General features: G+C 41.9%; 1 protein-coding gene and 1 pseudogene across 3 annotated transcripts; one reads left to right on the top strand and one right to left on the bottom strand.

Annotated features, from left to right (window-relative positions):
• Positions 1-53,248: 53,248 nt before the first annotated feature.
• Positions 53,249-66,610, bottom strand: LOC143267598 (peptidyl-prolyl cis-trans isomerase A pseudogene; annotated as a pseudogene). Its single transcript, XR_013042881.1, has 2 exons — positions 60,780-66,610; positions 53,249-54,511 (listed from the first exon to the last, which is right to left on the bottom strand). The product of XR_013042881.1 is annotated as a peptidyl-prolyl cis-trans isomerase A pseudogene (transcript).
• Positions 66,611-84,945: 18,335 nt separating this feature from the next.
• On the top strand, positions 84,946-136,961 carry Tapt1 (transmembrane anterior posterior transformation 1). Of its 2 annotated transcripts, none has more exons than XM_076546251.1 (14): positions 84,946-85,165; positions 93,348-93,478; positions 106,692-106,810; positions 115,719-115,881; positions 116,617-116,752; positions 117,834-117,931; positions 118,101-118,170; positions 122,595-122,675; positions 125,243-125,352; positions 126,822-126,881; positions 127,226-127,294; positions 129,187-129,263; positions 133,134-133,294; positions 134,874-136,961. In XM_076546251.1, exons 1-14 carry the CDS (start codon positions 84,976-84,978, stop codon positions 135,101-135,103), a joined length of 1,695 nt encoding a protein of 564 aa, XP_076402366.1. In that variant the 5' UTR covers positions 84,946-84,975; the 3' UTR covers positions 135,104-136,961. The 2 variants fall into 2 exon arrangements, with proteins under 2 accessions (XP_076402366.1, XP_076402367.1); XM_076546252.1 differs by lacking the exon at positions 84,946-85,165 and adding an exon at positions 85,241-85,528.
• The last annotated feature ends 7,218 nt before the right edge of the window (positions 136,962-144,179 follow it).

The raw sequence follows: 144,179 nt of genomic DNA, 5'->3' as shown, positions 1-144,179 counted from the left end.
CCCTCCCCGCCCCAAAGGAAACAGTATAGACAGTAAGCCATTGAAGATAGCATTGTGATGGGGATGCTGAAGCATAGCTCTTCACAGTCAATGGCTTCTGGGGGAGGGGTGGCTACTCAGTTTTCTTTAAGAGGCTTGCCTCGGGGAGTTTGACCATGCTCCAGTGAATATATTAGCAACACAAATTGGACTTGGCATATATATTTCTTTTCCTTTCCATTTTTTTTCTTTTAGAGGGAGGGCACAAAAGTGGGGGGTAGACATGGGAGTACTGGGAAGTGAGTGAGTGGCATAGGGGTGTATTATGTACAAATAATCAATACAAATACCATGTTGGAAAAAATATTGTGAAAATGACCATCTTGCCCAATGTCCAGATTTAATGCAATTATCATAAAAAAAAAAAACCCGCTGTCACTACTCACAAGAATAGTTCACCCTTTTCTCTCTATCCTTGAATGGTTCAAATGGGAGGATTCTGGTGAAATTCTTACACTTTTCCTCTTGTAGGTTAAGTATTTTTTAAAAATACTTAACAATTTTTAATTGATGGAAAATAGTACTTATTGATGGACACCATCTGATATTCTCATGCTAGTGTGTGTCTCCCAGGATTCTTCTCTACATCTTGCTTTCCTGAGTCTGACAATGGTATGCCTGTTGTTTTTTTCTTTCCTTCTCTTTGCTCTTTGGCTCTCTTGGTAGGGCCTGCCACCCAGCTCCCAAATAAATACACATAGAGACTTATTATTACTTATAAAAGCCTGGCCTTAGATTAGATTGTTTCTAGCCAGCTTTGCTTAACTTAAATTATCCCATCTATCTTTTGCTTCTGGGCTTTTACTTTCCTCTATTTCTATATATCTTTTCTTTTCTTCTTATTCCATGTCTGGCTGTGTGGTTGTGTGGCTGGCCCCTGGAGTCTTCCTCTCCTCCTTTTCTAGTTCCCTGATCTCTTTTCTCTCTTTTTCTCCTTCTATTCATTCTCTCTGCCTGCCAGCCCCACCTATCCTTTCTCCTACCTTGCTCTTGATTAGACCAATCAGGTGCTTTAGACAGGCAAAGTAACACAGTTTCACAGAGTTAAATAGATGCAACATAAAAGAATGCAACACATCTTTGCATCATTAAATGTTTCACAGCATAAATAAATGTAACACATCTTAAAATAATATTCTACAACAGGATACCTAGGCATATGCTCTTAAGTGTCCACCATACTTGGTAATCTCTGAGTTTTCTGGATCTCTAATTTGATGTCTGTCATTAATTTGGGGAAGGTTTTGGCCCTTATCATTTGAATATTTTTCTGGTACATCTTTTCTCTTTCTCTTCATACTTTTTCAACACACAAATTTACACCTTCCATCATTGCCCCTCAGCCCGATGTAGCTGTAGACACTGAGGCCTCACCACCTCTAGTGCCTTCTGCGATTGTTCACCCTGAGCCACTGTGGTTCTTGCTGGTGTGTTACAAAACAGCATCAGTGGGAGAGGGCATTCTGTCATGCTGGGATGAACACTGGGCCCTTGAGCATGCACCTGGTCTTGGGGCTGGGATGTCACACATGTTGCTTTTTTTTCTTCTTCAGTATTTTAAACCACTCCCACCCTCTGTATCCCTTCCTAGCTGCAGCATTCCCAATCTAATTTCTGAAACCGTGAATCCACTCTGGTCTAGACTGTCTCTGGGACTAACCACAACATGCCCTTTGCCCTACAGAGCTTCTAATTGCATTGGCCCCTCTGTGTGTCATACTTCTCCCAGAAAATGCCTTCCTCTTGCTTACCCATTAACACTCAGCTAAAGCATTACTTCTTTGGGGAAAATGTCATTCACCTTTGGGGATTATTGAGGGTTCTCCCTCTATGTATGCACTCACAAATCTGTTTCCTTGGTCATCACACCCTCTTAATGTTTTTGTTTCCATGATTTTCTTCCCTACTAAACTGTGATCTCTGACAAATGAGGATTCTCTCTCTCCTATATAATTTGATCATAGTCCTTAAAACATGTTCTTATATGTGTAGATGGGTATAAATGCAGAAGAAAAGAAAGAACAATCCCAATAAGATGGAAACCATCTAAGCGATAGCTCCATCACTTGTCTACCTAGTATGGCATTTTATCTGAAGCTGCTGTGTTTCCAAGAAATAGATTCTCTGGTTATAAATATTTTTTTAAGCTCACAGCAGTTGTGCCTCTATTTTATGGAGTAAAACTCTCAAAAATGAGGAAACGTCTATGAGATCTGTGTGTAAGGCCCTTTCATTCTCTTGCCATTATTTCTCTGCGTGGTGACCTTTAAATTTAGCCTGAGTATAAGTAAGGTTGTCAGAACATCGGGTTACATTATGCAGTTCAGCTATTTGTGCCTTGTAAAGCCAATGTATATTCCAATGTGCAGTGCACAGTGGAAAAATTGCCCTGGTGATATTCTGGAAACCACCAGAGCCAGGATGCATCCAGAAGTGGGTCAGGGCTTCTTGGAAATCAGCTTGCTGAAAACAGGCTTTCATTTATCCTTCTGGAAAATAAGTAACCTGTGGCTGCTGTGTGGCCTTGCTGCCCTGGCAGGTTGGAGGGAGTCTTGTGTTTGAAGGGGATGTGGGGGAGGATTGAGCCTGCCTGCAGCGCTGAGCTTTCAGTTTGGGGAGGATATGTGGGGCTATGTGCTTGGGGCCTGTAGGGTATTGAGGAGGCTTTGATTACTGAACTGAATCTGAGGCTCAGAGGCTTCCCAAGCTGATGCTGGTACTAAAGGACCTTTCATAGGCATGGGGCATCTCCCTCCTTCCTTCGTAGCTGTGTGATTAGCTGCTTTCACCTCCTCAGTGATAAATAGCTCAGACATGACTGCTGGGTCCCGTAGCCAATTTCTTCAAGGCAGTTTCAGAGGCTGAGTAGCAAGGGCAAGAAGCACAGGGAGGAGAGAAGTAGGACCCAGCCCCACCCATAAGGCAGAGGCTTCTCCTCTTGCAAGTGCCTCGACAAAACACACAGACTTGGTGTTGTGCTCTTGTAACAAGAAACATGCTGTAAACTGACGTCTAAGAAGGAACATGAAAAAGAAATTGTTCAGGCACATAGAAACTAGCTTGGCCCATAAGCAAGCAACATAGCACTAGATAAAGGTGGCCTCCCAGACCAAGCCAGCTCAAGGTTAAATGACAACAGTAATAATGACTTGCACACTTTCACAGCTCCTAAAGTACATGGCAGGAGGGTCATCAGATAATGGGAAGCACACGTACTGCTGGGCACGCGACTGAGTTCCAGACACAGTTTGGTGGAGTCATCTGCAACTGCCATTTTTCTAGGTCCAAAATGCTTCCGTCTGAGATTAACTCTCTCTCTTTATTTACTAATTTATTTATTTATTTATTTATTTATTTATTTATTTATCTATCTATCTATCTATCTATCTATTTATTTATTTATTTATTTTTGCAATGACCCTCCTGGCACTGTTGTTTTCTGGTGTTTTGAGCTTGGAAGGAATTTCAATTCAGCCCTGGCACTCTGGTCAAACATGCCTCAGTCACCTGTCTCCTTACCTTAGTGGTTCCACTTGCTTCCTCCACGTGATGGCTAACCTTGATCGTCAATTTAATTGTATTGAGAAGTGCCTAAGGAACCGCTGTGGTGATAAGGACGTTTCTGAAGACGATCAACCAAGGAGGAATCATCAGCCCTAACTGTAGACAGCACCATCCAGTAGGCTGAAGGCTTAGATGGAATGAAAGAGAAGGAAAAGCTGGGGAGATTGCTGAGCAGTAAAACACCTCCCTGGCATGCATGAGATCTTGGGTTTGATCCCCAGCACAGACAAAAGGGATAAAGGAGAAGCCCTCTAGCATCTTTCTCTGTCTTTCTGTCTCTGTCTCCATCTCCCTCTCCTTTCCTTTCTGACCACTATAATATGAACAGCACTACTTTACACACTCTTCCACCATAGTTCTCTGTATCACAGCCCCAAAACAATGGAGCCAAATCACCATGGACCGACCTCTCTGAAACTGTGAGACAAAAATCATCTTTTTCCCTTTCACATGGTTCTCTTATATATCACTTACAGCCACGATGATGATGATGGTGATGAACTAAAAAAGAAAAAGGGAATCTAACAAACTGTGAATGAATCAAACTATGGCTCTTAAGAGAACCAAATAAAGAAACAGAACAGTGTCTGGCATATAGTGTCTAAATGCACAGCCAACAGACGTCATTATAGTGAGCTCTGCCTGGAATACTGGTCCAGGCTTCCTTCATCCTAAAACAACTTATGAACAAGCCTTTGGTGCTTTTGACTACTAGCCACTTATTTCCACTTCTGAAATAGCAACCCAACTTCCTCCTCAGATAACTCATCTTCTCTGACAAGGATTGTCAGCCAAGGATCCTCGTTTTCCCTGGCTGTGGAGTGTGCCTGTATGCCGAGGTGGGTCAGCAAGTCTCTCCTCATGCAGCATTTCCAAAGCCAGGTGCTGCTTTCCTCAGGTGTTGCAGCCATGCTGTGCTCCCCAATGGCTTCCTTTACAAAGACAATGGACATCGGTTAGAATCAGGAAAGTCATTTATCAGATTGTCATCAGTTATGCTAAAAATCGACTTCCATTGTTGCAACCAAAGACTCTTCACATCATTAGAAGTAGGTAATATAACCTACTTTTACCAAATAATTAGGGTTGCCAATATTGACTGTCTCTGTCTAAGCCTATCCCTTAGAGTTTGGCTGTGTGGTAAGGTTTAGCACACCTCTACAGTAGTGGATGTCTTCACCCCATTTTGCAGATAAAATCTGGTTCATATGCTATCTCACTCATGACTTGCTTCTTGTCACCTTCCACACATCTCTGAGTCTGTCTGAGTATCTCTTCCTAGTGAGCTGTGGGTTTGCTTACACTGCTCTCACACAGGAGGCTTTAGAAATTCAAAAATGGTGAGAGAGCTAGAAAAGAACCTTGGATGTTGATGACATGCCCTTTAAACTGTATCTGATGTCCTGTGATCAAAATATGCATTTTAACTCATCGTTTTGGTAACTACCATTTGCTATTCTTAATGCATGATAATAGTAAGTAGTGCAGGGTTCTGTGAACATCTCAGAGGATACAGACTTTAAGATACCAAGATTCTTTACTCTGGAAGCAACATAGCACCTACATAGATATTCTAGTTCCTTCATTCCTGTGCCCTGCTAATCATGACTAAAGCTTGTGTTCTTTGCTTTCCTGATCAAACTTCCTCTCCTCTTTATTTTCCCCTGTCTTTCCCCACCTTGAAGTCCACAAGGACCAACAAATGCCAGCAGTTTCTATACACAGCTTTATGGGGGCTTTTAGTAAATTAAGAATTAGATCCAGCTTCCTGTGTTAGCACGGGGATTTAAATGAAGGTTTTTCCAAAGTCTACTGAGGATTATATAAAAAGTAAGCAGGAATCATGAATATTGGGAATGTTATTTCCAAATGCCAAGATTTTTAATAGACAAACACTGCATGTGATCTGACTGCAGTATATTAGCAAAGAATAAAGAAAACCATGAAAAGGTAAACAGGAGTCGGCTCCTGGAGTGGATAAATATTCTTACTGGCTCACAGCGCCATCTTGTGGGCTGTTCTTAAGCAGGATTCCTTTTTATTTTATTTTATGGCCACTGGCTATGCAATGTAGGTAAAGCCCCCATCTGGTCTGATCCTGTACAGTTGAGCACACCTGGGAAAGGACATATGTTTGTGGATCCCTTACCTTCATCAGGTATGGTTGACCAGTTGCCCCACATTAAATAGCTTTCCTATCTTTGCTTTAAATTGATAATCATGTTTTCTGTTTTTAACTGTTTCTCTCTAGCTTCCATCAGTAAATCTGATTTATCTATGCAATTCCTAAATTGTGCTCTTTGATTTATCACTTCATGTTCCATGTTTCTTCTCCTATCTACAGATTTTTATAATTCAGACAGAAAAGATGTCCCCGCCTTTGCTGGTCCTGCAGGCACTGCACACATGTGATACACATACAGACACTCCAGGCACACACACACACACACACACACACACACACACACACACACACACACACCAAACAAAACCATCTAGCTATAGCAGCATACATGTTTAATCACAGCACTCAGGAAGCAGAGGCAGTCAGATCTCTGTGGGTTTGAGAAAAGCCTGGTCTATATAGCAAGTTCCAGGCTAGCAGGACTATACATTGATATGTTGTCTAAAATAAGTAAATAAATTAGTATAAAAATAAAATAATATTAAATGAAAAATGTTAAAGTTGTTAGGCTGTTCCTATTCTATAGGTCTCTTCCTTGCCTCCTTTGGTCATTGAGTTTATTTTCTTACCTTTTTCTTGTTGATTTACAGCAGTTCATTGTGTATTACTAACATTTTGTACAATGCATTTTTAATTCCATTTGGAAGTCTATTTTTTTCATTAGCTCCTACTTTTATGATTTATAGTAAGGTAAGTCAGGTCAGATCATGTAAACAGTCCTCCCTTTGCTTGTGATCTGAGGTAGAGCTCCTGCTTCACATTTTCCTCACTGAGTTCACTCCCCAGGATCCACTTCCTAAAATCAATCTGTCCCCACTAATGTGTCTTGTCTTCTATCAGATATCCAGTCCCTTAGCAGGCATGCCTTCGCTCTCAGAACCCTTCCTTGCCCTTTGGTTGCTGTAGATGAATAGTGCTGGGACAGCAGGGGCTTGGTCATCAGGGCTTTGTAGCAAGCCTTCGCATCTATTCAAGAACAACCCCATATTTGCTTCTCTTTTTAAGAACTCATTTCACTACTCGTGGACTTTTAACATTCGCCACTAATTTGAAAATATGGGTTAACTGTCAAAACATCATCTTAAATCTTTTTGACTCTGAATTGATTTGTAAATTTTCTTAGGTTGACTACATTATTGTTTTCACATTCTACTCACAATCACGATGTCATATTTACACTGTCAGTCTTTGTCTATTTCCTTCCTAAAGCTGCATAGATCAGGGGTGTAGCTTAACAAGTGTGAGGACCTGGGTTCCATCCCCAGCACTAGGTACAGAAGTTCTTATATGCTCTCTGTTTAAGTAGATCTTTAATATGCTATAGACTTATTATGACTATGGTATTCTTTTATCTTCCATTTTATGTCCCAATTTATTGTTGCTGATATAAAGAAATACTTCAGATCAGAATTGTATACAGTGTGTTGATATTACTGATGGAGTTATTAGTTCTAACAGCTAGTGAGTAAGGTTTTGTATAATTATCAAAATATCTTCAATTAATGTCACTTTTCCTTTCCCTTCCAATCTCAAACTTTATACTTTTGTTTGTAGTTTGTTTTTTAAAAGAAAGCCTCACTAGGTAGCCAAGGCTAGCCCTAGTCTCAGTCATGTAAGTGCTAAGGTTATGGGACTGTGCCACAACCCCAGGCACTACCGCATATTTCTTAGAGAAATACCAAGACCTCCACAGTAGTGGTGACAAACCATCACAGTGTGAATTTCTGCTCCTAATGAGAAGAAAGGCTATCGCTGCAGGATTGAAGTGTATGGCCCTTCCCTATATTGAAAGACCTTTTGTCAGCCCAGACTTTATGAGAGCTTTTAACATAAATGTGCATTAAATTCTATCAGATTTTAATCCATCACTTGTATTTCTATTCTCCTTTAGATAATTTATTTAATTTCAGCTTTGCTTTTGTCAATATGTTTGTGTGCTAAGAGAAAACATCACTCAACTGTAATTTCATTGCTAACTTATCTGGCATCAATACTTCTCCAACCATTTAAAAGTTGTCTGTCTACTCTTAAAGGACCTTTATTTAATAATTGTATGTGTCTGCTTCTCTCTAGAGTTTCTTAAACTTGGCATTGACTATTTTTCCTCCAAACTAGGTGGTGGTGATATTGGCTTTGTTGTTGGGCTGTCTTGTTCAAGTTAGCTCTATAGAGGCTGATAACTAGTCCACCCACTGGGTTCTTTTGTTCCACAAAATCATAGAAGAAAATTTCCCTAACTTAAAGAAGGAAATGCCTATCAAGGTACAAGAAGCATATAAAACACCAAAATAGACTGGAACAGAAAAGAAAATCCCTGTGGCTTAATAATAATAACAATAATCAAAACACTAGATGTACAAAACAAAGAAAGAAATTTTCTATTAAAAAATTGAAAGGGAGAAAGATCAAGTAACATATAAAGGCAGACCTATTAGAATTACACCTGACTTCATAATAGAAACTCTAAAAGCCAGAAAAGCCTGGGCAGATGTTCTACAGACTCTAGGAGACCACAGATGCCAGCTAAGACTACTATATCCAGAGAAACTTCCAATCACCACAAATGGATAAAATAAAACATTCCATGATAAAACCAAATTTAAGCAATATCTGTCTATAAACCCAGTCCTACAGAAGGTGTTAGAAGAAAAATTCAAACTCCAACGTAAAGAGATTAACCACACCCAGGAAAACATGAGGAATAAATAATTCCACACCAGTAAATCAAAGAAGGGAAACACACACACACACACACACGCCACAACAAAGTAATAGCAATCAACAAACACTGCTCATTGATATCTCTTAGTATCTCAATTCTCAATTGACAGACTAACAGAAAGGATGGGAAAACAGGATCCATCCTTCTGCTGTATCTAAGAAATATATCGTAACATCAAAGATAGACATCATCATCTCAGGATAAAAGGGTGAAAAAGATATTCCAATCAAATGGATATAAGAAGCAAGCTGGTGTAGCCATTTAAAATCTGACAAAATATACTTCAAACAAAAACTAATCAGAATAGAAAAGTACACTACATACTCATCAAAAGCAAAGTTCACCAAAAGGATAATGTAATTCTTCTTCTTCTTCTTCTTCTTCTTCTTCTTCTTCTTCTTCTTCTTCTTCTTCTTCTCCTCCTCCTCCTCCTCCTCCTCCTCCTCCTCCTCCTCCTCCTCCTTCTTCTTCTTCTTCTTCTTCTTCTTCTTTTTGTTTTTTTGTTTTTTTGAGACAAGGTTTCTCTGTGTAGCTTTGGAGCCTTTCCTGGAACTCACTCTGCAGCCCAGGCTAGCCTTGAACTCACAGAGATCCACCTGCCTCTGCCTTTCAAGTGCTAGGATTAAAGGCATGTGCCACCACCACCCGGAATAATTCTTAACATCTGTGCACTAAACACAAGGGCACCCAAATTCATAAAACAAACACTACTATGGCTTAAATTACATACTGATCTTCACACACTGTTGCACCCCACTCTCGCCAATAGACAGATTATCAAGACAAAAACTAAAAAGAAATGCTGAAGCTAACTAACATCATAAGCCAAAGGGACCTTACATTTACAAAAAATTTCACCTAAACACAAAGGAATATACCTTCTTCTCAGCATCTCATGGAACTTTCTCCAAAATTGACCACATACTTGCACACAAAGCAAGTCTCAACAAATACAAGAAAATTCAAATATCATCCTGATCCTAGTTGACCAGCAGAGATTGAAACTGGATATCGACAACAGAAAGCATACAAACCCACAGAACAGCTCACTACTGAATAAAAAATGGGTGAGGATAGAAATGATGAAAGAAATTAAAGACTTTCTAGAATTGAATGAAAATTAGTACACAGCATACTCATCTCATGGGACACAATGAAAGCAGTTCTAAGAGACAAGTTCATAGCACTAAGAGAATTCAAGAGATCTCATACTGGTAACTGAACAGCACACCTGAAAGTTCTAGAACAAACAAAAGAAACCACACCCCAAAGGAGCAGTTGGCAAGAAATAACAATAAAATGGAAAAAAATTATAAATAGTTAATAAAGCAGAGAACTGATTCTTTGAGAACATCAAGATCTACAAACCCTTATCCAAATTAACTAAAAGGCAGAGAGAGAATATCTAAGTTAACCAAATCAGAAATGAAAGGGGGACATAGTAACAGACACTAAGGAAATCCAGAGGATCTTAAGGATATCTTTTAAAAAACCTGTACTCCCAGAGAAACCCTGTCTCAAAAAACAAAAACAAAAACAAAAACTGTACTCCATGAAATTGGAAAATCTAAAAGAAATGGATAATTTTCTCTATAGACATCACTTGCCAAATTAAATCAAGATCGTATACACAGTTTAAACATACCTATAATCCCTAGTGAAATAGAAGCAGTCATTAAAATCTCCCAACCAAAAAAAAAAAAAAAGGCCAGGACCAAATAGTATTAGTACATAATTCTACCAGACTTTCAAAGAATAACTAATACCAATACTCCTTAGATTATCCCACAAAATGGAAACAGAAAGAGTATTATACAATTCATTTTATGAGTCCACAGTTAGCCTAATGCCCAAACCACATAAAGACCCAACAAAGAAAGAAAATTACATACCAATCTCCCTTATGAACATAGACGCAAAAATTCTCAATAAAATACTTGCAAACTGGATCCAAGAGCACATAAAAACATGATCAAGTAAGCTTCATCACAGAGATGCAGGGATGGCTCAATACATGTAAATCAATGAATATAATCCACCATATAAACAAACAGAAAGACAAAAACCACAAGATCATCTCATTTAATGCAGAAAGGCCTTTGACAAAATCTAACATCCATTCATGATAAAAATCCTGAAGAGATTAGAGATGCAGGGACATATCTCAACATAATTAGGTAGTTTACAGCAAGCCTATAACCAGTATCAATTTAAATGGAGAGAAACTCAAAGCAATTCCACTAAAATCAGGAATAAGACAAGGCTTTCTACTCTCTCCATACATATTCAATACAGTACTTAAAGTCTTAGCGAGAGCAATAAGACAGCTGAAGGGGATCAGGAGATACAAATCAGAAGAGAAGAAGTCCAAGTATCTTTTTTATAGGAGATATGGTAGTATAGATAAGCGGCTCTAACAATTCCACCAGGAACCTCCTACAGCTGATAAACACTTTTAGCAAAGTAGCTAAATACAAAATTAACTCATAAAAATCAGTATTCCCTCATATATAAAAATGACAAATGCATTAAGAAAGAAATAAGAAAAACAATACCTTCCACAGTAGCATCAAATAATAGAAAATATCTTGAGGTAACTCTAACCAAGTAAATGAAAGACTTTCATGATAAAACCTTTGTTTCTTTGAATAAAGAACTTGAAGAAGATATCAGAAGATGGAACAATCTCCCATGCTCATGGATCAGTAATATTAATACGGTAAAAATGGCCATCCTGTCAAAAGCAATCTACAGATTTAATGCAATTCCCACCAAAATTCCAACATAATATTTCACAGATCTTGAAAAGACAATTTTCAGGTTCATATGGAAACAAAAAACCCAGAAGAGCTAAAACAATACTGAACAATAAAGAACTGCTGGAGATATCACCATCCTCAAGCTCAAATTGTACTACAAAGCTAAAGTAATAAAAACAGGATGGTATTGGCACAAAAACAGACAATGAAATTGAATCAAAGACCCAGGCATAAATCTACACACCTATGGACACCTGATTTTTGATAAAGAAACCAGAACTACATACTGGGAGAAAGACAGCATATTCTACAAATAGTATTAGTCAGACTGGATGGCTGCATGTAGAAGAATCCAAATAGCCCCATACTTATCACCCTGAACAAAATTCGACTCTAAATGGATCAAAGTCCTCAACATAAAACCAGATAGACTGAACTGGATAGAAGAGAAAGTAGAAAATACCCTTAAACTCATTGGCACAGGAAAAGACTTTCCAAACAGAACACTTAGCACAGATACTAAAATCAACAATTAATAAATGGGACATTATGAAACTGAGACAATTCTACATGGCAAAAGACACTGTCATTTGGACAAAGTGGCAGCCTACTGAATGGAAAAATATTTTTACCAACTACACATCAGATAGAGGGATAATATCCAAAGTATATAAAGAATTTTAAAAAAACCTAGATATCAAAAAAACAAATAACACGGTTTTAAAATGAGGTACAGATCTAAATAGAGAATTCTCAAAAGAGGAAACTCAAATTGATGGAGATCATTTAAAGAAATGTTCAACATTATTAGTCATTAGGGAAAGGCAAATCAAAACTACTTTGCGATTCCATCTTATGCCTGTCAGAATGGTTAAGATCAATAAAACAATTGAAAGTTCACATTGTTGAGGATGTGGAGTAAGAGGAACACTCATTCATTGCTGGTGGAAATGCAAACCTGCACAGCCACTATGGAAATCAGTGTGGCAATTCATCAGAAAGATGGCAATCGATCTACCTCAAGATCCAGATATACCACTCTTAGGCATATGCCCATAGGAAGTTTCATCCTTTTGGGTTTTTTTTGTTGTTGTTGTTTTTTTGTTTGTTTGTTTGTTTGTTTTTTTGTTTTTTTTTTTCTGAGACAGGGTTTCTCTGTGTAGCTTTGTGCCTTTCCTGGAACTCACTTGTTAGCCCAGGCTGGCCTCTAACTCACAGAGATTCACCTGGCTCTGGCTCCCGAGTGCTGGGATTAAAGGTGTGCGCCACCACCGCCCAGCCAGGAAGTTTCATCCTACTGAAGACACTTGTTCAACTTGGCCATTAAAAAAAAAAAAAAATGAGATCATGAAATTTGCATGTAAATGGATGGAACTAGAAGAAAATCATCCTGGGTGAGATAATCCAGAGCCAGACAAACAAATATGTATTTGTCTTCACTTATATGTGGATATTAGCTGTTAAGTCAATGATAACCAAAATACAATCTGTAGAAACACAGAGGATAAGTATAAAGTAAGGGACTGGCAGGGAGGGAGCAGACACAGCTCCCTCAGAAAGGAAAATAGAATAGTTAGTTATGCATGGATGTGGGAACTGGAATGGGTTGATCAAGTGGAAAGAAGAATGGAATATGGGGAGAGGAAGGTAAAATTAAAGACTATTAGAGGGGTAGTATGAAAACCTAACACAGTAGGAGCTTCCTATAATATATACATATATCAAGGAGATCTAAATGGAACCACCAAGTAATGGGGGAAATAGATCCACAACTGGACATTTCTTGACACCAAATAAAGCTTCCAGTAGTGGGATTGGGTTACTTCTAATTGGGTTGTTGGCCAAACAGCCCAGGCTGTTGCCAAGACTATAGGTTGTTCTCCATATACTGATAGCAAGGCTTCATTGCTGAAGAAACAACCTACACAATTCATTGAACATGGAGGAGTTGATCTGGTAGCTACATAGAGCCTTCACTCTACATGCTAGTGTTTTTGGTACACTAAGATACTCGGCATGATACCAAAACAGAAATATAAACATGAACTCAGCCCAATGGTGTCCTCCTTGCAAGATATGCTAGGGAATGGTGGCACAAAGCTTGTAGGAGTAACCAACCAATATCTAATTTGACTTAAGGCCCACAGCATGACATGGAACCTATACCCAACACTGCTAGGGTGACCAAGAACCTGAGACTAGATAACCCAGGAATCTAGAGTAAAACCAAATACTGTTGTTCTAAAATTACTTTTAAATGTACCAATAAAATGACTCCTAATGACATTCTACTATACTCATAGATCGGTGACTTGCTCAGCCATCATCAGAGAAGTTTCCTCCTACAGTAGATGGGAACAAATACAGAGACCAGTCTCCAGGCATTATGCAGAGTGTGGGAGACCTTGGAAAACTCAGCTCTAAAGAGGATGTCTCCATCAATTACTTCCCCTCAGTGTTCAGGGAATCTTCATAGAAGAGGAATAAAGGAGAGGAATCAAGGAGAGTATAATAGCCAGAGGGGATGCAGGGCAGCAAGGCCCTCTAAATCAATAGGACCAATGCACATGTGATCTCACAAAGACAGAGTCAACTAGGAGCAATGAACACACATGAACTCACAGAGACTGAGGCAGCATGCACAGGGCCTGCATGGGTCTGCACCAGATGGGGTCCTAGAGCAGAAAGGAGAAGTGGACACATGCCCCCATCCCTAACCCAGAAACAATCTTCATATGATAAACACTTAAAAATGAAAATTTAGTTTCCTCAAGGGAGTCTGGCTAGGGAAACAAACTACTTTTAAGGGTAGTTGGCCAATGGAAAAGAAACTCAACAGCATCTTTGGAGGTTCCTTGTCTCAGAATGTCTTCATGGTTTTTCCTTTTTCAGAACATTTTATCTCGTTTTATTTATATTTTTTCTTCTCTCTCTTTACCCTACTGATCCTTTGCTTTATATTATGGTTTCCACTTTGGTGTTCTTATGGAATTCCTAGTGTGCAAATGAGTGGGTCTCTGTTTCTTCTGCCTCTTCTTGGGCTATTTCCCTACTGTTTGTTTATTTTGTCCTATTCTGATGCATTAGTTTTTGTTTCGTCTCATTAAATTTTATCTTATTGTTATCCCATTAGAAGCCTGTTTGTTTTCTAATGGAGACAGAAGGAGTAGATTTGGATGGGAGAGGAGGTGGGGAGGACCTGGGAGGGGAAGAGAGAGGGGAAACTATAATCAAGATATATTATATGAGGAACAAATCCAGTTTCTCTTTTGCTGCTGTTGTCTTTGATTTTGTTTTTCAACACAGGGTTTCCCTGTGTCACCCTGGCTATCTGGAAACTGGCTTTGTAGACCAGGCTGGCTTCAAACTGCCTCTAAGTCCTGGGATTAAAAGCATGCACGGGTGCCACCACACAGGCTAAAAAGTCTATTTTTAGTAAAAAGGGGGAGGGGAGACAAGAATTTTGAGAGACTAACTGAACCCGTCACAGCCTTGGAAATACCTTTCTGTGCCTCCTGCCTGAGCGTTCCAGTTTATAACCTAAGCATCTGACTCTTGCCCCACTGGGAGGAATGGAAGGATGGCCTGCCCTTGCCTTCTGCTAGTTTGCCACCTCGGCCTCACACACAGGGACAGTGTGTCTTGGAGATCCATGGCCTGGGATTCTGCTATTCTTTTCTAGTTTGTGTTTACAGAAAGTACAGAGGAGAAGAAAACAAGAAGAAGGAGCGAGGAGGGGAAGGAGGAAGAGCTTCCTGTCTGCTGCACCATGCATCTGTCTGCCTTCTTGAGCTCCTGTTTCTCCTCCACATTGCTACCTGGCCTGTCTTCTCCATGGATAGTGTTTCTTTCTTTCTTTGTTTATTGTTGTTGATGTTTCACAATTTTCATTCACGTTCTCTGACCTATTGTTTTCTCTCTGGCTTCTGGCGTTTCAAAGGCCACTCACACAGACAGGCCTAGCCTGTGTTAATTTAATATCTGGTTGGGTTCATCCTTTGCCTGAGAATTCTTTTCTAAACACATCAGTCTTCAACCAATCTGGAGTTCATTAATTCATGAAATTCAGCAATTTCTCATTTGGGAAGAAAAGGAAGGGGGTTCACGGCCCCCACAATGAAGGCACCACACAGGTAATTAATGCTGAAAGCAAAGTTTTACAGTATATTTCAAAGTTAAAGATTTTTGTTCAAGAAAACTAAGCATCTATAGAAAAAGCTAGGACGTTGATAAATGATGGCTTCTAGACATGGATTATTGTTCAAAACAAAAGGACGTTGGTTAAAGGGCCGTAAATACATTCATTTTTCATTTCAGTGTTTTCAATGAGTCCTCTGTGATGGCTTTTCCTCAAGTTCTAGAGCTTTTTTTAAGTGTGCATGACATGGCAAGCACCCATAGGTGACAGCCAAGGCTCCAGGTGCTTATGTTGTGTTTACTATCAGGTGACCTTGAACAGGTTTTATTCTGTCGAAGGAGGCAAACCCCACATCCTGTCTGAATCTGTGCCAAATCTAACATTCTAAGAAATAGCATTTGCATGTCTCAGACTTGAGATGAGTGCGTCTTGCATCCATGCTTGTTTGAGAACATAAGGAGCTTAATGGCCCTGAACTTTTGTTATATTTATTTCTGTGTTTATTTAGCTTGTAATAGAGGGATGATACATCTAGACTGAATCTGAAGTTGAGATAATGATTATATGAAATTATAAACATATAATTTGACCCTGGTGTCTAAAGTTTTAATTGGATAAACATTAATACATTCTGAGATGGGGAAGTCACCTTTACCATGTTCTTGCACTATAAAAAAATGATGGGGTTTCCAATTAAGAGATCAGCTTCTGAAGAATCCAGGGACTAAACCCAAAACCAGCCATCCCAAGGGACCCTGCAGCTTCAAGCCTGACCTGCCCCAGCCAGATGACCATCCCGTTAGAGCATCACCACGAACATAGGTTTTCAAGATTCAGATTTGCACTGTGGAGATAACCTCTTCAGAATAGAGAGAAAGAAAACTGTTATGAAAAAGTGTCTGTCTGTCTCTGTCTGCCTCTATGTCTCTGTCTCTCTCTGTCTCTGTCTCTGTCTTTCTCTGTATGTGTGTTTGTACTTATCCTCAGGAGTGGCTCAGGGGAGAGAAGCTACCTGAGGGGAAGGAAGCACAAAATGAGATCCTGTGGATGCAGGGTTGAAGGTCCTGTGGATGCAGGGCTGAATCACCTTTTCTTCATCTTTCTAGCTGTCATTTTATCTCTTCCTTGATTCTCATCCTCTTCCTTTCTTTCTTGCATTTTTAATTATTTCTTTGAGAACATAAAGAGCTAAATGTGCACGAATTTTCGTAGTATTTACTTTTGTGTTTATTTAGCTCATAGATAGAAGGGATGATGTATCTGGACTGAGTTTGAAGTTGAGATGATGATCTTGGACTAGAATATTTCCTTTGTTCCAGACTCGTCTCATTCAGAGCTGCAAAAATGATGACTTACCAGGCCGTCTTCCCTATGTCTACCACAGAAACATTTCCCTGTGTTGTAGAGACAGACAGACACTTTTTCATAACAGTTTTTAAGATGATGAAAGTTTCTCATCTATACCTGCACCTCATCTCAAATGTCCTCCCCTACTATCAGCATCCCACATTAGAATTCTTTCTGCTCAACCGTCTATGGATTTGGACAAGTGAGTAATGTCATGTGCCCATCATTATAACGGTACACAGAATTGTCTTATTGTCCTAAAATTCTACTGTGTGCTTCCTACTAGGGCTTGGCCTACCACCAAGAGTCGTAGGTTTTATGTTTTGTTTTTATTTGGGGGGGGGGGGTGTTTTTTGTTGGTTTGTTTGGTTTGATTTGGATTTGTTTTTTGGTTTTTTTATTTAATTTACATACCAACCACAGACCCCTCGCCTCCCCACACCCCCTGCCCTCTGGCTTCCACCCCACCCCTCATTCCCTCCTCCCAGAGAGTAAGTTCTACCATGGGGGTACAGCTAAGCCTGGTACATTTAGTTGAGGCAGGACCGAGCCCCTCCCCACTTTATCAGGTGAGCAAGGTGTCCAACCATAGGTAATGGATTCCAGAAAGCTGGCTCATGCACCAGGGATAGATCCTGATCTCACTGTCAGGGGCTCCTCAAACAGACTAAGCTACACAACTGTCTCCTGTATGCAGAGGGTCTAGTCCAGTCCCATGCAGGATCCACAGCTGTCGGTCTAAATTTCGTGAGTTCCTTTGAGCTTGGTTCAGTTTTCTCTGTAGATTTCCCCATCATGATCTTGACAACCCCCACCCCTTACTCATATAATCCCTCTTCCCTCTCTTCGACTAGACTCCTGGAGCTCAGTCTGGTGCTTGGTTGTGAATCTCTGCATTTGCTTCCATCAGTTACTGGATGAAGGCTCTATGATGACAGTTAGGGTATTCACCAATCTGATTACCAGGGTAGGCCAGTTCAGGCACCCTCACCACTACTGCTAGTAATCTAATCTGGGGTCATCCTTGTGGATTCCTGGGAATTTCCCAGGCACCAGGTTTCTCCCTTACCCCAAAATGTCTTCCTCTATCCATATATCTCTTCCATTGCTCTCCCACTCCATCCCTCCCCCAGCTCAACCATCCTGTTCTCTCATGTTCTCATCCCCCATCACCTACCCTCTATTGCTCCCCCCCAACAGTGGGAGTGTTCCCCTTGTTTCACATCCTCCTCAACATAAGCTGTCATCAGTGTTTTTTATCTTAGCCATTCTGACAGGTGAAAGATGGTATCTCAGAGTCATTTTGGTTTGCATTTCCCTGATGACTAAGGATGTTGAGCAATTCCTTAAATGTCTTTTGGCCATTTGGGATTCTTCTGTTCAGAATTCTCTGTTTAGCTCTGTAGCCCATTTTTAAATTGGATTGTTTGGTATTTTGCTATCTAGTTTCTTTAGTTCTTTATATATTTTGGAGATTAGCCTCTGTCAGATGAGGGATTGGTGAAGATCTTTTCCCATTCTGTAGGCTCTCCTTTTGTCTTGTTTACTGTGTCCTTTGCCTTACAGAAGCATCTCATTTTCAGGAGGTCCTATTTATTAAGTGTTGCTCTCAGTATCTGTGCTACTGATGTTACATTTAGGAAGTGGTCTCCTGTGCCAATGCTTTCTAGGCTACTTCCTACCTTCTCCTCTATCAGGTTCAATGTAGCTGGATTTATGTTGAGGTCTTGGATCCACTTGGATTTGAGCTTTGTGCATGGTGGTAGATATGAATCTATTTGCAAACTTCTACATGTTGACATCCTGTAATGCCAGCACCATTTGCTGAAGATGCTTCCTTTTGTTCCATTGTACAGTTTTGGTTTTTTTTGTCAAAAGTCAGGTATCCATAAGTGTGTGAATTAATGTCAGGATCTTCAATTCTATTCCATTGGTCCACATGTTGGTTTTTATGCCAGTACCAAGCTGTTTTTATTACTCTAGCTTTATAGTAGAGCTTGAAGTCAAAGGTGGAGATGCCTCCAGAAGTTGCTTTACCATAAAGAATTGTTTTAGATACCGTAGGTTTTCTATTTTTCCATATGAAATTGAATATTGGTCTTTCAAGGTCTGTGAAGAATTGTGATGGAATTTTGATGGGGATTGCATTGAATCTGTAGACTGGATTACCGTTTTTTATTATCTTGATTCTACCTATCCATGAGCATAGGAGATCTTTCCATTTTCTGATATCTTCTTCAATTTCTTTCTTCAAGGACTTAAAGTTCTTGTCCCACAGGTTTTTCACTTGTTTGGTTAGAGTTACCCCACGGTATTTCATATTATTTGTGACTATTGTAAAGGGTGATGTTTCTCTGATTTCTTTCTAGGCCTATTTATCATTTGTGTATAGGAGGGCTACTGATGTTTTTTTGAGTTAATGTTTGTATCCTGTCCATTACTGAAGGTGTTTATTAGTTGTAGGAGAATTTTTGGGGTCATTTATGTAGACTATCATATCATCTGCAAATAGCAAAAGTTTGACTTCTTCCTTTCCAATTTGTATCCCCTTGATCTCTTATTGTCTTGTTGCTCTAGCTAGAACTTCACATACTATACTGAATAGATATGGGTAGACTGGACAACCTTGTCTTATTCCTGATTTTAGTGGAATTGCTTTGAGTTTCTCTCCATTTAATTTGATGTTGACTGTTGGCTTGGTGTAAATTGCCTTTATTATGTTTATGTATGTTCCTTGTATTCCTGATCTCTCCAGGACCTTTATCATGAAGGGGTGTTGGATTTTGTCAAAAGCATGTAATGAGATGATCGAGTGATTTTTTTTCTCTCAGTTTGTTTATATGATGGATTACATTGACAGATTTTTTTATGTTAAACCATCCCTGCATCTCTGGGATGAAGCTTACTTGATCATGGTGGATGATTTTTTTTTTTTTTTTTTGGTGGATGATTTTTTTTGATGTGTTCTTGGATTCTGTTTGCCAGTATTTTATTGAGTATTTTTACATCAATGTTCATGAGGAAGACTGGCCTGTAATTCTCCTTCTTTGTTGCATCTTTATGTAGTTTGGGTATTAGAGTAACTGTAGACTCATAGAAAGAATTTGGCAAAGTTGCTTTTGTTTCTATTGTGTGGAACAATTTGAGGAGTATTGGTATTAGCTCTTCTTTGACATTCTGGGAGAATTCTGCACTGAAACCATCTGGCCCTGGGTTTTTTTTTGGGGGGGGGGGGATTTTTAATGACTGCTTCTATTTCCATAGGAGTTGTAGGTCTATTAAAATTGTTTATCTGGTTTTGATTTAATTTGGGTATATGGTACCTATCCAGAAAATTGTCCATTTCTTTTAGATTTTCCAATTTTGTGGAGTAAAGTTTTTTGAAGTATGACCTGAAGAACCTCTGGATTTCCTCGTTGTCAGTTGTTATGTCTCCCTTTTCATTTCTGATTTTGTTGATTTGGATTCTCTCTCCCCACCTTTTAGTTAGTTTGGATAAGGGCTTGTCTATCTTGTTGATTTTCTCAAAAACCCAACTCTTTGTTTCATTGATTCTTTGTACTGTTCTCTTTGTTTCTATTTTATTGATTTCCACACTCAATTTTATTATTTCCTGGTGTTTATTCCTCCTGGGTGAGTTTGCTTCTTTTTCTTCTAGAGCTTTCAGGTGTGCTGTAAAGTTGCTAGTATGAAATTTCTCCAACTTCTTTATATGTAGGCATTTAGCACTATGAATTTTCCTCTTAGTATTGCTTTCATAGTGTCCCATAAGTTTGAGTGTGTTGTACATTCATTTTCATTGAATTCTAGGAAGTGTTTAATTTCTTTCTTTTTTTCTTCCTTGACTCAGTGGTGATTCAGTTGAGCCTTATTCAGTTTCCATGAGTTTGTAGGCTTTCTGTAATTTGTGTTGTTGTTGAATTTTAACTTTAAGGCATGGTGGTCCAATAAAATACAGGAGGTTATTCCAATTTTTTTGTATCTATTGAGAATCGCTTTGTGACTGAGTCACAATTTTAGAGTCAATTTTAGAGCAAGTTCAATGGGGTGCTGAGAAAAGGGTATATCTCTTGTGTTTGAGTGGAGTGTTCTGTAGATGTCTATTAAGTCCATTTGAGTCATAATGTCTGTTCGTACCCTTATTTCTCTGTTAAATTTCTGTCTGGCAGATCTGTCCATTGTTAAGAGTGGGGAGTTGAAGTCTCCCAGTATTAGTATGTGGAGTTTGATGTGCAGTTTAAGCTTTACTTAAAAATGTTTCTTTAACATATGTGGGTGCCCTTTTATTTGAGGTATAAATGTTCAGAATTGAGAATTTATCTTGATAGACTTTTCCTGTGATGAATATGCAATGTCCTTCTTGATCTTTTGATTAATTTTAGTTTGAAGTCTATTTTGTTAGATATTAGGATAGCTACACCAGCTTGCTTCTTAAGTCCATTTGACTGAAAAGACTTTTTCCAGTCCTTTACTCTGAGGTAGCGTCTGTGTTTGAAGTTGGAGTGTGTTTCTTGTATGCAACAGAAGGATGGATTCTGTTTTCATATCCATTCTCTTAGCCTGTGTCTTTCTATAGGTGAATTGAGTCCCTTGTTATTAAGGTATATTAATGACCAATGATTGTTAATTCCTGTTATTTTTTGGTGGTACTGTTTTGTGTTTTCCTTCTTTGGGATTTATTGGTGTGGGATTATCTATTGCCTGTGCTTTTATGGGTGAATCTAACTTCTAACTTCCTTGGGTTGAATTTTTCCTTCTAGTGCTTTCTGCAGGGCTGGATTTGTGGATAGGTATTGTTTAAATCTGGTTTATCATGGAATATTTTGTTTACTCCATCTATAGTGATTGAGAATTTTGCTAGATATAATTGTCTGGGCTGGTCCCTTAATGTATGTATACTATCTATCCAGGACCTTCTGGTTTTCAGAGTCTCTCCAGTGAGAAGTCAGGTGTTATTCTGATGGGTCTGCCTTTATATGTTACTTGGCCTTTTTCCTTTGCAGCTCTTAATATTTTTCTTTATTTTGTATGTTTAGTGGTTTGATTATTATGTGGTGAGGGGACTTCTTTTTTGGGTCCAGTCTATTTAGTGTTCTGCAAGCTTCTTGTATCTTCATAGGTATTTCCTTTTTTAGGTTGGGAAAGTTTTCTTCTATGATTTTGTTGAATATATTTTCTGTGCCTTTGAGTTGGTGTTATTCTCCTTCTTCTATCCTTATTATTCTTAGGTTTGGTTTTTTCATGGTATCCCAGATTTCCTGGACATTTTGTGTTATGACATTTTTGGCTTTAGTATTTTCTTTGATCAATCTACTTTCTCTACTGTATCCTCCACACCAGAGATTCTCTCTCCCATCTCTTGTATTCTGTTGGTTATACTTGCATCTGTAGTTTCTGCTCATTTACTCAGATTTTCTATTTCCAGTATTCCCTTGGTTTGTGTCTTCTTCATTGTTTCTATTTCAATTTTCAGGTCTTGAACTGTTTCCTTCACCTGCTTAATTGCTTTTTCTTGATTTTCTTTCAGAAATGTATTGATTTCTTCCAAATTTTGTTCGTTTTTTCCTCTATTTATGTGTTTGTTTGTTTGTTTGTGTTGGTTTTGGTTTTTCGAGACAGGGTTTCTCTGCGTAGTTATGGTGTCTGTCATGGATCTCACTCTCTAGACCAGACTGGCCTCGAACTCATAGAGATCCACCTTGCTCTGCCTTGCAAGTGCTGGGATTAAATGTGTGTGCCACCACTGTCCGGCTTCCTCAATTTCTTAAAGGGAATTTTTCATTTCCTCTTTAAAGACCTCTATCATCTTCTTAAAGTCATTTTTAAGGTCATTTTTTTTCTGCTTCTTCTACATTGGGATGTTCAGGTCTTGCTGATGTAGAACCACTAGGTTCTGGTGGTGCCATATTGCTCTTTATGTTGTTGAATGTATTCTTACACTGGCATCTACCCATCTCTTCCTCCAGTTGGTGCAAATGGTATCTGTGTCTCAAAGAGCAACTCTTGGTTCAATCAGAACTCTTGGTCCAACTGGAGCTGGCAGAGTCTGTGTCTCAGAGAGCAGCTGCAGTCATGGATGATGGGTGGGTTTGAGGGGTGGATTGGGGCCTGTAGGTTACAGGGTCCAGTTGAGGATAGTGGTAGTAGTCAGGCCTTTCTGCAGGAGTCCTGCCTGCTAACCTGCAACTGGGGCTGCCTTGTTTTTGTTTTTAAGGCACAGTCTCAGTGTGTAATCCTAGATGGCCCAGAACTTGCTATGAAGATCAGGTTGGCATTGAACATACAGAGATCTATTTGTCTCTGTCTCCTGAGTGATAAGATTAAAGGTATGGGCCACCACAGCTGGTTGTTTGTTTGGGTTCTTTGTTCTCTCTTTCTCTTTTTTAATCTCAATACACCTGAAAATAATTTTAGATTTTAAAACTTTTTCAGAAATGTACTACTAGATCCATCTGATCAGTTCCCCCAGTGAGAATAGCTTACATTTCTGCTATCTCGTGGGGACTAGATGTTTCCCTAAAGTACAGTCGCAAACAGGATGCCACCAGGAGGAGATGGAAGAAGAATGGCTCTCTGTCCTTGCTCAGTCAGCTTAAATCAGGGTGCAGGTTGACAGGAGAAAAAGCCCACCCCATCACCAAGAACCGAAGTTCTCCACTGAAGAACTCTACTCTCCGGAGATTAACGTTGTTTACTAAGTGACCTGTATCTAACAGTTGTTAGAGGTCCCCTCAAATTGCAACCAAAGAGACTTCAATTCCTTTTCCTTTCCCACTTTCTAAATCTCCAGTGTTCTTGGCTGGAATTCAGCCCCACCCCCTTGAGAGCTACTCATGCTCTGAGTGTCTCTCATGTTACAAAACCAGCATTTTAATAAACGGATTTCTCTTGTTGATCTATCCTTTGCAGTGAACCCCCTCCCCCATGTTAGCTCACCATCCCTGCAACAAATACTTTTAAAATAAAGGTTTGTTTGGTCTCGCAGGCTAGGGATTTTGAGCCCATGATTAGTTAGTCCTGTTTCTTTATGGTTTGTGGTAGAATCCACACAGACTGGCGACTCACCCAATGGAGAAGGTGCTGAGGGACTCTGCCACTTCCCTTCAAGGGAACAGCACCAGTGATGCAAAGACCTTCCCTAAGTGTCACATCTTTAACATTCCACTGTCTCTGAATCGGTGGGCTGGGAGCCAAGCCTTCTACACATGGTGCTCCAGGGAAATTCATTCTAGGCCCAGCTTCACCATGCCCATGGAACCCATGTGGAATACTATTTCCCCTTTGAAACTGGCACTGCTGAGGTGCCACTAACAGAGCTCCATGCTTTAGTCCTGTTTTACCTGATTTCCAAAAGTATCTCTTGTCTATTGCAGGATCGAGTCCAGAACACCACGCTATGTACCCAGTTGCTTTGTCTTCCCAGTCTCCTTGAGTGAAAAACATTTCTCAGTCAGTCCTTCCCGATGATGAGTCTTGAGGCCCAATTACTCTATAGAAAGTCCTATTATGAGCTCATCTGAGATTTTCCTCAAGATTTAAAGAACATTACACACATAAATTACCTTTCTCATCATATTAAATAACTGAGTATGTGATGTTTTTCCAGCATCCCTGGTGGAATTAACTTTTATCACCTGGTTGAAGCAGTGTCTGCCAGGGGTCTCTGCTGTAAAGGTGCCATTTTTCTTGTCCCCTGCTCACCTCTGGAAGATGTTACTAAGCGTAGCTACTCTCAAGTGGGGTAGAAATTAACCTCCAATTCTTAGAAATCAGGATATATAGTTTGTGTGTATATGCCTGTGTTGAAATTATTCTTTATCCATTGTCCTTTTTAGAGAGATGATCTGTTCCCTTTTATTTTGTTTTCTTGTGTTTCTTTTAACCATATGCCAGTGGTTTGGCTCACATTATCTTGAAACAATCTATTCTTCTTGCAAACTATTTGGTATTCTACTACTTTGTATAATTTTGGCAGGAGAATTTACATCACAGACATTGGCAAACACTAGACACAATGACTCCCATACACACAGACACACAGCACCAAAGACCTCCTTGTAAAACAAACGCCTGCACACCCTGTATCATGTGCATGCTAGATAAGCACAGGGTGTTACAAAAGGCAAAGGAAGGTGGTGATTAGACTGGCAGCATGGCCTCTATTTCTTTTCTGATTGGAATGGAAAAATAAGGTCAGTTTCCCTGCTCTGCCATCTCCCTCCTGCATCAGCTATATACCGTTGTGAAGGAGGCAACTCGGTTGTGAGTCCAGGCAGCCCTTGTGCTGTCATGAGAACAGCATACTTAATAAGCAAAGTATACGCTACCAAACAGTCGACTGGGATCTTTGGGAGAGGATAGGGAGTATCTCTTCCAGTCATAGCAGCCCTGGAGCCTTGGACACCAAAGGCTTAGGGGCTAGAATGACAGACAGAGGCTTGGAGCTCTAATCCCTGAGAACGGGAGGTTTAGAAGCCATAGATCTGTAGCTTCAGATGCACAGCCTGGCAGTTTATTGTCTGGGCTTTTGGTTGTCAGAGTCCTGGCCCTGAGCAGCTCTTGGAATCCTCAGCTCTTACAAGGGGCTGATGACTGCGGCAATCAGTGGCAGCTAATGTGACAGCTTCCAAGCCCTGAGTATTGGCACCCTTTTCCTTTAATGGGAAGTAGTGTTACAGCTCCTGAGACTTGGGTGTTGGGACCTTAAGTCTTCCAGATCTCTGCAACTCTCCCAGCAACTGGGCTCTGCAGTTCCTGTCTTTAGGTGACATCCTTGTCAGGTGACACTGGTGAATCTAGACAGCCCAGGTGCCTTTTACCTCCATCAATGAGTCAAATGTACCACCTCTATTGCCGTACCTCTTTGGACCCTCAGCTGAGAAGTTTTCAGTATCCGTACTTAACTCATCCTCAGTACACGCATGAAGTTTCCAGTTCAAAGCAATGGTTATTGCTTGATTATTGCAACGACTGCACCTCATCCCCACTGTCCCAAGCTGCCCTTCCTAAGGTGGTACAGTCAGAGCCACACCTGCACATACTGAGAATTTCTGGTACCACTGGAGAGGAGCCCTGCAAATATGACATGCTTTCTCCAGCAAAACTGCATCTCCTAAGCCTCCCAAGCAGGACCACTAACCTGGGACCAAGAATTCAAATGATGTACATGCTGCCCCTTTCACTCCCCTTCTTCAAGGAGGGGATTCTCACCTGCTGAGGTTGCCTGAATTCCTCTTGGGATGAAACAGGAAGAGTTCTGGATTCTTGACCTTTGGAGTGTAAATAAATGGCTCATTTCGCAAGACAAACTAGAGTTGACAACAAGGGCTCTGTGCCTGCCTTTGTAATGAGGTTGCAGAGACTTAGTGAGGTCTCCTGGCTTTAAACCACCCTTTAGCTTCCACATGTATCCAGTAGTGCGAATCAGATGTCTTTGCTCTGAAAGCCTTAATCATGCAGAAACATGAGAGTATTTTCTTCCTCATCCAGCACTCCCCTCCAGGTGAAGGCAAGAATGGGTCAGATTAATAACTTAGTTTAATTCAACAAGAAGTAAATTTGGCCATCTTTGGTCTCTGTAGGTTTTTGTTGTCTGAAACACCAATATTGTGGTTCTATCAAAAGAGTCCCAATTACTAGAATCTTAAAACTGACCCGTTGGGGTTTTAAGAGCAGTGGTTGATGTCATGAATAGAAACCAGTAACAAATGAGCTTTTCAGGGAGGAAGAGGACATTCTTGGCAGATTTGTGTCTGGCTGCGTTGGGGTGGGCGTGGCCACTGAGTGTAAGTATGACGTTCTCACATTGTGATTTTCCAACACAGCATATGCCTGTATCCCTGACACCAAGACCCACTACAGACCTCTTGGATTGGCATCTCTAAGATCCAGTTGCCCAAAATTCCTTACTTTTACATCCTCAGCAAGCAAACTAAAAGGCACCCAACCAAGTTTAACATCTATTGCGCCAACTTCCCTCACAATTCAAAAGATCCAGTTCTAGGAAGGGTTTCGGCGCCACCTAGAGGTGGTTCTTGGTTTTGTGCCATCTCAATACCATCCAAGCAAGTAGCGCGATGCTGATGGTGTGTAAACATAAAACATAAAAGCATTTGCTTGTCAGTAATCACTGCCTTCACTTAGACTATTTAGGAAGTCTTTTAATATCATCTTTGGCAGGTCCCATAACTCTCCAAACATTTTATCAAAAGTCCTGATCCTTTCAAAACTTGAGATTTAAAACATTAAGTCTCATTTACTGGCCACACCTCATTGACACTGCCCAATTCAGAAACTACTGGTTGCATAAAGGATTGGGATGGAAGTTCAGGGCATGAGCTCCCTCTAGATCATCTACTCTGACCTTTTAAATTTGGAAGGTGATGACCTTTTAAATTTGGAAGTCTGCGGGGAGTTATCAGCTTTGTTTTCTGTGTTCCCCCCTCTCCTGGGGCTGGTGACTTCCTAGAGAAGGCGGTACATGAAGGATGCTTTCCTATGCACCCTGTGTCATGATAGGGACATCCTGCTTGTAGAGAAGCTGATTTTTCCCCCTAGGGAGTCCATCCTGACTGTCTCCAGCTGGGAGGGCATCATCAGCGAGTACAAAAAGTTCCTCTGGGCCCTGTCAGTGGACTTCTCACCATTTCACTGTCTGAGAAAGCTATTCCTGACTTCAACAGAGACTTAGTGAAACCACCTCACTTCTGCTTAGGCCTCCACCTTGTGCTTCCTTTACATGTAGACAGATGAATCTGTCTTTTGCATCTTCTGGGTCATTCCCTTGGGAAGGTGGGTTCCCTCATCTTCTCCTCCAAGTTACAGGGAACTGCAGAGCAGACCTTCCCTGCTGGCACAAAAGGCTCTAGCTGACCTCTCGCCCCCAGCAACGTAGAGGCCAGGGCATTGGGAGTTGGTGCAGTCCTCTGATATGTCATCTTTGGCAAGACCTCTAGCCAGTCCATTATCATCATGGCAGGAAACATGGCATCCATCATGCAGGCCGACATGGTGCTGGAGAGGTAGCTGAGAGTTCTACATCTGGATTCACAGACAGCAGGAAGAGACAGTGAGCCACTGGGTCTGGCTTGAGTTTCTGAGACCTCAAAGCCCACCCTAGTGACACACTTCCTCCAACAAAGCCACACCTACTCCAACAAGGCCACCCCTCCTAATAGTGCCACTCCCTATGGACCTATGGGGGTCATTTTTATTCAAACTACCACACAATATATAAATCACTTTGAAGCTAAGAAATATCTAATAAATTTTAGACCCACAAAAGATAAATGAATTGTCTTTCTCTTCAATTCTGTGAACACCTTAACTTTAGAGAGTCGTCTATTAGCCAACAATCACCTCAGCTATCCTAGTTTTCTACTCTTTTTGCTATTTCTCATTAACAGTTCGGACATCAGTAGGTGATAGAACCATAGACAAGATCCTAGACTTGAGTCAATATGGACATCTGTATGTGGTTTGAATGAGAATGGCCCCCATAGGCTCATGCATTTGAATGCTAGGTCCCTAGCTGATGGACTGTTTAGGACACGTTACTGGGGGTGGCCTTGTTGGAGAAGGTGTCACTGGGGATGAGTTTGGAAGTTTCAATAGCCCACACCAGGCCCAGTCTTGCTCTCTGCCTCCATCTTGTGGATAAGATGTAAGTTCCCAGCTACTGTTTCTGGTTCCTCCCTGCCTGCCTCCATGCTCACTGCCATGACGATCATGGACTAACCCTATGAAACTGTAAGCAAGCCCCCAGTTAAATGCTTTCTTTTATGAGCATCTTGGTCATAGTATATCTTCACAGCCGTAGAACAATGATTAAGATAATATGTTTTCCTGTATTCAGCATACAACTGACTCACTCTCCACACTATTTTGTGTTTTCTCTGTATTTGTTCTTACTTCTCTCATCCACTTTGCTGAATTGTGTCTCTTAGTTTGCAGAATAAACAATGGCAATGGAAATGATAATTTGTTAAATAGTGTCCCATGAAAAGTCTTGTTCAGTTCCTACATTTAGTGAATGCCTTGAATATGACCTTATTTGAAAATAAAGTCTTTGGCAATATAATCAACTGAAGATTTGGTCATTTTTAAGCAGGATGGTTTCATGTCCAATAGGACTGATGTCTTTGTAGAAAAGAAAAAATTGAAAAGCTGGTGAGATGGCTCAATGGTTAATAGCGTGCTATTCTTTCAGAGGACCTGTATTTGGTTCCCAGCACCCATATCAGGACACTAGCACCTGCCTATAAATCCAGCTGGAAGTGGATCTTATACTTCTGACCTCTAAGGACATCTGCATTCATGTACACAGACTCACACAGAGACACATACATGTATATATAATTTAAAAGGGTTTTTTAAGGAAAAAAAAGAAGACACATAGATTGAAAGAGATTAGTATTGGCTCCTCCCCCCGCCAACCAGGCCAAGTCCTCAGAACAAAAGAGACTTATTTGCCCCAGAGGGACAAAGGTTATGAAAGAAGAGACAAAGACAGGAGATAGAGGATGAGAGAGAAGGGGAAGAGAACAAGGGAGAGCGAGCAGGGGTATTTGTCCTGTGGGACAAAGGACTGCCTCTGGATAGAGAGGAGACAGATGTGGCCCATAGGAAGACAGCAGTTTATAAAGGTACAAGGGGAAATCCCGTGTTAGGATGAGGTGTTTAGTTTTAATTGGACATGTAAATTAGGTGTGCCAAAGGGGACTTTTGATTGCTGGACTTCAATACTTTGATAGCTGAATCTTGGTAGTCAGCCTTAGGAGGAGGAAATAGTCAAATAAGGGAATGGACCTTGGGGACTAGCTTTAGGAATGTAAGCTAATGGATTTTTTAGCAAGGCAGGAGGAATGGGGAGAAGGGCAAGGCCTGCCAGAGCCATGTTGGCAAGCTGGCTAGTGTCCCTTCATAGATGAGAATATATGTCTTAACAACAACAGAAACAAAAAGTAAATGACGTCTGCCTTGTGACAAAGCAGGCAGATGTCAGAACAACAGAGTAATACAACCAGAAACCAAAGAACACCTGAGGCTACTACATGGGAGAAGAGGAGAGAAAAGAGCCTCCTCTGGATGCTTCAAGAACATGTGGCCATGACAATACCTTGATTTTAGATTCCTGGTCTCCAGAACTATGATAGACTAAAGTTCTACTGCTTAAAGACACTCAGTTTGCATAATTTATATAGCAGCCCTGGGAAACTGATATGGGAGGGATGACAGATGTCAAGAAATGAGGCAGGAAGGATTGTGACCGTGCAGAGGGAGAGACTGCGATAATGCAGAACAGGGATGCTGGCGGGAATAGGTAGTGAGGAGGCACCTCCGTTTGATTGATGATTACATGTTTGGAGAGAGATAAGGAAGGAAAGATGATTGCATATTTCTGCCCTAAGGAACTGACTCGAGTCGGTTACAGAGGTGAGGAACATCAGAGGAGGAGCAGATTTGGAAGATGTCAGTGCTCTATGGCTGAGAACTTGTCAGAATCAAGAGCACCACTGCACAGCTGGGTACTTTAGTTCCTGGCTCAAAAGAACAGTGTAGCCTAGAAATATAGCTGGTCATTAATGCCGTGGGAAGCAAAGGTGTCATTAGCCTAGCTTCTGAGTAGCAGAAAATGAGGACTCTGAATGTATAAACAAAGGGTAAAAGGACTAAGAGAGAGGGGACATCGGAAGAGGACAGTGTGGTGAATCGCACAGGCAGAGTCTGCGACTGCAGTAGCCCTGTCACTCGGAGGTTGTATCACTTAGTCTGTTTAGACACTATCTCAAAGTGAGGCCTCAGACTTCTGCTGATTTAAATAAGAAGGAAATCTCCAAGGAAGCCCCTGTTTAGAAAAACTTCTAGTGGCTCCGTGATAGCATTAGGACCAGAAAAAAAAAAATCTAGTCACATTTGCATTCTGCACGTTTCAGCTAAGTCGTCACTGTGGCTCTCGTTCTCGCTCTCCCCCCCCCCTCCCACCGCCGTGTGTGTGTGTGTGTGTGTGTGTGTGTGTGTGTGTGTGTGTGTGTGTGTGTGTGCGCGCGCGCGCGCGCGCTGGTTTGACACTACCAATTTTTCCCCCCCACGGGAATCCCCTCTCCTGACGAAAACGCCTCACCCAGAAGTACTCTGTAACCCAGACTCCATTTTGGAGAGTGGAGGTGTGTGCATTACTTCTCTCATTGCTGTGTTCAAATACCGAACAAGCAACAACCTTGGCGCAGAGGATTTATTTCAGTTCACAGTTCAAAGCTCATCACGGTGGAGAAGGCATGGCTACAGGACAGTGAAGAGATGATCACATTGTGTCTGCAGCCAGAAAGAGAGAAAACAACAGGAAGTAAGACTAAACTAAGAAAGATGGAGGCTTAGCTACCACCAGTAACCAACATCCTCCAGCTAGGGCCCCACTTCAAGGCCCATGTCCAGCTGCAGACCAAGTGTTCAAACTCTGGAGTCCTTACGGTTTGAAAGTACTGCATTTCTAGTGTGATTGCTGTAGTGTTTTGTTTTGTTTTTTAAGCTCCATAAAGAATTGTTAAGAAGGACATTATCAAAGAGACCTTTAACTAGAAATAACTAATATTTTACTTTTCTAGTAGATTCTAAAACATTATTGGGCAATGTCATTCCTAACTTACAGTTCCTAAGGATATAATCACATTTGAGAAGGTGGGTTTGTGTTCTAGATCAAATTACCTATGCCAATAATGACATTTTGTGTAGCATGGTGTGGGCTTTGATGGCCTTCAGTGGTCTTTTGTGTCAAGCTTTCACAATATATGTTAGGCTTTTTAAATTGCATTTGTTCTGTCTCAACTACCTTGTTCAATGTGAAAATATGCTCATTTGTGGGGAAAGGATGTCAATTGATAGTTCGATTAAAAATTAAGAATATGGCATTGGGAAGGAAAAACTTAAAATATCAACACCTAGATATACAACATTGCTATATCAATTCTTTAATAAGAAATTTCAGAGATGGTCTAAGTTACTTTATGGTGGTAGGTGCAAAGCAGAAACCCTTACATCAATGCATGTTGAATGTCACAATTTCATGGGAAGGAAAGGCAGCTTGATATTTATACTAGCAACAGCGTCTATAAGGAGACGTATTGACATTGTGCTCTGTGCACTCAGGGATAAGATCAAATATTCTTCTCTATTAAATTACAAGAGTTTTAAAATGTCATTGTACAGTCAATCATTAGAAGTTTTTTATATAAAAGGTTGAGCATCAATTATTTAAATAGTCACTATCATATTTAATTATTATATTAAATAATTAATATATTTATTTATGTTAATATCTATATCAATATAATGTATATATTTATAATTTATATTTATAACATATATAATATAATGCATAAAATATTATATAAATAACATCATATAATTATTTATATTAATGTTTTATATTTGAATTTTTTAATAAAAATTATTTACAATATTTTTTAAATGTATTTGTTAATTCTTGGGGTGTTTTATAAAATGTATTTTGATCATATTCACCCTCAACTCCTCACCCAACTATTCACAGATCTGCCCTCACCTCCCTACCCCTCCCAATTTTATAATCCTCTAATTTTGGGGTGTATTTTTAAAAAAATAATATGTTCACTCCAATGTGTGCTGTCCATATACTTTTATATGTGGAGCCATAAACTGGAGCATGGTGGGCCTACCAGGAGCCACACATTTAAAGAAGATTGACTCTTCCTTCCCCAGAAGCCCTCTGAGGAAGGAAGTCTGCAGTTCCTCAGTTAGGGATGAGGGCTCCTCCCCCATGTTAGCATGCTGACTGGTTTGATTAATGCAGGCGACCATACACAGTGTGAGTGCAGCAGTCCCGCTATGTCCAGAAAATAGGGTTTTGCTTTGCTCCAGTCTTCCCCAACTTCTGGCTCCTACAATCCTTTCAATCCCTTCTTCAGTAATAGTTCCTCAGTCTTTGGGAAGGGCTATGATATTGGTGTCCCATTGTGGCTGAGCAGTTCACTGTTATTTATCCTCTGCATTTCAACCAGTGTGACTTCCTTCACTAGCCAGCACCCATGGCACAAAGAAACTTCTATGATGAGGTGTGACCGTGACACAAATCTACAGGTAGAGAGATGTTCATTTAGGGAGCAATTTGATTCTATGTCCATTCAGCAAAATAATAGCAGTAGGCTCCCTCTCCAGGCCTGTAAACTTCTCATTCATGTGTTCTTGGACAGGATTTGTAGTACCAGCCATGTCTTTCCTCCTGTCAAACAGCCCTTCAATTCAATTCGAAAGCAGTTGGTTTTCCTGATAACATCCATGCCACTACTATGCATATATGTGTATAATAGTCCTACATATATAATGTTTTATTTATGCTATATTGAAAGTCATCTCAAGAATCAAGATATTTACAGTAGTTACATGGCCAAAGAAAATATATCTTCTCCTAAGATGCCATCCTAGGTGTCTTGCTTCAATAAATACCGAACTTCTCTAAAGGAAAGTCCTATAATTAAACAACCTTAGACACATAGGCAAATGAGAATGTTTCAAGAATATAACTATAATTCTATATTCTGGTTGTTCCAATATTTGCTCTTCAAATACACTGTCTGTCTAAGAAAAAAATAAAATAAGTACACTATAAAAGTGTTAGTGAATAGTTTGGCTTGCTAGACTCAGATAATCAGGGAAAATTGCTTTATTCTTTTTAATGCTTGTCTTCACTATAATACTACACTCAAAATGTAATAAGGAAAATTTGAATTTACTAAGCATTCCAGTTTAAAGTAATATGTGTTCAAGTTAATACCTGCAATTCTATATGCCTGAATAACTCATAATCCATTCTTCTCAGCATTGGGTCTTGGATGTGGACCTGAATTAAGGGGGCAAGAGAATATGATTCAGACAACTCAGAGGTCCACTGCCTGCATCTGCTAAGTGCGGCATGCCAGGGGGAGTTCTGGGAGAGATAAAAGGCTAAGAATAAGAAATCATCTTTATTATGGTACCTAAACAACCAGGGAGAAATGAGGCAGACTACCAGGCTGTAGCTGGGATGGGAAAAGGTATATCTTGAAAAATCAGGGGATCTCAAGTGAAAAGAGTGGTTGTCTCATTTACATTTAGGGATTTGAAAGATAATCACCTTTCAAATGTTCTTCCATCACCATTACAAAAATCATTTTTAAGTGCTTTGACATGGAAGGTGCCAATTCAAGACAGCAGAGAACAAAGCTACCACATATTTTATGTGTATGAATGTTTGGCCAGCATATATGAATATGCCATATGTGTGTGCCTCAGTCTACAGTGGCCAGAAGAGGGAATAATATCCCCTGGGACTAGAGTTACAGATGGCCACCATGTGAATGCTGGGAATCAAACTCAGGTCATCTGCAAGAGCAACAAGTGCTCTTAACTGTTGAGTCAACCTCCTAGCTCCAACTATCATATTATAACTTTGATGATTTTGTCGAATCAGCCTTTCTGAAGAAAATTGTAAACACTAAATATTTTCATTGCGTCATGGCACATTGAAGTTAAAAAATCTTGTAAAGGATGACACCAGCTAAGACTCCAAGCAATAGTGTAGAGGGTCCCTGAACTGGCCTTCCCCTGTAATCAGATTGATGACTGCCCTGTCATCACAGAACCTTCATCCAGTAACTGATGGAAGTAGATGCAGAGATCCACAGCTAAGCACTGGGTGGAGCTCCTGGAGTCCAGTCCAAGAGATGGAGGAGAGATTATATAAGCAACGCGGGTCAAGATCATGATGGGGAAACCCACAGAGACAGCTGACCAGAGCTAGTAGGAGCTCACTAACTCTGGACTGTCAGCTGGGGAACCTCTGCATGGGACTATACTAGGCCCTGTGAATGTGGGAAACAGTTGTGTGGCTTGGGCGGTTTGTGGGGCCACTGGCAGTGGGACCAGGATGTATCCTTAGTGCATGAACTGGCTTTTTGGAGTCCATTCCCTATGGAGGAATACTGAGCTCAGCCTTGAAGCAGGGGGGAGGGGCTTGGTCCTGTCTCAACTTGATATGCCAGACTTCGTTGACCACTCATGGGAGGCCTTACCCTCTCTGAGGAGTGGATGGTGGGTGGGGGTTCAGGGAAGGTGAGGGAGTGAGCAGGGGGAGGGGAGGGAGGGAGAGGGAACTGTAGTTGGTATGGAAAATGGGAAAAAAACTTAAATTAAAAAAAGAAATAGATTTAAGAAAAAAAATCTTGTAAAAATGAAGGCTACTGCACTGTCTGCTTCGGTTTTCTTCTTAACAGATTTCCTTATACTGTATTTGGTGTACTTAACAACTGACTACATGTGCAAACACATAAATGTGCCACAATCACTCTGAAAGCCTTGGCTTGCTTTCAGGTTTACTTTATCAAATCGGAGAAAGAAAAAAATCGAAGAAAGGAGGGTGACAAAGTAAGTAATTTGCACTGTTGAAGGTTTTTTTCATGTATATTTGTGTGTGGTGTGCATGTGCATGGGTGTTCAAATACATGTGGGCACAAATCTGTGTGCATGTGTGTGGTGACCAGAAGTGGACACTGGAGTTTTCTTCAATTGCTCTTCACCTTATTTACTGAGGCAGTGCTTTGCAACTGAACCCAGAGCTTGATGATGCATGATTAGTCTAGCTAGCCTGTTTGCTGTCTCTGATTTTCTAGGCTAGAATTACAGAAGCGTTGTCACATCCACTGTCTTAGCTAGGGTTACTATTGCTGTGATGAGACACCATGACCAAAGCAGCTTGGGGAGGAAAGAGTTTATTCGGCTTATGCTTCCAAATCACTGTTCATCACTGAAGGAAGTCAGGACAAGAATTCAAACAGGGCATGAGCCTAGAGGCAGAAGCAGATGCAGAGGCCATGGAGGAGTGCTGCCTACTAACTTGTTATATTGCCTGGTTTTATGTCAGCTTAATACAAGCTAGAGTCATCAGAGAGGAAGGAACCTCACTTGATCCTCCATAAGATCCAGCTGTAAGGCATTTTTTAAATTAGTGATCAGTGAAGGGTCTAGCCCATTGTGAGTTGTGTCATCCCTGGGCTGGAGGTCCTGGGTCTATAAGAAAGTTGGCTGAACAAGCCATGTGAAGCAAGTCAGTAGGCAGCATCCCTCCATGGCCTCTTCATTAGCTCTTGTCTCCAGGTTCCTGGCCTGTTTGAGTTCCTGTCCAGGCTTTCTTTGGTGCTGAACAACAATGTGGAAATATAAGCTAAATAAACCCCTTTTGTCTCCAACTTGCTCTTTGGTCATGGTGTTTCATTGCAGCAATAGGAACCCTAACTAAGGTACTTGCTCAGCCTGCTTTCTTATAGAACCCAGGACCACTAGCCTAGAATGGCACCACCCACAACAGGGTGAGCCCATCCACATCAATCACTAAATAAGAAAATGCACTACAGGCTTGCCTACAGCCTGATCTTATGGAAGCATTTTCTCAATAGAGGTCCCCCCCTCTCTGATGACTCTCGCTTGTGCCAAGTTGACATAAAACTACCCAGCAGAATTTAAGTGAGTGTTGAGTACCCAAACTGCTATTCCCACACTTACCCATGAGCACTTTGTCCACTGAGCCATCACCCCTTAAATTTTTAATACAATTTCCTCAGGCAAGACACATCTGTTATCTGGATCATTTTTCTGATGCATCAATGATTTGGAAACTCAACATCAGAAGGAAGATGACGTTGGTTTAGGACTGGATCATTGGTTTAGGAACTACAGCAACAACACATTACTAGACGTGTGTACCCTACCTCCTTAACACTGGCTGCCATCTGGCAAAGTTTTCCTGTGATTAATGAGCAACCATTGTACAACATTACCATAAAGCAAACAATTCCTATTACCAGTACAGCTAAGCCATAATTGCCATGCAAATGATTTCAATAATGTAATAGGATGTAATATCTGGCCATTCCAGAGCAGACAATTCACATGTTAATTAGGATTAGTCTATTTTCAAAGAATAAATAATATTAACAGTAAAATAAATCCAAGCTAATATGAGGTTTGGTTTAGATTATGGTCAACGGGAATGGCCTACTGCTAAAATTATGTTTCCATTACAAAGCACAAACCATACTTGCTTCAGTCTCTATCAAAAGTAAAATGATTTGGATTGAAATTACTGGGAGCCAGGGGATTAGAGAGATGGCTCGGGGGAGGGGGTAGTTAAGAGCACTTGACTGCTCTTCCAGAGGTCCTGAGTTCAATTCTCAACCACATGGTGGCTCACAACTGTCTGTAATGGGATCTGATTCCCTTTTCTGGTGTGCATGAAAGACAGAGCACTCATATACATAAAATACATGAATAAATAAATCTTTTCTGAAGAAAGAAATATTGGGAACTGAAATTACATAGAGATAAAAGATTTAGGTTTTCACAACCCATAGAACCATAGAGGCTATATATATAGCATGGAGGTCCCTAGGATGACTGTGGCATATAATCAATTTCAGTTTTACTCAATTATTGAAAAAAAATAGCCAAATGAATGGAAACACATGAACTATGAACCAAAGGCTGAGGGGCTCCCAGCTGGATCAGGCCCTCTGAATAGGTGAGACAGTTGATTGGCTTGATCAGTTTGGGAGGCATCTAGGCAGTGGGACCAAGTCCTGTGCTCATTGCATGAGTTGGCTGTCTGAAACCTGGAACTTATGCAGGGACACTTGGCTTAGTCTGGGAGGAAGGGACTGGACCTCCCTGGACTGAGTCTACCAAGTTGATCACAGTCCTCGGGGGAGGACTTGTCCTGGAGGAGGTGGGAATGGAGGGTGGGCTGGGGGTAAAGGGAGGGCGTGGGAGGGGGGAGAATAGGGGAACCCATGGCTGATATGTAGAACTGAATGGTATTGTAAAATAAAAAATATATATCAAAAAAAAAAAAAAAGATTTAGGTCTTGAAAGCAGTGTCAGTAGTTGAATATAGATGTGGAAATAACCAACTCTGATTCCCAAAGTGGCTGAAACCTGAACCTGAGCAGGAAATAATCCTTTAAAACCCCTAAAAAGTAAGGAGAGAAAGAGAAAGGAAATTGCTGGTGAGTTTCCTCTTAAGTCCTCCTCCCTCCTTATCCTCCTCCCTTACCCCAGCTTGAGTCTCCATTACCACCTACTTGATCTGTTTCATTAGTGTGCAAGTTCATCTCCTTCTCATTCCTTCCTTTTACCCATCCATACCCATTCCTCCCCATTCTGTCACACCAGAAGTAAACATGTGGCTCTTCCAAGCCACTGCCAATTTCTCACTACTTCATTCCTTTAGGTAGAATACCCAGAAGCTCCTCTCACCAGAACCTGCCTTCTCAACCCTCTGTACAGCGTAAGGGAAAACAGGTCATCTCAACTAGGCCACACAGATTCAACCTCCCATTGAAGTGGGTTACCCCCAGGAGCACTGCTCTTAATTTTGAAGAGTTTCTAATGCTTATGTACCTACAGCTAGCCAATAGCCAAAAACTGTATTTACTCTTCTATCCCAGCCAAGTTTTCCACAATCTCTCCATTCATTTATCCATGCAACATTCCTCTAACAAATTCCCTTTCTCTGACTTCAGCCAGACTCATTTTATTGGCTTTCCAAAGAAGAACCCCCAACCCACTCATTTATTTCCCCCTAAGAAATGAAAGCTAGATCTAGCTTTAGGTGAGAAGAGTGGAAAACATCCTGGTTATCTGGTGAATGGGGACTGTTTCTAAAGATTGCTTAAAGTCATTTTAACTTTGAAAACATCCGCCAGTCGGTGGTGGCTCATGCCTTTAATCCCAGCACTCGGGAGGCAGAGGCAGACAGATCTCTGTGAGTTCAAGGCCAGCCTGGGCTACAGAGTGAGTTCCAGGACAGGCTCCAAAGCTACACAGAGAAACCCTGTCTCGAAAAACAAAACAAACAAACAAACAAACAAAAAAAGAAAACATCCATAGTTAGATGCAGTGGAGATAGTAAATAAGAACCAAGCTCTGGGGATGGGATGTAGTTCAGTTGGTTGAACACTCATGTAGAATATATAAGGGCCTGGGTTTGATCCACAGCACTACATAAACCAGGAATGGTGAAATAGACCTGTAACCCCAGAATTCAGGGGGTAGTCACAAAATGGCCAGTTCAATGTCAATTTTCATAAAATGTTTAAGGCCAACTTGGCTACATGAGAACCCATCTCAAAAAGAGTCAAATCAGATCTGATGAAGGATTGACCCTCGCTCTGTACTCCATAGTTGTATGACTTTGGACCATTTGCACAAAAGTCAAATAGAGAGTGTAAGAATGTTTCTCTGGGCATGGCTGTGAGCATGAATAAACCACATGTAGCATTCATAGCACAAAGCCTGATTCTAGTGGGCATATGTAAGCATGGAATGTAGGATGTTTAAGACTTCTGGGGACTGAAGGGACGACTCGAAGGATAAGAGCACTTACTGCACAGCAAGAGGACCTTAGTTCAAATCCCCAAAACCCATAAAAAAAAAAAAAAAAGCCAACCATGGCCACACATGCCTGTAATAGCACCACTGTTGGGAATAGAGATAACAGTGTCACTGGAACTTGCTGGTCAGTAGCCTAGCTTCAGGTTCCATAAGAGACTGTGATTTCAGTGAATATAGTGGAAAGTGATAGAGCAGACCATCCAATGCCTTTCTCTAGCTTCCTTATACCAGAGAGAGAGAGAGAGAGAGAGAGAGAGAGAGAGAGAGAGAGAGAGAGAGAGAGAGAGAGACGGAGGGAGGGAGGGAAGGAGGGAGGGAGAATAATACTGTTAAAGAATTCAAAAAAGGAGCTTATTTGGGTAAGAAAATCAGATAGTTTAAGTAACCGTTTAATAAACTTACATGATGTCTGTACTCAAGTAATTATGTAGCATCCAATAAAGTCCACATGGGCTACAAATATTCCCAAGATGTTGCCATTTTCCAGGATCTTTTTTTTTTTTTTTTGGTACAAAATTTCTCCTTCTGATCTTTACTTAAAGGCTGCAAACCTAGGTATGACTGCCCTTGTTCCATCTAAAATGAGATAATTATTAAACACAAAAGAAAGCACTAATTAAAGTAGACTACATAGCCAGGTGTAGTGTTGCACACCTTTAATCCCAGTACTTGAGATGCAGAAGCAGATGAATCTCTGAGTTTAAGGCTACCCTGCTCTACAGAGTGAGTTCCAGGATAACCAGAGCTACATGGTGAGACCATGTCTCAAGAAAGTGTGTGTGTGTGTGTGTGTGTGTGTGTGTGTGTGTGTGAGAGAGAGAGAGAGAGAGAGAGAGAGAGAGAGAGAGAGAGAGAGAGAGAGAGAGAGAGATCATTGCCCCTTCTGTCTCTCATGCCTTGCCAAGAACTGGTGCTTCAGGAAATTTCAAAAGTGAAGAGCTGTGACTCTCTGTTCCCTTTGGGGTAACCATTTCCCATGGCTCATCTCCAAGAATCATCTGGAAAGACAACCTCAAGTCCAAGACCTATGTTTCCTGAGTGTCCCTGACAGGTTCAGGGGGATCAGGAACAACTCCATCCCACAAGACTTCCCTGTCCTCTCACAGGTAGGGAACCAACTACAGACCAAAAGTAACAATGCAACCAAAGTCCAACTTGGCAAACCGATAAGTTTGTTGTGGTTACCTACAGGAGTGTGGACAACACAAAGACAGACTTTGAGTCTCTGTATGGTTATTTGGCAGCGGGCTGGCAGGTCAAGAAAATTCTACCTACAATGGTCGTGCTGGAGCTGAGGTCTGTGCTGATCTCTGTGGCCCAAGACACCACAGAGGACCATAGAAATCATGCGTGTTGATATCTGAAGGCCATGCTGAGCCAACACTGCCCTATGCTGGCTCTAGGAGAGCTGGCCCTGCCCCTCACTGGCCACTGCAGCAGGAGAGCTGGTTCCACCTCTCATGGTCCTACAACACTTGTGAGTAGCTGACTTCCTGAGTCTGAATGAGTCTCCCTTTAGAAGTTCCTGAGCTTTAGGAACCTCCTTCCTGGATAGAAGATTTCGATTAAGAGGAAACTGTTGCACAACAGCTAGCAATGTTGGGATCCTACTTATTTGTTTGTTTCTTTGTTTTTTTTTTGTTTTTTTTTTTGTTTTTTTTTTTGTTTTTCGAGACAGGGTTTCTCTGTGTAGCTTTGCGCCTTTCCTGGAACTCACTTGGTAGCCCAGGCTGGCCTCGAACTCACAAAGATCCGCCTGCCTCTGCCTCCCGAGTGCTGGGATTAAAGGCATGCGCCACCACCGCCCGGCGTTTCTTTGTTTTTTATTTTAAAAGAGGGGATTTGTCTGAGTAACAGGATACCTGTCCTGGAACTTGCTTTGTAAACCAGGCTAACCTCAAACTCTGTCTCTGCCTCCCAGGTTCTGGGATTAAAGGCATGTGCCACCACCATGCCCAGCTAGGATTCTATTTCTTTAAGGCTAACAGGACTTTTTAGATTTTTCTATGTTCTCAAAAATCCTTTTGTTCTTTATATATTTCAGCAAACTTAAAAAACTACTTCCAAATTTAGTGGCACAAAATAGTTCGTGATATCTTTTGATGGTATCTTTTTTGTTTTTACTGAATGACCTTTAATTCCTGTACCTATGATCCTCCTGTCTCTACCTCTTATGTGCTGGGAATACAGGTAAATAACATCACACCCAATTTAAATGCTGCTAATGATTAAATCCAGGGCTCCATGCTAGTATATACCTACTGACTGACTCAGGACCCCAACCTAGTTGTTTTAATTTTTTTAACTTGTATTTATTTCTGTAACAAATAGAATCAAACTGTATTACTTTTTCTAATTGAGTTTATGGCATAATTTTGCCCACGAGTTTTAATTTTATAGACACATGCAATTGAGTAAGTAGAAAATCAAAATAATTCTGCTATTGAGATACAGAGTCCAACATGTCAAGAAAAGTGCAACAAATCAACCTGTAGCAAAAGAGTAAAAGCAGGCGGAGAGGTTGGACCTGCCTCAACTGAATGTACCAGGCTTTGCTGACTCCCATGGGAGGCCTTACCTTTTCAGATGAGGAAATGGGGGGTGGGTTGGGGGGAAAGGACTGGGAAAAAGTGGGAGGAGAGAAGAGAGGGGGATCTGTAGTTGGTATTTAAAATGAATTTAAAAAAATTCTTAATAAAGAAAAAAAAGAATCAATTGACCAATACAGACAGAAGCAGGTTCATAATAGTCAAAGAAAAAAAAAACTGTAGAGAAAGGAGAATATACAACTCCAAAGCAGGAAATCTTGACAGAAAGGCAGGAGGGGAGGAGAGTAAATCAAAAGGTGAGAAAGAAAATAATGAGGTTGGCACTTTGCACCTACAAATGTAAAGGCCAGCACAGTATCTGAGTGCTACAGACCATGCCTTACACATGTTGATGATATCTTTAATCTCTGCAGCAGGGATTCCTTTTTTCCTACTACTACTAATTCTCATTTGCCATTACCAATGTTAATAGCCATTGCTGGAAGCTTTTCTTGGTCTTTCCAAAGACTAGTTTTAATGAATGCTTTGTTTGTTAGTTTGTTTCCTATTTAGTCCATACCTGCTTTTTCTATTTTAAGCTTACTCTGCCATTTTCTTCCTAACCTCTTAGACAAAGTAGGGGTTGTTGTTTTGGTTTGGGAATTTTATATATTTTTGTATTAAAGTCATGAATTTAAATTATTGTGATCACTGAATTCTATTAGCTTTTATTTGTGTTACTCAGCTTGATATTTCATACATTTTATTTTGGTTTCTTCTTGGAATATACATTTTTAATTGAAAACTGTTAATTACTTAAGTTATGAAAATATGAGGATTCTTTTCGGCATTTCTAATTTATTTTGTCAGACACCTTGCTCTGTGGTATATTTGTTTTTAGACTGTTGCTCAGACGTATTCTCTAGTCATTGTATTTTCATTCTCTAATGAATAAATCAGAGTTCCCTTATGCTTATTTTGTTGTATTCTAAATTAAAAAAAGATAAAGGAAATGGGGGATGGATCCAGAGGGAGTTAAGGAGAGGAGTGAGGTAAGAGATAAATATGATCAAAATACATTATATGAATTTTTCAAATAATAAAAATATTACACTAAAAACAAAGTTTTCTAAATTCATTAAAATATTTGTTTCATCAAAATTTGAAAAAGCCAGATAAATTCTATCATTATTGAAGAGAATGTATCAATGGCTCCTTGAAATTTTCTAAGTATTTGCTTACACGTTTTGAAAGATAAGGGTAATAGGTAGAGATAAATTCAGAACTATTTGTTTCTTGTCTTGTACTGCTATGAAAGACTAATATTTGGCTGGTATTAATAATTAATCACTAACAGCAATAATTCAGCCAATATGAAAATTGCTATCACAGTTTTGGATCACAAGGCATGGTAGTGATTTGGGTGTTTAATATCCCCCATAGGATCTTGTGTTTGAACACCTGTCTTCCAGCTAAGGACATTGTTTGAGAAAGTTATGGTACCTTTAGGAGGTGGCACCATGCTGGAGGTCACTAGGGGTCACTAGGGCCAGGCTTTGGGATTTAACAGCACAATCTCACTCCCAGTTCATACAGTGCAGATGCAGTGACCAGCCAGGCTCTAGCTCCTGCCATCATGACTTCCCAGCCATGATAGAATGATCCCCTAAAACTGTAAGCCAAACTAAGGCATTCCTTCCTTAATTTGCTTTAGTCACGTGTTTTGTTGCCATAGTGCGGAAGTTACTAAAGGAGTCCTGCATAGGAAACTCCTTGGTTCTAGAATCCTGGAGGATGGTGAGGCTGTGGGGCCCATAAGTTGGGCATCTCTATTTATGCCAAGAGAGGGAGAGTAGACTGTGCCCTATAATTTTAATCTTGTTTCCCTTTGTTCTGCACACCCTGACCAGGCACCTTAACTCCTTTCTCCCACAAGGTTGGGTAGATAAAACTTTGTGGATGGACACTTCTTCATTGGCTATGGACCACTTTACATGCTCTTGCAGAGGCCACCTTCACAGCTTCTTTCTCCTGCTGAATGGCAGCTCTTGTCCACCCCAGTTCATCCTTCTCAATCTCCCCTACCCAGGACAAGGACATATCCTAGTGTCTGGAGCTTCTACAGCCATGCAGACCCTTGAGCTTGGTCTCAGTTCTGAAACAGGAACACCACAAGGCCCTTTGAGTGTGTGCTTCCTCTATGATGTGAAGGAAGTATGTCTTATGGAATTCTGGGGTCATGTCTAGCCTAGGTATCCGGGATCTGCTTGTATTAGGTGACTCTACTTTCCATGCATGAGAATTTCAAATCCTAGAGACATTGCTGGGAAATTAAACAAATTTCCAGAATTAGACAGACAAATGTGGGAGGGGAAAATAGGAAAACAGAGGTGACATTGGTGACAGAAAATATTCACTGGGACCTGGAGGAGCAGGACCATAAATGATGGCTTTTTTTCCAGAAAATTCCCATTCTTCTGAATTTCCTCCTCTCTGAGAATGACAACAATTTTCAAAACAGAGCAAACTATGCATAAGGAAACAACATCTTCAAAACTTAAGAGGTGTTTGAATTTTCCAAAACTCTAAAAGCATAGATTTCTATATGCTAGTAACTAAAAATACATATTCTACAGGCCTTCTGTTGGCCCGAAAATCTTAAATATATCTGAGTTTTCACCCTAAAATATTACTTTACTTGAAGGACTCACAAACTTCAGCAACATTCAGACACAGAACTCACACATGTGCATTCACCAGCCCAGCTCTCCTCCCCTGCAAGCCCATGGCTCTCACTAGATGGCAGCATGCAATAAGATATAAGGAGACTGGAACCGTCACCACCGTCAAAAGCTCCAAGAGCAACTGTCATCCTAGCGAAGGTACTAACACAATCAAAGGAGAGTCAATCTTTCTTTGGCATCACTTAAAAAGAAAACTAATTTGGAGTGGGGAGAGATTTCTGAGATAGGGTCTCCTGAAACCAGGCTGGCCCTGAATTCCTTATGTACCCAAGGATGACCTTAATTTTCGGATCCTCTTGTCTCCATCTCCTGAGTACTGAGGTTGTAAGTCTATACCATTGTGTCCAGCTAGAAAACCAAAATTTTAGCTATAAGGGAACACTCCACAAGTAGCTAAGAAATTTAAGGTCACAGGGAGCAAACTGGCATTCCACAGTCAAGGAATGGATCATATTTATTTAGGTTGAAGGAAAAAAAACTGTTCATGCTTAAATTAGAACTTTAATTTGTTTCATTCAAAAACAAATTAAAGAAGAGGTAAATGAATACAGAATTCCATTCACAGACTGGAAGAATCAACACCGTGAAGAAGCAGCTCTATCCAATAAGAATTTGAGCAGGCACTCTGCAAAGATTCATAAAACACAAAAGATCCTACAGACAGAATAATAAAGATTCACAAAAGATCCAAAGGACAGAATTACAGCAAACAAACAAACCAAAGTTGTATGGTTTTCTTTTTTCTTTTTGTTTGTTTTTGGTTTTTTTTGTTTTGTTTTGTTTTGTTTTTTGAGACAGGGTTTCTCTGTGTGTCCCTGGCTGTCCTGGAACTCAGAGACCCACCTGCCTCTTCCTGAGTGCTGGGATTAAAGGTGTGTGCCACCACTGTGCAGCTGTATTACTCTCTTGGTATTTAGTATTTATTATTGATAACTATTATTATGTATTTACCATTTGATTTTTTAAAACATACTCTAAAGCTATAAGAAACCAAGACAGTGTGATATGGGTGCAAGGACAGACACCTCAAGGCAGGAGAATAAGGAGTTTAGACCCAGATAAAAACACACATTGTTCATTGACTTTGCTGAAAAGTGCCAAGGTTTTGGGAATAGCCATTTTAATGACTGGATTGGGCAACAGAAGTGTCATTCCTGAAATACTTGACCTACATTTTTTAGTTCATGTCATATAATAAAAGTAGCTCACACTTTCATTCAAAAACAAATTAAAGAAGAGGTAAATGAATACAGAATTCCATTCACAGACTGGAAGAATCAACACCGTGAAGAAGCAGCTCTATCCAATAAGAATTTGAGCAGGCACTCTGCAAAGATTCATAAAACACAAAAGATCCTACAGACAGAATAATAAAGATTCACAAAAGATCCAAAGGACAGAATTACAGCAAACAAACAAACCAAAGTTGTATGGTTTTCTTTTTTCTTTTTGTTTGTTTTTGGTTTTTTTTGTTTTGTTTTGTTTTGTTTTTTGAGACAGGGTTTCTCTGTGTGTCCCTGGCTGTCCTGGAACTCAGAGACCCACCTGCCTCTTCCTGAGTGCTGGGATTAAAGGTGTGTGCCACCACTGTGCAGCTGTATTACTCTCTTGGTATTTAGTATTTATTATTGATAACTATTATTATGTATTTACCATTTGATTTTTTAAAACATACTCTAAAGCTATAAGAAACCAAGACAGTGTGATATGGGTGCAAGGACAGACACCTCAAGGCAGGAGAATAAGGAGTTTAGACCCAGATAAAAACACACATTGTTCATTGACTTTGCTGAAAAGTGCCAAGGTTTTGGGAATAGCCATTTTAATGACTGGATTGGGCAACAGAAGTGTCATTCCTGAAATACTTGACCTACATTTTTTAGTTCATGTCATATAATAAAAGTAGCTCACACTTCATGAGACCTAAAGACAATATTGTAACTATAAAATATCTGTGAGCTGCTTTTATGTTTCTATAAAGAAGGGAAGTGGATCTTCTAATGCCTTTTTCTAGGAAAATATAAAAAGCATTCTGGTAACCTTGAAGCTAGTCAAAGATTTCTTAGGTTAGAACACAAAAGATGCACTATGAAACAAAAATTGACTAGCTTGATTTTTGTCAAAATTTAATACTTATTCTTTTTAAAAGACACTATAAAAAATGCAAAGGCAAGCCACAATGAGCTGGGGTGATATCTCAGTGAGGTAAAGAGCTTGTCTCACATGCATGAGAACCAGAGTTTGGCTCCCTGGCACCCACATAAGTGCTGGGTAGGTGTGTCAACTGTGTGTAATCCCATTGTTAGGGAAGCAGAGACAGGGGATTCTTGAGGCAAGCTGGCTGGCTAAGCTAATCAAATGAGTGAGTTGTGGTTTCAAGAGCGAGACCTTGCCTCCATATATAAGATGGAGAAAGATAAAGGATGCCACCCACCATCAACCTTAGCTTATATACACATGTACACACACAACTGCACACACACATGAGCCCATAATTATGTGAACATACATATGTACATGCAGGTACACCATGCACTTACACCATGTACATACACACCAAAAACTGACAAGCTGCAGACTTGAAGAAAATATTCTCAACACATATATCTGGCATAGTACTTTTCTTCAGAATACAAGAGGTACTCTATAACTCTACAACAAGATGGTAAACACACATTTAAAATGTGCACAAAGATTTAAATACTTCACAGTGAAGATATATGGATAGGCAACTAACTAGCAAAAATTCAATTAAAACCAAAATAAAACTCTACTTCTCATAGAATAGATAAAAATCAAATAGGCTTGCATTATCGAGTATTGGGGAAGCCATGAAGCAACTTTGCTGTGAAAACAGCTTGGCAATTTCTCATAAATTTGCATTCCATCTCACTCTTGAGTAAAGAAGTACAGATACAATCAAAATAAATTAAACTATGCTTGTGTGCATGAATGTTCATAGCAATTTTATGCATAATGACCAACTGTTGGAAACAACTCACTGTGTGGTTTGGTTGTGGCATATAGTTTTCTTGCAATGTGTATACAAAGTAAATATCCAGTGTAAATAAGTGTGAAATGTCCTTAGTGTTTTCTTTGATTTTTTCCTTTATTGTTAGCAATGGCTAGTACAAGGAGTACCATTGGGGAACAAATTACTGATCTATGCAAACACAATGGATAGATCTCAAAAATACTATATTGAGGGAAAGAAGCCAAGAACAAAACAGCATGTACTACACAGAAGCATTCAAATGCACAGTATGTGACTCCACAGAACATTCAGTATTCAGTCTATACCAAGAGAACATAGAGGTATAGATTCCTGAGTCTGGGGATTGGAAATATTAATTGCAAAGGGGCAAGAAAGAATGTTTTAAGTGATGCAAAACTATATCATAATTGTGCTGGCAATTACATAAGCAAGTGTCTCATCCAAAACTCACAAAACTGTACAATAGTAAAAATGGACAAGACAGTAGGCCCAGCTGAGGGACATGGAGGATACAAAAGGAAAACCTCATCATCTCACCGGCGTGGCTTCTGTCTACACCCTGCATTTGATAGGGGATACGTGTGATTCTGGTTGCCCTGGCTTCCTGGGCTTCACGCATAAGAACGGTTAATATAGACAGCAAAGAATTCTGTCCCTTCACCAACAAGTACTTCATTTAAACATTTCCATTGTTTTTTATCAATAAATAGTCTGTACTTCATGCACTCGTTTTCTTTCTGTCATCATGGCTACCTTAGCAGTACAAATGTACCAGTGTGAGATTTTATACACACACACACACACACACACACACACACACACACACACACACACACACACAGAAAGAGAAAGAGAGAGAGAGAGAGAGTGAGAGAGAGAGAGAGAGAGAGAGAGAGAGAGAGAGAGAGAGAGAGGTGGGTTTTTTAAATTTATTTTGCCTGAGTTACAAAAATCTTAGCGATAATCAGACTTATCAGGCATGAGCCTAGCATAGCAGAATTGGGACTCTAATGTCTAATTGCTCAAATACATTTACTGCAGACACCAGGACTCCTGCATAGACGGGAAGATAGAAAAGACAGGACTAAGTATGTAAGCCAGGGAGCTGGCCATGGCAAAATCCAAGACCAGCTCAACACAATAGGAGTAAAGAAAGGATGCACATGCAGAAGTTTTGAGGGCAATGCTACAGACCTGGAGGCTTTGTACCCCTGCATACTGGTAGGTAAGCTGGACTAGGCAAAGCTGGAGCTGTAAGGAACTGAGAGAAATTTGTGACAAACACTGTGGAGAACTGGGAATCCTGACAGAAAAGCCAGGCTGAGCCTGCTCTGGACCAGCTGTGGTCAGAAGACAAGAGTCAGTCTGGAGTTCAGTATGTCTCATATGAAAGGCCTGATTCTGCCTTCTTCCTTGAATGTTCTGGAGAGGAGAAGAGAGGAGAGGAGAGGAGAAGAGAGGAGAGGAGAGGAGAGGAGAGGAGAGGAGAGGAGAGGAGAGGAGAGGAGAGGAGAGGAGAGGAGAGGAGAGGAGAGGAGAGGAGAGGAGAGGAGAGGAGAGGAGAGGAGAGGAGAGGAGAGGAGAGGAGAGGAGAGGGGAGAGATCGATTTTATAGACCTCTGTATGTGAGAGGTGATAACCTTTCCATTCCTCACACCCTTCCTCATTTAATATCTTAATCTATCTCCATCCTTCAGTTGTTTGGCTATCTTGGCAGCTTTTTCTCAGATACAAATAATAGCATCAACAACCACTACCATAATGTTTCACATTCCTTTATGTAACGGTCACTAAAGTGTCTATCTGGCTATTAATGGCCAAACGTTGCATTAAACATTATCCCAGAAGTTTGTGTGAAGGTGTTTTCTGGATGAGACTAATATTTGTATGAGTAGAGTTTGGATACAGTAGTTGCTGTCTGTCTGTAATATAAGTTAGCCTCACCCAATCAGCTAGAGGCTTACTAAAACAAAGTCTGATCTTCAACAAACAGGACAGAATTCTGCCAGCAGATGGCCTTTGGACTCAACTGCAGCTCCTCCCTAGGCTTTCAACCTGGTGGACTAGACAATATTTGGCCTACACAAATTTTGGCCAGTAATCCTCCACAATCGTTCCACAAGGGAAGGTAGATAGATAAATGATAAGTTAGACAAGCAGGCAGGCAAGCAGGCAAGCAGTCATGTGATAGATCATATCCATAAAATCATAGGCATTAATATTTAAGGATCTACAATCCTGCTTTTCTATTTTTCTGGAGAACTCTGACTAATACACTGGTGTTGTTTGAAGGTGCACTCCCAGAGTCTGAGTGTTGAAAACTTAATCCCTAATGTGACTGAGCCGGGAGGTGGTGCCTAATGAGAGGGACCTATACCAGGAGGGCTCTATTCTCTTGAACAGGTCCATGCCTTTATAAACAGTCTCACAAGAGTGAGTTTGCCGTGGTGCATTACAGAAGTCCTTGCTAAAATCTAGCACTTTGATAGCGCACTAGTCAGTCTCCAGAAATAGGAGCCAAAATGTTTCTGTTCTTTATAAATTACCTCGCTGGAGGTATTCTGTTACAGTAGCACAGAGTGTAGTAGGACGCAGAGTTATTGAAAAGGTTTTCATTGAAACTCCCCAGGAAATGGATCACAGAAGCCACTTCCACTAGTCAGTTCCTGCTGCCAGCTCAGTCTTCTTTCTCTTGGAAAGGGCATAAATTTGTGCAATCCCTCCCCCATTTCTCTTCACTAGCTATAGTCTCCAAATTCCTTGCCCTAAACAAGCCATCAGACTTAATGCAATATATCAACAAGGGACGGAAGAGTTACAGAGCAGTAAGTTAAGTCCCAATTCATTATCAGCCATTTTAAGGCTAACTAATGACCAGGAATTAACTCTTTCCTATTCTGGTTTTCTTCTCTGTTGCTATGATAAAGCATTCTGACCAAAGGCAGCTTGGGGAAGAAAGGGTTTATTTCAGTTTTCAGGGTATAGTCCATTATTGAGGGAAGTCAGGACAGGGGCTCAAGCAGTAACTGGAGGCAGGAACTGAAGCAGAGCATCATGGAACACTGCTAACCAGATTGCTCCCAGGCACTCTCTGCTAGCTTGTTTACATAGCCAGGCCCACCCTGCCTAGGAATGGTGCTGTTCACAGTGGGCTGGGCCCTCTTATAACCATCATTAATCAGGAAAATGCCCCTACAGGCCAATCTGACAGAGGCGGTTCTTCAACTATAGGTTTCCTCTGCCCAGGTATGTCAAGATGACAACCAAGATTAGCCACCACAGCTAATGACCCAGGCTAGTTTGCTCTGAAAGTTACCCACTGACCTTTCAGAAAGTTACTCCAACAGTGCAGAGTTTCTAACATACCATAATTACTACAAAGTGGATTTGGGAATGCTGTGCAGTCTGCTGGAACCAAGATGACTAATCATGTATTGTCAAGAGCAATAATAGCTAGGCTGATGCAATTTACAATTCACCCACGTACTCCCCAAAACAGCCTGTGCCTTTTATAGATCCATGATGTCACACTGGCCACCTTCTCTTCATGCTGAGTTGCCAGGGTCTTTTCTATGACCCAGTTCCTTGGCTGGTCAAGACTTTCTGGCAAACTATTTTTTAATCTTGTCTTGGATGGGAGGCATTGGCAAGAGGCTATGTCAGATGCTCTCTCTTTTTGCAGCTCTGGTTATATAGGATCTTTTTTGGTGGGTGTCTCCAGATACTTAGAACCAACACAGCTAGCCTCTTTTAAGATGGTACTTGTTGGGAAATGGCTGCTACTGCTATGCAAATCCTTCCATTCACACTTGTCTGCCTCTTGTCGTTTCCCTCCTTAGGGTTTGCCTTAGTTTGATTCTATTGCTGTGATAAAAACCATAACCCAAAGCAACTTGAGGAGGAAAAGATTATTGCAACTTACAGCTTGTAGTCCATCCTGAAGGGAAGTCAGGGCAGAAATCTGAAGGCACGAACTGAAGCAGAGACCATAGAGGGATGCTGCTTACTGGCTTGCTCCCAGTGACTTGCTCAGCTTGCTTTATTATATAACCCTGGACCACTTACTCATAGGTGGGACCACCCATACTGGGCTGGGCCCTCTTATGTCAATCATTAATCAAAGCTATGCCTGCACAGACTTACCTTCAGGCAACATGATGGAGCCATTTTCTCAGTTGAGGTTCTCTCTTCCCAAACCCCTAGTTTGTGTTAAGTTGGCAAAAGGAAGAGAGAGAGAGAGAGAGAGAGAGAGAGAGAGAGAGAGAGAGAGAGAGAGAGAGAGAGAGAGAGAGAGAGAGAAGGGAGGGAGGGAGGGAGGGAGGGAGGGAGGAAGGAAGGAAGGAAGGAAGGAAGGAAGGAAGGAAGGAAGGAAGGAAGGAAGGAAGGAAGGAAGGAAGGAAGGAAGGAAGGAAGGAAGGAAGGAAGGAAGGAAGGAAGGGAAGGAAGGAAATAAGAAGAAAGAAAAGAAAAGAAAAACAAACTAACCGCACAGGATCCCTCCAAAACTACAAACAATTTCTCACTAAAGAGACATGTGTGTGCCGGGTGGCGGCGGCGGCGGCGGCGGCGGCGGCGGCGGCGGCGGCGGCGGCGGCGGCGGCGGCGGCGGCGGCGGCGGCGGCGGCGGCGGCGGCGGCGGCGGCGGCGCACGCCTTTAATCCCAGCACTTGGGAGGCAGAGGCAGGCGGATCTCTGTGAGTTCGAGGCCAGCCTGGGCTACCAGGTGAGTTCCAGGAAAGGTGCAAAGCTACACAGAGAAACCCTGTCTCGAAAAACAAACAAAAGAGACAGACAGAGAGAGAGAGAGAGAGAGAGAGAGAGAGAGAGAGAGAGAGAGAGAGAGAGAGATGTGTGGCAGAGGAGACATGTGTGGCAGAGTCAGGTGTAGTTATTGGCAACATCCATCTGTCCTGTTTGGTCAGCACTGAGCTTCACCAATAGCTAAAGATTGACACTATAAATATTGATCTGGAAAGTCTGAGACAGCCTTACTTATAACATAGACTCTTTTATTAATATAACTTGTTGGGGAAATTACTAGTAAAATAAGAGCCTGAGGGTTTTTTTTTTTATAACAAGATACACTTTGTATCTATCAATAATTACTTATTTAAGCCCTACAATGTTTCTCTCTCTCTCTCTCTCTCTCTCTCTCTCTCTCTCTCTCTCTCTCTCTCTCTCTCTCTCTCTCTCTCTCTCTCTTCCAGGCTATTTGTGCTTCTGTAGCACATAAGTTGGGTAATTTATCAGCAGTGCACATTTATTTATCAAGCCTCTGGAAGCCAGGAAGGTCAAGGTCAGGGTGACAGTGAAGTGGTGTCTGTGGGAGCCTGCCTTCTGTATCCTCCAGAAGAAACAGATGCTGTGTCTTCACATGATGGAAGGAAAAGCATTTGTGGCAAGAAAGTGCCTCCTTTAGCTCTGAGCCCTTGTATTATAAAAAGGGAGCTGACCATCTCCCACAGACAGACCACATCTCTTAATGTCATTGAGTGGGGATTAACTTTCAACATGAATTTGGAAGGGGACATGAATATTCATAACTCTTACACATGTACACACGTACATTATTTATTCCTTATGACAATACTGTGACTTAGATGATACATAACCAGTTTTACCAACTACCTCTTGAAGGGTCCCTTGAAGAGGGGAGTGAAGAATTGAGACATGCTAGGAAGAAATACAGACTTAGATGGAGACAGCTTTGGGAGGGCCCTGGGTCAATACCCAGCAGTGGCAAGTTTATTCCTAATGAGCTTTTTATACATGGACAAGGGGAGAGGCAAAAGACCTCCCCCTTTCAAGTGCAAAGCACAACGTACAACCAAGTGTAGACCCTTCAAAACACCTGTAAACCACACCTTTGGCCAAATCATCCCATTATGCAGCCCTGATGGGTAAAGCAAGCTCAGACTTTCTGATCTTGAGTAACGCCTTACAGCCTCTTTGGCCCCCACAATTGTTGATGGCTAACATTAGTCTGTATCCTAGATAGTAAAGACAAGTCCTAAAAGATGAGGTACTTTGCAGTGACTAACTGATTCAGTCTATAATGCCATGAGATATGGACTTTTGTCTCCAATAGATGGGGATAAGGGGTACTGCAAAAGGTAAAGTTGGAGCTGGTAGGAGCAGGGCAAGAGTGTTTAATCCAGTTTTCTAACTCCAGTGTCCCCAATGATTGTTCCATTGTTCACCTCCTCTTGTGCTAGGAGCAGCTTTTGGCAGAGCGTTGAAGAACTGGGCTGCTGCAATTTCTAAATGGAAAACATTCCCTGTGCTCTTAGTGTTGGCATCTTACCTCTCCCACGTCAGAAACTCATACTGGAAACCAACTGATTGATGGGAGCTGTGCTCTGATTTCTCTTTGGTAATTCTCCTCTTTAAAGGAAGGGCACTTTGATCCCCATGGAGATGTTTTCTGTGTTCTCCTTACAGATTGTTTTTAATGTTTAAATATCAAGACTTCACCTTTCTGGGGTTATTACAGAGTTGACTGGAAACTTGCCCTAGTCCCCACCTCTGCCTTACTTTTCTCTGTTCTTGTTCAGTGGAGAATGTTAGACATGAAAATTTAAGATCAGGGACCATGGATTCCTTATTGTATCCCTGGTCACTGACCTTGTGCCTAACACATGAGACAATAATCAATATTGCTCTAGGGACAGCAAAATGGTTCAAGGAAAGAAAAAAAAAAAGATGCTTACCACCAAGCTTGACAATTCAGGTTCAAACTTTGGGTCTCACGTGGTAGACAGAGAGAAACAACTCCCAGTTGAAAAGTTATCTCCTGAGCTCCACACCCACACCACAAAAAAAGTAAGTAAATATAATTAAAAATTTAAATAAATGAATACTCTTTGAGTATGGGAATATTCATGGTTAAGAGATTGTTCTAGTTTGTTTTTTTCTGTGGTAATGATAAAACATTCTGACTAAAAGCATATTGTGGGAGGAAAAAAATTATTCGTATTAGTTTTCCAGGTCAGAATCCATCACAGAAGGAAATCAGGGCAGGAATTCAAGCAGGACCTGAAACAGAAACCATGAAGAACTGCTGCTTACTGGTTTGCTCCCAGGGTCACACTCAGCTACCTTTCTTGCATAGCATAAGCCTGTCTGCCTAGGGATGGTACCACCCACAGTGGGCTGGGCCCTCCTGTATCAATTAACAATCAAGAAAACATTTCCACATCCATGCCTACAGGCTAACCTGATGGAGGCACTTTCTCAATGTGGGGTTCCTGCCTCTAAGTTGTGTCAAGCTGACAACCAAATTTAGGCATCAGTGAAATGGTACTGTTTAGTCATTTTTTTTTTTGTCTCCTGAAATTTTTATTTCAGACTCCTATTTTTTTTTTTTACTTTTTTTTTTTTTTTTTTGGTTTTTCAAGACAGGGTTTCTCTGTGTAGCTTTGCGCCTTTTCCTGGAACTCACTTGGTAGTCCAGGTTGGCCTCAAACTCACAGAGATCCACCTGGCTCTGCCTCCTGAGTGCTGGGATTAAAGGCGTGCGCCACCACTGCCTGGCTATTTTTTTTTTTTTTACTTTCTATCATTCTTTAATTATATTATCCACATAGGATATAGTTCATCCACTTTTTAATAAACAATTCATTGATTTATAGCATTGATTATAGTCATGCAATTATCAATTATCACCATTTAAAAGATTTTCATGAACCTCTAAGATACTCTATGCCAAATGAGTGGTGTTGTTTGAACACCCTTTCCTAAATTTCCTAACTGTGCGCCATAACCCCCACGGCATACTTCTCCCAGGTTAACAATCTGCACGTGCAGTGCATGGCCCCTGACGTTTGGTTCTCTCTTTATACTTTCAACAACAAACTCTTACTGGGATAGCTGTTCACTTATTTCCAGATATTTCACTAAGCACCTGCTATACACCAAGCAATATGCTAGACTCTGGGACCACTGTGAAGAACAAGGAGGTAACCAACACTCCTCCTCAGACTCCTTGCATTCTAGTTGTAGAAGGGAGGCAAGGATGAGTGGATCTAATAAATAAAATAGGAATAATTACCAACTGTGGGAAGCACAAAACTAAACACAGAAAAAGGGTATGGTACTGGCGTGCTCTCATACAGCCAATCCTGGACGAGAGTGTGGCTGGGAAGTCATGGTGGCAGGATTGTGACATAGCTGGTCCCATTGCATCCACAACTAGGAAGCAGACACGGGAAAGCTGATGCTCTGCTGGCTTTCTCATTTTCATTCAGTCCCGGACCCCAGCTCATGGAATGGTGCTATCCACATTTAGGGTGGGTATTCACACTTCAACTAACCAATCTAGAAACTCTTTCACCTATGCTGCTAGAAGTGTATCTCCTAGGTGACTCTTGATCCTGTCACAATGGTAAATCAAAACTAACCATTACACTTGGCGGTGGGAGCCATGAATATAGACTGTTGGTCAGGGGATCTCAGAGAGGTCTACATGGCCTATTGTGAATGGAGAATAAACAATTAGAGACACATGGACAAGCAGATGCCTGACTTGCATCACCCTCCAACTCAGGATGGTGAAAGATGGGATGGACACAACCAAACATGTCATTTGCACCTCTTTTGTTTCTTTCCATATTAAAGAAAGAAAGGAGGGATGTGGTTGATATATTGTGCACCCCAATACATTTATCTGGCATTTTGGAAGCTACAAAGCTGCTTGAGGTAAGGTGATTGATGGTTCTCACTATTTCCCTGATCTCTAAGGCTTTCACCCCTATATTTGGCTCCATGTTTTTTATTTAATAAGACTGTTTGGAAATTCATCTACAGAGGGAAGAGAAGAATATTCTCTCAGTAGGAAAGAAATGCCTTAAAAGTAGAGTTCAGAAAGATCACCTGAAATTGGAAAATCCCAGAGCCAAGCATGGTGGCTCACACCTGCAATCCCAGTGCTCAGGAGATGGAGACAGGATCATAGGTTCAAGGCCAGCCTCAGTTACATGAGATCCTGTCTCAAATGAACAAGTAGAAAAATTCAGGGATGGTAGCTTTATATCCCTTGCATTCACATAAAGCGATTCAAGAAACATCAATTATAGAAAAAACGTGCATGGAGTACAGAAGGGGAAAGCCAAGGATGCCCAGGGAAAGACAAGTGGGCTATAGGTTTGATGCAAAGTCAAAGGTTTTGATTAGGAACTGTGGAGGCAGTGAAGAGCCAGGTTGAAGAAGGCCTTAGATGCAAGCCAAGGAGATTGTGGACTATTTGGTCAGAAATTGGAAGGCAATCAATGTTTTTTTAAAAAGGAAGAGAACATAATTGCAGCAACGCGTTAAGAAAATTAAATGGGCAGCAGGGTGCAGAATATATTATCTAGAGAGAATCTGGAAGCATGAAGATTAGTTAGAGGCTCCCATTGGAACTGGACATAGAAGCAACATTAATTAGTGTCACTGTGCTGGGAGACAAGTGACATCTGTGTGGTGCCTTAGAGCTTACAGAGTTCATGCTGTATCACTTATCTGGTTGGATACAGCACTTGTGGGAAGTAAGCAGCCCAGTGATAAACACACTGTGAGGCAGTTTGCACTCAGTAAATGTTAAGTGAATAAACACAAAGCTGACTCCAAAGGGCTTAGTTACTCCACATAAAGGGCTCAACTGTGGAGTCGAGGGTGAATCACCTTCAGGACTGAGAACAATTCATTCACTCATTCAAATTCATTCAAATACTCAAAAGAGATTTACTATATTCCATGAATATTCCAGATGTTGCCATTGTAAAGGGGAAAAAGACCACGATGAACAAAAACCTGATCCCTAGGGAGCTTATACACTAAGGATAAGAGATGCTTGATAAATACTTACAAATGTTAAGGCTCATACAGTAAAGGAAAAACAAAACAGAGGAGGTGAGCAGGGAGTCACTCAGGAATTTCTTTAAAGCATGTCTTAGTTACATTTCCTGTTGCTGTGATAAAATACCCCTGCAAAATACAAGTTAAAGGAGAGGGAGTTCCTTTAGGCTCATGGTTCAAGGGCTTCCAGTTCAAAAGTACAGTCCATCAAGGCAGGAAAGTCATAGCAGCAGAAGCTTGAGGCAGTTGGTCTCCATTGCCTCCATAGTCAGGAAGCAGAGAGCAGTGAACCGCACAGTGGGCGGGTCCTCCCTCAATGGACCTAATCAAAAATAATCCCCATAGCCCAGGGGTGGGTCTCCCAGATGGCGGTAGATCTCATCAAATTGGCCATTAGTCTTCTTTTCAGAAGTGGCTACTTCGAAGAGGTTGAAAGGAAACGATACAATGACCATAGAAATTTCCAGAAGAGTGCTCAGAGCAGACATAAGAGCCAATGAAAGGCTGGCAAGGTGCCTCTCTGGTGAGTGCAGGAAATGGGGCTGTGCAGACAGAGTCCAGTCATGAAGGAAGATGATAGAAAATGTGCAGAAAAACTGCTGAAGGGTGTGGTAAGTTTGGTTAAGGAGTTGGACTCTACGGAGGGACTGACCATGGGAGGGGCAAGGTGGACATGTAATAGTCAGAGAGAAGACACCCAAAGTCTAGCGAGAACACACAATGACTTGGCCCAATGTGGATAGATAGAGAAGTTGGAAAATGCCTAGGTTTCACACACATGATAAAGTGAAGCCTTTAGGACACTTTTACTTAGTTTGATGCATGTAGTGGTTTGAATAGGAATGGCCCCCATAGGCTCATAGATTTGAATGCTTGGTCTTTAGGGAATGGCCACTACTTGACAGGGATTAGGAGGTGCACCCCTCTTGGAGTCCGTATGGCCTTTGTTGGAGGAAGTGTTTTACTGGCGGGTGGGCTTTGGGTTTTCAAATGCTCAAGCCCGGCCCAGTGTCTGTCCTTTGCCTGCTGCCTATACATCTAGATGTAGAAATCTCAGCTATTCTCTAGCACCATGTCTGCCTGCATGCCACCATGCTTCCCACCATGATGACAATGGACTAAACCTCTGAATTATAAGAAAGCCTCAATTAAACACTTTCCTTTATGAATTGCTGTGGTCATAGTGTCCCTTCAAAGTAATAGAAACCCTAACTAAGACGATGTGGAATGTAATAAAAAGACAAATTAAGGATGCTTTCTGATGTTTGTGCTGTGGGCAGATGGGTGAGTGACAGAGCCCTGTGGTAGACGATGGCAGGCCAAGGAATCCAGACCCTTGCTGAGAAGTTAACCACCTGCTAAGCCTGCTGAGCATCATATGATACTGTGAAGGAAAGACAGGAATCTGGAAGTAAGAGGAGAAGTCAGGGTTGGGGTTAGGGCCACAAAATTGACATGGTTTTACCATCATTAAAACAAACAAACAAACAAACAAACAAACAAAAAAACCTAACTAACAAAACCCTGAGGAGTCTGACAAGATGGCTCAGCAAGTAAGCACTCTTCCCAAGCCTGAGGACCTGAGTTTGATCCCCAGGATCCATGTGATGAGAGGTGAGAACCAGTTTGTTCTCTGACCTCCAGATGCATGCATACACTCACAAGTGTGTGTGTGTGTGTGTGTGTGTGTGTGTGTGTGTGCGCGCGCATGCGCAAGTATGTGTGTGCATACACACACACACACACACACACCATAAAAACAGTTTTCCACTGAACATTTTTAAATGAGGATACAGTGTACCATCTGCAAGCGCAGCACCTGCGAAGTTGAGGCAGGAAAATTGCTTGAACCCAGGAATCTGAGGCCAGCCTTGGCAACATTGCACAACTAAATCTCTTAATAAAGAAGACAAAATAAGCCAAAAAGCCAGGAAGAAAAAGCAATTCAGTACCCATTCGGCACTTGCTGTGTGTAAACCCGTTGCTAATCCTTATGAGATAGGCAAGCATGAGAGACAGGCTTCTTGAGACCTTCACTGAGTTTGAGATTATGCGCATACTCTCCTTGTAATACAGCACTTGCCAGCCTACAACCTTCACATGCATGCACTATGCACATGTCTTTCTCTAAACAATGTACTTACCAATCTCAGAATCTGCTCAACTACTCCATGCATACAGCCACACACTCCTATCTCTAAACAATAGTATACACTTCCTCACTCCTGGTAACAATCAAATTTAGATGGTTTCTATTTAAATATATTCCCAACATTTCCAGTTATAAAGAATAGAAGAGCTGATCTGGCCTGAACTGGTTTTGGAGTGCAAAATTTTAGGGGGAATCTCCCATTAACCATCTTATACCTATGCATAATTGGGTATGTATATGATTAAAATTAGATACATTATGGGAAGGGACACATGCTGTAGAAAAATGATGGTATGACCTAATCTATCAAGCAAACCAGAGAACCACTAAGGCTACCCACTTCATAAAAAAATCCTCCTTCACTTGAACCCCACAAAAAGATACCCCAAATAGGAACAATAATTGGGGCCCTTGAATATTCGCACTTGAGTGGCCCATTGTCAATCTTGACAGTATATCCCTCTGTAATTATATACTTGCTTCTTTTTCATATCTCTGTGAACCTGTTTTCAACTCTTTGGATAAGAGGAAAAAACCTGGACACACCTGTCCACCTGTAGTACTTGGAGGTGCAGAGATCAAAACCATAGTCCTCTCCTGAAGACTCACAATCCAGATGGGGATACAAGCCAGTTACCTATAAAATGTTGAATTCTGTACAGAGTTTCTAGGAAACAGCAGAAGGGAACCAGAACCAGAACCGGCTAAAGAGAACTTCCTAAGGACAGTTACACTCAAAGCCAGTTTTGGAGCATGGAGTAAAAAGAGTCTCCTGTGAGGCAGGGGAACTTAGGGTCCAAAAGAAAGACTCGGGGGAAGAGAGTGTGGTTTTAATAGCATAGAGGCGTGTGATATCAAGTAGTTTGGGGTTGTTTTTGTTTTTTGTTTGTTTGTTTGTTTGTTGTTGCTGTTGTTGGGGTTTTTTTTGGGGGGGGGTCGAGACAAGGTTTCTCTGTGTAGCTTTGTGTCTTTTCTGGAATGCATTCTGTAGACCAGGCTGGCCTTGAACTCACCGAGATCCTCCTGACTCTGCCTCCCACAATGTCCACAATTCACTGGGGGAGTCAGTGTGGAATTCAGGGCAAGAACTGGAGTTTCTTTTCACCCAGGCCCCACAAAGAAGGCTCATGAAGCAGACTTGCTGGCAATGCCAGACACCAAGAGCCATTAAAGACAGTAAAATAAAAAGAAGCCACCAAATGTCATACTACATAGTGGTCCCCTGACATGCTGGTTAGTTTTATGTCTACTTGACACAAGCTAGGGTCATTTGGAAAGAGAGAATCGCAACTGAGAAAATGACCCCAACAGACTGACCTGTGGGCAAGGCTGTCAAGTTTTTTTCTTGATTGATGATTGATGTGGGAGGACTCAGTCTACTGGGGGGCAGTGCTACCCCTGGGCTGGTGGTCCTGGGTCCTATAAGAAAACACTGAGAAAACCAGGAGGAACAAGCCAGTCAGCAGCCTTTCTCTGTGGCTTCTGCTTCAGTTTCTGCCTTGTTTTCCTTTGATGATGGACTATGATAATGTGAAGGTGGGAGTGAAACAAGGCCTTTCCTCCCCACAAGGTGCCTTTTGGTCACGGTGTTTATCACCACGACAGAAACCCTCACTGAGATAGCTCGTGACCCTTGGGAGAAAGAATCAGTGATGGGTAGGGCAAATGTGGTGAGCATGGAAACGTCAGAGCAGGGAAAGTGGGCTACCAAGTGAGTGGACTGCCAAGCCTTCCCATCTTCCTGACCAACATCTGCCTTCTGCTCCCCCTCTACACGCTCCAAGAATTCTGTATGGTTGTTTTGTTTTGTTGTTGTTTTTATTGCTACTGCCTACTGACTCAGTGTGTGGCCACATCTCTTGCCAGACACAATTCTAGCATTTAACTAACTGGTAAGCTATGCCCTAAGTTATCAACATTTATAAGACGTTATAAGAGATGGAAGAGAAAGAGAAGACACAATGTGTTGTCATGTATCCCATACCATGGACAGGATCTCTTTAAGGAGAGCATTGGTAAAATCCCCACCAATCTGTTAATGATGGTCACTGATAGGGTGCTGCCTAGTGAGAGGTGACATTTGGGGGTTCTATCTGCTTTTTACCATGTACATAAATACAACACATTATTGTAATGGATAGTACTAGCGCTTCTTGGGTTTTTTTTTTTTTTAAGTTTTTTTTTCTCTAATTTGGAGCATTGTAGCTTAAAAACAAAATAAAACAAAGAGAGATGTCCTCTAGTCTTTTAATCTATGGATATATCATTTGGCCAAGGCTGTCTATATTTCTTATTTTTTACGTACCCCCTCCCCGGTTCTTTGGCAGTCAGAATTAACTCAATGGAAATTTTGGCAAACTCTCAGTCAGACATTTGTTCTTTTTAATGTCATAGCCATCTCTAGATAATTGTTTTCCTATACCAATTGGTATCTAGCTTTTAATGTAATTGGATCTTTGCATAGCCAAAAGCCACTTAATGCAAATTAAAACAATGACTCCACTCGATAAATTTGAAATGATAACCACAGTCATTCTGAGAGGCAGTGAAGCTAATCGAGGCTCCATCTTCATAATTTTCTTCTTAGACACCAACAGCCGAAACAAGTGGCACCGAGGAGGGAATAATAATTGGCCACTTGATCTAACCCTTGCCATTTATGATAGTAATAACACAAATAGCAAACAAATGAACCACTGCTCCCCAGGAGCTGATCAATTACCACATTAGGATATGTTCACTTCCTGCTCCTTGAGTCTCCATCACTGTCATCTCCAGCCCTCCTCTTGTCCTATCTGAACCGTCACAACATCTCCTTCACCTCTGCGCTGGCTGGTTTTGTGTTATCAACTTGACACAAGCTAGAGCCATCAGAGAGGAAGGAGCCACAATAGAGGAAGGCGCTCACTTGAGGAAATGCCTCCATGAGGTCCAGCTGTAAGGCATTAATAGGAGAGGGTCCAGCCCATTTTGGGTGGTGCCATCCCTGGACTCGTAGTCCTGGGTTCTATTAGAAAACAGGCTGAGACCAGATTAATTCCTCCTCCCTGGAATTCCCCTAACTTGCTTAAAAGGAGCTTGCAACCCCCCACCCCCACCCCCGGTTTGGGGTTGCTACTTGCCACCACAACTGTTGGAAACAATAAATGCTCTTGCTAAGCTGAAAAAAAAAAAAGAAAGAAAGAAAGAAAGCAGGCTGAGCAAGCCATGTGAAGCAAGCCAATAAGCAACACTCCTCCATGGCCTCTACATCAGCTCCTGCCTCCAGATTCCTTTCCTGCTTGAGTTTCTGTCCTGACTTCCTTTGGTGATGAGCAACAATGTGGAAGGATGAGCTGGATAAACCCTTTTGTCCCCAACTTGCTTTTTGGTCATGGTGTTTTGTTGCAGCAGTAGAAATCCTAAGACAACATATTTTATCCTCTCTTTCTCTGTTTGTTCCTCCTAAATATATCCTTTATGTCAGCCATTAGTTTACTAGTACAGAAACGAAGCCATGGGATGTCTAAACTCTTCACTGTAGTAAGAATGATGGTTAGTTTCTGACATGGAACCTATAAGTCTTAGGTTCGACTTATAATGCAGGCTCGAGTGTACCAAGTCCAGTTATTCACCTTGAGTTGAGGTTGTTTCATGGAGTTCGGATCACTGCCAGACTCTGTTCTCTGCGATGGTGACTTTCTCTTTAGAACCTGACTGCTGTCTTCTGTCACTGCCCCATTGATCAGGACCACCATAGTCCTCTGTAGCAAGATTTCCAGTCTTAACCATTTTGTCCCTTTGTGGATGTTGTATGGTCTCACGGATGGACTCGCAGAATCTTAGTTTTGGAAGATTTTGGTGTGAATGGGTTACGTATGCACATAGAGGCCAGAAGTCAACCTCTTGTGTTGCATCTCAGATACCTTTCACAAGATCTCTCACGGGGATCTGGTATTTGCCAATCCTCTCAAGCTGGAGGCCAGGCAGTCAGATCCACCTATCTCCTATCTCTGCCCTCCAGTGTTGAGATTACAAATACCTGGCAACTCATCCAGCTTTTTCAGACCAGTACTGAGCATCGAACTCAGGGTCCTCAGGCTTGTACAGCAAACACTTTACCAACCCTGAACCACAGAAGTTTTTGTTCAAAAGTTAATTGTATCTTTCCTTATGTCAAGATATGCCTCTTAAAGAATTCTGGCTCTGAACTGATTTTCTATGTTCATTGTTTTTTAAAAATGATTTCTTTTAACTGTCATTACATGTATTTATTAGATTTGTGTGTGTAAGTGATGGGGAGGGGGCTTGCGCATGCCATGGCACATGTGTGGAGGTCAGGAGACAACTTGTTGGAGTCAATTCTCTCCTTCCATCACATAGGATCTGGGGATTGAACTGGTGTCATCAGACTTGGTGACAGGAGCCTTTATGCACTGAGCCATCTACCCCACCAGTCCTCTTTGTTCATCTCTTCGTAAAAATTTCCACCCAGCAGGCATGCTATTACACCCACATAATTGGATTTGTATAAAATTCCAGCTCACTGTGAGCACACCTACATCTCCAGCTTCACATCTCCGCTTAGAAAATGGCTTTCCAGACAGCCCCCTTTAAAAATGGCATTGCTATGTTGTAGGAGGCCTTGCAGGTCTTTCCGTGGGTAAAGCACTGAGATCAGGACCTTCTCTGACTTTAACCAGAACCCAAATGAATGAGACCACTCAACTAACTGATTTTTGTTTTTTTCCCCCTGTGCTAGATTTCTAAAAGAAGGAGGAAAACTCTTGGTGGTATATTTGTTAGAGACTGTTTGCAGGGGGAGCTGAAACAGCATCTGCAGACCTCTGTCTCACACACCAAGAAATTCCTACCAATCATTTGTAAGGCAAAATTGTCAAACTCAATTGAGACCTTTCATCATGTGTAAAGCTTCTTCTAGAAGATTTTATTCAGGTATCCAGGATATAGCAGTCTCAGAGATAGAAATCTCCCCTGAAGAGACAGAAGAAACCTTCATGAGTAGAATGCTGGGTACTCTGATAGCAGGACACTAAACATCCTCAATTAGCACAGTGGACCTTTCCAGAGGCCTTTAATATGGGGAGGTATTACCATGTGTATGCTGTCAAGTCCTCTGGATTTATGAGACTTCTATTCTGCAGAAGTCCAAGCTGAAACAAATTGGGAACTTCTATGAGATATTAGGAGGTTCTGGAATCTCTGAGAGAGTCAGGAAGTCATATTTGGTAGCTATCTAGCTGAGCACAGTGAAGCCCACTGTGAGTAGCTCTGGCCACTTGTTTTGAGATTGTTTATACAGAGATTAAGAAAGGTTTAGTGGCTGGAGAGATCACTCAGTGATTAAGAGCATAGTGTTCTTGCAGAGGACACTAGTTTGGTTCCCAGCACCCATGTAGGGTGGGGTCACAACTGCCTATAACTCCATGCCCAGGGCATATGGTTCAGATGCCCTCTTCTATCCTCCACTGGCATTAACTCATGCATACAAAACCACACTTACACACACTCACACACACACACACACACACACACACACACACAATTAAAAATAGAAACAACAAAAAGAAAGGTTTGGGTTTTTCTTCACCTTAGAGTTTTTCTCTCTCTCTCTCTTTCTCTCTTTCTTTCTTTTTTTCTTTTTCTTTTTCTTTTCTTACTTAGTTTTTATTCATTATCATAAACTTAACTCTGCAATCCAGCTAGACTTGGAGAAGAATGAGGAGAATCTGGAACCCAAAGAACTTCAGTGAGAGCAGAGATTACAGGGTACTGCGAGCTGATGGGGTAGGGTTGCTCTCCTGAGCTACAGAAGGAATGGTCTGGTGGGTAAGAAGCTCACAAGCCCAAAGAATGAGAATTGTCCACAGCTGGAAATGGTGATCTTCTTGCTGGTCTTGCCATTCCTTGACCCAAAGCGCTCCATGGCTTCCACAATGTCCATGTCTTCTTTCACCTTCCCAAAGACCACGCGTTTGCCATCCAACCACTCAGTCTTGGCAGTGCAGATAAAACACTGGGAACCATTTGTGTCTGGTCCAGCATTTGCCATGGACCTGTATGCTTCAGGATAAAGTCCTCGTCCTCAAATTTCTCTCCATAGATGCATCTGCTGCCAGTGCCATTATGGCGTGTGAAGTCACCACCCTGGCACATGAATCCTGGAATAATTCTGTGAAAGGGGAACCCTTATATGCAAATTCTTTCTCTCCAGTGCTCAGAACATGGAAGTTTTCTGCTGTCTTTGAAACTTTGTCTGCAAATAACTCAAAGGAGACGCGGCCCAAGGGCTCACCATTGGCCAAGATGTGGAAGAACACAGTGGGGTTGACCATGGCTCCAGCAAGTGGTGATGGGGGACAGTGGCATGTGCCAAACTAGGGTTTCTTTTCTATTTCAAGTAAGAGCCTGTAACCCAGTGTTTAGCCACTCCCCCTCCGCCCCCTTGCTTTAGCTACCTGCAACCCTGGCCTTCAAGTGAGTGCTAGCAGCATTTACTTCAAGTATCACCTTCTTTATATGGATGAATTCACAAAGCCAGAGGCAAATCCAACTGAGTAAGTTAAGTAGAAAGTACAGCCAGGCGTGGTGGTGCACGCCTTTAATCCCAGCACTCAGGAGGCCGAGATAGTTGGATCTCTTGAGTTTGACGCCAGCCTGGTCTACAAAGCAAGTTCCAGAATAGTCAGGGCTGTTATACAGAGAAACCCTGTCTTGAAAAGCCATACATATATATTTATATATCAAATAATTAACAGCTTCTGAATAAAAATAAAGACGTAAAATTGCCAATGATATTAAGTCCAAGCTAGAAGATTCCCCAACTAGGTGTTTGTTGTTTCCCTTAATAAGCTCCTGTCGTCTTCGGTCATCATCCCTTAAATACCTCAAGAAAAAGCAGCAGCAGTGTGACCAACTGCAGGGCAGACAGTCCTCTATCTGAAGTTCTGTAACCCAAGAAGGAAGCATATTTATCTCTTTGCTTCAGAGTCATTAATCAGGCCCTATCTTAACAGCCTCCCCGAGAGAGAAGTAAGCACAAAAAGTAAACAGCAATCCCTGGTGTAGGAATCTCCTAGAGTCTGACACTTGTACCAACGTCTCTGAAAGCTGTTGAGACACATGGAACGGAAACAAGCCAATTCCACTCTTACAGCTTCACACACCCTGCCCCCTCCCTCCCTGCCCCCCATGGCATCCCTCTTGCTCCTTTTCAACCACTTTCAGAAGCTAGCTAGACAGCTGGACTTTGCTCATCTCTTTTAGAGATTGTGCTAGGAGTTCTCAGGAAGGTTATGTGATGTCATCTGGGGAGGGGAGGAACAGCTCTGAACACAAAGAAGCGCTCTAGGAACCCACGTTGCAAAACAGGCAATGGTGGCTTCCCACCTATGGAGTGTGGGTCACGGGGTGTCACACAAGCTACCTGTGACATGGTAGGTGGCTAAGTGTAGGACACATACCAAGAAATAAGAGTAAAAGAAACCAGGGGCAGACTTGGTGAGCAGGATGGACACTTGGCAGTTTCCACTAAGCATAGCAGATCTGAACTGTGAGCAAGAGAAGCAGAAACGGATCGCCAAGCTGTCTTAGTTTGCTTTCTGCTGCTGTGATAAACACCAGGGCCAAAAAGCAGCTTGGGGACGAAAGCGTTTATTTCATCCTAGGGTTCCAGAAAACAGTTCATCACTGAGGGAAGTCAGGGCAGTAACTCAAGGGAAGAACCTGGAGGCAAGAACTGAGGAGAGCATGGAGGAGCACTGCTTACTGGCTTATCTCACCCTTTCCTCTCTCTCCTCCCCTCCCCTTCCCTTCTCTTTCTTTTCTTTTCCTTTTTCTCTTCTCTGAGACAGGATTTCTCTGTGTAGCCCCTGAAAGAACCCTAGCCAGCCCAGGCCTGGCAGACATGGCTCTGGAAGGCCTTGCCCTTCTCCCTGATTCCCTCTGCCTTGCTAAAAACCATTAGATTACATTCCCAAAGCTGGCCCCCAAGGTCTATTCCCTTATTTGGCTAATCGCTCATCCTGAGGTTGACTCCCAAGGTCCAGCTGTCAGAGTTTTGAAGTCCAGCAATCAAAAGCCACCTTTGGCTCACCTAACTAACATACCCAATTAAAATTAAACACCTCATCCTCACACGGCATTCCCCTTTTACCTTTATAAACCACCATTTGCCTCTGTCCCTCTCTCCCTTGTTCCCTTCATCTTCCTCATCATTTACCTCCAGTCTTTGTCTCTTATTCCCTGCCCTTTGTCTCTCTGGAACAGATAGATCTCCTTTGTGCTGAGAACTTGGTCTTGGGGTATCTTGAGCTGACTTTGAGGTTCCCTACTGCTGTGGCTGTCCTGGAACTCCCTCTGTAGACCAGGTAGCCTTAAATTCAGAGATCCGTGCTGGGCGGTAGTGGCACATGCCTTTAATGTCATCACTCGGGAGGCCGAGCCAGGCGGATCTCTTTGAGTTCAAGGCCAGCCTGGTCTACAGAGCAAGATCCAGAACAGGCACCAAAACTACACACAGAGAAACCCTGTCTCGAGAAAAAAAAAAAAGTCAGAGATCGGTGTTGCAGAATATTTGTTTACACTGTGTGAAGATGTGTCTGTGTTTACCCTGTCTCAAAAAAAAAAAAAAATCAGAGATCCATGTTGCAGGATATTTGTTTACACTGTGTGAAGATGTGTCTGTGTTTTGCCTCACCTGCCTAAGGCACCTGATTGGTTTAATAAAGATCGGAGTGGCCAATAGCTAGGCAGGAGAGAATAGGTAGGACTTTCAGGGAGAGAGGAACTCAGGGTTAGAATCTGGTGTGGCAGAAGATACCAGCAAGACATGGAGGAAGTTGGATATACAGAATAGAGAGGTAAAAAACCATGTGACAGAATGTAGATTAATAAAAACACGTTAGTTTAAGTGATAAGAGCTAGTTGGAAACAAGCCTAAGCTAAAGACCAAGGTTACATACTTAATAATAAGTCTCTATGTCATTATTTGGGGGCTGGCAGTCCAAAGAGAATCCAATAAGGTCCAACCATAGACCTGCCTCCTTTTGCCTATCAAGTGTGCCACCACCACCTGTCTATCAGACCTCTTTCTTATATATCTCATGACTTCTTGCCCAGAGGTGGCACTGCCCTTAATGGGATAGGCCCTCCCACATCAAATATTAATCAAGAAAATACCCCATAGATGTGCCTACAGGCCAATGCGATGGAAGCATTTCCCCAGTAGGGGTTCCTCCTCTTCCCAGATCACCCTAGTTTGTGTCAAGTTGACACTGGCCAGTCAGTACACAATGAGAAAAGGCGAAAAGAGATATTACAGGCAGGGATCCCAGAGGCCCAGAGCTGCATGTGCACATGTTAGACATGTGAACACCAAGAAAGCATAGATTGCCTGCAGGGAGAAGAGGCTAGGAAATATCCAAGGCCAACTCCAGAAGGTGCAGAGGATCATGGGAATTGTTCCAGCAGGAAGTGCTTCGTTAACATACTACAAAGACCAAATCTTCCCTGTAAGAAACAAAGCAGGGAAAGAAGAAGGCAGAAAGACCAGTTAGGAGGCTTTTTTAATGGTGCCTGCAGCTAGCTTACTGTGCCCACCGTGCACACCGGACGCTGTTCCAATCTCTTTACACACATTATTTCACTTAATCCTCACTGTGGCATGTCAAAAGCTCTTGTGCACCTGAGCTGACAGGAGAAAACCAAAGCACAGGAAACCTCAATTTGGGGAGGCCAAGCAGATGAGTACCGAGCAATGGATTAAAACTAGGCATCTGGCTCCTCAGTCTACAGATTTTTCTATTCTCTTTTTCCGGAACCAGTCAAAGATGTGTTGTGGGGCACAACAGAGCAGTAGTAACTGCTATGCTGAAAGAGAATGAAACTAACTGCACTTTTAAGGTGCTTTTAGTTAAGGCAAGAGATAAGATAACAGGTTAGTTTCCAAGGATCAGGGAAGGAAATTAGAACCCGTGACAGAGAGAGCAGTAGCATCACATCATTTGATACTTTTTTTTTGGTTTTTTGAGACAGGGTTTCTCTGTGTAGCTTTGTGCCTTTTCTGGATCTCGCTCTATAGACCAGGCTGGCCTCAAACTCACAGAGGTCTGCTTGCCTCTACCTCCCGAGTGCTGGGATTAAAGGCGTGCACCACCACCACCTGGCCTCCTTTGATACTTTCTAACTGTGAAGAGTGAGAGACATCCTTATGTAGTTTCTAGAAATGCTTTCCTGGACTGCCAGCCTTGCCCTCCTTCCTCTCCATAATGAGCAGCCCTTTGCTGGATCACTGTCTGCTCGAAAGAAAGCGTTTGGTACAGATCTTCACACAGTGGTGCCACTGAGTTCTTTCGTACTGTGTGGCTCTCATATGAAACAAGAGGCTTTATGCTGTGCTGAAGGAATTAGTGAAAATTAAAAGAATACGATGGAGGCGGCCGAAGAGACACTCAGCACTTCACAACACTTGCTGCTCTTGTAGGGGACTAGAATTTGGTTCCTAGAATCCATGTCAGACAGCTCAGAACTACCTGTAACTCTAGCTCCAGGGGGATCTGATACACTTTGGTCTCTGAGGGCACACACCATACACACACACACACACACACACACACACACACACACACAAAGGAATTTAAGAGCACGATGTCAAGAGGTTTCATGGAACCCATAAAGATCCTGCTTGCTTAATTAAGCAAGGTAGTCCCACCTCTCCAGACAAATCAACACAGAGGAAGAGGTCAGCAGATCGGGCTGGTCTTCCACGGACTCAATAGCTGTGGGCTGGATTAGAGCAGTTCTCTAAGTCTTCCCACAGAGCACAAAGGCCATAGGGAACAGAGAACCCTGAGAACAGCCACTGGCTCCCCCACAGCATCCAGGTCTTCTTTCAGAAGTGCTGTCCAAAGGATTTATCCCTACCCCCATCCCGCCTTCACTCCTGGTTGTTCCTATTTAAACAGAGGCATAATTTTAAAATGCTCAAGAGTTTGAGCAAACAATAGTTCACAGATTCGGAAGTACAAAACCGGAAGAGGCTTGGGGCTCCGACAGAGAAGCCCAGGGGACATGCTTCTACAGACTGAGCATGGAATTAAATAACTCTGGTTGGTCGTGGTCCCACAGCTGTCTTACTTTGTCCATCCCAATATAGAGTCCTGGGATTGCTAAGTCTATGTCAGACGGCTACTTCAGACTGTTTTTTTCTCTACCATGAGCATTTACAAATCATAAGCCCAAGCTATGTTTTGATCATGTTTTCAGTCTTAGCAAGCTTATTTTTAAGGTAGAACTGGCTTTGTTAGCTAGGGAAATTTTCAGGTCTGTTAGCTAGGGAAATTTCAGGTCTGGTCTCCATTTCAATTTGCTTAAGCAAGAGAGCTGAGAGCTGTGGGGTTTTTTTTTTTTTGTTTTTTGTTGTTGCTGGGTTTTTTGTTGTTGTTGTTGTTTTGTTTTTGCATTGATAAGTGCCAACACTAGAAGCCAGAAACAGTGGTAAGTCGGGACTGAGGTTACCTCAGAGCCAGCAAAAAAAAAAAGAGGCTTGAGAACTTGTCAGTGAAGATTGCAGATGGTGACAGGTCAGTCCACATTTAAAAAAAAAAAAAACTCTCATGCCAGGAACTCAGGTTGGCAGAAGTCAAGTCAGCATGCAAGACTCAAGATCAGCCAACAGAGGCGTCCTGCCCTTTGTCCCGAAGGCAAAATGACAAGAACAAACACAGTGTCCGAACAGGATGGAAGGGGGATGCTAGCTGAAAACACAAAGGGACTCAAAGAGAATGCCCTTCCTTCAGTGTCCTGGAGATCCGGCAGCCCATCTCCATAAGCAGACAAGTTTCCTTTAAGCTACATAGAGTCCTGGAACCTGTCCAGCCTCAGGGACAAAGTTAACCTTTGAGGTTGTGTAATCTGGCAGGGGAGAGGCTGGGTAAGAAGAGTGCATTTCACATTTGATAGGACTCATCTGTTTGTCAGTAGATTCCATGAGGGAGGGGGAAAAAAGAGGGGGAGTGGAGGGAGGGCAAGGGAGCAAAGGCACAGGAAGAAGTGGGGAGGACAAGGATGAGGAAAGAGTTTACCAGCATCGATTAACCTAAACTAATTGGTTCTTTGCCAATCTTTTCATGCAGCACAGCAAAATGAACTGAGTTATCTGTTAGCCATGAAGCTCTCTGAGGGCTAGGTTTGTGTTTCTTCATGGTGCGAGCTCCCTGGCTCACCAAAGTGCCTGGTATTAGGAAATGCCCAATAATCAGTGAAGATATGGGTGAATGAGTCTTGCTTGATGAACACAAATGATGTATATGTTGACCACTGTCCAGTTTGTGTGAGGCAGCATACATTTTGCTGTGATTTGCACAGCATAAAAAAAAAGAAGAAGGATGGTGGCAAGGTCATAGCAGAGGACTTGGTTTTGTTTTATCCGACCAGTGTGTGATGGGTCTCCACACAAGTGGTAATTATGCACTCAGCCCATAGCTAGACAGCATGCACAGAAAATCCTATCTGATGTGAAGGCATTATGGGACAGCAATAGTTCTGAAGGGCCATAATAGGCAGTGTGAGAGGTGACAGGACTGTGCGTTAGGACTAGATTCCTTTCAGTGAGATGGATGTGTGCTAAATACATGCATATACTGTGTGCCTATACTTCAATGTGGATGCTGAGGATCTGAACTCTCATGCTTGTATAACAAGCACTTTATAGACTGAGCCAACTCTCCAGCCCACTGAATATTTTAAGTGTTAAGCAACTAGGATTTGGCTAATAATTGGTCCATAGAAAGAATCAGAGGCTCAAGGGGAAATCAGCGCAGAAGTATAATTAGATGAGCCCGGTGGATGATGTTGGGCACAGGCTGCTGAAGGGTCCCCAGACATGGAGATGCAGGCAGGTAGACAAATATAAGTTCCACCCTATGGAAGAGACTAGGTTCTTACTATGTTCATCAGGAAATCCAACTCTCATCCTCTTCCTTCCAGCCATTTAAGACCTCACTATGCTCAAGTCTCCTCCATATCAAAGGGAAACAAATAGACCAGTCAAGAAATAAGCACACTTCCCTCTTTGCAGGCAAGTGTTACCAGTTGAATTATCTCCACTTTGATCCCCACCCCCAACTTGTGTACATGCTGCAGATATATCTTTCTCCACGCGTGAGATAGCTTTCAGTGAGGAAAGGGGCATTCCCGCTGTTGTTGCTAAGTCTGAACAGCACACTTCTGCATGTATCCTCTTCCCAGCAGCCAACCTCAGTGACCACTTCCTCTTTCTTGATTAGACTCCTCCCTCTCGTGAGTTTCTCTGTAGCCTTTCCTTTCTGTTATATTCCCTCTCTACCTCTTTCATACTACAATAGTATTGACCCTACTGGGTTTGGAGGGTGATCTTTTCTGGGGCTGTGTTCCCCTTTCTGAGATGTAATTCAGTCTCTTGAGTTTCAGACATAAATGAAAATGACACAGGGCCCAGATCTACTTCACAGATCTTTTATCAAGTCTCCAGTCTTGTGTCATACACCTGTTTCCTGGACATCTCCTCTGGGCCATCCCAGAGTGCATCTACCATACTGATGCTCATAGGGGAAGTTTTGATCTGAGGGACTAACATGAAACCGAAATAAAACTAGGCATCTGGCTCCTCAGTCTCAGTTCCAGGGTATTGTCTATCATGGCAGAGAAGGCATGGTATCAGGAGTGTGAGGCAGCTTTTCACATTGCATCAGCAGTAAAGCAGAAAGCAGTGATTGCTCATGCTCAGCTTGCTTTCCTATTTTGATTCATCCCAGGGCTTCAATCTAGGGAATGCTGGTGCCTATGTTTGGGGAAAAAGGGGGGAGTGTCTTCCTACCTCCATTAACACAATGCATTGATTTCCTTATAGGCATGCCAGGAGCTTTTTCTCCTAGGTCATTCCAGACCTTTCCAAGCTGACAATCAGTATTAACCATCACAGCTGGGAAGACTTACTTTCAACTGAATCATAACACGGTGGAAAGCAGCATATGGTGAGAAAGTATGTTCATGCATGTTCACATGCTCATGAAAAGGAGACGGAGAGGGACAGAGAGGAAAGGAGGGTGGAATGTCCACAACAGGGCCCACTCCTGTGGTAAATGCATGAACCCAGACATGAGAGCACAGCCCCCAAATCCTAATCACTACATAAAGGCCCAGCTCTAAGGCTTACTATGGCAATTAAATTCCAGCATGACTTCTTGGAAGGGGCATTTAAGACATAGCAACCAACTGTAGCTTATAAAATATCCATCTGGTATTTCCTATGTCACAGAGTAGGCCATCAGCCCAAGTCAAAAATCCTATAATCTTCCTTAAAGTTTCTCCTTTCCTTACCTCCTCTCTGTGACACCCTCCCCGCCCCCATACACGCTTTTCTGGCTCCTTAAGTTTCTCAGTGGGTTGTGTCTTCCCCATTCCCACTGATGCCTATGCTCCTTTCACTCTGGTCTAACTGCAGCCTCTTAACTGGTCATACTGGTTCACTGAACTCTTCCAAAGTACCCCACACCTTGCCAAGGAAAGAGATCTTCCTAAAACACAAATAGGATCCTGTGCCCTTCACAGGTTCTGGCTTACCGGCCTCTCCTGATCTTTACAGCTCCGACCGAGTCACACCATCACAGAGACATTGCAGCTCTCCCTGTGTTTCGAATTTGCACTGCTCTGACTGATGTAGTCTGAGAACTTCGCTCTCTATTCCACTTTCTGATGCCCTCGCTCCAATGCCTAGAACCCTTGTTCTCACAAATCCTGCTCATTCATCAATAATTACTTTTGCAGTTGTCTATTTTCTTGTCTGTCCCTCCTCATAAAGTCTTTAGGACAAGGTCATGGCCTATTCACCTCCATGTTCTTCTTACCAAGTGTAGTAAATAATACTTATAATTACCAATGAGTAATAGGGCTCTCTATACATGTTGAGTTGATGGATAGTAGTTATTTAATCTTGACCACAATCCTGCATAACAGGTATTATTATCCTCATTTAAGGAAGCTCAAAGAAGTTAATTGGTTCCAGTCCCCAGGGCAGGTAAGAACGATTCATCCTCTATCAGTGCACTTATGATGTGTGTGTGTGTGTGTGTGTGTGTGTGTGTGTGTGTATGTGTGTGTGTGTGTGTGTGTATTTTCTTTCTATTCCGTCGTTTTGCACCTTTCAGCTGAATTCCACTAAAAAAGCAAAACCAAAAATAGATACGGGGACAGGGATCCTACAAAGGTGGCATTGAGAACTTCATTGGCTATTTTTCTCACCACTGTGGCAAAACATCGGACTGAAGAACTTTATTGGCAGGGTTCACTTTGGTTCCCAGTTTGAGGGTAGTGACAGCCCGGTGCCAGGAGTTTGAGGCAAATTGCATCAGCAGTCCAGAAGCAGAGAGCATTGAATGCTAGTGTTCAGCCAGTGTTCTCCTTTTCATTCATTCTAGGACCCCAGACCATGGAAGGACACTGTCCACATACAGAATGGGTCTTCCACATTAATTAACCCAATCCAGAAACCACCTCGAAGACATGCTCAACGATTTTTCTCCTAGGTGATTCTAGGTCCTGTCAAGTTGACAATATTAGCTACCAGAAAGGTCAACAGAAGAGGAAGCAGTTTTTATTTATTTATTTATTTAGTTTTTTTTTTGTTTTTTTTTTCAAGACAGGGCTTCTCTGTTTAGTTTTGGTGCCTGTCCTGGATCTCGCTCTGTAGACCTGGCTCTGCCTCCCAAGTGCTGGGATTAAAGGTGTGCACCACCACTGCCCAGCTGAGGAAGCACTTTTAACAAAATGCTATGCAGTGCAGTCTGAAGTTGTAGAAGGATGAAAAGTAGTTATAAACAGAAGAGATGGCCAGAGAGGAAATTGTGGTGAAAGATGGCTATGAGGTGCTTAAAGATTTAGGAAGAGCTAGAAGGGCAAAGTTGGAGGACAATCCTGGGGAGATGAAGAAAATACATAGTTTCCTTATACATCAGCCACTTTATCAAAACAAGTAAGAAATTAATATTCTCAGTGTAGCATAGATGACAACACTTTGTATGCCAATATTTTGACATCTGAAAACATTGAGATGATTAATGTTCAAGAGTGTAGATGCCAGCCAGGGTGAATTCTCAGAAGCTGGTGCATTACACAGACAGTGTCTCTTTTGGATGCTGCCCGAGTCCTCAAGCAGGCCATTATGAACGTATTTCTTCATGTCTTGTGCCTCATCAACGCATTCTACTGTGTTCCAAGTGCTAATTAAAATTGCACGCCAATTGCCAAAGTAAAAGCAAAAGCACTTACATTATAACAAGTGTCTAAATTAAATGGATCAAATCGAGAGTCTCATTCCAAGCTGACATATACTCCTCACCCCACTCCATAACTGTCTGGGGAGAGGGCTGACACTGAGAAGAAAATCAGATAGTGGACTTCCCCTCTTGGAATTTAGAATTATTCAAGATCTTCTAGAATTTCAAAATTTACAAAAAGTGGCTTCCTAAGCCATCATCCCGTTCTACCTTTTCAATGATTCAAATGGTTTGATGTAGAACTCTGAAGGAAAGGTGCTGTTGTGCATGTGATAATCACATTGCCTGTTAGGAAAATGTATCTGAATCCCTCGAAAAATTCCCTCCTTAATTAGCGATTATCTTACAGTCATACAAAGACAATCTTTAAAATGTTTATCCCACAAATGTTTTTCATGAAGAAAAAAGAAGCCAGACGCTGGTAAATTTTCCTAACTAGATATTGGACTTGATATTGAGAATAAGACTTAGGACACCACTAATAAGTAGCATGTGCTTAATAAACACAGGCTAATACTCAGTTTGTCCCACCCAACTGTTGTGGACAAATCCCAGTAAGAGTTCCAAAATATCCTGTGAATATTCTTCAGCTTGTGAAGGTGAGGGCAGTGTTGGCAGCCTTTTAAAATCTCCCAATTCCTCGTCCTGTTTGCAGGCCATTCTTGCCCATCTGGACACTGAAACTTTGTCTTCAAGTTCAACTCCACGACTGCTGTGTCTTCCTATCTCACTCTGCACATTTGTCTACCTCTTCTGTAGGTCCTTTGGATGCCTTCCTTGGCCCTGTTTTCTGCTTGGCAAACTCATCTTTGCAAAGCCAGTCAATGGCCATTTCCTTTAAGTCATTCTGGCTCCCCTCAAAGTACAATTAGTCAGTTTCTCCTTTGTACTACCATGATACCTCATCTACTGCTCATCCCCCTACTCAGTGTGTGTGTGTGTGTGTGTGTGTGTGTGTGTGTGTGTGTGTGTGTGTGTGTGTGTATGTGTATGATAAGTAAATTCTACATCTATTTCTAGTATTTACTTAAGGGTGGAACGTGCCTCTCATTTATCTAGTCAGGCTAGGGCTTTGTACAATACCTACCACATTAAAAAAAAAAAATCAACAGTGTTCGCTGGAAAAGAGCACTGCAGTCTGTTGACTGAAGGTAGGCCGTTCAAGATAAACATTACAGCTGTGAATGGTCCAATACAAGCAAAACTAATATTAAAAGTGACAGCCTAAAATAATGCAAGTAGCTGCAATCACATAGTTTCAGATAGAAGGAAACTTCTTAAGAATCTAGTTTGTCCTTTGCTACCTGAATTAGGAAAATAAGGCCAACAAGCACATGGCATGTCTCATGACTAGAAGTAGCCAGCCTCCTACCCAGGTCTCCCAGGCCCAAGTTAGAAGTTTCCTCTGCCATATTCCATCAACTTTCTGGAGAACATTTCTTGTCACTACTGAAAATCCCAGCCTATGTTCTAGTCTCAAACAACTATTTTACTCACTTTGACACAGGGAAAAAAAAAAAAGAACAGGGTTTGTTTTGAGAAACCATCTGTTAGCTAAAAAAACGCATGCTTGCATGGGTGAGTCCACCTGTGTTTACTCAAATCCCTGAAAGACTAACGGATGCTGCCCCAGTAAAACACGTGTAGTTAGCAACTTTTAAAGCAAAATACTCCTAATACCAGGGAGAGTATTTATTTGCAAGGGAGAAACCAGTTATACAACCTACAAGATGCCACGGTTAATCATTCCAAGGGGCTCTTTCCATGAGGCATGATTAAATGTTAGAAACAAATGCAGATTGAAGGAAAACATCAAGTTCCATTCAGTTCCAAAGCCAATGGAATCAATTTATTTTAGTGCCTTTAACTCTGCATGAGACTGACTTTTATGGCAACAGTAAGATAAACTAGATGCAATGTTTCTATCAAGCTTATAAAAGTAAAAATGAAATTTCATAAAACAGAATTGTTCTGAAAGGGAGTGTCTAGCCAGCTGTCAGATCATAAACACCAACACCATAATGAACATCAAAATTAAATATATAAAAGTGGTTTGCACACTGTAGGTACATCTCTATTTCCACATGTAATGGTGCCATATATTTAGCTAAACATACAAATGAAAGGTCAGAGTGAGCACTAAGAAGATGAAAAATGATCCGTGTCTAGCTTAGCTTTAACTTTCTTATGTGGGAATTATATGTGTCACATTTTTAACCTCGAATGCATCTGCCATGAGAAGACACATGCTCAAGTGGATGGGAATTAATTTTTGTATCACCTTAGGCAAAGCATAATAAAGAATACAAGTTGTCCCCAAACACTGTTTGACTAAAGCCACAATAGATGTTTTGTTTTTATTGCAGTTTTAAAAACTTAACCACTGCCGGGCGGTGGTGGCGCACGCCTTTAATCCCAGCACTCGGGAGGCAGAGCCAGGTGGATCTCTGTGAGTTCGAGGCCAGCCTGGGCTACCAAGTGAGTTCCAGGAAAGGCGCAAAGCTACACAGAGAAACCTTGTCTCGAAAAACCAAAAAAAAAAAAAAAAAAAAAAAAAAACTTAACCACTACACTGTTCTCTTCTGTGAGACTACCTTCCTAGGTTACTGTATGAAAGCCAAGTAAGTTGTTCATTACTTCAAAGTGGACAGAACAAGAAATGTCAGGAGCAGAAGCATTTTTCAAATAGAAGCTCAACCCCAGAAAGGAGCTAGAAGAGATATGAGTAAAACATTGATTGGAGAGCAGACGGATCTCTGAAACTAGGAAGGCACAAACTAAAAGGATTGCTTTGAAAATTGGAAATTTTATTGTATATTTGTAATGATTTGTGGTAATCAAGACGAAAGTGGGAGATGAATAGTTGGGTTCCCATAAGAACAGGTGGCATTGTGGAGTGAACCAGAGCACATTCCCTTCAGGACCTCAGAAGCCGGAGAGCCAAGAACAGACAGTATAAGGGATGCACCTATGAATGAACAGAATGAGAGGCCGTTTCAAGAGCAGGATCAGAGACCAAAGAACTTTACAGGGAGAAGAGAACAATTACTCAGTTACTAACCCGGCACTTCTATTAGAAACACTAGAAAAAGGTGAACTACTTGTCCAAGATAGTATATGAAGTCTGCTGATTACCAGCTACTGTCTGATGAGTGGCCTGAGGAAGCAATAAATAATTCACCCCTGAGGAATAATGAAGCACCCTGAAAAGCTAACAACTCAAACTGGGAGATAAGTCAAGGCCTCTCTGCCTCCTGAATCTTAAAAGGACAGCCTTTGCTTGCTAGAATTAAAACAAAACAAAATAAAAACAAATATAAGGGAAGATTTGAGTTTCTTCTGTAAATAGATTGTTACTTAACTAAGTGATTAAAACAGGTCTAAACACGACACGTCTATTTTTAAAATTGTGATGAGAAATACTTCTTTGTCTCAAAGATAGAAACCTGGAACTAGGAACTTGCTAAGTCATTACCTAGGGACCTTTCATCAGTATTTTAGAATTTTCTAGAAATTTAAGTGCATATACAGAACCATACTGATTAAAAATTTAAAATTCTGTTGTCTAGCAGAGCATGGTTTATGTTCACACTTTTATCATATAAATAGAACCTGCTTTTCAGTCTTCAGAACTCAGTATCTTTGGCCAAATAACCCTTTTAGCCGAGGGGTTATTAGATAAGAATATTTTGTGTAATTTTCAGAGTTTGAATTACTGTGCTCTCAGTCACATATTCTCATGCTAAAGAAAAACCTAGGGATAAAATTCTGCTGGTTACTGTTAAGTTGTAATGGGTACATTACAATTAAAAGGCGTATTATTCAGTGTGGTTACTTCTAGAAACAAATTAAGTTCATTTCTATGGGACAAACCTAGAGAGGATAAAAACATGAGAATCAATCGTGGGAAGAGGGAACATTTCAAAGGCAGAAAATATTACTGAATCTCAGAGGTATAATAAACTCACCTCAATTTAGCTCAAAGACTTACTAGAGACCCAACAGTATATTTTCATTTCTAACTTTACAGCAAAGCTGTTTAGATTAAAACAACACAACACAAAACAAAACAAAACCTCAACTCTTAAGCTAGACATAGTGGAGCACATCTGTAATACCAGCACTTAGGAGGTTGAGGTTGGAAGATCATTAACTTTAAGGCCAGCCTGGGCTACATGAAACTCTACTTCCAAAACAATCGGGAGCTGGGCTCAGCAGTTAAGAGCTCTTGCAGACTATCTGGGTTCAGTTCCCAGCACCCACATGATGGCTCACAACCATGTGTAACTCCAGTTGTGGGGGATCCAATGCCCTCTCCTAGTCTTTGCAAGCTCCAGGCACACTCAAGGTACACATATATGCACAAGGGCAAAACATCCATACACACATAAAATCAATCTTGAAAAAAAACCTTTCTCTCTACAGATAAAACAGCAAATGAATTAAATTCAGGGCTATAGTCTAAAAACTAAATATTGGCTTTCATGGCTCCAGAACTAGAAGCCATGTATTGTCAAAGTGGATTCCTAGTAGACAGACATCACTATACATGTAAATTCTAATTTGTCTTTGCATCTACATGACTGAAATGCACTACACTAGTCATGTCAAGCACCATTAGCCATTCCAAAATGCTGCCTTAGTGCACTGTTTCCTGGAACACTGATTGGAATAATCTTGTTCCTGGTGTTCCTTGGTGTTAGGGAACCTGAGGCTGAAAAGCAAACCACAGCCTTAGAGGATAGCAGAGTCATCTGTATCCACAAGTTATTTGTCCCAGATCAAGGAATAAGGAAGTAGTGCGCAGAACATGAAGAAGGCACATGAAGATATAGGAATCTTTGATATTTTATCAGTATAGTTAATGTGTTTTAATTCCTTTTATTTATATTTTAGACCAAGAACAAAGTGATTCTAGTTAAAGATTTCATACTTTCCTACAAATATTGGTATCATCAACAGGCCAATCTACCTTTTTTTTTTTTTAACCAAGTTGCTTAAGGATCTAAACCAGAGGATACATAGACTGTGGCATAGTTTTAATGTTTTAAGAGGCCATTACCGTCTGGCCCAAGTGTGATTTCATAGTAAGGAAAATGGAACAGAGGGGCTACCCCTTCTCATTTTGTCGAACACTCCAGTTACAATCAGAGAGAGTCCAGACCTTTCCATTATTAGGGTTGTTTTCATTAAAGATTTTTTTTTTTTTTTCACTCAGGAAAAGTGTGAAGAACTCATGTCAAACCATCTAGGGGCAAGAGATATGCTGGATGTGCTATCAGGAGATGAAAGCACTTTACAGTTGAAGATTGAAAACATCATAAAGGAGTTATCACAAAAGGGAAATAGTACTCTTTTGCCCTCTATGTTAATTCCAGGGTCACACAACTAAATGTGTAGTTGTAATAGTGTCAGTCCCAAGTCCTGTAACCACAAGCCGTACACTCATTGCCATACTATTCCTTGAAGGAACTAATGCACTGAGAAATCGCTTACACTGAAGCATCATTCTAGGGAATCATGGTGCTCTTGCAGAGGACCCAGGTTCGGTTCCCAGCACCCAAATGTTGGCTTACAATTCCCTGTAACTCCAGTTCCAGGTGATCAGATGCCTTCTTCTGGCTTTCATGGGCACCAAGCATGCATGTGGTGCACATACAGACCTGCAGGTAAAACATACATGCAAGCAAATTATAAGGATCTGGTTTGTACACAAAGCAGTAAGGACTTAGAGATATTGTGACTTTCTTTAACTCATGGTTCTTAAACAGTAGGGTCTATGTATTTTCTAATCATAAAATCATAACTACTCAATTTTAACTGAAATATGGAATTAGGCAACTTATTTTGAAAACTGTGTACTTCTTACTAAATTTCCATTTTTCTAATTTTTTTTCTTTTTTTGTGTATGGGTATTTTGCTTGCATGTATGACTATGTGCAACATGCATGCTTGGTGCCCACTTAAGAGTTTTAGAGGGTGTTGGATCCCTTGAAACTGGAGGGTTTTGATTGTTGTGAGCCCCCATGTGGGTGCTGGAAATCAAACCCAGGTCTTCTGGAAAAGCGGCAAGTGCTCCTGTAGAGCCAAATAAATACATAAATAAATGAATAAATGAATGAATAAATTAATTAATTAATTAATTAATAAATAAAGTTGGAGCTAGAGAGATGGTCAATGGTTAAGAGCACTTGCTGCTCTTGCAGAGGGCCCAGGTTTGGTTCCCAGCACCCACATGTGGGCTCACAACTACCTGTAACTCCAACTCCAGGTGACCAGATGTCCTCTTCATGGGCATCAGACATGCATGTGGTATGCATACATACATGCAGGCAAAACATACATGCAAGCAAAATACTCAAACACATACAATAAAAATAAATAGTGGTTTTCTGTCTTGTTGTTATTTCTAGTGTTGTTATTTTCAAAATAACAACAGCCACAGAATGGATATAACACTCTTCCCAACTTCTCAATTTCCCTCCAATCTATTAAAATTACTTCCCACAAATAGAAAATTCCTTTCTTGATTTCTTTTATTTTTTTTTTTTTTTAGACAGAGTCACACTATGTATGTAGCTCTGGTTGTCCTGGAACTCACTATGTAGACCAGGCTGGCTTCCAACTCTTGAGATCTGCCTACCTCTACCTCTAGATGCTGGAATTAAAGGCCTGCACCACCAAGCCTGGCAGGGAAATCCCTTTCATTAACACCTCGTCAGCAGCATGCTTCTGGCCTGCAGAATTATATTTACTGTCGCCCATTATCCTCCCAGTCTAGACCTTTAACTCAATGCAAAACACTTGATTCTTCATTGGAGAGGGTTGCTATTTAAACTCTTGTTTTGAAATGATAGTGTTGTAAACCTAAGCCTATGTCTTTCTTCTATAAAGATTATGTTTAGTTACTACTTAAACGTTCCTCAGAGATTTCCTGGTTGTGTACTATGTAAGCTATTCCTATCTTAAGGTTCTTTGTAACCCAGTTTTGAGGGTTCTGGGTGCTTATTTATTATTTGGGGGTTTGGAAGGAGAGGGTCTCATGCCAACTAGGTTTAGCTTCCAGTTGCTAATCTTCTTGCCTTGACCCTGAGTGCTAGGAGTACAGGTGTGTACCACCACACCTGGCTGCTAAGTGTATGATAGAAGCACTATTTCCTGGATTCTGAATAAACTGAAATAGGTCAAATAAACTTTAAAATGGAAAAAAAAAAAAAAGCTGAGTGTTGGTGTATACCTTTAGCCCAGCACTGGAGAGACAGAGACAGGCAGTTATCTGTGAGTTTGAGGCCAGCCTGCTCTCCATAGTGAGTTCCAGGGCAGCCAGAGCTATGTAATGAGACCCTATTAAGAACGAACAAACAGCTCCCCCCCCGCCCCCCAAAAAAAATCAGAAATAAAGTGAAATGAATAAAAAACTTTGAATATAGAACAGGTACTTGATTTAATTATCGATACCTATAAAAGGAGGAATGCTGTTTGAATTTAAAGCATTTTTGTGTGTATAGTGAGTTTGAAATCATGCAGTTTCACATGTCAGATACAATAATGCAGACCTAGTAGAAAGAAAGCCCTTGAATTTCTCATGTGCTTCACTTCTGAGACAGGGCCCATCTCTGCCTCTTTGACTATTTAAGATTAGGAACAGCCTTTGGAACATAGCATCTTTCCTCAAGACGGAGGCACAAAATGAGAGAAACCCATTCCTACAAACGCTCCTTTAGCAAATGAAATTTGGGATTGTTTCCCTTCTAGAATCCAAGTGAATGGCAGGGGCAATAAGCAAATAGATGAGGGACACAGACCCTGGCACAAGCAAGCAATGAAATCGGCTGCCTTCCTAACAATCAGCCAATAAAACAGAGGGTTGTTTGCACAGTATCAGAGGATAATACAACCTAGGATGGAAAGAACCTTACAGGCTATAAAACTTTGTGTCTTTGGATTTTCATGATTCTGAAGATTTGTGAAGGGCACTGTCTTTAAGATTCAATTTTGACCAAATAAAGCTAAAACTGACTTGAAAAATATTTTCTGCATTGTTCGGGTTTCCACAAGGTAAAGCTTACAATGGATTATTAGTATTGGCATTTCTTGGACTTTTCAAGTTCCTCTTTAACCCTTCCTCTTCCCCACATCCTACCCTGCTGCGCATAGCCCTGCAGACTGGGATTTTACAATCGGGTATCTGGCTATCCCTCAGGATCTCCTTGATGTACCTGTTCCATTGGTTCTCGGCTTAAGTGTAGGGCAGATTAGTGCGTGGGGAGGGATTTGTTATGCTTCTGCTCATTAAAAAGTTGCAACGATACAGGTCAATTCCGAAGTGGGCAAGAAGGCAATGGAGGGGCCACCCTTGTGCCAGTTACTGGGGCGCACAGCAATCACGCGGGAAGCCCGGGTGAAGGTCTCCCAGGCTGAGCCGGATTCACTGCCACCCAGCCCGCAGCGGGTGATCTCAGAGCGGCTATCAGTGAAGGGTTATGGTCACAGGCCGCAAGGAAAGCGGTGGCCAGGTGACAGAACCAGGCCACCTTGGCTGCCACCGCCGTCACACAACCCGATTCCCGAAAGGCAGCCCAGAATGTCCGCGGCGCGTTAGGCGCATCCAGCACACTGCCCGTCGGGCCGAGTCCCCCACCTGTTGGCACGCTCCCCCGAGCTAGGCTTTGGACACTGTCCACGGACAGGGAATGTGACAGACGATCATAAATATGCAGGAGAGATGCAGCCAAGACAGCAGAGCCACCGGGCCGGCGCCGGCGGGAGCCACGGAGCTGGAGCCCGGCCTCAGTCGCCGCGCTGCCAAAGCCAGGCGGGTCGCGCCGGCGCACTCGGGCCACCGCAGCGGCCCCAGGGGCTCGGGTCGCGCGGACAGCCACGCCGAGCCCCGCCGCCGCCCGCCGTCCCCCACCGCGCAAGCCGGCGGCGGCATGGAGCCCGGCGCGGCGGCCCGAGCCGCGGAGCCCGCCGCGCGCCACGGCGACGGCAGGAAGAAGATGGCGGCGGCCGTAGCGGCGGCCACCGCGGCCTCCCACGCGCCGCTGACGCCAATGGCGCGCGCCGGCCGGCGGGCTGCGGATGGCGGCGGCCCGGGCTCGGGCGAGGGGCGGGGCGAGGCGGCGAGGGGGCCGGCGGGAGGCGGAGGCCGGGCGGGCGGCTGGAGGGAGGTGGCGGGGACAGTGTGTGGCGCTCGGAACATGGCGGGCGTCTGCGACGCGGCCGCCCCGGGAGAAGGCGGCGGTGGCGGCGCGGACGGCACCGAGCGGACGGGCCGCGGCGAGGCGGAGCAGCCGGGCGGTGGCGGCCACGGGCCCGCGCCTCAGCACACCGAGACGCTGGGCTTCTACGAGAGCGACCGGCGGCGGGAAAAGCGCCGCGGCCGCGCAGGTGAGGCGGGCGGGCGGGCGAGCGAGCGGGCGGGCGGGCGGGCGGCGCTAGGCCGCGGCCGGCTGCCCAGGGGCCGACGCGGGATTGAGGTGGCGGGGACGCCGCAGTCTCCAGTCCGCGCGCCGAGCGGCCGCGGCTCCTGTGGCTCCCAAGTCCCCGCGGCCGGTGACAGCTCCCCCGGCGGCTGGTGCGCGCGGCCCGACGCTCCCGCGGCCATCCCGGGAGCCAGGTGCGCCCTGCAGCTCCACGGTCCCCGGTCACCGACGGCTCCCGGCCGGTCTCAACAGTGACAGGCGTCTCCCACCCCCGAAAGAGGTCAAAAAATGGGAAGCGCGGGGCTTTCTAGATGATGTCCATGACAAGGTGACTTTTTCTCCCCCTGTGTTTTGTGCGAAGTTGAGCCTCGGAAACCTGTTAACTTGCCCTCCGAGTACATTTTTTCATAGGCTCAGCTGACAGTGTGGCCGTGACCGTGAAGTTCAGTAGTTTTCTGACTCAGAGATGCGCGGCACCCCTTAAAATGTTACATGTGGACTTTTCCTAAAACTGAAACTTAAGCCAGAAGAAATAGTTTTGCCACACAAGAAAATAAGTACCACTTTTGAGTCCCACCGTCCTAAACACTTTAGAGCGTACTGTTAAAGTATTAGGAATCCTGTGTGTTCTCGGGTCTTATTATTTTAAAAGAATTTTCAATAGCTTTGGTGTTCATACTGAAGCTTCATAGTAAGCCTGGAAGAAAAAGGAAGACTTTGATGTGTCTATTTCATTGGGTATATGAGTGATTACATTTTAATTCTTACATAGTAAGTCCAAGATCTTGGACAGCAACTTGATGGCATTTCTTCCAACTGATTCCAAGCCAATACGGTGGAATAAAGGCTGGGTTAGCCTCTAGGTCTTGCAGTTTATATAAACACACATTCAAGTTACCATTCACTGTGGGTGTTGAAATTATAGGAATACCAAAGATTGGTGGATAGATCCTGATAGAGTTGCTGCTTCTCAGAATTGGATGTAGAGTTTTGCATGGGTCTCCATGTCTTTGAAAACTCGACCGCAGGCTGTGCCTTGTTTGGTCTTTTTCGATTAGCCACTTAAAATTTTTCCAGCATTCTTTATTTGGTTTAATTGTCAGTTAAACACTGGCCTGCAAGAGTATTTGCTTTCTGAATTGGCAGGACCTAAGTAAGACAGAGTCTTCCATCTCTCAGCTGCTTGTTTACTAAGACTGCTTGAGTACTGCAAGCAAATGTGACCAGGTTTCAGGACAGTTTCTTTGAAATAGTTTTGAGCTCCGAGAAAGCCGTTACTATTGAAACCTTACATTGTTTGCATGAAGAAAAAAAAATGAAGCTGTGAAGAGCCGTTGGTGAACACAGACCTTGAACCTCTGAAGAAGTGGACTTTTCTGGGATGGAGCTGGATACTTGGACTTACATAAGCTTAACAACATAGCACATGTTTGTTCTTCACCAAGGTGGTACGCTGAGCAGAGTGTATGCTTAATGGGTTAAAAACTGGAGTTTTCTCTAGTGGCAGAAAGTCCTTCCTAGGGAGACACACAGCCTTAGCTATTGGGATGGCCCTTCTTCTCCCTCAGTCCCATCAGTCTTGTATGAGGGAGGAGATAGTGGGTCCTCCTGTTTTGGTAGGTGACATTAGGGATCTAGGCAAGCATCCCAGAACATTTCAGTTAGAGATACCAGGCTGTGGTTTTCCTGTGTGGGGTCTGTGTGAACCACCCCCTTCTGTCCCCGGGTGTCTGCGTTCTCAGATTCAACAGCCCTCACTGTTGCTGATGCCTGCCCACCTGTGACTGGCGCTTCATTTGGCGACGGCATCTCCACTAGAGTAGAAATCTAGGCATTCTTTCTCTGTTCACCTCCAGCGCTCCTTTCTTCCACTGCTCTGTTATCTTTTTTTCCCTCCTTTCCAAAATATAGGAAACTTACTGTCTAGGCCAGAGGGCACCACCTAGTGTCAAGCTGGAAACATCTCTCCCCAGGTCAGTCTCCTAAGACTAGGTGCTCACACTGAAGCATTACTTGCCCGTTCTCTGGAAAGCCTCCTGTGGACTTGCCCTGTCCTCCCTCTGCAAGCCAGGGCAGTCTTTGCTGTTCCTTTTGAAAGTCATAATCTTGGGGTCTTGATGGCCCCAACCATCACTTAGTTCCAATGTCCCTTTTATCATTTTCCCCAAGGAATTCGGGGCTTCTTTATAAGATATTTGTTGGTCAGTCCTAACACTCTAGGATTCTGTTTAAATGAATATCCAGTTAAGGTGCTTATTCATACTTTGAATAAAATAAAGTGAAGTATAGTGGTTAAGGTTTGTTTTGTTATTATAGTCCTGCCCTTCCTAATCATCTATTGAGGAAAATATATATGTATATGTATATTAGTTTGAGTATATACAGCTATAAATATGGCATGCATTTATCTGTCAGTTATGTTTTCTTTGTGTTTCTTTGCAGACTCTGCTATTATCTTATTCTCAGCAGCATCTGTATTTTATACATATATATGTATATATACACATATATAAAATATTCATGCATTGTCTAACAGATACTAGTACTTGCACCTTAACACAGTTAGAAATGGATACCCTACTCACCATTCCTGTATGTGGACACTGACCTTGAACTCTGGGAATAGTGATCACCAAGAACTGCAGTCTCACCTTGTTTCTTTTTCATATTCTTAAATTTTTGCCATTTCATGTTATACTTTTAGACATAGACCAGATAGTCAGTAGTGCATATCATTCTGTTTCTGTGTTGTTCCCCATTCGACTCATCTGCAGTTCTAGACAAGAGAGAGTCTATGTAGCTGCACTTGCCCTTTCGGAATTAATGCCCAGCAAGTCAACTTTGGACTAAAAATTAGGCAATCTGTGTTCTTAGCTTGGTTCAGTTGTTGGATTGCTTTTGTTTAGACTGCTTGCATAATCCACTTGGCTGTGCTTCATCAAGCCACTACCAAATCGTATCTAACTTAGTTGTCTTACTCTCCATGGAGACTTAACAGAAGTTTGGTGTAAGATAAACATGACACCTGCCCAGGTGCATGAAACAGTTCCCAATAAGGCAAGTGTAGGAGGTGAGCTGATAAGCATTGCTTGTAAAGTGAGACACCTGCTGTCAGGTGTGGTCAGCAGTGTTGTTTGTGATGGAACAGTGCTGTGACAGTGTTCTCTCTGTAATGGTGACTTAGGGAGCTCACCCTTGTCATTGTTTCCCCTCCTCACCTTCACACATCTTGCTGGAGCTCCACAAGAAGAAAGAAAACTGGTTTTCTGTTACAAGTTTCCCACAAAGATTGTCAGTGGGATTCAAACAATTCATATTCCCTGCATCCTGTTGTTTGTGGCCTGAAAATTTAAGCTGGTTGCAGGATTATTGATACACTTCTCACACTGTTACAAGTTTCCCACAAAGATTGTCAGTGGGATTCAAACAATTCATATTCCCTGTATCCTATTGTTTGTGGCCTGAAAATTTAAGCTGGTTGCAGGATTATTGATACACTTCTCACACTTTTAATTCTTTGCTTTGTTAGTGTTAAGATGTTGCTTTCATTTTTATACCTTTTTCTATCTCTAGACATATGACTGCTCTTCTCTTTACTGTCCTAAATGAGACCATAAACATTTTTTAAAGGGTGGGAGGCAGAAGTAAGATCCGGAGTTCAAGTCCAGCCTGGGTTACATGGAGTACCCATGTCTTCAAAACAAACAAACAAACAAAAAAAAAAAAACAAGAACTTGAATATAGTATGCAAAATGGTTCTTTTTCTTACATTTGACTCAGGTGGGCAACACTCCTATTTTATTGTCTCCTAGAAAAGTTGATTCCTAGTTTCCCTGTACAAAAGTATGACTGTGTGTAAGAAAAGTATGTTTAATATTTCAGGTATGTGTTTAAACTTTATAAACACTTCCTTTTCTTAAGGCTGGAGACATGTGTGTTCCATAGTTTCATAACAATCAACCAGTATTCCTTTCCAATTTGCCTTTTTTATGTGCAGTGCTATTTTAAGGAAGATATATTTAGACATATTGCTGAACATATAAATATATGTATGATTACTCATTACTTTTAATAAATACTTTTTTATCTTAGCTTCTAGTTTCTAAAGCAAGCTGTCTCTGGTGAGGAAGATTAATAGTTGGTGTTTCAGGAGTGAGGAAAAGAATTAGAACATTTATTTCTCAATTTAAAGTACAGGGTTACAGAGCATTTCTGTGATAGGAGGTGAATATTCATTAAAATACACTGGTGGCATTGATTTGGACTTTGATTGGTGTTATTTTACTTTTATTAATGTTTACAATCTTCTAATATAGACACACATGATTAAATAGTAAAATAGCTCTATTTTCAAAAGACTCTACCCTAAGTTATAGTACAGGTAAGCTCAGATAGGTGTGTAGAACGCTAAAGCAAGTTTAGCAAAGCCACAGTGCACTAGGGTGGTGAACATCTCAGGAGGAAGTAGGACCTCTCCAGGGAGAGGACAATGCCATACAAGCAGCATGCCAACTTAACAGTCAGGTCCAAGGCAGGGGAGGCCCCTTCCTTTGTCATGGATCAAAAGCAGATTCTAGCCAGGTCTTTTTCTCTCAAATAACTGGATGGTTGAATGTAATCCTGGTGAGAAGAGAGAGCATGCTGCATTTGCAGGTCAGAGTTCTGGGCTTCACTCTCACATTTGTGTTTTAAGTGAGTCGACAGGTCTGTTAATTTTCTCAGTGTCTTCATTTGTATTATGTGGATACTGTTATCTTCCCTTTTTAGTTATAATTGTTATAAGAATTATATGAAGCGTTGAACACAAGACCTGTGTAAGCTGCCTCAGAGTGGAAAGATCCCATCCCTTTAAACAGGGTCTTATCTCTTAATTGTTGATAAGGCGGCAAGATAAGGCCTTTAAGATATTTTATACCATGAATCTTTGGTTTTTAGTTTTTAGCGTTATTTTACTGTACCTTTGAAAACCATTCTCCAGCCTATTACATGACATGGGTTGTGTGCAGAGACTGTACATTTAGAACTTGCTCAGGATAGACATTAGAAAAAATATGGTCCACTGGCTTAGTGTAGCTGCACAGATGTGGAATCGGGTTCTGTGGAGGTACAAAGAATGGGGAGTCCACTGGCTTAGTGTAGCTGCACAGATGTGGACTCGGGTTCTGTGGAGGTACAAAGAACGGGGACTGATGGGGTACTAGATTTTTCAGAAGGAGTACAGGTGTCTGTTTTAAAAAGCACTTGAGAGCTGGGCATGGTGTCTCATGTCTATAATTCCAGTAATGTGGAAACAGAAGCAGGAGGATCCCTGCAAGTTTGAGGCCAGCCTGGTCTGTATGTGAGTTCTAGACCAGCCAACCATAGCAAGTCCCCATCTCCCAAGACAGAACAGTACTGGAATGTGTAATCTAGTAGTGAAAAGTACCCCTTGGCCAGAACTCTGAATCTGGTCTCTCACTTGGTGTGGGTGTAACTTCAGAGATGTCCTTTGCTTCTCCGTGCCTTGGTTTTTTCATCTGCAAGGCACCCACAGCTATAGAACTGCTTTTACAGTTTTGAGTGCTTGTAACTAAAGCGTGCTCTCTATTGTTTAGTGTTTTAGCATAGAAGCTAACCTGATGCTTAGCACCAAGAGTCTTGTATTTCTAAAGGTAGATTACTCACATGTCCTCTTTTGTTTTCTAATAAAGTTGAGACTTTTTTTGTTTATAGCCTGTTTATGAAATCTAATTACTTTAGGTTAAATTGTTTGTTAAATGTACTAGTGATACTTTCTACCATAGAACCAGGATTGCAGAAATAGCATTAATAGATATTAGGAAGCAACCACACCAGAAATGGTTACTATTACAGTTAATATATAGAAAGGAATTGTAGTTCATGACACTGCACCATGCCTTGTGGTTTTCATCTGCTTTCCCACAAACACTGTCAAGTGCCTCAGAGATCTGTGTGGAAGGCAAGACAGAAGAAACAGGTGTTACAGAGCTGGCAGTAGGCTGTTTTCTCATTTGAGAACTTGAGACCTGAGACTTGACTGTCATTGGCCTCAAAGGTGGGAGAGCTGGTGCTGGAGCCCTTCTCCAGCTGACCCCACACTCTTTATGGACCACAACAAAACACTGAATATGTCAAAAACTAACCTCTGCAGTCACTAAGGAAGATGCCACTCTGGCAGAGAATTTCCCCAATAAACAGGTATATCCAACCCTCTTTGTTAGTTTGCCCCTTTAAAAGATAAAGTATAATGATCTGTCTGTATGTCTCTTTCACACAGATGACAGACTCCTGGTATGCCCAGCTTCTGTCTCTTACTGGAGACAGGAAGCCTCCCATCCCTGTGATGGGACCTTGGCACTGCTCTCAGGGGTTAGGCCCAGGCCCGTTGGGCTGTCATTTATAATCATGATCACTGAGGACCACAGCTGAGGCTAGAGAGCCTTTGCTCCCTGCCCACTCCCTGCCAACTCAGAATGGTGCCAGCCCTAGCACCCAGCATCTCTTCTCTTCTGGGGACTTGTATTCTCATCTTTCCACTTCTGAGTTGATTGTCTTTTAAAAGTGTATCATTGATATTTATTAAGTTCCACCAATGTTGGGCATTTGGATCAATCCTACTTTTGTGTTTATATAGGTCATCTTAAGTAAATCAGTGTTAAATAAGACAAGATGGAAAGTACCAAAGTTGGCACTGAACTCGGTATAAGCATAGCCTTACAGTGTTAGCATTTCTCTTGTATAGCAGCACATAGGGCTTTCTTTTTCTCTTAAGATTTTTCTATAGTCCTAGAAAGTTTCTAGTCCACAGTTATCCTCTACGAATGAGGTTATATGGTGCCTTTAAGTCAGAGCATCTGTTAATATAAGCAGAAAGATTGTATCCTGCGTCTACTTCACCCTGTGACTTAACTGCAATATCCCAAGAAAGGAAAGCAGCATGCCTGGGCTGCACAGTGACCCTGCCTGCCCTGTACCAAGCAGCTATGGGGAAATGGTGGCATTTCTTCCCATGAACGATTAACCTCCCCCATTTCAAGCCCAGATATATATTATTAGTTTGATGTTTAGAGGTGTGTGTGTATGTGTGTGTGTGTGTGTGTGTGTGTGTGTGTACTTACATAGAACATACCACTTAAACAAACAAGTCAGGCACGTGATGTGGAACTCCTGGAGCTAGGGATTGGTTGCAGTGCTGACAGGAGTAAACTCTTTAAAGCGTACTGTTCGGACCCTCAGCTAGGCCTGCTTCTGTCTCTGCAGGGCCTTTTGAGACTCATTTGACTGTCCCCACTTGCCAGTGCTTCAGTTCTACATCTGTTAGATCGCAGAGTAGGCTCAGAGATGATGTGAAAACTTTTCCTATCCTGGAAGAAAGTTTGGCCTCCTGTAGAGTGAGACAGTGATGGTCAGGTAAAGGGTTTGGAGAGATTGTTGAGGTGCCATGGGAAGCATGACATACCAGAAAGAATGGGGTCAGGCATCTCCACCTCAGCTGCTTACCTGAAATCCAGCAGAGCGGAACATATTTCAGCTACTTTGACCTTGCCTTCCTCTACTGATATAAACTAGATGAATGTATGTTGGAGGATCAAAGGAAACATGGACAAGGTGGCCAACCCTAGGAAAGGAAGGTTCTGCGTTGTGTAGCTATTGACTTCAAGGCAGTGGGAAGTTTTCAGTAGCCTTCATGGAGAGGAGTGCTGCTGTTGACCCACTTCTGCATGATCTCGGGGCTCACCTGAGCAGGAGACAGCTGACCTGGGTCTGCATGGCTGCCCTGGCATAGTGATGGGCTGATAGCAGTGTCATCCGGGGCTCTGGGCTACTGGAATGCTACTCTTTCTCCTGTGTCTCTGGCATCCAGGCCTGTAGCACCATGAAAGCCAGGACCGGTTGGAAAGATGTTCTGACTTCTGGCTCTCCGTAACCATCCCTTCCATGTTCCTCTGGCATTTCCAGTTTATGCAACAGCAATCATTCCCCAACAGCACCCTCCAGTCATTTGGGTGTCCCTCTTCTAGGCACAGACCTATCGGCTGTAGCATTCTCCTTTTGTTCTATGTGTATTACCTATGGCCCCAGCTCACCTGTGAGTTCCTTGATAAACACTGTTCTTTTTGTTTTGTGTCATTTTCTTTTTTCTGTAGAACTTTCATTATTGAGGTTCCTCAGTGCTGAACTAACAAGAGGGTACTTCCTCGAACATAACGAGGCCAAGTATACAGAGCGAAGAGAAAGAGTGTACACTTGTATGCGAATACCAAGAGAATTGGAAAAGGTACTTTTTTTCATTTCCAAACATCATTTGAAAGTTTTAATTATGAAAAAAAAATTGTGAAGAGCTTCTGTTGAGTTTTTAAAATATTGGAAGTAACATGGTAAGTAATTGAACGTGTTTGGGGATATAGGATTGCTTGTAGAGAGCAGCTTATGAAACTGGTTTTAGTATGAGGGGAACATCACTGAATCTCTCCACACCTTCATTTTGCTAGTTACTAAACTTCCCATATTTTCGTCTTGTCCAAGCAGCTTTATCCCAGGATTTACTCTCTTTCTCTGAGCTCTTCAGCTCCCTTCAGTTGTGTGTGTGTGTGTTTCTAGAATAGCACTTTCTTTTTTTTCCACTTAAGGTATTTGATTTCAGCCTTCTCTGAGGTTCCAATTTCTTAGACTAGCCACATGTTTGAACACAGAAGTGACAGACCTTCAAAGGAAAAAGATGACTTGTTTAGCCTTGTCACAGAAAGCATCCTGCTAAAGAGATACAGGAAAACAGCACTAAGTCTTCAGTAGCTTGTTGCAGGGGCAGTCAGAGGACAGGAAATCCCTTTTCCTCCAATGCTGCTGGCGTTAGAAGTCCTGAGAGATCCTAGATCTTATTACAAGGAAAGATGTATGAGCTAATTCATGGATTTTTATAGTAACAGAAGGCTTGTCGGGCCTAGCTGCTTCCTCAGATCTGTGCTTCCCAGCTTGCTCACTCGGTGCACTGTGAAGTAAGAGGTGTGGCAGGCAGTGGGAAGCCACCAGCCAGCCGCTGTGCCTGAGGAGAAGAAGTAAGTGTACACAGCCAGTTTCAGCAGCTTTACTTTGTATAGGCTCTTGGTAGAGTGCTGCCTGCTGAGGTTTGAGGGAGTCACTCCAGGGATGAGATTTAGAAGACTGCTGAGGAGGAGGCAGTGGCCCTGTGCATGTCTAGTGATCAACACATTGTTGACTTTCTAAGGAGGATGAAGGAGGAGCCTGAGAGACTGATGGATGAGGGGCAGTGGGAGGACTCTGCAGCATCCCTTCCTCAGCACCAGAGTAGCTGCATTTTCTGTTTGGGGATTCGGTTAGAGTTGTGTCTGGGGCTGGCAAGGTGAGACAGAAGAAAGTAGAACATGAAACCAGTTCTTCTGTTGGTTGTCTTTTAGACTTCACTATTACTCTTTTCCAGTGATAAACCATGGGCTAGAAGTGTTTGGACACAGTGCAGAGGCAGAGGGAAGGCAGTCTGCTGACATCTAGTTTGTCTGGGATAGGACCAACTCATCTAGCCTTAGCCCTCTGTGTGGGGAAAGTTTCTCTCAGCAGTCCCAGACACAGTTTCTCTCTGGAAGAAACTAGGAGGGATTTATCTGCAAACACAGGCAAACTTCATAAATGTATCCACGGTCTCCTTACAGTGGGGCCCTATGTCTCTGATCCCTTTGTTATAGCATCCATTAATTCTTTACTTCATCAGAGCAAGTGCAGTATGCACATCATTTTCCTTCATAGAAAGCATATGTCATGTCTCATGGTGAGGAAATGCCCACATGTGGTGATGTATCGTGTACCCTAATAAAATTTGCCAGAAGAGATAAGACTTAATACAAGCAAGTATCTTAAACTAGGGTTCACTGTGAGACCACTATTGGGTTAAGTAAATGCCTTTTTAAAGAATGAATCTGTACCAGGAGTTAGTATTGTTCATAAAACTGCATTTATTTGTATGAAGGTTAAACGTATAATATCCCAAACTTGAATTACCATTCATTTCTCAGTGGTTTTGCCTTCCACGAACAAGACGGCTGGCTGTAGGTCTTTTAGGAACATGAAGAATGCTTCAGTAGAGGGTCATATTTTTCAGTTGAGCACACATCTCCTTGACTGCTGATATGAAAATGGGACCTCACTTAAAGCCTGGGAGACTGTTTGGCATTCAGGTTAATCTAAACGATTTCCTCCCTTTTAGTTAACATTGTCTGTACCAACATATAATACCTTATTGGCCATTTTCTTGGTAAATGCTGTATTTTTCAAATAACATCTGGAAGAGATACTTTGCAATTAGATAGAAGTCTGCAAGGAGTATAAAACATTACTGTTCATACTTTAAGGCCAAGGGAAATCAGCTCAGTGTCTTTTACCAAACCTGTGAACTAATGTGGAACAAAATAATCCCAGAAACTGCATGATATGTCAGCAGATGAACAACTTTACACTTGACATCCTCTGTTGGAAACAGTGCTTCCAACTTTACATTAACACTCCTTTTCAGCCTTCTCCCCCTGGGACAAGGTCCAGACATTTTAGAGTACTTCTTGGTCTGGGTGGGGATGAATTTCTTTTTCTCTGTCTGTCTGTCTATCTCTGTCACTCTCTCTCTTTCTTTTTTTTTTTACCCAAGCCTCCCAGTCCTGCCCAGCTTTGGGTCTCTTCTGAGGTCTGCTCCTGAGTGCTTCTGGTCTACTTTAGGAATGTCATTCTGTGTCCCATAAAACTGAGAAGACTGACATTCTCTGTGAGAAAAAGCAAGAGGCAGAATAGTGCAGTGGCTCTCTAGCCAGGCTGCCACTCTGGCTTCAGATCCCAGCCCCACAGCTTCTAGCTGTGACTCCTGGGGTATTCCCTCACCTTCCTGTGCCTGGCTTTCCTGCTTCTGGATCAGTGACATATTGAACCTTATAGAAGTGTTTTCACTTTCCTTTCAAGGAGTGCCCTGCTGTGGAACAAGATGAATTTCTTCATCCACAGGTTTCAGTCCTAAGCTTTCAGGACACAGCAGGAGGTGCTTGGGAGAGCCCTGGTTCCAAGGCACCCCTGGGACCCTTCTTTATCTCCTGCTTTGCTTTCATTAAACATGACTTTCCAACCATGCAAGAGTGATTGTCTGTCAACCTTTCTCAGATTGCTAACCACAGATAGAAAGAGAACCTAGGGAAAGCCGGATATTCCTGCTTTCCTTTTAGCCAGGCTCTCTTGGGGTAAATAAACCTGATCTTGTTCATGAAGGATTTACCAGACAGGCACATTAGGTAACATGGCCTGTAGCTGGTTCATAGTTCACAGCTTTTGATGCAACTGGAGACTAGTTGAGGACAGAGTCCTGTGTCTTCTGCCCTATGCGGCAGTTCCTGTGCTGACGTCCAAACTGAGTTCCTGCACCCGTATTTTGGTAGGAGCAAGTGCTAGGGAATGATTTGCTGTGTGTCACATATGTAATTATCTCTGTCCAAGGGCCAATTTTGTTGTTTCTTATAACCTAAAATTGTAATAAATAATTTGGCAAAAAATAAAATTACAAAAGAACTGCCCATCATAGCATTTTCTAAAATTCCCTGACCAATTTATATGCTAATTTAAGGAGATAAAGACCACATACGTATTGATTAATTTGTTCTCTCTTAGGTACTTATAGTATATCCTAGGCATTTGTAGCATGGAAGTAAATAGATAAATATAAAACTCATATTTTAGCATGGTGAGAAATATTGTATACAGAAGTAATTATAATTGAAGATATAGAATGGTAAGTGCCGTTAAGCTGTATAGTAAAATGCTGCTTTCAAGAATTTCAAGAAGGGAAAGTTTGCATAGAAGGTGAGCTGCAGAAGACTGAGGTAAGGCCTGGGGAGGAAATTTGTGTGGCAAAGCTAGGAAGAGAAAGAGGTAGATTTTGAACAAGCATCACTGGGTATGTGTGCACGCACCAGGTGGTATGTGTGAAGGTGCTAGAAAGAGGCAGAGATGGGCACATAGGTGTGAGCAAGAAGCCACCAAGAACTAGAAGACAGGCTTCATCTAGAGTTTGCCTTAGAGTTTAGAATATAGCTTCAGGAGGAAACTACCAAGATGTATTTAGGAGTGCTCTAGCTGTGTAACAGAAAGTCAGGCTAGTAGAGACTTACTCGACACACTTTCTCTCCTTTCCTTTGTGCAAATGTAGTTGGAGGAGGTCTCAGTGGGTCCAGCAGCCTAGTGACCTGCCACTGCTTCGTTACTTAGCTTTTGATCTTCCTGCTTCTTGACTTTAAATAGAAAGTTGACAACAACAAGTTATTAAATCTGCATTATGATCAGAAAAGAAAAAAGAAGGGCTGGTACTGCCTGCCACCTTTTGATGCCCTTCCTAGAGAACTGAAGCTTTCCCTGAACTCTCAGCATTCCACTTGTGCCTTGTTGGCTAAATAAGCACATGGCCACCCCCAACTGTATGGGGGACTAGGATGAAGAATGTTGGGTTTTAGCAACAGAGGAAAGGATTAAGAACAGTCACTGAGTTAGCCTCGGAGCTCTGCTTCTGAAAAACTAGGACAGCAACAGTCGGTGTGGACTGGAAGTGAGCATAGAAAGCTCACAACCCTTCCCTAATTACATATCTTTCTATATTCCATTATCTGCAATTGATTTATCTACCTCTTATCATTTATCCTTCATGTTGGACATATATCAGATATAACTTACAATAATTATTATTGTGAAACTTTTACAAAAATTACATGTTTATGAACCTTACCTGTTATGAAAAGTTAAACTAAAATGAAAGTATATTTTTACCTTGTAAATGCATGCTTTGGGTAGTCATTTATTTCACAGTTACCATACTTTGTACATTACAGCTTTTAAATACATCTTAATGCAAACTAGGCTCCACTGTTTAGTCTTAAATGCAGCTACCGATTTTAAGGAATCGTATCAATCACTTATTTATTCATTATTATTTATTTATTTTGTTGCACCAAGGATTAAGCAGAGGGAGGTGTGATGAGGCAAGTGCCCTACCACTGAACCACCCAGTCCTGTTTTTGTCATCTGAGAACAGATCTCACTAAATGTATAGCCTAGACCCACTTCCAAATTGAGATTTCCCTGCCTCTACCAAATATCTCAAACTTTTATGAGCCTTAAATTTATCAGGTTGAAGGTTAAAAATAATGATATTTATGTGTGTTGGTCAGATTTTCACACTGACATAAACAACTAAGGGAAGACAAAATTTACTTGGTTCATATTATTTCAGAAGTGCAAGTACATAGATCTTGACTCTGTTGCTTCTCAGCTACTGGTGAGGCAGAACCTAGTGATGGGAATGGGTGTCAGGGGCAAACAGGAAGCTGAGAGAGAGAACAGAAAGGTGTCCAAGATAGAATACAGGTTAATTTAAGGATAAACCTTCCATAACCTACCTCCTCCCTAGACTCCATCTTCCAGGGTCTCAGGGTCTCCCAAAATAGTAGCATCACCTGGGAACCAAATGGTCAACACATAAAACTGTTGTAGACCTTTCATATTCATCCATGAGAGACGTGGAATTGTGTTATTACTTACCATGGACTGTTAACAAGAAGGGAGAGGGATTCCTAGAACACCAGAAGCATGTGATCCACCATCAGCTGCCTGCTCCTCTGAGTCTCCTTAGGACTTTACTTTCTTCTTCTAAGATGAGAAGATGGACAGCGTCATCTCAGGAGGCCTAATAGTATATGAAACTGTCTTAGTTACTTTTCTACTGCTTTGAAAAGACAACCAAGGCAACTTATAAAAAAAAAAGCATTTTGTTGGGGCCTTGTTTACAGTTTCAGAGTGTTAGTCCATGACCATCATGGTGGGGAGCATGGCAGCAGGTGGGCAGGTATAGTGCTAGAGCAGTAGCTGAGATCTTATATATTACTTGCAAGTTCAAAGCAGAGACAGAGACTGGGCCTGGTGTGGACTTTTGAAACTTCAGATCTCAAACCCAGTGACTCACCTCCTCCAACAAGGCCACACCTCCTAATCCTTCCCAAAACAGTTCCACCAACTAGGGACCAACTAAGCATTCAAATAAATGAGCCTAAGGGGCCATTCTCATTTGAAACGCCACAGACCCTTTAATGAGTTTGCTTCTGAAAAACAGGGAAAATTAGATGGTAACAGAAAAATTCCAAGAAAGAGAAGATTTCAATATCTATTAGGAGAACATAATTCTTGCACTTTTTTGAGAGTAAGCAAGGTTAACATTTAACAGAATAATTCAAAAGTTTATTTCATAGTAATAAACTTAATTTGACATCATGTAAAGCTATTTTTGTTTCATCATAAGACATATATAAAGAAAACTTAGTATTGGTTCACTTTATTTTAGTGAAACAGCTCTCAATTTCATTGTCAAACTGATATACTCCTTACTCAGACCCCTGTTTGTGTCAGTCACTTCTTGGTCATCCTTGGTCATTTCTCATTCCATGATAATGCATTTATAGAAACATCCTTCTAAATCCATGTTGGGATGCAGCCTTCCTTTGTCTGGGACACACTCTTGCCCAGATCCCCATTTATGGAGCTACTGGGAAGATGGAAGGCTAGTATAGGCTGACTGGACCTCAGCATTTTGGCAGGCCTTCCTCCTCTTCTTTCCGGGGTTTATCATCCCTGCCCGAGACAATGATGACAACACCACCAGCCCCCTCAGAAATCAGGCTTGATATGATGGGACAGCAGCCAGTGAATTCCCAGCTACCTCATTGTGAAGTTGCTGTTACCTGCTGGGCACATAAGACCATCCAGCAAATTAAAAGATGACTGCTTGTAAACTTACAACTTATGGGCTATTGGTCAGGAACTTCTTTTTGTCTTGTTGGCTTTGGACACCTTACATGATGCCATTTTGGTCCCTTATTCAGGCCGTCTTAATTCGACTGCCTTGACTACTTACTGCCAGTGTAACAAGGCTGATCTCTTCCTGAAAGTAGATCTGAGCCTAAAGGATGCATTGTCATCTTGCGTCAGGGGCCTTCATCTGCAGGAGCTGTGAAGGCCTCAAGTATTTGGGTACCTTTCATCCTATTGCAGCTTTAAGGGCACTCTCACTGTCCTGCATCTGGCCAGCCTCTCAGCAAGACCCTCTCTGCCCTGTCTGTCCCATTAACAGTAATAAGTAGTAATTCTGCCTTGTGTATTGTGAAGATTCTAACCAAGTTAGCATAAGTGGAGTACCTAGGACATACCATCAAATAAGAGAGGCCAGAAAGTAGTAGGGTCATTCATTGTGCAAAATCTTCAGTTTATTTACCTTGTATGAAATACGTCTAATGTTAAGTGTATACCAGATGTAGATTATGGTGACTGTGATGCATTGATTGAGATTCTGTTGCTTCCTGGAGTTACAGATGTGTATATAAACTTGTCCATCACATAAGAACCTGACTCAGCAGTCCTTTTGTTGACCGTCTGAGTATAGACTTCTTAGGGACATGAAAATTACTTACTCTGGAGATGTCCTTAAATGTGCAGCAATTGCTTTCAGAGTCAGATCCCTGCATGTGAGTTTTTTGAGAACTTCTGGATAAGAAGTTGAGCTCCTTAGCTATTAACTGAAGATAGTATTATCCTTCTTATATAACTGCACCCACAGCCTACACCCCACATTGCATGAAGCACATTTTTTGGTGTGTGGAATTCTGGTCCTCTTGACTCGGCCTGGCAAGGTCTAGTCTCTGGGTTGCCCCCTCTGTGAAAAGCTTTCCTGACTGTCTTGTGCATATGACTCAATGCCCCCACCACTTCCAACACAGATGCCACACAAACCTGATTCTTCCCCGGGGTTTCCAAAATAGTTACTTTAGTACTTATTTTGTAGAAAGGATATGCCTAATGAGTGGTCCTGAGGTTTTCTGGCCTCTCTCACTATGCTGTTGACCATTGCTGTATTCCATTAACACCGGTGGAGTCTCTGTCCCAAGGACTTCTTTACCCCAAGTGTAGGTCCATATTTTTATAAAAAGTGGCATTTGGGGCTAGGGAGGGAGCTCTTCCAGGCTCTTTACCCTCTTCTCCAGCTAGCACTCCAGACTTCAACTCATTGACATAGTAGATGATGCTTGCTGGCTTCAGTAGGAGACAGTGCTCAGAATTCACATGAGCTCTGAAAAAATACATTCTACAACTGGTTTTGCTTCTTCCTAGCCATAGTTTTATTTATTTTGAAATTTCAAATGACATTAAGGGAGGGGTAGAAGCTATGCTTTTGTTGTTTTGAGATAAGTATTTGTCAAGTGGCTAAGAGTAACGTTAGTAGGTTCTGTGTAAATGTTTAAGAGCAGCTGTAGAACTTTTCACATTTAATGTTTAATGTTTATTGCCCAACAGTGTTACAGGAACATTACCTCTCTATAATGTCCTCAACATAGAATATTAGTGTTCAAAGGCTACAATGAATCGTTTTCTAGTATAGGAGACTAGGACTTCAGCAGTGAGTTTGAGCGTAGACCATAGTGCAGTTTCCTGCAGACTGACCAACATCTTTCCCATGCCCCTACTGTTCAAGAATGTGTCCTTAGTGTCACTGCAGAGTTGGTGCTGTAGCCTGCCTGCAGAGGTGGCGAGACAGGGCTCCACCTGGAGAGGTTCACTGGGCCTGACGGACAAGATCTCTAGAGTCGGACCAGCAAACCCTCCTGTCCTTTGACTGCTTTCACTCAAGGAATCGCAGGGGCCAGCTCACTAATTAAGCCCACAATTGCTTCTGAAGTTTTTTATTTTGAAACCCACAGTTGATCAATCTGGGCTCTAAGAATAAAACTGAAGAGCTTATTTGAAAATGGAGTGTCTGCAGTTTGTGACTTGTAATTTACCTCTGTAAGAAGAACTTCCCTGTGCTCCAGCACTGCTCTCAGCCGCGGCCCACTGCCTCCATGCCTGCAGTGTCTGCTCCGGAAGGAGCCAGACTTTAACTTGCCTACCTTCGCAGGCTGAGTTTGACACTGAGCCAGCATCCATGAGTGGTTCTTGGACTCACTGAGAACATGTTCCAGTTTTATTTTACATGTAGACGTGCTTTGACTGGATATATGCCTGTGTACTACTTACATACCTGGTGCCCATAGAGACTAAAAAAGGGTGTCATAACCTGGAACTGGAATTACAGACGGTTGTGAGCATTTATGTGGGTACTGGGAATGGAACCCCATTCCTCTGAAAGAGGAGCCTGTGCTCTTAACAGCTGAGCCATCTCTTCAGCCTCAACTTTGACCTTCTTAAAGCAATAAACATATTTTTATTTTGTTTGTTTGTTATTTGCTTGTTTTTTGTTTGGTTTGCTGGGGGAAGTATTTCGGTGTTTTTGTCTTTGTTTTGTTTGGTGCGGTTTTGTTTTTAAGACATGATCTTGTATGTAGCCCAAGCTGGCTTGGAATTCAACATGTAGCCCCGGCTGGTCTTGTGCCTCCTTCCTCACTCACTCTCCTGAGTGCTGGCTGTAGGTGTGCACCACTGTGCCTGGCTGTGAGCATGTACTTGAGTCAGTCGTCAAAAATCTCTGCCTCGGCAAAGCTCTACAGTGTTTGATTAAGGAAGGATGAAGGGATAAAGTAAGGAGTGACCTGGCCCAGGGAAGGTGCTCACCTAAGAACTGTGTCACCTTTGTCTCTTTCTTTCTGGGAAAAACGTGAGCAACTGAATACAAAGAATTAAAAGCCCCAAACTCCTTTATGTGTTCTCCTTATGTATTGTCCTTAGACTTTGCTTTAGGAGTTCTTTTTTTCTGCAGTATTTTTAGTTTCTTTTTTATCTTATAAAGCAAGTGCAAGCAGATGACATCTTTGCTGTAAAGGTGAGATCTGGGTAAAATAAGAGTCCCCCATTCTATAAGATGGGCAAGGTAAAGATGGACAGCAGCAGCAGGGCTGAAGAAGGAAACATGGGAAGAAAGTGACAAGGATCAAGAATTTGATGGACATCCTGTGACAATCTACTGTTCTGACAGACTGTGACCTAAAGGCATATTCAGAACCACTGCTGGAGGCCTGGCACCTTTAATCCCAGCACTTTGGAGGCAGAGGCAGGCAGATTTCTCTGAGTTCCAGGACAGGACAGCCAGGGATACACAGAGGAAACCCTGTCTCAAAAGAACAAGGAAAAAAAAAAATCACCTGGTTTTGTGGTGGTCACAGGATTGCATTTGTTTTGAAATTTGGATGAATTGTTCAGGGAAGGCAGGAGATACAGCTCCGAAAAACAGCTGCACATGTCACTGGTGTCATTCATTACTTTACAGTCATGCCTTGTATGTGGAGAAGGAATTCATTCAGTTACTTATGAATGGCTAAGTAATTATAGTTAGTCTAAATAAAAAGGAAATAAAAATTACCTGCCTTCCCAAGATACCACACGAAGATTTGAAAGTACATATTATTTATGTTGATGTGTTCTCAAAGCTTTTTATTTATAACATATTTTAAAGCTAGCAGCCAGTCAAAATATGAGATTCATTAAATTCTTGTGTTTATTAAAGATAGTAAACAGATTGCAAGGTAAGTTAGCCAAAAGAAAACCCAACCTAACCTATAAGAATAGTAAAAATAGTGGAAACTCTGCTTGAATTGCTTGAAGCAACAAGAACAGGAACTTTGGTCTGACTAGACAGGCTTGCTAGTTCCCTTGCTGATGCACATCCTTGGGCCAGCATTCAGCCTTCACATCCATGGCTTCCGAATATGTCAAGCAGAGGTGATTGTTTCCTCAGGAACTGAGAGCAACCTCAAGTGCTGAACACCTACTGCTTGCCTGGAACACTGCAGGCACTGGCAGGAGACCAGAGCAGCCTGAGTCACTGTGTTCATGAAGAGGATGAGGGACAGATTGTGTCCGACCAGGGCTAAGCTCAGCTCCATTCATCTCTCTAGTTTCTTTACATTTGTAAGGAATGTAGAAGACTGCTGGGTAGGAGAAAATGTAATGCCAGATCGGTAAGGACTGTTCTATTTCTGCCTTTCCAAACTGAAGGGCTTTGTGTTGCTTTTCCTTTGCATTTTGTATTCTCACATTTGTGAACATTTATCCTCAGCTGAAATGGCTTTAAATTGCAGCCACATGCTCTCCTCTATCTTTGTGATGAGATCTTTTGCCAGCTCCAGTGGTCCAGATATAGGGCCTACACAGTGTCAGAAGGATATTGTCCAGCCACTTGGTTTAAGGCACAGACTTGGCAATGTGAAAGGCAGGCCTTTGGACTTTTGCTACGGCTATGCACCATAGATGGTACTAACACAAAATCTGCTGAGCTGCTAGAGGAGTTTTCTTCTCCTCCTCCTCCTCCTCCTCCTCCTCCTCCTCCTCCTCCTCCTCCTCCTCCTCCTCCTCCTCCTCCTCCTCCTCTTTACTGTCCACCTCTGTGCTCCTGCTGGCAACTCATGGCCCTAAAGGCTTTCTTCCTACTGCCTATGCCAGGCCATGTCTTCTGCCCAATTCATGTTGTATGTGTGGCACATGCTCATCTCCTCACGTTATTTAAGGGCTTTTTCTAAACCTCTCCAAGGTGGTTTGGCCCTTGGACCTTTCCTGCTCCTGCACACGCAGCTGTGTTAGCCCTGCACCAACATGACTGCTACCCTTGCTGATAGTTAAAAGTCACATTCTGCTTCCTGGTGTTTTTGTGCCCACTGGGCTGGGCATGTTACATACCTACATTCACAATTTCAGGGCTATTGGCTGAAGGAATGTCATCTTCATTTCAGCATGAGCTCATGAGACAGACACACACTCCTTAGTGCTTTGTGTTCTTGTGTAGACATACCCAAGATTCGTTTTGGAATCTGCAGATAGCAAAGACTTCTCAAGGGCAGGAGAGTCATAAACAAGGACCACTACTTAGTCGGTAGTACTCCTTTGCATAACTCGAAAACATGAATGAAACCCAGCACTTTATACCAGTAACGGCATCTGAGTGACTCACCTGGAGGGAAGACTTAAAACTGTAGACTTCCACATGACTTAGGCTAACATAGTGCTTTCATTGTTGTTCACGAGTCTAGATTGTTGAGGAAAGCTGTATATTCAGATTAAGAAATCTAGAGTATAGATAATGTATTTATTTGGATTTTGTCAAAAATTAATAAAATATAGACTTTCATTTAAATATGTATATATTTGTTGGCTGAGACTACCATAACAAAGTATTCCCATTGGACAGTTTAAGCAACAGGGATGCAGAAGGGGAAGCCTGATATGAGGAGTCAACAGAGTTAGTTTCTCCTGAAGCCTTTCTCCTTGGCTTGTGGGCAGCCACCTTCTCCAAAGGTCCTCACATGGTCATTTCTCCGTGTTTCTGTGTCCCAATTCCTGCTCTGGGCTGGAGAGCTACCTCAGCCATTAAAGGCTAAGGCACACAACTGGCATCTCCAGAGTAGCAGTCATGCTGGATCAGGACCTATCCTAATAACCTTTTCACTTGAATCACCTCTTTAAAGACCCCATGCCTGGAAGTTAGAACTTTCCTATGGGTTTTGTGAGGAATGTCTGCTTATAGCAGGGTGAATTTAGATAACGCATGCAGGCCGGACAGTTTATTGTCTGAAGTTACGAAGAGTATTGTGAGAGCATATATTCATCAGACCATGTTTGTATGTCAGGCATACAGAAAGTCACCACTGTTGGAGTAGCACAGTTTGGCAAACTAGGTCCAGTTACTTCAAGCTACAGAAAGACCTCACCCTCCCCTTAGGAAGTATCCTGCTAAATTTAATGGGTGAAAATAGAAAGTATAAATCCATAAGAAACAGGGGAGAGGTTAAAAAATTAGTAACTATTTTCTGCAGTTAATCAGAATAAGGCCCTCCAAGTATAGCAGCTGTCCATGCATTCAAGATTATGCTAAACTTAGTAACCAGTTTACAAAAACTGTTCAAACTAAAACTGTATCTTGTCTCCTGATGAACAGGACGTGGAAGAATAAGGTTAAAGGGAGGAAGCTTGTCTCGAAGACTTTAGTCTCTCTAATGTTTTAAGAAGAACCAGAAAGTCACATCAGTTGAGTTTGAGCAACTCATCTTTTGAGTAGTTGGCTCCTGTGGACAGTAAACTGAAAACTGTGAGAAGAGTCATGAAAGATGTCTCAGGGCCTGGGTCCTAGAGGCAGGACTCTCTGGGTGGGAGAAGAGTCACTCACCTCTTGGTCCAGTGAGAGCTGGCTGTTAGGTTTCCGTGTCTCAGGAAGTTACTTGGGTCACAGGCAGATGGGCAGGGCGTGGAACTTATAGATTGCAGGGTCCGATGGGGGATTTGGTATGGGGGGGGGAGGGGTGGTTGCTTTCTGCAGTTGTTTTCCCTGCTGGCCGGCAACTAGGGCCTAACATTGTGCTATTAAACCAAATAATCAGGAATTAATTTTTCATAAAGTTTAGACAGCCTGAACATTTGAATTTTGTATCTACAACTAAAGAATATTTCTCTCTCTCTTTTTTTTTTTCTTCTCTCCTCTGTCAATGTAGCTCATGTTTTTTGGAATCTTCCTGTGCCTCGATGCCTTTCTGTATGTGTTCACCCTGCTTCCTTTAAGAGTCTTCCTGGCGCTGTTCAGGCTCTTCACTCTGCCTTGCTATGGCCTACGGTAAGTTTAGCTCTTTACTATTTTTAGTGTGCAAACAATTTCATTACTTTTAGAACTAGTAGGGTTGTTAGAATAAAGATGACTCATATAGTTTCATTCACAGGTCTTTAAACACTGCTCATCTGTTCAATTTATATTATATAATATTATATATGTCTTCTTTTCCAGAGATTTTGAACTAGAACTGCTTTAGCCAGTAAACTGACACTAAGGTGGAGGGCTGTGTGGGTGAGCAGAAGAGAAACAGGACTACAAGTAGAGACTGACTGGCCATGTTCTTAACCCTCCCGTATGTGGGTTATGAGGCCTCCTGGGCTTCATCGGAGGAAGGTTCAGGTTCTAGTCTGGGGAGGTGGCTATCAGAATCCTCTAAGGAGCCCTTCCTGCAGGCTTCCTCCCCTAGTTCACCTGAGAATCACTGTGTTAGTGCCCTTTGAATCCTTAGTCACAGACTTTGGGTTGATGGCAGTAGAGAACTCTATGATGCCATCACTTGGATAGGAAAGACAAGGCAGTCCAAAAAAAGACAAGGCAGCCCAAACCAACTTGGATCACTAGTGGGTAATGGTGAGTGCCTGCCTCCGCTAAGCTTGCTTCCTATCTGTCCAAAGAGGATATTGAGAGCTCAGTACCTGCCCCCAGAAACCTGGACATAGAGAAAGCATGCCGGCAGAGGGCCTCCTACAGCATCCAGGAGTAAATGCCAGTTTCTTTCACTTCTGCTCCACCGAACAGAAAGGTGGACTGTTGAGCCTGTGCGAAGCTTGGGTGCTTGTATTCTTCAGGAGAGTAGGAAGTTTGGTTTTACAGTTTTCCTTCTTGACAGTCGAGCAGCATGCCTCCACTCTACTGGGTAGTCATCCTTTACAAATCACTGCTTAGCTTTAGCAGAGTCTACCAAGTGTCACCTTTGTAACTTTAAAAACATTCTCTTTCAGTTTGAAATTTTAAAATGCTGAAATGGACAATGATTTGTGAAACTCCATTTAATTATAGTGAATGTTTAATGAAACATAATACTTGAAATTATAGTTTAACCACTGAAATTGAGTTAAGAAATTACTAGTACATAGTCAAAATTGTAAATTTTGTTTAAAAGACTAAGTCACAAAGAAGTTTCTTTTGAAGTAGAAATTGAGCCTATACTTAATAATAATAATAAATCCAGTCCTTTCAAATGATCCTTAATCCATTTTGATAAGGAAGAAATGCTTCTAATGTAAATAGAAATAATATAATGATCAGGTTGTGAAAGGAATAAAAATTACTCTTAGCAAGGTTGCAGAGAATAAAACCATTCCAAGAGTTCAGCTTACCTCAGTGCTATAGAAGTTATTATTTTGTGTCTATAATCTTTCTCATCTTCCAGAATGATATGAATTATGTCACATGTTTTATTAGCCATAAGTTAACCAGATGAGATTGTCTTAGGAGTTTAAGCACTAGTTTAGGATCTATCAGGTATTTCCTTTTACTTGGAGGAGAGTTTTCAAGGATGCTTATTCTCATTAGTAAGCCTTTGAAGACCTTTGTAGCACAGTCTTGACTGCTCACAGCCTCACCTGCATTTGCTGGTTTCTCTATTGAGAGCTTGATGAGATCATGGCATATTAGTTACCTTTTCCGAAGCCAAAAAAACACAAAACTATAAAATGCTAACAATTTGCAAATCTTCATTGGTGAGTGAATAATAAGGAGGGTGGATACAGGGAAATTAGATTAATACAATGCAACAACCTGACATAAAATAACTTGCAGGGGTTGCCCATAGACTTTGTGAGTGAGATTACTTCTTATTTATTCCTTGATCAGCCGTGTTAAACAGGTTCATATTCTACTCATGGCATGTTCTGGTCAGCTGTTGGAACACTTGGGTGACACATTAAAAGGGTTTAAAACCTAGCAACTCTTTCTTCTGGATTGGTTCCTCCCTTTCTATGTGGGTAGCACATGGGTGACGTAAATACACTGCCTGATAATGGCATGTCAGTGTTCTCAAGAGTCTCTCGAGGGTGAAACTCATCTTATTTGAAGACATATCTTGTTCTTCAGGCATCTAACACTGTTTTCTGCTCAAAGTCATTTCTGTGTTTCTCTGGCAGTTGGGGAAGCAGGACATGTAAGTAGCATCTAGTATAGCCTTTCCATTCTGAATATTAAGAGGTGATATAGCAAATAGGAATTCTTAAATCATCTACTCGAGTTTTTTTCACATAAATGATTGGTGCTTCCTATAGTTAGCCTTTTTATAGTAGTATAAGTTTTTTTTAGCACATAATGATAGCTTTAAAATTTAGTTTGAAGCATTTTTCAGCCTAAATTAACTTGAGTCACATTTAAAAAGTACTTTCTCTTTCCGTGGTTTTATAGCTAAGAGGACTGTAGGGGGCAGCCTATTATTAACAATTTGTAATACTCCGTCTGCAGTGTAGGTTAACTGAAGAGTTACATTTCATGCTATCACTAATATTTATATGATAAATGATACACAAGAATACAGTTAAAATTGTGTAGCAGAATTTCAACCATCTTGAAACTTCTATATGAGCAGGCAAGATCACAGAAAATATGAAGTACTGCTTTAAATGTCTTAATACCTTCAATATTCTATATATGAATTAAGCAATGTGTGTTTAGAGTAGTGTGAGCCACAGTTTATTTTCTAGGGACAGTGAAAACAATGTGTTGATTTTTTTTTTTAAAGCATGGAACTGAAAACATATTATACTGTGCAAAGTGACTCTGAACAAAACTATCATTAATATTATGCCTATGACCTTTCAAGTATTCCTGGAATACCCAAATACATTTTACTTTTACAGAATTGTTTAGAAATAGCCAAATTTTTCTATCTTGTAGCCTCCCTTTCAATATCTCTGCTTCTGTTAAAGATTATTTCATTTGTTTTGCCTATAGATGTCTCATGTTCCATCTTTTTCAGCAAACAAAAAGTGCTCTTTCCTTCAGTCTGACTGGAAACCTACAAAGACGTTGATTGGATGCTTTTTCACAGCTGTTATCATTCTTATCTCTTCCGTTTCGATATTTTGTCAAAAAATATCTTCCTAGTCTCTTTGTTAATTTTTTTCTAAAAGTAGAAGAAAGCTGGGTTTGTTAATTAAATCCCGACATGGCAAGAGTAGTCTATAGCAGGACGATGTCTTTTGTCATCGCTACCTTGAGTGAGTGTTTCCTCCTCCTCTGCCTGCATGCAGATCTCTCTGCTCAGCATCTGTGAGAGACTTTAAAGCAAAGGATGCCCTGACCCAGAGTTCCTGCTTTGAGCCTATTCCTAGATCTTCTGCTGTCTTGATGTGGTTTTTGGCTTTGGTTTGAGGTTTGGTTTTTTTGTTGCCACTGATAACAATTGAGAGAACAGAGGCATTGCCTTTAACAAGGAGTGAGAACCAGGAAGATTTTGTAGCCTGTTCAGTAACTCAGCCTTCCTTTTGACTGCTTTGCCAACTCTCAACCAGTTAAAACTGTGTTCACTGGGGGATGTTGTTGGGGTGTTATTGTGAGTCTACGGTGGGGTGTGCTGCTTTTAAAGGATGCTGCACTGCTCCTGTGGAAAGTTTGTACCACTTCTCAGTGATCTTAGAAAGACTTGGTTGAATCTGTTTGTGATGAATTAACAGCCTTAACCCCTGCTACCCAATGTTGAATGAGAGAGAGAGATGCATCTAAGGTCATGAGAAGCAAGTTTTCTCCTTTCCTAGATAGGGTAAGATAGCTTCAGTTTAGAGATTAGGATGATGTGTGTTTTCAATGACTGAAGACATAGAAACAGAATTGGGTTAGGATACATTATGTGAGTTATCTGGCCTTATCAAATACTATCTTTGTAAGTTTAACATATTCCAAGTTTGAAATATGTTAAAAATACCAAATATTATGTATAATTTATGGAGTATCTGTGGGAATACTGTCTCTTCCTAAAATTTCCATTATATTGTGCTTTAGAATTTTGTCACACTAAGTTAAATGTTGAATGAGATTGCAGAGGAAAATGGTCAAATCTAGAGCCCAGAACTGACAGCTATTAGTAAAGGAAGCTCTGCAGAACGTTATACAGCGATAAGTGAGTTGACTAGATTTAAGAATATGAGGGTGTTTTTCTTTTACAATTAGAGTAAATAAAATTCAGGCAAACAAATTTTCTGATCCCTTGTCTTTGTTGTAGAGATGACTTATTGAAGGCTTCATTGACTTCTTTTTTTCTTCTTTTAGGAAAGGAGAGTATCTTTTCTTTTGAGAGTTGACCCCATAGGAGAGTTCTTATCTCCCAAAAGAACTATGGATTTCAAATTCTTGAGTTTCTTCACCTGTTGGCTTTCCTCTATGTGCCTTACTTCATTCAACATAGTTATGCTCAAATTAACATTATATGTGCAGCATAAATAGGCTTTTCTCTTTCCATACAAAATTAAGCCTTTACTCTGGCCTGAGTAACTAATGCCACCACAAGAGCATGTATGGAGAGCTCTTGGTATCTTTGTTGGGGAAACAAGTACGTCCATTATTCCCTCTTACCAGGGCCGATGGTGTGGTTCACCAGTGGAGAGCAGTGCACTGTTACATAGAAAGCTTTCATAGCATCAGGTTTTGTCGCCCCATGTTCTTCAGCATGACGCTCTAAGTAGCGTAGCAACATTACAACCTCTCTCTTTCTTTCTCTCTTGTAAATCAGACCGAAGGGAGGAGCACTTTCACTTCCTTTATAGGATGGAGTGTGGTGGCACAGGGACTCCTTGTGGTGAGTAAACCCTGATTTTCCTTCTATACTCTTGGCCAAATTAACCTCCGCACAAAAGCAAAAGCACCAGCATAGGCCACAGAACCATTTGAGGATGGAAGCACTGAGGGAATGTGATTCCCTAACCTCAGGAGCATCCCCACTGGGTCTTACGTTTTATCCACACATCCTCACAGTGTTTGACCACACTGTCATCCATGAAAATCACCTGTGACGTAATCTCTAATGACCCTGTGGGTCTCTGTGGCAGCAAACACCTCAGTCCTTGCCCCAGGGCTCAGCCCAGCCGCTTGTTCCTAGAAGCACCTTTTATTTTGTGTTATTCCAGACACAAACAGCTTCATAAATCAGCCACTTCATTCTAATATAATTAATTTAAGGTACAAGAAAACATGTTAACCATCAAGTATAAAATGCTAAGAGATTATTTTTTTGCTGTGTGTCAGTCAAACTTCAAAAATATTCAGTTTCCAAGGTCAGGAAAGCATCTTGATCTTAGTACTTTATTCTAGTTTACTTTAGGATTATAAAGGGACTTCTCTTTTAAAAAATGTGAACCACATGAAATACATAGTGTCTTAAATCTCACTAGTACTTGTCCTTCTCGCCCTTCAGTTACACACGTGTTTGACAGTGAAGTGAGCCATGCCAACACCTGGCCTGTGTCCATGGCTTGAAATGAACTGGGCAACAGGGCTCCGGGGGCTGGGTTTATGATTGCCTCTTCCTTCTTGACCTTGCTGGTACCAGTTTCACTTTCACAGCAGGTATCAAGGGTGAGGATGCCTCCCAGTGAGCATCATTCTCTGCCATGTAATACTTCCATGGATCTATGAGACTTTAAACAGCTCAGAGATGTAAAATGTATAACATGAAATTGTCATTTGTAGTAACTGCAAAAGTATAGTGGAATTATTTGTAGGAATTGAAAGGTGAAATTTCAGAATGCAGGGAATCTACTTTCTGTATAGGTGTTTTAACCTGAATATCTTTTAAATTGTGTTAATATTTTTATTTTAATTTCTATTGGGTATCTTATTTAATCTTGTCATGCCATGATGTGTAATCAAACTATTATTCAAAGCTAAATTAGATTAGTGTGGGTTTTTTTGTTTTGTTTTGTTTTGTTTTTTTACTTTGTGCAGCCTGCTCTTGAGATTTCCAGTATTTGCTAAAGGAACTGCCCATAACTGCCCTTTAACAGCCATCGTAACTGGAACGTCAGCCTGAAAGATTATTCAGATGCTCATTCCAGATTGATTGGCAGCATTATAGATAAGCTTCTTATGGAGTTTGTAATGCTTACTGATAGTTGTCTAAAAATATACTGGTGGAGAGGAGCAAATGCCGTGATTGGTTCAAGTTGTTTTAATTAGATAAACTCATTTGTGAGGTTAGATCCTGGAGAAGTTGTCATGCATACAGGCATCTTTTAAGATGCCACTTGAGGAGTGGTTTGTTTTGTTTTTGCTACTTTCCTTTTTTATTAACAGGCACATGTGGAAAGAAGATCCTTGTTTACAGGGACTGAGAAACAAGTTTTATGTTGTGTTTGAATAGCAGTCCTTAATTTTGAAAACCTGTAATCACCAGAGCAGCCAGTTAAGTTAGCAGTGGAAGATTTCACCAGAGCAGGCAGTGACAGATAACTGAGGAACCAGTGCAGTATCTTTTGTCCTGTTTTCTTTTTATTGTGTATTTTATAAATTAAGAAAATGAGAAGTATGTTTGTTTCTTAACATGATAACTTTTCCAAATGATAAATTATATAATTTAAGTTTACTGACAACTAGGAATGAATTGCTGATTTGTATCAGTTTGCAGGATCATTTTTAAGGTCTCAAAAGTCAGTGGTTGTTAAGAGCCATGCCCGCATTGATGCTTCTCAGTATGTTCCCTGGCCATCAGTGGGGCAACAACCACCCATAGGCCAGGAAGGCAGGACTATTCACCATGTCTCCTCTTGATATTTGAAATAGAAATGTCTGCTCTTGACAGAAGAATCACTGCTCCCAGTCCTAGCCTTGTGTGGAGTGGGACATGAAATCTCCTGAATTATCAGTTAGTCCTTGGCAGAGAACTGTGCTCTAAGTTGGGTATGTGGGAAGCAAAAGATAAAATACACCCTGCTTACCATGAGAATGAGGCCACGATCTTTGTAGGACGGGGAAGATCAGCATTGGAGAAAGCAAAGTTGGGATAGAAGTAATGGTGGTGATTGTATGCTCAGTGTATTTCTGCCCAGAGCTCTAACCTGAGCTGCAAAGAAAAATCAGTCAGAATTCTACATCTGTTGGAGGACCTGTGATCTGACTAACAAAGCCAGGTCTGTCTCCATGTAGGATCACTAGAATGTCTTCCCATCTACTTACAACCCTTCCTGGATGTGTCTGTTTCATACCTGCAGTGTCCCATATTGCAGCCAAACTTACTGGTAGCCCATGGAAATGCAGTCCTGTGACAGCTGCTTTCAGAGCCAGTACTGCGTCGTTATAAAGGACAGTTTAAAAGACTTCCATGTTCTTTTGGAAAAGCCCTGCTCATATGGGCAGGCTGAGAAGAGCTGAATAGAATAGATAGCCAAGAAACTGCTAAGAGGTCGGTGTGTGGCTCAGAGGTCAGGGGCCCAGGAGCAAATGAGTTCAGCTCACACTGTTGCTTGGAATCGTCACTGCTGGTGAAGATGAAGAGGCCACAGCTCCTAAAGCAAGCACTTGATTCTTACAGTTGAGTGTGCTGCGGGTAAAATCTGCCAAACGGAAGTCTGAACCTTGATCCAGAGGAGTAAGCCTGCAACCGACTCAAATGGACTCATTCTTGTCATGAAAATGTTCGGTCCAGTAAAAGGGAATCCTAAATTTCTTTCCTGTTTGTTTTCTCCATCTTGTTGTTCCTTCCTTAACTTAGGCTTAATTTTTAAGATCTGGTCTCAGAAGGAAGAATCGACTCATTTTTTAATTATGAAAAATTCAAGTCATCTTACAAAGAGCTAACTTCTATAGTAAAAGATTGTCCTTCAAACCAGTACCAAAGAGGGGGAGGGGGAGAGAAAGAAGATGAGGAAAGGATTCAGTGGAAATTTAAATAAATCTTAAATATATAAATGAGTCATTCAGAGCAAGACCTGATAACATAGGCCTTTAATCCAAGCTGTTTAGGAGGCCAGGGCAGGAAGATTGCAAGTTCAAGGCCTTCCGGGCACCTTAATGAGACTTGTCTCAAAATATTGTTTAAGATTATTTTAAATGGAGGTATGGCTCAGTGGCAGAGCACTTTGTTAGCATGAGCAAGGTTTGATCTTCACCCAGTACCAACTCTACTCCTGAGGTAAAGTAACATTAAAACAATATTGGGTTCTGTTTTTCACTAGGGCAACTGGCAGAAATTCAGAAGTTGGTCATGTGTTGTTTTGGAGCTCATAGACCACAGGCTTCTCAATATGCCACTAGCAGAAGTGTAAATTGACACAACCCTACAGAGGCCACATTGGCTGTTTCTTTCCAAAATATCAAGTGCTATAACTTTACACCTAGAATTTTAGGTTTATAAAGCAGATACAATTTTACTTATGAGACATGTACATTGTGCTAGCTTGTAGTTGAAAAAGAGTAGAAATTTGTCAAGAATGGGCTGGAAAAATTATAGGATGTGTTCAGGGAGGAACCTACATTATGGTAAAGATGTGAGGTCCTTCAAACCACTGTGAACAATCTGGAGCTAGCTAGGCATGGCTGTAATTCCAGCACTGGCCTCAGACTCTCTGTGTAGCTAGCCAGGGCTGTTGCTGACTACAGTGGATAAGGTGCAGATTGGTTTGCACAAAACACCCTTTGGGCTGTGCAGGCTGATCCAGGGGTCACAAGTACCGTGAGGTTGCCTCCCCCGGAGAGCTGCTGCTTTAAAGTACCAGCAGCAGCAGGTGCCTGCCCGCTCTCTTCAGTCCTCATCCACTTCTAGTTTAACATCTTTATATTGTGTATGCAGCAGAAAGTGTCCTGTTCCACAGTCTTCAGGGTAACCATCTTTGTTAAGATTTATAGCGTCAGCTGATTTTCACTGTGACCTTGGGATGCTGTCGTTTGTCCAGTAAAGATGACTTGCTTTGAGAACACCAAGAGTAAAAGCCCTATTTCTATTACTTGTATGTTTCAGGGATAGACGTTTGCTTCAGCCTGCACAGGTGTGTGACATTTTGAAGGGTGTCATTTTGATAATCTGCTATTTTATGATGCACTATGTTGACTACTCCATGATGTACCACCTGATAAGAGGGCAGTCTGTCATCAAGCTCTATATCATCTACAACATGCTAGAGGTAAGACCACTTGCTCCTGCATGCTCGCTCTGGTCCTGCTGCCTGCAGACTGGCCAGTCCTCAAGACGTCAAGTCTAACACTAGGGAGGAAGTGGGCAAAGAAGGTTTGCTGTAGCTTCTGGGAAAGGGGCGTCATTCACTGGAGGATCTTGGGACAGTGCAGATTTAGTGGGGCTTGGGAGCTAAGCTTTTATTGAGGTGACGCCTGAACCACTGGTCTTGGATCATGCTTGAAGGGAGCAGCTCCTCAAAGATAGGTGTTTCCTCCAATTAGAGGAAAGCTTCCCACTGCCTGCACAGTATGTATGAGAACATACACTATCAAATTGCAAATCTATTGCAAACCCACTTACCTATTGGTTTGTTGTTTCTTATAAGAACATTAAAGATTCTGAGTGACTGTTAATTATGTTCTTGGTATACTAAACATAAATTGTTTTGAACTTTTTATTTCAAATTTCCCAATTTTTTAAAGTTTTTGTGTTGTTTTGGTTTTTGTTTGCTTGTTTTTGATTTTACAAATGACTGATTTGACTAAGCCAATTGTGATTCCACATATGTATGGAGTACTAAGCATAAGCCAGGAGTAAGTGGAGGAAGTTATAAGCTTTGCTCTTCTTCAGCTTCCCTCCCAGAATCCTAAAACTCAGGTTCCCAATATCTGCTTTTCATCTGCTGGCTGGTGAAATACTTAACTGAGCAGCTAGGAAACGTGTCTGCTATTTCTCTCTGCAGGTAGCAGATCGTCTGTTCTCCTCGTTTGGACAAGATATCTTAGATGCTCTCTACTGGACAGCCACCGAGCCTAAAGAAAGAAAAAGAGCACACATCGGAGTCATCCCTCACTTTTTCATGGCTGTTCTCTATGTCTGTATCCTTGTAGATGTGGTGAACATTCCAGCCACATCCAGTGTGATTCTACCCTATTTTATTTGTTTACCTGTCCCTGCATGAAATGCTTTAGGTGTGCAGATTAAAATGAAATCCCTGATTTCTTTTGAAAAATTGGTTGTAATATCCATTGTAAATTAGTTTAAGGCCTTCTGGATGCACAACTACTTTTCCTTGTGATTGATTGATTATAAGGAAACGTTGATGTCTGCCTATAGTTAATATTCATAGCTGTGTGACTCTCAAGTTTTTTTTCAGGTTGCAATTTGCATGATACAGTTTTGGAGATTGTGTTTATGTGTCTGTGTGCACATAGGTGTTTCTTGCTTCAAGTTTTTCTTTTGGAGAACAAGTACTTTCTAACGTGTGTGTGTGTGTGTGCCTGTGCATGTGTGCATACTTGTGTTTACACTCACATCGGTTTACATACATGTGCATATCTATGAAAGCAGGATCATTCACAGGACTCTGTCATATCTTTTCCTTACTGTCACTGACACATTGAAGAAATTAATACTTGGGAACAAAGTGGGACAGAGCTTGTTCCCATTTTAGTGGAACAAAGGTAAATTATTCTGTGGGCAATAGGACATAATTCTGCATGAAATGAAGAACAACCTGAGACATTTCTTACCATTTTAATCTTCTGTATCACTTGAGTAACCAAAGAAAAACAACTCTACACTACTTTTGTGTTTACTTTTAAAACTTTAAATTATCATAATGCAGAATGTGTGTATCTTACTCTTTCCTCTCATCATTCACCATAATTTCTTCAATTTACTCAGCACCTTTTTGAGGGCTTAATTCGTAAGCATTGTACTAGGTGCCAGGGGTTCAGTTCTAAGTAATGGATGTACAAATTTCCCTCTGCTTCTGCTTGTTTCCTGTGGAGTCCATATATCTTACCAAATCTATATCAAATACATAATAGGAAAATTGTGACAATAAGAAAATTATTTGTCAGTTAGATTTGATTTAGAAAAATGAGATCATTTCTCCCATTTTTGATAGTGTTAATAATTTTCTGAAAACAAGTTTTTTCCTTGACCTACTCTTAGTTCTACATGCAATTCTCATAATGGTTCAAGCAACGACTCTCAATGTGGCTTTTAACTCTCACAACAAGTCGCTGCTTACCATCATGATGTCCAACAATGTAAGTGCGAAACTGTATTTTGTATCGTTAGTTTAGGAAGGGCAGTCACACTAATATTGTGCATGTAAAAAGAGTCTTTGTTCCCTCTTCTCCTAAGAAGCTTTTTGTGGAGAGATTGATTTTTACAACTGTTAAAGTGACGAAGATGGTATTTCTGTTGCTATTTCAGTTTGTTGAAATTAAAGGAAGTGTTTTCAAGAAGTTTGAAAAGAACAATCTCTTTCAGATGTCAAACAGTGGTAAGTAGTCAGATTCTGATTGTAGCTCTAATTAACATTCATTGAGGGTGACTCATTACCATAAACAAATGTTGAATAACATCTTAATGAAAAGTAATTGTATTTTAAAACATTTTTTAAAGGTTTAAAAATTGTCTTTTCTAAAACAGATCAGTATTTACTGAGGTATTTTTCACCTAGTAGTGGTAACATCTGGATAAATATTAAATGAAAGAACTTTGACCCCTGTCCTCCTCCAAAAAAGTTAATTCAAAACTGTTTGTTGCCATTAGCATAAGTGCTTCATCTTAAAATTTCTAAAATAAGATATAGGAGACTATAACCACAAGTTTTGTATAGAGGAACATTTTTAGAGACTACACAAAAAAATTACTAACCATAAGGACAATATATGAGTTGAATTTCAAGATTTAAAAATATATATATGCTGATTTAAAATGAAAAGGCAGGGACTGGAGAGATGGCTCACACAGCTTAAGAGCATTGGCTGCTCTCTGAGAGGACCCGTGTCTGTAACTCCAGCCACAGAAGATCCAACGCCCCTTCTGGTCTCCATGGGTACTGCAAGTACCTGGAGCACAGACATACTTGCAGGTAAAACACTCATACACACAAAATGAAAATGAAGGAAAAACATTTTTAAAAAATGAAAAGGCAGATCAGAGGTATGTTAAAAGAAAAAAGTTGAGGTTATATATGTAACTGAAAAAGGACTTTATCCTCCCTGAATATGTGTTGCAAATTCTGCCAATTAATTATGAAAGAGTGCTCTGATTTAGAATAGCAAAAGACTTGGATCTTGAAAATGAAAATTTATGAATGGCCAGTACGTTCACACGAAGGTGCCTAGCATCATTAGGGAAAGTATCACTAGGGAAATACAAAGGAAAATCAAATGAGACATTACTACATGGCCACCAGAATGCTCTTGTAGGCTGACAATGCCAAACTTGGGAAGATAGGAACTAACTGGCTCTCTGTGCTTTGATGGTGAGTTTGAGTATGAACATTGCAACTACTCTGGAAAGCTTTGGGGTAGCCACTTTTGTGGTGTTCACTACCCTATAATTCAGCACTGGGAGTTATTGTGGCAGCTCTACTCAGGGTAGCCCCAAAGTGGAAACAACCCAGGGTCAACAGGAACATAAATAAATGATCGTACGTACAAGCCATGTAATACTGCTCAGCAAATAAAGGAAAACGGAGGCTGGGGAAGTAGCCTGGTTGCTAAAGCGCTTTGCTGCCCGAGCCTGAATACCCAGCTTTATTGTGAGAACACATATAAAGCTGGACGTGGTGGCACACACCTCCCCGAGGCTGCTAGCAGCCAACCTGACCTACTCAGTGACCCCCAGCACAGTGAAAGTCCTGTCCAAAGAGAGGTGTATGCATCCTGAGGAACAACACCTGTGGCCTCCACATACACTGTCCAGACATCAACACGTTCACACAACACCAAACAAGTTAAAATGAAGGGGGAAAATGAATTACTGATATATCCTGCTGTGTATATCTCTAGCATTGTGTTCAGCAACAAACACCAGCCTCAGATAGTATGATTGAATTTCGTTTATCTGAGGTCTGTGATCAGACAGAATTAATTTATGATGACAGAAAGCAGAGTGGTTACTTGTTAGGAATGGAACATAAGTGGAGGAAGGGTCAGAGGAACTTTCTTGATGGTAGAACTGTTCCATTTCTAGTTAAAATGGCACCAGACATCACCAGCCTATGTACTCGAGATCTGTGCATTTCATTGTATGGAAATTCATGACAAAAATGATGATGTATGAATAAATTAAAACAAACGGTTTAGAATTGTAGATTTGAGAACTTTTCAAGGAATAAGAAGAACAAATGGAAAATGAATAAGGTCTAGACAATTCTGTGAGGCTGTCCATGATGGATCTGAAAGCTCTGAGCCACAGCATCATTTATATGAGATTTTGCTTTACTATGAAAAAAACTTTTTAAAGATTTGAGTTATGTTTTAGTAAAGTTCACAGTTTAAGTAAATAAAGCCTTGACTTAAAGATGTATGTAAAACATTAAAATGTAAAAAAAGTAGAAAGTACCAGAATAAAACTTCATTTTAATATTCTGTAGTTCCATTTACATATTAGGTTGATAGATTTTTGAAATAAAATTTTTTACCTTGTCAACTTTACTTAATATTAAAATCTCCATTTTTCGCCGGGCGTTGGTGGCGCACGCCTTTAATCCCAGCACTCGGGAGGCGGAGGCAGGCGGATCTCTGTGAGTTCGAGGCCAGCCTGGGCTACCAAGTGAGCTCCAGGAAAGGCGCAAAGCTACACAGAGAAACCCTGTCTTGAAAAACCAAAAAAAAAAAAAAAAAAAATCTCCATTTTTCATATTATAAACTTGTATTTATCCATCAAATGGTTGGTTTTTATTCATTTTCTCATAGTTTGAATCACCTGTTTTCTTCAAGAGCCCCCTGAAGAGAGTTCCCCCTCTGCCATAGGTGCTCTTCCAGCTGAAATGGCAGCTATGGGGGTTGTGTGCCGCGGCTTCTATGTGCAAGAGTGGATACAAGCCTAAACACTCCCCTGCTCTGGCTCCATTTGCTCAGAAGCCTGCTTGGCTTGCATCAAATGATATGCTCAGTTTCCTTCCAGATAATTGGGTTAAGAACCAAGTTTGTCTTATGCAGCCATTCTTAGTAGGACAGTTAAAATGAGTACATTGCTTTGTTAACTTTGTTAGTGAAAATTAGAAAGAATTTAACATACATACAGAGACAGATCTGTGAATAACTGTAAAGAATTCCAGTTAAAGGTCCATTAAGAAAAGCACCCCCATGAATTCAGATCCACCTCTAAGGAAGCACAGAGAATATTTCCTCCCTTTGAGCTGACTTGGCTAGGAACTATGCTAGGACAGACTTTAAGTTGCATCTCCTTTGAAATCATCCGAAAGAGTATGCACTGTGTTGTGAGCTTGTCAGAATGAGCATTTGAAAACCCGCATATGCTTTTCCAGTTCTGTTATGCATTTCACAGGGGGCGTATCTGTACTCTGAACCTCAAAACTCATTGCTGTCTATACCTTGCAAATGGTATTGTGTAAGAATTCACACTCTGGTTTCATGGATTGCACAGCATGTGTGTCCACTGAGCTCAAGGGTTAAAGGTGCAGTTCAGACCCACAACTGAGAAGCTTGGCGGCTCTGGAATGAAGGTCCCGGCCCTGACTGGAAGAGTTTAAGAATTTGGGGAAGGCACAGACAGTAAAGGTAGCTCACCTGAGAGGATTTGCAGTGGAGGGAAAGCCAGTCGTGGTGTGGAGCGACAACAGTGGGGAATGGAGAAGAAGAACGGTCGGTCCCACAGAGGACACTGAGGGGACGTGGTGGTGCAGGGTTCCGATCAGGCAGTGTCACGGTCAGGTGGGATGGAAGCTGTGCTATCTGAGTGACAGTTTGTAGCTACAGCTCCCAGGCTTACACAGACACACGCATAGTACACACTCACTGTCACAGGTACTTATTTCTTGACTACATGGTCTCTTGGGCTCCTAAGAAGAAAACAGCTGAAAAAACTTAAATATATAAATTGTCTCTGACAAGAAGTCAGTTCTTTATTTTCATTAAATTCATTCCAATTAATCAGCCAATTATTAACTTAGGGCAAACACCACTGTGAAACCTAATTCTTTATAAACACACACACAAAAGAAATTCTCTCTAGCTACCACCAAGCAATGCTATTACAATGCAAGTATTCTCTTAAGTAAGAAATTACGTACACATTTGTTACCAGGTTAGATATTTCCTAGAAGCACACAAGTTTATTCTAACCAAAGTCTTGTATTTTGTTCTATGATTCTATTTTATTTGTATTCTTCTATAAAAATGAAAACCCTTGTCATATATTCCCAAAGACTTTTGGAGGCATTTAATGACCCAATTTGAACATTTTAATTTTTTTAAATCCCATACTGGTAATAAGTTGGAAATGAAGTAATGGCTTGCACGCATGGGTATATGTGCACACGCACTTGTGCGCACGCGCACACACACACACAGTTAGCTAGCCTCTATGGCTGTAGGAAATACTCTAAACCAAAGTCACATCCTCATTGAACATGTGAAGACTTTCCTTGTCACCACTCCCTACATAATGCATCATAACAACTATATACATTGTATTTGATACAACTTAAGATACAAAGATGACTTAGAGCATATGACAGAAGGTGATAGGTTAGGTACAGATAGATAGTGCAGTGTTTGGTATGAGGGACCTGAGCACTGTGAATTTTGGTATCTAAAAGGGAACCCCATGGGTTCCAAAAATCACTATTTTTCTTTACAGATGTTTTAATAGAATTATTTAATTATTTCCCTATTTAATACATTTTAGCACTTAATGTTCAATTCTCTCCTTTTTTTTTTTTTTAAGATATTAAGGAACGATTCACAAATTATGTGCTGTTGCTAATAGTGTGCTTAAGAAACATGGAACAGTTTTCTTGGAATCCAGGCAAGTGCCTCTTGAATCATATATGGTGTCCTTTAAATATGCTCTTTTTTGTTTGTTTGTTTTTTTGTTTGTTTGTTTTTTATTTTTTGAGACAGAGTTTAGAACTAGCTCTGTAGACCAGGCTAGCCTTGAACTCACAGAGATCCACTTGTCTCTGTCTCCCAAGTGCTGGGATTAAAGACCTGTGCCACCACCACCTGGCTAAGTTTACTCTTAAGACAAATCAAGGCTGGGTAGTGGTGCCACACGCCTTTAATTCCAGTATTTGGGACACAGAGGCAGGCAGATCTCTGAGTTTGAGGCCAGGCTGGTCTACAGAGCAAGTTGTAGGACAGCAGGACTACACAGAGAAACCATATCTTTTTTAGTTTTTAAAAAACTAAAAAAAAAAAAAAAAAAAAAAAATTCATTTTTTCACATGGAGTAAAGTCAGGGCTGAAGTGCCTATCTGTACTGATGTTTGTGTATTTGAAATGGCTCTTCCAGGGGAATGGATGTATCTATCATACTCTGTGGAGTTGGATGCTGTCATTTCTCATAAGACCCGTGTCTCTGCAGATGTTCATGTGGCTAAGCATACTCCAAGTGCAGCAGCTCAGGGCCCTCTTGGAGCTGTAGCTATTGTTACTCTGGTTCCCATTCGGTTAGAGCCTTCACTCTTCCTCACATTTACCATTTTTTTAATGAGGGTGAATTTTAGAAATAGAATAAAAGTCAATAAATTGTGTTGCTTATATTCATTCCTGAATCTGGCTGACAAGAAGTTGTCAGAATTCCACAAATGTTCACCTGTTCACTTAGCAGCCAGGCACTGCTATGCCCCGTCCCAGGCAAATGGCTCAACCCAGGACAACTGTAAAAGTGCTGAGGAGTTCCCAGGGTGGGGTAGGAGGTGACTGCAGCACAGAACTTGTTCAGATAGCTTAGGTCATTTGCAGGCTTTTTTTCTTAATGTACAGTTCGTTCTTAATGGAACAGGCGATGTTTCATATTTCTTGTGTGACTTCCAACATTGTGGATGTCCTAAGCATCCGAAGCCTCCTGCTACCTTGACTTGTGGCTTGTTTTCGGGGATATTTGAAGAATTAGGACCACACATAAAGTGATACTGAGTTTGGAAATACATTTCCAGGGGTTACTGTCTTACAGAACCCGTATGGTCAAATTGTAGATCTTAACAACTCTAATCTGAATAGATCCAAAGGCCACTTGACCTCTGGTGGGAAAGCCTCTCATGCTACACACCTGACTTTGCGTTATCTACATGCTTTCAAAAATATTAGCTTTACACTCCTGTGTGTGTGCACATGTCCTAACTCATGCCTGTGGATACACATGCTCACTTGCACACCCATGCAGAGGTTAGATAACAACTTATGACCATCACTTCACTCCTTCCGCAGTGGTAGTTCTGCGACATGAACTCAATTGGTAAGGCTTGTCAGCAAGTTCCTTACCCACTGAGCCATTTCTCTGGCCTCTACAAGATCAGCTAACAGTTTCCACAAAAGACAGAGTGGGCATGTGTGGGGCTGGCCCCAGGAGCCCAGATGGAATTAGTCCCAAAGGAACAGAATTGTTATGCCAAAGGAAGGCCCGATCGATCTGTCTGAGAACTGGATGTGTGAATTCCCATAATCATAACCTTAAACCTCCTTTACCACCACTGTGCAGTGACAAGGGAACACCATGCTTTGATGCTGTCACTGGTTTGGACATTGTGCTTTCACACTTCTGTTTTGTTTTATAATTGCTTTCCCTTTGTGCCCAGGGTAACTAACAGCAAAAATAGTATTTTGTATGGAAAGCACATTGCTGCATTCCAGTATCTCAGTTAAATCTTACAGTAATGAAATGTCAACATTCTATTTTTCTCATTTTGTAGATGAGGAAACTAGGATTTAGATGCTTAGAAAATTTCCCCAAGAGCATAGCAGGAGATGGCAGCGTTTGGTATTAAGAGTCCTAGCAGTCTCATAGCTTCAGCGAGTTGTCCATGTAGGCAGCCCTGCCCTCCAGTAGTCATGCTGAATTCTGTAAGGCCCAGCCAGCATCTCTAAACATCTTTGCTTTGCACTTCTTCGGTTCTTGTTTGGGGCCTGGGAAGGATGCCTGTGGATGGGTTTATCAGTTATGTAGTACTGAATTGAAGTCTTACTAAAATAAGCAGATATAGTAAGTTATGTCTGTGTGCTGTGAAATAAAACAACCAGCTCTTTAAGCCATGGTGATCAGGGAGGAAAGGGCTTCAACACATCCGCTAGGTGTCCTAAGGACCCACTTACCTAGTTATCTCTCCAGTGTGTGGTTTCCTCATAGGCAAGGGCCTCTGGATGCTGGTCTACCTGTGAAGTGATGCTAGGATACTGGATAAACATTAATTACCCTTTAACTTGGTAAAACGTTACTCTGGCAGTGGAGGTTATGATTAATAGAATGCTAGTTCTCCGTTATTCATTGAAAATACTGGAGTGTGCTCTGTTGGAGGTTCCAGGCTGCTAGGACTTGAGGTACAGGTTCTGTTTCTATGAAGAGGTCTAATTGTCGGTTTCTTACCTGCTTTATAGATCATCTCTGGGTGTTGTTTCCCGATGTCTGTATGGTGATCGCATCAGAAATTGCTGTGGATATTGTAAAGCACGCCTTTATCACCAAATTCAATGACATCACTGCAGATGTATGTATTTCTAGCAATTCCTATTTAATGTTTCCTTCACTCCTTATTATCATAAGGTAACCTTTGGTTTATTGTATTTATTATTAAAATCATACTGGGTCTATTTTAAAATAGAACCATCAACATAGTTCCTATTTAGAAATTGGGTTTTGTTTTTTTCCTGTGAATATAATCAGGTACCTAAGTCCTAGGAGACGAGCTGTACATTTTACTTGTGAACTCACTTGAGGAAGCTTCAGGGGATTTGCTTTATGTTGTAACCATTTTCTCTAGTATCTTTAGAAATAGCTCTGTGGTTAAAAATCAATACACAGGTACGTGGAGGTGGAGAGTGTCATGTCATGTCAGAGCCTCATCCTTAGTTCCAAACAGAGAGAACTGGCTCAGCAGCTTCCTTGATTTTCTTGAGTTATATTTTTGACAATCATATTTGACAACTTATTTATTGTTCAGTTCAAAAGTGAATTCAGAACCAGTTGCAAAATTCTGTTTCTGGTTTTCTAAATGCTTGAAGCATGTTTCTGTTCTTTCAGCAAAGCAGAAATCAAAACTGAATTCACCATTTTCTCTCTTGGCTTTGTCAATACAGATGATTCTCTTTTTTATAGGGTATTTTCTCAGTACCTGAAATTAAAATTAAAGGTTTGATTCAGGTAGTTCATGCCATTTTTAGTGGGAATACAATTGCCACGCTCCCTAGAGGCTGCTACAATGGCTCTGATACAGTCCAGCCCATTTCTGCCTCACTCACTATTGGCATCCTTTTTTGGGAAGGTGTTATTGTTGTGGTTAAATACACTGTTATAATGCTTAACTGTGCACTCAAAATTCCAGAATTATTTTTTCGATATAGCACTGCTTAAAACGGCCACTTCTCCCTAAATTCCAAACTCTGGGAACTGTAGTCATTGGCTGTTATTCCTCTTTAAAGCAAAGCCTTTAAAATGTAGCAGCTCAGGGAAGCTGACCATTTTCCTCAAGCTGTAGATGTCTGGTTGCTCATTAGCATCTTTCCCTGAGTAGGTAGGTGTGGGAGCCCATTTTCAGGTTCCTAGTGGCTTTACCCAGCAGGTCCTCATAGAGAGGATGATTGGACCATGGGCCTGAGTGCAGGTGCCTGAGATAGTCTGCACTTGGCTGTGCTGGGGGGAGGTCTTTTGCTCCAACACTTGGCGTTTCTATAAATACCTTAGGGCAGAGACAGTCAGGGCTGGTTGGAATAGGTTCCAGGCCTTCTTGGAGGCTATCCTGTATTTTCTATCTGTTTATCTCCACATTCTAAATCCTTCTATCTAATATTTCCTGCTACTCTCACTCAACAAAACTCTGGGGAACTGGGGGGTTGGTGGGTAGCTGCCCCGCAGGTAGGAAGCATTTTTATCTACAAACCCTAAACCTTTCCATTGTGTGTATATTGTAGACTGCATCTTATCTTTTTTTTTTTTCTTTTTTTTTTAATTTGCCTTCAGGTCTACAGTGAATATAGAGCCAGCCTTGCATTTGACCTTGTCAGCAGCCGACAGAAAAATGTGAGCATTTCATTTAAAGGTGGTATCTGAAATTAACTCTCCAGTGGTTAAATGTACTACGGATAAAACTATAGACTTGAACTTGTCTTTTTCTAGACATTAAATATTTATACAGCAATAACATTAAGTGCTGTATGTTTCTGCAACATTGTAGCAATCATATAACTTCTTATTTGAAATGTGTGGTGGCCACTTAGGTTCCTGCATCCTTCTGCTCAGTTACGGGGCAGGTGCTGCGTTCTCTTCAGTTTATACCGCACCTGTTCAGAGCTTTTGCTGATGAATGAATGGTACTTTCTAGATGCTAATTAAACTGAGTGAGCCCTTTTCTCCTTTCTCTGCAGGCATATACAGACTACAGCGACTCGGTAGCACGGAGAATGGGATTTATTCCTCTCCCACTAGCTGTCTTAGTAAGTTCATGTTTTTCTGTTTTTGTCATGAGATGGCCATCATCATAAAACATCAGTATGTATTATCAGTAAGTCTGTTTTCATAATGAGATGGCCATCATCACAAAACATCAGTATGTATTATCAGTAAGTCTGTTTTCATAATGAGATAGCCATCATCATAAAACATCAGTATGTATTATTAGTAAGTCTGTTTCAACAGGTCTTTGTTTTTCAAAAAATGGTAAGTAACCCAAAAGAAGTTGGTCTTAAATTCTAAATTCATTATTCCTTTGGATTTTGAGCTCTCAGCAGAAAAGTGACATCATGAGGACTGCTTATCCAAATAGCTTTCCTAACAATGAGGTTATTCTTTTACTTATCCATTGAGTAAAGAATTTTCTCTCTAATGGATATACCTGGAGGTGGGCATTGCGGTGTCTACTGGAGCATGGAGGTGGCTGCATAGCTCATCCTGTTTCTAGAGGGCACTTTGACAGTGAGGTGCTAGATGGCATCAATCCAGTGCTGGGAACATATGCTAAGGAAATAAACGCAGAATGCATAGTGAGTGGTGAGCAGGTCTGAGCCCTGCAGTGTGCTTACACCTTCTACACTCCTGGATCCAGCATCAGAACATGACCTGAAAGCAGCTGTGTGCAGATCAGCTGACAAATGTACAAGAAAGCTGGAAGTCATAGCAGCTGTATTTAGATTTTACCCCATGTATTTAGATGGTGGATGATGATAGGTTTCATGTTAAATTCCAACAACTTAACAGATAACCAAACCCTAAACATGTTATGGTTTTAATTGCTTATGAAATAGTAATACAAATTTCTTTTACTTCAGAAAAACAAATTTCGGAGAAACTCAGATTTTAAAGGTTATTTCGTAAAAGTTAAAGAAATTGAAAAAAATAGCATGTTGAATTTTTCTGCTTGTATTTCCTGGTAGTAGAAACATGATATATTCAGTCCTGAGGGTAAATCTAGATTGTGCAGCTGTTCTTTAATAAAAGGGTTAGTTGAATGGTAGTAGCAACCCTTTCTCTGCTAGAGGCCATGGCACAGGAAAGGGCTCCATGGTGCTTTTCTCACAGTGAAACTAGATTGGACATGTGACAGCCCATCCCATGTCTCATTTCTGTTTTCTTTTCGTGGGTAGCATTTTAATTATATTTAAGGCATCATGATAGAATGATGGTGATAACTGGGTGAGGCCAGTTATCGCTGCTTCATTTTCATAGCTGCTCCCAGGACCTGGACCTGTAATGTGTAAATGCTTTCTCTCTGCTGCTCCCACCAGATTCATTCAACAGGCTTCCAGGGATAATACTGCTGTGTCTAGGTTTCTCTTTCATAAGAAGCTAGGTGTTAGCCATAACTAACCAAAGAGACAGAGCCACTTGGCTTTTGAGTGATTAATTGTGTGCTTAGTTTCCTAAACAACGTAAGTCTGCCTTTGCTCCATGTTCCCTGCAAGTTATTGGGGGCTCTTAAAGAATTTGAACAGTGGACAGGAAAAGTGAAGAAAAGGCCCAACCAGGATTATCTCTAGCAACAACTAGATGAGCTTCCTCAGACAGACCTTTTAGGTTGAGTTTCCTGCACCTCTGCTAGGTGTAAGTAAAGCCCCATTGGTGAAGTAGGCCGCAGCAGACTGCTGAGAGTCTGTGGCAGCTGCCGCTGCTCGCTGGGTTTGCCTGTGCAAACCCAAGCCAGCATAGATGCCGGAGGAGGCAGATCGGCAATGGATTGGAAAGTCTAGACCCAGCCTCTTGGACTTGGATGCAAGTATACTCTATAAAATGTTAAAGTAAGGAAGAAAAAAATATTTTTTAAATATGAACTAATAACTCTATGGTTGTGTTTTGTCTGTGTGTTTTTGTGTTTTGGTTTGTTTCTGGCTAGCTCATCAGAGTTGTAACAAGCTCAATTAAAGTGCAAGGAATCCTGTCCTATGCCTGTGTCATACTCTTCTATTTTGGGTAAGATTGACTGTTCTTGATTATGTTTTGACTTTACAGTAAAGTGTGTATAACTGCAAGATGTAATAGAAGCTAATTGCACCCAAAAATAAAATATTTCTCCTCTTCTATGTACTTAAGTTTGAATTGTTAACCAAAAGTTTACAATAAGGTCTTTTTGTTCGAGATTTATAGTCCACCCATACTTTATTTTGGGAGGAAAGTCTTTCATCGCATTCTTTTTTTCATATTTAGAAACACCTTTAATTTTCCTGTGTGCTTGTCAAGCTTAATATTCAGCACACTGGGCTTGTGCACATCCACCTAATAATGCCAGCTGAGTCTTCTGTGAATTTGTTGATCCCAACTAACTTACATTTCTGATTGGGAAACACAGGCAGGAGGTAAACAGTTGAGTTTATAGTAATCATAAATGGTAGCAAGAAAATGATGATGTCGAATGTTATTTTGCCACTGTTTAATTTTTCAAGAAGTGAACTAAAATAGCCTACCCAAGTTCTGATGACTTTGCCGGAAAGGAAATCTGGGAAACCCAGAGCTGAGCTGGCTTATGTGGGTGCATGGGCATAAGTGTTGGAGAATGCCATCTGTGGCACTGATGCACTCCAGAGGAAAAGGCTGTGGACAGACAAGCAGAGCAGGAATGATTTGGCCCTAACTTCCCAGAGTCTGGTTTCCAAAGGCATCTGTGATGGCCCAGCTTCATGTTTGAGTGTTTTGTATATCCTCCTGGTCCCATGTGATACCTGGCATGTGAGGGGTATCCACATACTGCCTGGAACATGACAGATACCCAAGACTGTCCAAACAGCTCAGACATGGTCACTCCTGTGGGCTGCACGTAAGATCCCTCACTCATTGCAAGTGCTTCCTAGTGCCTGTCTTGGCCCTCCTACTTCAGGGCTGTGCTGGATGAGGTGACTAATTGCAGTGACACCAGAAATAACTCTGATTGAGTGCTGTGATTACAGGTGTGTACCACCATACTTGGTTTATGCTGTGCTGGACATTGAGTTCAGGGCTTTGTGCATGCTAAGTATATGCTCTGCTAACTGAACTACATCTCCAGAACACACTTTTTTGTTGTTCTTGAGACAGGATCTCACTTAGCCCAGGCTGGCCTTGAGCTCACTACTTACCAAAGGCTGGTTGTGAACTCCTGTTTCTCCTTCCTCTGCTCCTGAGTGCTGGGATTACTGACAACATGCCACCATACCCAGCTCTCTTAAGTTATTTGACATTAAGTTTTTTACATGAAATTATACAATGTTAGAAATTTTCCTGTATACTTTCTTTTTGAGGTAAGAGTTAATATTGCTATCCTAGAAAACTGACTTTTATTTTCATGTTCTGAACTCTTCCCATCTTTTTTCCGCATTTTCTCTGAGCTGTTTCTTCCTTTGGCCATAATCACACTGGCCTTTTCGCTCTCTCTCCTTTTCTTTTACTAATATGCCAAAGGTGTTCAACTGCACACTGAAGACAATGTCAAGACTTTAAACTACTTACTATTTTTGAGGATTAATATTTAAGGAAATTTCTTTGTACTTAGACTACATAACAATAGATACCAAAATATTTCTTAAAATAGAAAAGAATCACACTTCTTCTGTAGTGCAGGTTCCCACACCCTGCCGTTGGTGTTCTTAGCATAGTTCCCTGTCCCTACTTGTGCCCCTCATTGTTTAAAGCTAAAATGCTCTCATAGTTTGACCAAAAATCAGGAAAGTAAACTTGAATATAGCATACTTGAAAACCCGTCACATGCCAAGTATTACATGGGACCAGGAGGATATACAAAACACTCAAACATGAAGATGGGCCATCACAGATGCCTTTGGAAACCAGACTCTGTGGGAAGTTAGGGCCGAAATCATTCCTGCTCTGCTTATCTGCCCACAACCTTTTCCTCTGGAGTGCTCAGGCTGTACTGTCCCACAGATGGCATTCTCCAACACTTATGCCCATGCACCCACATAAGCCAGCTCAGCTCTGGGTTTCCCGGATTTCCCTTTGGGTAAAGTCATCAGAACTCAGTTTTGATGTGTGCTTGTCAGCTGTGGAGGGAAGATGTGACCAGCACGTCTTCCTCACCCATTCAGCAGTCTTGCCTGCCAGGGTCCATGCTGTTCTAAGGATCAGCCAAAAAGAAGACAGACAAGTTCTGTCCCCCAGTGTCACTAAAATTGTAGTCACTAAAAGTGTAGTGTGTGTGACAGGAGACGCATTCTGAAGAGATAGTTGTAAGCAGGGTGAACAAAACTGGGGGTGGGGGAGAGCTGGAGAGGGACGGGAGGACTTCAGTTGTGAGCAGAAAGCCTGGTTGACCCAGGGAATACAGGGTGTAAGCCTAGAGGGTGGGCTGTCAGAAGGTCGCTGACAGGGAGATAGCTCCAGATTCTCCCAGGAGAGCCTTTTGCAAGATCCCTTCGACTCCTGTGTGGAGGACGGGCCGAGTGTAGCAGGAACAGTGAGTCGGGAAGCAGCGGCCCCGCCAGGAAGAGCCGGCAAGGCTGCAGTGCAAGTGCTAGCACTGGAGGGTTGCACTTGTCAGCTGCATGCACATCGCTTGTACAGGAAATACACAGGAACGGCATCAAGTGTGGTGTGAGAACCTGGGCTTCAACAGAGAAGGGAACAGAACTGCCACTTACCGTGATAGAAACTTGTGGCAGAGGGAACATTGAGGAGTGGAGAGGTGAGGGCCTGAGAAAAGGGCGATTGGGATCTGGAATCGGGGATTAGTTTGGTGAGTTTGGAATTCTCTTAGGCAGAACCACAGAAGCAAGGAAGGAAGGAGTGAGGGAATGGTGCGGGAGCCCCACAACTGGCAGTGGATTTGCACCTGTGGGGCTGTGCGACCCTCTGTGCCGCGTTCTGAAACCCTGCGTGAAAGGCTGAGGACCAGACAGGAATCCTCATGTATTTTGCACGTTGACTCACATGTTAAGCCTGGCTCGTAATTCCGTGTTACTGACAGTGTTTCCTCTCACACACAAAAACAGCAACCTACTTGTTCACTCCTGCTAAAGCTGTCAGTCACAGCCCACAGTACGGGAGAAGATGTGGATGGGTGCTGCCATCTCTAAATCATTTTGCCAATTACAAACATTTTAATAGAAGCAAAATGTTGGAAATAATCCAGATACCCAGAAATGGGAGCTATTACAAATGAGTTTTGTTTTGTAGCCTATACCACAAAGCAGTCTTGAGATCACATAGGAAGGATATTTGTAGAATATATATAATGTGTGTGTGTGTGGGGGGGGTTACATATGTAACAACAGCACAGTAATAAGGAACAGGCTTAACTTTTCTTTGTGCTGAGCATGGCTCTGAGCCTCTCCCAGTCCTCTCCTTTCTGATCAGCTGTGGAGGATTTTGCCTGGGTCCATAAAGGACTCTACTTACACACTGAGCCCAGATCCCTCTTCTTGCTCCCACTTCTTGATCCCTCTTCTTTGCCTCCACCACAACCTTGTAAATAGACCCATTTCTGCACAGTAAGAAGGTACAGACCATGTACATAGAGTAAATGGCTGATAATATACTGGATACCACATAGGGAATTAGAAATTGTCTTTTATTTCTTGCTCCTCTGCATCTACCTGTTTTATGGTAAAAGAATACATGTTGGATTATCATCTATACTAGGAAAACTGCTGGCTGATAGAATTTCTCATGAATTAGAACGTATCAGAGGTCTTCCTCTGTGATAAAGAACCTTGTGCAAGGAACTCAGGTTCTACCAGCACAGGCCCTCTGACAACTGGGACTATCCCCTCACCCTGGCCTGCATCTCAGAAGCAAGCTAGGAGGTCGGCTCGCATTGGTTTACATGAATTCTCACAACTCTGTTCTCTGTCTAAGGTTGATCTCCCTGAAAATACTTAATAGCATTGTGCTGTTGGGGAAGTCATGTCAATATGTGAAGGAAGCCAAAATGGAAGAGAAGCTATTTAATCCTCCCCCGGCCAGCACTCCCGGAAAACCCTCCAGTAAATCCCAGAGCAAGTGCAAGTCCTCTCAAGGTATGTTGGCTCCAGAATTCATCTTCTGAATTCTTCTTAGTAAATCAGTGCTCAGCCATGGTGAAGTGATGCTTAGAGATGCGCTTCATTCTGCTTCACTGTTGGGTCCTGGAACAGTTCTGTTCTAGGACAGAACCGCATCTGGACTGTTGGAAGGAGAGGAAGAACAGTAAGTAGAGCATGTGTCAGGCCGCAGTGAGGGCTGTCAGGGACAGGAAACGCTGCACACACAGCCAGTGAAAGGACTTTGGTGTTGGAAGAACAACGGGACTGATGTCCCTCCCCAGACCCCAAGGCCCTGTCACTCTCCAGAGGTCATTGCCTTAGACTTGAAAGGGAGAGGAGGCCAGTGCATCCAGACATGGCCCAGCTATGCTGGAGATGGTAAAGCTTGTTCCAGACAGAGCAAAGGAGACCAGCTGCTCCAGGCTCTGAACCCAGGTCATGCTCCTGTGGGTCTTCTCAGAAGCTAAAGTGGGAGCTGAGGTTTTAGACGGTCGTCACTATAAGAACGTGTGGGTGCTGTTCGTGATGCGAAAGATCGAAAGTGCATCAGCATGTGTCCTCTGACTTACATGAAGAAGTTAGAAAATGTGGAGCCGGTCTAATGGAGGATGGCCATCAGATGAAGGGTCATGTCAAGTCACACGCAAGTTACATGCATGTAAGAGGAGTGTCAGTGAAGGATGCCCTAGAGGTCAAAAGACTACAAGCTGGAGATGATTCAGGGGGTTGTTGAAGTCAGGCCCTGAAGAGGGCAGAAGTCAACACTGAAGACAGTGTTAGCTCTTCACCTTCTCAGATTCACAGAAGACTGCAGGATCTCAGCAGGACTGCGTCTTAGCGGCAGTTTATATACAGCTCACTCTGGTTTAAAGCTTCCTTTAAAAGATCAAATTGGGGGCGGGGGGGGGGGGGGTGTTGAATGGAGTTGAGGATGTTAGCTCAGTGGTTGAGCATTTAACCTAGCAAGCATGAAGCCCTGGGGCCAGTCCCCAGCACCTTGGGGCAGGAAATGGAGAAGGAAAGGGGAAGGGAGTGAATTTATAACTCAGAGGTCAGTGGGTCCCAATCTCACTCCGCTGCCTCCAAGACCAGCCTCCTAGATTCCTGAGCTGGGGCGAGGAGCTGGGGCCTTCCTTCAGATGTGGGCTTCCTGCAGGTGATGATGTTGGTCTGAGACTAGCTCAAGTGTACAGACAGGAGATGGAGCACCTTCAAGTCCACTTAGCCCTTCCGGAGGGAGTCCTGAGTGCAGAGCAAGGGCTGCTTTCTGCTCAAGCCATGGTTTGTGGGCATGTAAGAGGGAACTGTAAAGACAGAGAAAGGATCTTTCCAGAATCAAGTGGTAGTGTTACCTATAGGGGTGGGTAAAATTTTGGATGAACAGAGTATGACTAGCCCCTGAATTTTATTAGAAATTACAGCATACACAGTATGCTTTTAGTTTTCATTTGTTTTATATAAGAGGAAAGATAATGGATACTTTTCATCAGCCCTGAAAACATGGTGTTTGATAAGTATTTACTGTAACTGAAGGGAAATGGTTTCCTAATCCAGTGGATCTGCTTTCCCACAGGCCTTTCCACGGAAGAAAACCTGTCCACTTCCATCACCAGCCAGCCTGTTCATCATAAAGAAAATGTCATACCCTTACTTGTGACCAGCAATTCTGATCAGTTTCTGACAACCCCAGATGGCGATGAGAAGGACATAACACAGGAAAATTCTGAATTAAAACACAGATCCTCAAAGAAAGATTTGCTAGAGATAGACAGGTTCACAATCTGTGGGAACCGGATTGACTGAGTCTGTGGCCAGTGAGGTGAAAATGCCGGGCCCTGGGACCACAGATGCTGGTCCGCCAGGACACACTTGCTAAAAATGGCACTTAAATATTTATTTAAAAACTTAAATTATTAATGGCAAGCAAATCTTAGTATCTTTCCTCCAGTACTGTGGCCTGGCAGAAGGGCAGACCACGAGACAGCGCCGGCCTCTGGCCTTGACTCTGGGATGCTGGTGGAGGGTGAACATTTCCTCCTGCTTGGCCAACAGCAGCGGCACTTCCGGCACCCAGCCAGAGCACTGCAAGAGTTCCTATGCGTTGTCAGCCTGGGCTTCCAGAATGTTGGATTTTCCTCCAAGCCTCTTCAGTATAAGGACGTACCTGGGAAACTGTGAAGCTTTTACCATGAATACCTTTCCAGTCTCATACAGTTTTCACAAACTCTTTCCAAACTTGACTCCATCTGCCAAAGCATTAAAAAAGAATTATTAAATATAAGTCCAGATAAATATTCTTACCACCAGAGTCATACTTGGCAATACATCTAAACTAAGCAAAATAAAAGGCTACTTAAACACATGATGACTAACAGCATCTTAGAGGAAACAGAGCTTTCGCTCGGCCCTTTCGTTCTCTTACTTCATGAAGGTCATGTGTCACTGAGAAATGCTTCCTGCTCTCTCAGTTACTCTCAGCAGTGTGAACTGTGTGGCTCTTAATGGCAGGGACCCAGTAAAAGGCAGTTATAGTGAGAGCACAGAGCAATGTCAACTGTAGACACCCAGTTTTGCTTTAAAGCTGCATCATTTATTACAAGTCAATAGATTTGGTGTTGAATTGTTGAAAAGCTGTTGATATACAAAATCAAAGTGGTTGCCATCGACAGGCTGGTTTGTTGGTTTTTGTTTTGTTTTGAATAGCAGTTTTAAAGTGTTCACAGCGAGTTGAGCAGCCAGCGTCACCTTGCTGGGCTTGAAGAATGCACGTGTCCTTCCATTGCTCTGTGTTCTGTGGGAAAGGGACAGTGGGTGCCTTTGCTGGGAGAGTCCCTCACGTGACTGTAAAGGGTGTTTCAGATACAAGAGGGAACTACAGTGGGATACTGGGAATAGCAACCAAAGGGTGCTCTGGGGTTTTTCTTTGAGATAAAGATGCCGTTCCTGCTTCATTACTAGTTGGTGGCATCCAGGGGCAAGTTCTCACCACCCCATTTTTATCTTGAGAACCTTTTCTGCACTTCTCCTAAAAGAAAATTGACCGTATCTGATTTCTGAACTGTCTGGACGATGGTACTCTTAACTGATTTCCTTTGCTGTCTCACTCATGAAACTCGGCTCTTACTCAAACATTTCGGGCACAGATGGCAAGTTTTAGATGGTTTTCCTGTATCCTGGATAAATGTAAGACTGGTTTTGATGCTTTGGCTTATGCACTTGAAATAAAGGAGGGTTTCTAATGATTTGCACTAACAGAATCTAAAGAAGCTGTTGGAAATGATATATATGCCTTGTGAAACCAGGAAGCAGTTTTAAGTTTAAAATGAACATTTTCATTCTTTGGTGTATGTTTGTTTCAGTGGGGCCCCATTTTTAAACTATTCTTTTTAACAACAAGAAAGTGTCCATTTCAGCTAGGAGCAGTGTGGAGAAAGCTTTGCCAAACTCAGCCCTCTCAGAACAAGAACATGGCCTAGATGTCTCCTCAGTTCTGCTTGAATTTTCTGTTTCTGTGTTGTTTTCTGAAGAATGCATTTCCTTTGCAGATGCTGGTGGGAGTGGGGATAACACTCACTTCTGTCCTAACGGCATTCAGTACTAATTTTATAAGTGCATCTTGTGTGAAACTCAATAAATTCAATTTTGTAATCTTTTTTAAAAAGGTCAATGAATTTCTTTTAGTAACAATTACTATTATATTTGATGGAATGGATGTCTCATTGTGCAAATGTAAAAATTCTAGTTTACAAATACTAGGGCTGTGTTAATTATGTTTAGTTTTTGGAAGAATAGCCTGCGTGTTGATCATAGACCATTTAGTATCTTTCTACATGAAGATGTTTGCATTTAACAGGGATCTTGATGTCCCAGTGTCAGTATGTACTTGTCTTATGTGAGAATCACATTCAAGATGGTGCTTTGGTTTTTAAACAGTCTAGTTAAGGTGTGACATATGTCAGACCCATTTTAGCTTTTCCTGTAGATCAAAGTACCAAACGCTGTTGAGTTTACCCTGGCTCCCTGTGGTCTTGTGCAGGCATTTGAAAGAAGCATGTTAGAACTGACTCCTCAGCATCTGCCCTGCTGCATCTGTTAGCAGCTGCCCTGCTGCATCTGTTAGCTCAACAGAGATAAGTTCATGGTTGTTTTAAATTACTGTATTTTCATATGTCTCAGATCTGTGTTTTTTTACATGTCTGCTGGCCAGAGCTGGCCAGTGACCAAGGGCCCTGTCAGGCTTCTGGCAGCCAAGGATAGCAGAGTTGACGTTGTGGCATCAAGCTGCTCTTCCCTGTTCCTTCTGCTTAAGGTCATCTGATGGCAGTTTCCCAGAGCTGAGAGAGAGAGAGAAAATGGTTTTTCACCACATACTGCTAGTTAACTTGCCAGAACCTGGCCTTCCTGCATGCTGTGTAGAGGACTTCATGGTATGAGCCCAAGCGCCAAAGGCATGTGCAGGAGCAGGGAATATGCCATTTTCAAGTCAACACACAGTGCTGAGTCCCCTTGGCGTCTGTCCCCTCCCTGCCAGCTGGTACCCAGCGGAGCGGATGGCTGCCCCAACCGTAGGTATATTGCATGGCTGCCCCAACCGTAGGTATATTGCACCACACCCGGAGTGGCAGCGTCATGATGAAGGAACTGAGGCCCAGGATGCCACTGGAAAGCAACATTGCTGATCGGCTTAGAAAAATCAGGCTGTCCTGAAAGGGAAACAAGCTCAGGAAAGGCCTGTGTTCTCAGCCTGGGGCGGGCAGCTCTGTGCTGCCACAAGTCCAAGAAGATCAGCTGAGACAGCATCAGGTAACCGGAAGTGAGAGTCAGACTTACCTCTGAATCTCAGGCTCCTGGAACACTCCCTGCAGGTCCCCTGTTCACTGTGAGTTGTCAGTAGGGGAAACAGTAAGGCTCATGACTCCCCACATTTTCAGAGATGATGCCCTGCACACCCTGTTACTGAGCTGGTATTTCTTGCCCCTTATCTCAGGAAAGTGTGTAAGGGTTACAAAGAGCCAACAAGAGGACTCAGAAAGCAAAGACACTTGCTGCCAAGTCCGGCAACATGAGTTCGATCCCCAGAACCCACATTATGGAAGAAGAGAAACAATTTGCACAAGTTGTTCTCTGACTTACCTACACAGAAGCATGCCCATGCACACAAAATCAAGTTCAGAAAAGCTACTTCTAAGTACAGCCTAACTGCAAGAAGTAGAAAGAAAATTCATGAGCCTAAAGAGTGGGGGAAAATCTCGAGGTCAAGGATACCATTCCAGTGTTTGTTGAAGTTAGCCCTGTGGTACAGTTCAGTGTGGTATGTGGTATTCATTAAATGCCTCAGACACCCGGGACGGTTTAGAGCAGTGGTTCTCAACCTTCCTAATGCCTCTACCCTTTAATACAGTTCCTCATGTTGTGGTGATCCCCACCCATGAAATTATTGTTGCTTTTTCATAACTAATTTTGCTGCTGTTATCAATCGTAATGTAAATATCTGATATGCAGGATATCTGATATGTGACCCCTGTGAAAGGGTCGTTTGACCCTCAAAGGGGTCGTGACCCACAGGTTGAGAGCCACTGGTTTAGTGTTTCCCTGTAAAAGACCTAAGCAGGGAAGGAGTGTCAGTGACGGGGAGGAGTTCCTCATAAGAAGTGGATGCACTGAGGAGGTTTTAGTGACCCAAACATTTGCTTCACAGGTAGAGAACTGAATGCCCGGGGGATGCTGAGCAAGCAAGGCATCTAAACTTCAATAAGACAAGGAAATATGAGCAGGGTAGTGAGAGGCAGGGCTTTGTGCTGTCTGGTGAGGCCACACTTGAGATGTAACTGAAGTCATGAAAAAGAAGAGTGGGCATCAGTCTCTAGAGTTTTGCTTTGAACATACCATCTCATCTAGCAGTAAGGAAACCAAGCAGTTTGTGAGGGTACACCTGGCTATCTGTGTCTGTGTGTAGTGTGCACGCATGTGCATGTGGGTGTTCTGTGTGAGGGTGCACATGTGTGCTGGTATGCATCTGTGTGGAAGGCTGGAGCTGATGTCCACTTAATTCATTGAGGTGGGCTCTCTCACAGAGCTAGCCAGCCAGCTCACATCTTTTTTAAGGAATTAGATTAGTAATGCAAAGCAAGCTTGCAGAGTGATCAAGGTGCAAAGTGGATAGCAAATTTGTAGACAGCAATTATTCTGAATAAGTATATTCCTGCTTTAACTCTGTCTACAGGAATGTAAATACTGGGAAGATCAGAGATGCGTGCCATGTTAGAGTTAACCAGAACAGGGAAATGTAGACAGGAAAACACATAGGCATCGATTTCCCAGTCCCTTTGAGGCACAAAAATGAAAAAGTTACGCTGTATACTTACAGGAGGATATTGTCTAGTGGGCGTGGGAGGTACCAGCTAAATGCAGTGGCAAGTGTCGCACAGGCACTGGTCACAAGAGACCATCTTCTTCAGACAGGCTCTGCCTCATTGAGTGCTGCAGCCTTAGCACACTCATCTTCTGACCAAGGTGGCGAGAAGTATTTGTTGGGAGAACTAAAAAGGAGCCAGAGCTGCACTTAGGGTGCTTGAAAGAATAGGACTTAGGGTGGGGGGAGGGCGAGGCAGTTGTCACTGGAGGAAGAAGAGCACACAGAATGTCTGCAGGACAGCCTCAGCCCCTCCCCACACACACTGTGCCTGTTGAGAGCCAGCCTCTGCTGAGAGCACAAAGAGGAGACTCCAGATGGAGACAGGACTTGAGAGCTCTTAATGCCTCGCTGAGGATCCTGCACCTGACCCCGGGTGCAGGATGGGGAGAGGGGAGCTCGTGTGGGATTTTAAGCTAGGTTGTTATACATAGGGTAAGTGAAGAGGCTACTTTGTAAATTAGCGAGCATTGTTATCAGATTAATCTGTTCAAGGCAGGCCGCTGGCCTTCTGAAGGACTGGTGGTACTTAATAGCTTTTGGAGTTTTTGTGTAAAGACACAGTGCTGTCCTCGTCTTCCACACCATTTCGTTCATTTTCATCCCCCTATGGAGTGCATGTTGTTGTCCCATCCTACCACTAGAAACTACCTAGAAAGGAAGAGTCATGTGCACCCACTACACAGGTAGCAGAGCAGAACGTTAAGGCCCTTGCTGCAGTCCTGACCTGTGCCATCAGCAAGAGAAGAACTGGGGAAAGGAGATCCTGTAAGGAGGCCATTGGGACTATTCACACCAGAGTAAGAACCAGAGAAGTTAAGATATCATTGGTCCAGAGACCTAGTTCAGCAGCCATGGGATCAGGGAGGCTTGAGAGTTAACTGTGTGGGATGCAATGGGCTCACACAGACCTGGGGTCACGTTAGGGCAGTGCCAAGACTCCAGACTGTCCTGGAGGTACCTTCCAATATCCTTTGGTGATCCAGACCTAGACAGAGGATTCTGAACCCAGACTTGGTTCATTTGCTTTAGTGCTGACACCAGCTGGTAGGCAAAGCTGATTTTCTTTCTCATTGGATGATCACGTGATGAACCCTCTTCAAATCTGTCGCTCTGCAGGAGTGACGCCCAGAGTCAGACTGGCCTTGCTCATGGGCCCTAGGTGGAAGACAAACGTTTCTATGAGATCAAGGAAGGGGACATTGGTCTGTGAACCTCATGCAGAGCACTATAATGAGCTGAGCTCTCTCCTGTGGGGCAGGCAGGTTGCTAAAGCCTTGGTGAGATGATATAAAGCTGTGCCAGTTCAGACTCCACCCAGCATGGGCAACTGGCTACCATTATCTACCTCAGTCATACATGCAAAGGTTTACTTTGGCTTCAATTATACATATTCCAGTCCATGGTCAGTTGTCCCTGTTGCTTACCTAACAGCCAGAGAGCAAAAACCCAGAGAGCAGAGTATGTGAGTCTCACAATCCCTTTCTGGGGCCTGTCTCCAAAATACTCAGCACCTCCTACAAAGCCGCGCATTCTGCAAGTTCCCTCAACAGCACCAGCTGGGGACCAAAGCTTTGACACAGGCCTTTGAAGGATGTTTATGGGTCAGAGTATATTGCCGGGTGGCGGCGCACGCCTTTAATCCCAGCACTTGGGAGGCAGAGCTAGGTGGATCTCAGTGAGTTCGAGGCCAGCCTGGTCTACAGAGTGAGTTCCAGGACAGGCACCAAAACTACACAGAAAAACCCTATCTCGAAAAACCAAAAAAAAAAAAAAAAAAGAGTCAGAGTATAGCACCATATGGCATTGAAGAACACAAAAGAATGTAGTCTTCCTTCCCTCGAATTTTTTTTTTTTTTTCCGGAGCTAAGGAGCAAACCCAGGGAAGGCAAGCACTCTACCACTGAGCTAAATCCCCAACCCCTTCCCTTGCAATCATAATGGCTATAAAAACACGATTTATTTTGCCTTCAAACATAAGCTTAGAGATGATGTGAGCTTTGAGCTGATGCTCTAACAAGGCATTCAACCTCTTCCCCCAAGTGAATGTCTCCTCAGTACCTCTGATCAGTTGTCATCAGCTTTGTCTTGCAGTATTAACAATGATGTTTAAACCAATACTTACTGAACTTCTACCACAAGCCACCATGCAAAGCTTTTAATGCATTCCCTCATTCTATCTGCACTATGTCTCTGCAAAGCTCCCATTTTACAGATGTGGAAGCTGAGGCAAAGAACGCCCTTTTCTCAACTAAGCCACAGAGGTAGGGGCCAAGATTTCACAGGGTCCATCTGCTTACAGAGTGGGCTACAGACCACTTAGGACAGCCCTGGGCAAGAGTCTGTGTGAGAACTGTCCCCAGCACACACAAATCATTGTCCAACAAAAGCATGCCCAGATAAGTGGTTTTCTGTTCCTTATACTCTCCTGTCAGTTTACATTTTCCAGATTCTCACATGATTCAAATTCTCCATAGATGGGCTTTGCAGAGTGTTATTTTTAGAGTTGGATTAGGAATGGATTGTTCTGGTTACCTTGCTTATGCAATTGAAGTATCTTTTTTTCTCTTGAAGGAATCATTAAGTAGCGGGCAGAACAGCATGGATTTATGTAATGTCTAGTATTTTTCAAGTGGTCTCTCCTTGACTTCTCATTGACACTGCAGGCTATGCACAATAGGGCTGATGATGATGATGTCCACATCAGCTGAGGCCATGGTTTTCCAATAGGTGCTAAGCCAGGCAGGAGGAGCCCCATAAGAGCCTGGTACTGTTTACTATACGGAGCATCTGGTTCATGGGCAGAATATGCTCAGCACTGCTATCTCCATGCTGAGAAGTTGTGCAGAGAGCAAGCCCCTTTCTAGCTCAAGCAAATATCAAACATTCTAAAGGTGTCATTAGTTTAGATCCTCAAATAATACTGATTTACTATAGAAAAGACCTAAGACCATTAAAAAATAGGGTAAATAGATAGTTCCATTGTTAAAGTATCTATTGGTCTACGAGAGGACCCAAGGACCCAAGTTTGGTTCTGAGCACCCGTATCAGGTGGCTCACAACCACCTGTACCTCCAATTATGGGGGATCTGATGCCCTCTTCTGGCCTCCACAGGCACCTGCACTCGCCTGCACACACACACACATACACACACACACACACACACACACACACACACACACACACACACACACAAATAAATAGATAATAAATGTAGAGACAGTGAGAAGAATACCTATAGCTCCACCATCTAGCTTGGCATCTGTTCCTTCAAACTGCTAACTGGTAATACATGAACAGTGCCTTAATTAGGGTTTCTATTACTGTGAAAAGACATCATGACCATGGCAACTCTTAAAAAGGAAAAACGTTTAATTAGGGTGACTTGTTTACAGTTCAGAGGTTCAGTCCATCATCATCATGGTGGGGAGCATGGCAGCATACAGGCAGATGTAGCTAAGAGTCCTACATCTTGCAGGCAACAAGAAGTCACCTGAGACATTGGCAGTATCCTGAGCATAGGAAACCTTAAAGCCCACCTCTACAGTGACACACTTTCTCCACCAAGGCCATACCCACTCCAACAAAGCCTCACCTTCTAATAGTGCCACTCCCTATGAGATTATGGGGGCCAATTACATTCAAACTATCACAAACAGGTCCAAGTGTCCACAAGTAAATACATCTCAACAGGAGCCTATCATATGTGCCGGCATGGAGTATGTTCCCTTTATTTTACATGTGGTGAGCATTCATCCATGTCAATAGTTTAAAATATTTTCAACAGCTGTGTGGAATTTCAGCAGTGTGGAATTCTATGTATGGCCAGATCGTAATTTGTTTGAAGAGTTCCTTTACTTTGGGCATTTGTCTGATTATTTCCTTGGGGTCCTTTCCTGGATCTGGAATTCCTTCTGCCAGGAAGTTCTGACACGTGCTGCCTAACTACCTCGCACAAGCAACAAGGGTCTGAGCATGCCTGGAGCCCACATTCTCAGCAGCCTTGGGAACAGGAGACCTGGCTCGAGTGGTGTGCTTAAATATTTTAATGTATGTGGTATGTATAGTAGATACTTTTTAATTTCTTGTACCTCACTTAATAGTGTCATTATACATTTTTAAAGAGATTTTTATGATTTTTATTTGTGTGTATGAGTGTGTGCATGTATAAACACATGTACACAGGTATCTGCTGAGGCTGAAGAAGCTGTCAGACTCAGACTTGGAGGTATAAGCCTAATGTGGGTGCTGCAAACCAAACTGGTCCTCTACAAGAACAGCAAAATGCTCTTAACTGTAGAGCCGTCTCTCCAGCCCCCATCTTCATACTGTACATTTTTCTTTTGGTGTTAACATTCTTCTTGATCATTAAAAAAAATTATGAAGGTTCAACCCAACTCTTAGGGCATCGAAATGAATTCACCGAGGTAGAAATTCAACCACCCAACATAGACTAGACTCTCAGT

The sequence above is a fragment of the Peromyscus maniculatus genome, chromosome 10, assembly GCF_049852395.1.
Source record: "Peromyscus maniculatus bairdii isolate BWxNUB_F1_BW_parent chromosome 10, HU_Pman_BW_mat_3.1, whole genome shotgun sequence".
Classification (NCBI taxonomy): Eukaryota; Metazoa; Chordata; class Mammalia; order Rodentia; family Cricetidae; genus Peromyscus; species Peromyscus maniculatus.
This window is presented reverse-complemented; position numbering and strand designations above follow the sequence as displayed.

What these genes read in the sequence shown, in the direction of transcription:
- Tapt1 (XM_076546251.1), top strand. Translation starts at nt 84,976, where the DNA reads ATGGCGGGCGTCTGCGACGCGGCCGCCCCGGGAGAAGGCGGCGGTGGC. An exon ending in TCAATGACATCACTGCAGAT is followed by an intron (nt 125,353 to 126,821) that starts GTATGTATTTCT and finishes ATTTGCCTTCAG; the next exon opens with GTCTACAGTGAATATAGAGC. An exon ending in CAAGTGCAAGTCCTCTCAAG is followed by an intron (nt 133,295 to 134,873) that starts GTATGTTGGCTC and finishes GCTTTCCCACAG; the next exon opens with GCCTTTCCACGGAAGAAAAC.